The sequence below is a fragment of the Panthera pardus genome, unplaced genomic scaffold, assembly GCF_024362965.1.
Source record: "Panthera pardus isolate Hobbes unplaced genomic scaffold, ASM2436296v1 HiC_scaffold_21, whole genome shotgun sequence".
Taxonomy (NCBI): Eukaryota; Metazoa; Chordata; class Mammalia; order Carnivora; family Felidae; genus Panthera; species Panthera pardus.
Window position 1 is genome coordinate 13,416,838 of NW_026526777.1, and position 132,309 is coordinate 13,549,146.

The window sequence follows — 132,309 nt, forward strand, 5'->3', positions numbered from 1 at the left end:
TGAACAATCAGCCAACTAGCAAGGAGAAATGTAATAAATTTAAATAGAAAATTCTGTAGCTGATCTAAAAAATCCAATTTCAAAAGTAAAAAATAGAGACACATGGTTTAAGAGAAGAGAACTTGAAAAGAACCAGAATACATCATGATATGCTACTGAAAGCCAATGTGACATTTCAGTAGTATTAAAAGTATGATTGTGGGGCACCTGGGTGGCTCAGTCGGTTAAGCGTCTGACTTCAGCTCATGTCACGATCTCACAGTCCGTGAGTTCGAGCCCCACGTTGGGCTCTGTGCTGTCAGTTCAGAGCCTGGAGCTTGCTTTGGATTCTGTGTCTCCTTCTCTCTTTCTGCCCCTCCCCCACTCATGCTCTGTCTCTCTCCATCAAAAAATGAATAAATGTTAAAAAAAATTTTTTTAAAGTATTATTGTGAAGGTAGAACACAAACTAAGTGTAGAAATTGAAAGCATGCAGATTTCAGTGCAAAACAAGAAATTTCTTATACCTACACTGTTGAAAATATGATGGCTTTCTGGAGGAGGGTCAGAGCTTATTGGAGTGATTTTTTTCCTTTGTGACTATATAGGTCTATGCTGTCTGATACAGTAGCCACTAAGTGCATGTGAGTATTGAGCACTTAAAGTGTACCTCGTCCAAGTTAAGATGTGCTTTAAATGTCAAATACACTGGATTTTGAAGACTTGGTATAAAAAACTTGAATGTGAAATACCTCAGCAATGTTTGTATGATTACATGCTGAACTGATAATATTTGGGGAATATTAAGCTAAATAAAATGTTGTATTAAAGTTAATTTCACCTGATTCTTTTTACTTTTTTTTTATAAATTTTTTTTTAACATTTTTATTTATTTTTGAGAGACAGAGAGAGACAGAGCGTAAGGAGGGGAGGGGCATAGACAGAGGGAGACACAGAATCTGAAGCAGGCTCCAGGCTCTGAGCTGTCAACACAGAGCCTGACATGGGGCCCGAACCCACTAACTGTGAGATCATGACCTGAGCCAAAGTAGGACGCTCAACCGACTGAGTCACCCAGGCGCCCCTGTTTCTTTTTTACTTTTAAATGCGATCATTAGAAATTTTTTAATTACATACGTGGCTTTATTTTTGGTTCAGATTCTGTCTTTAGTGGATGGTACTGGTGTCTTAAGGGACTGGACATTCACAGAAAATGTGGGATGAATTTACACATTGGATGAGGATTGGGCCCAATCTCTACATCTTTCAGACTCCAAATTTCATGCTATAGGCTAAAAAGACTACCAATAAAAACTGAAAAGCAATTAATGCTTCATTGCTAATTTGAAAAATGCCTTTCTAGCAACTACCATTTGTTGATTTAAGAGTCCTGCTTAGGTTAAGACCATTTGTGGAAGAAGCGAAATGGCAGTGACTCATCACACAAGTGTCTTTGGATTCTTGGCATTTTCTAATAGAACCATCATGTTGATCAGCCATCCTGTTGATATCTGTAGTCAGAATCTTAAACTAGTGTTCATTATCCTTTATAAAAGGCACTTTTATTGATCATATTCAAGAATTTTCTAATTCTTATTTCCTACAGCATCTTATAGATACGATGTTTAGCAGTTTAACAAGTGAATGGGGAAAAAAGCTTCAGAAAAGAACAAAATACTCAGCTTTGAGTATGTACCCTGTGTGTTAAGGAAAACCAAAGAGAACAAGTACAGTCTATGTTGATAAATTGCTTTATAATCATATGATGCTCTTCATGTTTCAAGGTTAAACTGTTTATCTCCTTAACTAGATTATTATATCACTTTGAAATCAGCATGCAAGTCCCTTATATGAAGGGTGAGCTTTGCATAAGAAATCTGTGAAATGCAGAATGATGCTCACTGTATGGACAGATTACAGTAAGGCTCATTATTTGGAAAGACTAGTTAATTTTCAGAGAGAAGTAGAATTTTCAGATAAGCCCAGAAGGCAATATAGGAACTCATTCTGTTTCAGATCACTGTAAATTCTAACACCCATCTACCTCCTTCCAGAAATCAATAAAGCCTTCGAAAAGTTCATAATCTAGGAGATCACCATCATGGATCATAGGATTTTAGAGCTGGAAGAGCCAATCCTGAAATCTGTATCTCCTAACTCTAGTCTTGACCTCTTACATTCTACCCGTATGTTACTATTTAGTATCTTGTATGATTGTAAGGTGTTAACATTTTATGGCAGGGGGGACGTCGTGGTTAGTTTCATGATAATCCCGGACTCAAAATGCTCTGCTTTTCAGTGGCCTTCATAAAATGCTGATCTAAAAATTCTGACCAAATTTCAGGATCCCAAGGGCTCTGCAGAGACTGTTTATATAATGGTTATTCATATTGTTTTACAGGCATTTGGCTCGACTGAAAGCTTATGATGGGCACTTAGAAGTCAAATGACAAAAGTCGTTAAAATAGCCATGAAGGATGATGTAAAGGCATCTCCATTTCAGGATGGGGAGAGCACAGAAATGTTCTACCTACTGGCTCATAGATAAAAATAGCTGCCTCTACTGGTGCCAGGTACTTTACACGATTCTCTGTTTATCCTCATAGCCACTTTATGAGGTGGGTGCTATAATATTCCCATTTCATACATGAGGAATTTAAAACAAAGAGAGCTTTTGCTACTTGTTGGACGTTACAGTCACTGGGATTGGAGCTCCACCTTACATTGATCTGATTCCATTGATCTGCTATCTGAAGCCTGCGGTCGTACTGAGGCCAGACTGCCCTTCCCAGCTGGGAGCCAAGACGGTCTCAGATGAGTCTCCCCGAGACCTTCATAGGCCGTGAAGAGTTGTTTCCTCTGAGGTATGAGGGGTGCTCCTGAGAGCAGGAGAAAGGGCAGGTGAATTGCCAAGACACAACTTGTACCCTTGGGGGAGGCTGTGCCCAGAAAGTCCTTGATAATAAAGGACCTCACTCCAAAGATCCTAGAGACCTTGTAGCTCTGTGCCTCACTCGGGAAGGTACCTAAAACAAATAAACAAAACAAACAATCAAAAACAAAATCAAAAATTACCTAAAATTAGGGCTCAGTAATATTGGCAGCCGAATGTCACTGACAGTTAACTCTTTAACTGCCACCAGAAAGAGGTAAAACAATGCCTCCTATTTCCCATTGAAACTTGCCTCTTATTTTTTTTAAATTATTTTTAATGTTTATTTATTTTTTGAGGGAGAGAGAAAGAGAAGATGAGTGGGGGAGGATCAGAGAGAGAGGGAGACACAGAATCTGGAGCAGGCTCCAGGCTCTAAGCTGTCAGCACAGAGCCCAATGTGGGGCTTGAACTCACAAACTGTGAGATCATGACCTGAGCCAAAGTCAGAGGCTTAACCGACTGAGCCACCCAGGTGCCTGAAACTTGCCTCTTAGTAAGGAGGACACTCTTCAGGATGAGCACTGGGTGTCATATATAAGAGATGAATCACTGGGTTCTACTCCTGAAGCCAAGACTACACTCTATGTTAACTAACTTGAGAAGAGAGAAAGAGAGAAAGAGAGAAAAAGAGAGAGAAAGAAAGAAAGAAAGATGCCTCTTTTGTACCCTTCATCATTATGGTGCTCCAGAGGAGTTCTGTGCAAATTAAAACCCCTTATGAACTTGCTATCTCTGTCTTCTGATCCAAATTTAGCCCCTAAAAAGTGAAGGACTCTGGTCATAATCAGAGGCCAAGAAAAAAAATGCATATAAACTCATTACCATTAAACCTCAGAGTTGTTATCCTAACAATGTTGAGTCAGAAATGTTATCTAGGAGTAAAAGAAACCAAGCAAAAGAGAGATGATGGCATCCATCTCCAAGAGACAAGCAGGAAATGATCAGAAATGTTGGATGACCCCACATCATTGCCTGTGTAAACAGTGCCAGTACCAGATCAAGTTCTGAAGGCATCCTGAGAAAAGGAGGCGGCGAAAGAAGAAGGAGGGCAATGACCACCTCCTGCCAGAAGGAAGCTGGAGCAGGAACATGGCATAACTGAAGGAGCCCAAGAAAAACAAGAGCTGGGTGAAAGAAATGTCAGAGGGGGTGAATCTCGGTTTTGCACTTCCCCTAGGTCCAATATCTGACCAAATTTAGAAGTAAACAACAGCTGGGAAGGAAGAGGAAGAAAAGCAAGAAGAGGCACATTTGTCCAGGTGCTGTGAAACGTGAGGGGGAGTCGGATATGCAGGAAAGTGGCATCCGATGTCAATGAGAGAACAGAGCGTCAGTGGGGAGCCCTGAAAGCCAGGGACAGACAAGTGCCACATGGGAAAATGCCGGCAGATGGCTCCCCAGCCAAAGCGACATTGGCCTTTATGGGCAAAACACAGTTCTAGGCCCTGTTAAGGGAAAAGTGCCAGTAAAGGAGTCAGGAGGGAAGCAAGGTAGGGGAAAAGAGGCAGAAAGCCTGAATGGACAGACAGTTGGAAGCAAAGAAGACATACTTCCTGACCTTGAAGAGTTTATCTCCACATAACCTTTCCTGCCTGGCTTACTTGTAACCACCAGATCCTCAAAATTATAATAAAGACGAAAATGTTTTCCACAGCTCACATAGTCAGTTAAGGTTAAAGGGGAGGGAAGGTGAAATAATGTGGATCCCTCATTCAGCCTTAATTCACCCAAAATCAGCCTTAAAAGGATAACTCAAATCACAGAGCGTAGAAGAGAGCACTCTGAATAAGAAGAGAAACTTGCTGGAGAGAAGAGCGACGTAGTCAAGGCAGGCAATGATCAGTACAATTCAAGTGGCAGATATTTTAATCACCTATTTAACGGAGTTAAATTTTGTGTTTGCCCTTGCTGATAAGAAACAACAATCTGGCAAAAGAACCAGTTGGTGACAAAGTACTATTTAGGAAAAAAAATGAAAACAATTCCATATTTAATGTCATGTGAAGGTAATGGCCTCATAAATGTGCATCCGAATGACACATAATCAGTGCCATTATTATTATTATTATTTATTAACAAGAGTGGTATGGAACCCAATTTCCCAGTGGCTGAGGTCAGCCCCAAATGGATGACTCACACACACGGCTGATCTACATAAATAGCATGTGCTAAGATTACCATCTGGTATAACAATCTACATCACAAGACTCCACATTTCCTGTTACCCAGGGTAAGTAAATTTCAAGCATGAGGGAAAATTTTAGCAAGTTTCTCCAAGTACCTTCACTGAGAGACTAATGTGGCTTGTGCAGAGAGGAGGGGAAGGGAAATTATGAGGTAAAGGTTACTCTCTCTTTCATCTCCCCCTGACTTCCCCTCACAGGAGAGAAACCCCACCTTTGCCATTCGGGCTCACCTCATTTAGAAAATCAAATTTGCCTAATTAATGTCTAACAAAGACACTCCAGGCATTGTGTGAGACAAGCACTTGAAACAATAATGGGTAGTATACATTTGAAAATCGTTCGCCTTTCCTTTCTCTCCATGTTCTTTCCTTTTTTTTTTTTTTTTTTTCCTGGAATGAAGATAACAACATGTGTCATGAAAACACCCAAGGAAAGCCATGGCCCGTGAAGATGACTCTGGTCTTTTGTACTTCGTTTAAATACACCCACATTTGAAATCATTCTCAGACCCAACTAACTTCGATTCATTTTTAAAGACTTGTCTGCCTATAAAGATGTGGTTACTGTCATAACAAGAGCTGCCAGACTTTCCATCTGAGGCAGGTAAGGAAGCTCCTGCCTGTCTGCCTGCCTGCCTGCAGGAGGCTCCCTGGTGCATCTTCTCAAAACCCAGCTCTTCTTCTGAGGGCCCCCCTGAGTCCACCAATCACAGAAGCCCCCCAAAGGCTTTGGGGAACATAAGACACAAGCCGGAGCTCCCCTCTTAGTTTGGTTCTTCAGATTCTTTTTGGTTAACTTTCTCTTTTTTTCTTTACATTTTCACAAATCTGGAAGTTGGCAATTTTGCAATTCGGTTGTTAAAATGAAGATTATAATCCATCAAGGGGCACCTGGGTGGCTCAGTCAGTTAAGCATCTGACTCTTGGTTTCAGCTCAGGTCATGAACTCCTGGTTTTGTGAGTTCAAGCCCTGTATTGGGCTCTGTGCCCCCAGAGTGGAGCCTCTCTGCGATTCTCTCTCTCCCTCTCTCTGCCCCTCTTCCGTTCATGCTGTCTCTGTCTCTCCTAAAAATAAATAGACTTTAAGAGAAAAAGATTACAATTCAGCTAGGTAACAGATTTCTTTCTCTCTTTGCTATTTGTTAGAATGTGGTGTTATACAAATTAAAGTATAAACAAAGAAATGTACTATAACTAGGAAAAAGCAAACAAATAGTTTATAACAAACTTTGCATGTGAGCAAGAGCTCTGCTTATTATTAATAATACAAAGCCCTTTGCCCAATATAGCAGGGACTGACAAGCTTTTTCTGGAAAATCAGATAGTAAGTATTTTAGGCTTTGTGGAACCAGAATGGAGGATATTGTCTAGGTATTTAGATAATAAAAGAGAAGACAAATTGTCACAATTTTTATTAATAAAATTCAAAATACAATAATAAAATTGACTGTAATTTTGTATAGTATGGATCTACTAATAAGAAGATAGAAATTATTGGGAGGGGGGGTGGTAACATGTTTAATAGTTGGGGTTTAGAGTTGATGTTCCCTATCAGTAAGGTGAGGTGAATGTTCACGGGTATCGCTCTTGGCTCACGGGCTGTGCAAAAACAGACAATGGACTAATTGACCTAAGCGGCCACCGTCTACCAAATTCTGCTTTGTACTCTTGGTGCTTTCACGTGAGTAGAGGTTCTCATACCTATTATCTTATTTGTGCTTCACAACAATTCTATGAGAAGTCTAAATAGATACATCATACCCATATTATAGATGAAGTTCCTAAAACTTCCACAAATCCTGAGGGGAAAGCTAATAAATGCCGGGCCCAAGGCTTAACCTTGAACTTCCTAACTCTTCACACATTCCAATTTAGGGCAGATAGAGGAAGTCTTTGCTTCCTCTCATTTGCCAACATAAAAACAGTCAAATTAAATTCTAGTAATACTCCGAGATGATATTAATGTTACCCCCAAAATTCTTGTAATCCCATTTTTGTACTGTCTATCAGAATATCTTCAATGACAGCACATTTTCTTCCTTAGACAATGATTTGACTTTTGGAAAGAGCCCTGAATTCTTTGATGCCAAGTTTCATAACACAAGCTTAGTTTGAGAAACAAACAAGGGTTAGCTACAATGTAATGAGAATTTCTCTCTGGATTGACCTGAAAAAACTAATTGTGAAGACAATGTCCAAGCAGAAATCCCTACTTCTGCCCCCAAAAAGCAAAGAAATCTTCCCTGGATAAATGAATAGCCTTTATATGATTATATGAATATAATCTTTATAACATTCTAGAATTAGAAAGGACTTTGAAGATAATTTTTCCAATTTCCATCATTTACAAAAGAAAAAGGAAAAAAAGACTCAGAAAGATTACTTTGCAGAATAGCATTCCTTTGGATTGTAAAATCTAATATTTAGTTTTGAAACCCCTTGCTCAGCAATAACAAACATTGAAGGAATTCTCTCTGCAATATAGCTTATAAATAACACTGGGTATAGTGACATTAAACCGGCAAGGGTAAGTTTTCCTCCCCCCCCCAAGAAAAAAGATTGGAAAGTTTGATCTTTTAAAGGCAAGCTACTGGTTCAGATGACATCTCAAAAGGTTTTCCGGCCTCCAAACTCCCTGATACTGTGTAAAGTCATCTGGAGTTAAAGTCACGTTTTGTAGGTAGTAGTAACCATTTATTGAGTGCTTCCTATGTCTTGCAGAGTGCTCAGCTCTTAGCTCATATAATCCTCACAGCAATCTTATATGATAGTTGGTATTATCCCCATTTTATAAATGAGAAAAGCCACATAGAGAGGTTTGCTTATGACCACATTTATAGCTAGAGGCAGATATCGGAATCCAATTTAATCCATTAATTAGAGTTCAATCCAAGAAGCAAAATCACCAGGAACGATATATATTTGACCATACACAATCCTAGGAACTGGCTAAACAGTTTAAGTACTGTTGGACCTGACGTCAAAAGGGAAGGGTTTCAGGAAATGAAAGATGGACACAAAGTAGGGGAAAGCAAGAACAATCCATGAGGACAACTCAACAAATCCATGAAGATAGGCTGGAATCTATGAGGCTAAACCCAAACCAAAGTGAGCCTCTTACTGCCTCCGAGTCTCCAACCCCAATAATAGATACATCATTGTACAGAAGAGCTGTATACTCTGCCACGGTACTGCATGGGACCCTCTCCAGGTTCTCAACTTCCAGTTTAATGAAACCATTACTGTTTCCATTGTCTTGAGAACTAAGACCTCTAGACCAACAGAGAATGGACATGAAGAAAAAATTCCACTCGTTTATCACTAGGGGTGAGAATAAGAGAAACCATCCACATTTCTATCTCTGTGAGATAGATCAATCCTATCTAAAAGAGAAAAAGGGCCATCTGTTGCTCACAAGTTTAGGGCAGATAAAGCATCTTGGAAGCTATTACTGTGGTCATCCGTGCGGTTGACATCCAGTTGACTCTGTAACAATTCTCCAAAAAGCGACATTACCATTCTATCAGCCCAAATACTTCAGAGTGATGGGGACCCAGTAAGACCACTGAATTACATGAGTATGAGCCCACTGCAGTATTTAATTTCCTGTAGAATAAAGCCCTTTGTCAAAAGCAATGTTCTATGGTGGTCACGGTATTCTGGAAATCCACAAATAGTAGTGTTAGCAGAAGTGTTAGCGGGAAGGTAAGGCGAAATCTACTTCTAGAGTAAATTCTATCCCAATGAGAACAAAATGCTGGTGTTGTCTCTTACTAGGAATTGACCCAATGCAATCAACCTGCCACCAGGCATTCTGGTTAAACCCACCAGGGAGTGGTGCCATGTTAGGGGCTCAGTGCTGGTCTCTCCTGTTAGCAAGGATTTGTCACTAATTTTCCAGTCACTAATTTTCCACTTGAGTACCTTCCAATTCTCTGACCATCTAGAAAAGCCAATAGCCGCAGCCCATGAACCATTGTACATCTCCATCTCTTACTCTCTCCTTCTAAGCAAAACGAACAACTAATTACACTGCTTAAAGTTTTGCACACTAATAGACTTTTCCTTGCTACTGTCTTTAGGACCACCGCAGAGTGGAGCTATAAATCTGTAACTATTTTCTTTGGGTTAGTTCCAGTATGCCATCCAGAATGATCCATAAACAAGGTATAAATGAACCTCTCCTCAGTCAATTGATAATAGGGAACCTCCATGAGGCCATATGCCCATGCTGAGACAGAAGAAGCAATGTAGCAACGGGATGCCCTATGAGTATCTCTGTTTTTGCACATGCAACTTACTTTTGCCTTCAGGAACTGCTTTAACCTGATCTCATCTATACCACTTCCATTTAGTAACTGAGCACTTCTATGCACACACAACTTTACTGACCCAAATGCATGTGCCTCCATAAGCCATGATCTTAACTATTGTGTTCTATTGTTGTTGGAGTTCATAACAAACAGGAGCGTTGTATTTGACCCAGAAGGAGACATCAGGGAACCATCGTTCTTTCCAACATCACTGCAGACACTATTTGTGTTAACACTGCTGATTTCAAATATAGAGCAGACTTAATGAAAGAGTTGTAGCCCAAGCAACCCTGGAGAAAATGATACTGGAGGATGCTCACTTTACATTCTTGGAGATGATGACCTGTAACCAGTAACTATACAGGAGAAAAGATCTCCCAAATTATATACAATTTAAGTTCTAAATATCTTTTTAAGTAAATAGGTACTTCCAATTTTTTATTGTTGCTGTTAAGGATGTATTTCCATTGCAAAGGAGAAAGTATTCAGCCTCCTATAATTTTTTTTTAATTTCATATATTTTTAAAAATTTTTGTAATGTTTAATTTTGAAGGAGAGAGAGAGAAGGACAGAGCACGAGTGGGGGAGGGGCAGAGAGAGAGAGGGAGACACAGAATCCGAAGCAAGCTCCAGGCTCCGAGCTGTCAGCACAGAGCCTGTTGTGGGGTTTGAACTCACAAACCATGAGACCATGACCTGAGCCGAAGTCAGACGCTTAACCAACTGAGCTACCCAGGCGCCCCATCATATATTTATTTTCAAATTTTATTTTAGAGAGTGAGAGGTTGCAAGAGAGGGAGAGGGACAGAGGGAGACAGAGGGAGAGGGAGAGAGAGAGAGAGACAGAGAGACAGAGAGAGAGAGAGAATTTCAAGCAGGCTCCATACTCAGTGTGGAACCCAACATGGGGCTCAATCCCACAACCCTGGGATCATGACCTGAGCTGAAATCAAGAGTCAGACGCTCAACCCACGGAGCCACCCAGGCACCCCGTTCAGCTTCCTGTAAACTCTAATTTTCTCCTCAGGTTTTCTAAAATAAAATATTATACAAACTATGATAACTGCTCACAAATATGTAACATTATTCTGTCATCAACCTTAAAGCATTTTGTATCCACATTTTGCAAATGTCATACACTATAACTAACCATAAGCTTGGTTGTCCCTTTGGGAGGTTCTAATTTGATTCAGGCACATTTGATTCCTTTCTTCCACAAAGAGGGAGAAGGTAAGAGGAAAGAGAAACACTTCTTTTGTGAAGCATGATGGGGGAAATATCTTAGGAAACAGAGTGCAAATAGGATATTGTAAAAGTATAGTTTTGATGTCAGTATTACTATTTCACCCATCATGGACCAAAGGAAGACTCCATGTAAGTTGAACCTGTGAAGAAAAAAATGTTGGTTTATCAACATTTTACAAATAATAATAAAGGTATGATTTTCTTCCAAAGAGCTCACCGAGTATTGCATTTCCAACGATTACAATTAGAAGTAGAGCGAAAAATCCCCAGAAATTTGAGCAAGAATTTTTCTTTCTAGTCTTTGGGTGACTTTTACTCTCTGGGCTCCACAATGGTGGCTGAGGCCTGAAAATGTGGGCATTCCTGCCTAAGCTTTTGGCACCCTGGGAATTTTTCTAGTTTCTCCTGTGGTGATTGTCCCACCCTGGCTACTATCAGACATAAGTTGAGAAAAGAGGTTGAAAATGCAATCGCTGTCAAGGCTTAAAAAAAAAAGGGAGGGCGGGGGGTGGGGAGGGGGTAAGTGGTGACAAGGATAATCCAAGAACTGCAATGACGGTCGAAGGCAAGCAGAATCTAAGAATTGCAGTTAAGCCAAAGAGTATTAATGCTTGGCTTTGGAATGGATCATCAAATTTAGGAAGCCTTCTTGTTAAACTCGAACAAATACTAAAATGAGTCTATGCCCTGGGGAGATCCACCAACTCGGAGTTCTGGGAGGCCGGCCTGTATTTAACAGCTTTCTTCAGCTGACGTAGAAAATGGACACTGCACATAGATTAATGGAGAACTCATTTTGTATGTGGAGTGATAAGAAATGCCAGCGAGGTAAAGAAAGAGAAGAGAAGAGGTGAAGCCAGAAGGAGACACATTTCACAGGTACCCAGGCCCACACTGCCATCAATCTGATCCAAAATTCTGTACACCCCGCACTGAAGAAGACACTTACCACTGTCATGGGTCACAACACGAAGTCCTTTATTCCCATGGCAAATAGCATTGGAAAAGGGAAAATGATGCTCCGTGCAATTAAGGTTGGTTGGGAATTTTTTTTTTTGCTTTTCACATATGGCAATATTTATCTTCAAAGTTTTCCTCTTTGGCTCAGGAGCTCCTTTGTAGAGCAGCTGGTCTTGTGTGGCCTAATTGTGAGATGATTTGTTGTGTGATTCAGTAGCATTGTTTATTTGTACAGTGGTTCAGTGGAATTTATAAACTGCATAATATTGTTCTAGACTGTTTTCTTTTTATTAAGACGCCACATTTTCTCCAGCATTCATGACTGGGATGATAATTAGGTGGAGCAGTCAAGATATTTTCATCCCAACTTCCTCTGTTAATTAATGACGTTAAACAAGAAATGGTTGCATTTCAATGAAAAGATGGAGGCAGGCAGGGAAAGAGGACGAAGGGGTGAATTAACTTGAAATCAATCTTTGTTTTGCATACAAGAGCTTGTTAACAAATACTCAAATAGAACGAATACAAGCTGTAAGTTATTTCTAATTAGTCCTAGCTGTTCTCAGGAAAACCAAGTCAAATCATGGAGTCTTTTAGCAAAGATCCCTTTTGCTATTCTTGGTCTGTCCCTGAGAAACCCTCAGTAAATGGTCCCAGTGACTTGTCACACGTTCTTTAATGATGAAATGTTCCAGTGTTGCCAGGCCTATAAAAAGTTCTAAGAGCAATTTGACCTTCCCACTTAGTTTCCTTTATTAAAAAGAAGCCGCGTGTGGGGTTTTTTGTTTTGTTTTGTTTTCTTTTTTTTTTTTTTTTTTCCAATCAGAATATGTCTAAATAAAGTATAAATGGAATTTTCAAGGGGCTTTGGCCCGGGGGGGGGGGGGGCGGGGGGAGGCGAGGGGGAGGTTATAATTCCAGAATCGAGAATGGGACTCAAAAGTTTACAATGCTAAGATATGTTGGAGCTGGAAAGAAAAGCTTGAGGCAACATGGGGATGTCACAAGGGAAAAGTCAGCTAGCTATTGGTCAGGCAGTTTCCAACATGGCATTGCTTTGGTGAATGAGTCATAGAACAGAGTCTGGCCCCTGCCTTTTCAGTCAGCAACTGGACCTTATCAATAATCCCAGACGTTGTCAGAATCCTGGGGAGAGACTCACACATTCAGTTCACGGGAGATTAATGTTTAAACCAAAGGTCAACTTACTAATTTATTATGAGGAATATCTATGTCCAGTGTCCTAAATGCTTGCCCCTCCCATCTAAGACACCCCTTTCTATGGACTGAGTAGCTAGAAGGCTGGTTATTAATCTGAATGTTGCTTGGTTGGCTTGGAACTGAAACAAATGGGTGGGGGAATGTCTTGAGGATCATGTCATCTAAGCAAAGATAAGGTTTAATGAAATTCCCATCATCTCGGAAACACTATACAGATATGTGTCCCAAATTCAGTCATTTCAATCCTTCAGCTAAGACTTAACATAAATCATTAATTCTGTTTTTCCTTTCTTTTTGTGTTGCATGTCTTTATTTAAAAGTGTTAAGATTGGGGTGGTGGCTCGGTCAGTTAAACGTTCAGCTTTGGCTCAGGTCATGATCTCAGGGTTCGTGAGTTTGAGCCCCGCATCGGGCTTTGTGTTGACAGCATGGAGCCTGCTTGAGATTCTGTCTCTCCCTTTCTCTGCTCCTCCCTCCCCCTCTCTCTCTCCTTCTCAATAAATAAATAAGCTTAAAAAAATAAATAAATAAGAAGAGTGTTAAGGTTATTATTAACCAATTATCAAATGGCTATTCCTGTGGACACCAGAAAGAAGTATGCTATCTACTTCCATTATAGGCTTATTTAATGTCTCTAAATCTCTAAGAACGTCTTTTTTTTTTTTTTTTTTTTTCCCCCATCTCTAAGTTTCTTGGAGAATCCTTGCCATCATCCCAATGTATCAACTTCAAACTTCAGGATTCAATCATCCACTAAAGGTATGTTCGTTTATCTGGAATGTATTGAGCAAATGCTAAGCGCAGAGGACTAGGTTGGGTACAGTTAAAGTCATACAAGGCAGAGGAGACGAGCCCTTCTGTCAGGAAACCTCAGATCCAATTAGGAAGATGAGCTCTCCGCACATGAATTCTAAAGAACAGTGCAGTACATGGCTTGGTGCCAAATGTGTAGTGGAATTCAGAGAAAGCAGAACATAGGGTCCTGCAGAGAAAGTTCCACGGAAGAAGTGGAAATGAGGAGGGAAACTGTACATTGGCCTCAAGTTAAGGCAGGGTTTCTCAGTCTAGGTGCCATTGACGTTGGGTGGGGACATGTGCTACGCGTTGTAGGATGTATAGCACCGTCCCTGGCCTCAGTCCAACTGGCTGGTGGCATCCAGGTATGACGGCCACAAAATCTCCACACATTGTCAAATATCCCCTGGGGGGGCAACATCACCTCTGTTGAGAACAGGGGTTAAGGTGGCCACTCACCTGAGTTATTCACCTGACCCTTAGAGATGGGTGACCAGTGCCTCGCAGACAGGTTAACGCTACAGACCTGGAGTTAGAGCGGGCAACACAAGGATGTGAACAGTAACATCAGGGAGACAGGGATGGCGGGAAGAATCTAAGCGATGTGGGCCTGGGACTGGAGATAGCGTAGTGCATAACTCTAGTTATGAAATTTATTTTTTATGCTTAAGCTGATGTTTCAAAAATGTTTACAATGTTCCTGCCTTTATTCTGAATTGGTGCTTCTTTTTTTTTTTTTTTTTGATATGTGATTCATCTTTTATAAAAAAAAAAACCTCAAATAAAAAGCAAGGTTGGCTACATGCAACTAATTATTTCAGGAGACATTTAAGTAACCTATAGGAACAGATAGGATTATAGGTATGACATCAGAACAAGAGGTTTTTTTCTTTTTTTAGGGGCAGAGGGCTCACTCCTGACTATACATGATTTTGCTTGAGAATATGAAATCTAAACTGAGTGCGGAAATATATTATTATTCCAGGACACATTTCAAAAGAACAATCACCACAAGCAATGTCACTACAATCCATTATATAATCCCTTTCCAGGGTAGTTTCTTTCCATCGGGGCTACATGTGAGCAAAAGTCTCAGCCATCAGCAGCCACTAGTTTTCCCGAAATGCCTAATGTAACAAGCCAGCTTGGAGGAAAAAAAAAAAAAACTTGTTACCTCTGCACAATTTGTGACTTTGCTGGTGGGCCTAGAAGGGAACCCAGGAAAGGCCTGCCGGCAAAGGGGCCCCTGATCCTATGCCGGGAAGTCTTCCTCGGGTTCACTGTGTCCCAGATTCATTTTGTAATCATGCTAGCAGGAAGTGAGAAGGCACAGCGAGTGGTGCGGAATACATCCTTTAAAAAAACAAAAATCTAGTTGACCTTTCCAACTTGTGCAGATGTTCAAAACCGTTTTGCACTTTCTGCGTGTCTGTAACTCACCCAAAACCAGGTACCGTGTTGGTCCGAGGTGATCCGTTGACACAGAAGGTGGCGGCCGGGAGCCTAAAGAGGCACAGAGAAGGGCAATCAAATGAGAGAGGAGAGCGGGATCTCTCTGAAACCAGACTTAACAGCCGGGTTAAGTCAGCTTCCATTCTTTTGATTTCACTCTTTGCCTGGATGCTAGCACCTCGGGAGCAGCGGGGCAGAAACAAGGCTGATTCAGAGAGTCTGGGTGCCAGACTTTCTGTCAGAAACAGAAAGACGGAAAGGATTCTGTGTTGAGAAGGCAAGCGGGACATGGTAAGGCCTGTTCTCCTCGCCTGCAGAGGGAACAATCAGAATCTCTAGAGTCAAAAAAACTCAGCCTGGAAAGCAGCCTTAATTTTCTTTTTTTTTTTTTTTTTTTGAAGTGCTCACTTTCTTCTGATTTCCAATGTCTGGATTGGCTTCCATGGGAAATGCCACAGTGGGGGAAGTGTTCTCACACAATGTCTTGTGCCTCTCCTCTCCCAGATAAAATCATTTCTCTGCAATGATTCTTTGAAGCTCTGGATAAAGGTTCAGGGTAATTTTTACTTTGTCCCAAGAAACGCATCTCTTCTTTTTAATCCTCTCCTTCCCCGTCCATGACTATTTGCTTCCTTTAAAAAAAGAAGAAGAAACCACTCACATTATGACATACACTAGAATAACTCCAAGACCTATTCTTAGATTGATATATAAGGAATTTACTCACCACTCCCTTCAGGATTAGAGAGCATTAACCTTTGGAACACAGTCTTTATATGCATGTCAGGGTATTTTTAAGAATGGGAAAACCCAGGATACAGATAAACAACACGGGTTCCAAACGGGGGTTATTTTTAGACCTGAGATTCCAAAGTGTATAAGACCACAGATACCAAAATGGTTCTCAACCTCACGGACATGCCCTCCTGTCACCTTCACAGACCGTTCTCCCCTTGATCTGGCGCACTGTCTGTACATTTGCAAACACACGCACGCGTGCACACGCACACACACATGCACACACCTCAGCCCTCTTCTTAAAACCCCACTGCCACAATCTCTAGTTTTGACCATAACCCAAACCGTGATGAGGAGTAAAAATATTGAACTGTCATTTCCTGCACATAAAAGGCCATTCTTACTAAGCCTTCCTCCCGAAACCTTTCTTAAAAATGCTGGGGTGGCTGTGAGTTTTTCTATCAGCATTTAAATGTTAGTTATTTCCACGAACCAGTCTTGAACGCGTGAGGGTGTAATGGGAAATGCTGTGGATGCTCTCCTTCCAGCAGTTCCTACCAAAAAACCAGTCTCTGAGAAATGGACAGAGGAACCGCTCAGAAGAATGGAGAAAGCTGCCTTACGTGATATGGCATATAACATCCACGATGGAAAAAAAAAGTACTAACACTTGAAAGTTTAACTCATTTGTGCTGATCTACAGCACTCCTTGGAGGTTTCACAGTGAACACGCAGAATCCCATGCTTATTCCCAAACTGTGGATCTGTCCAAAACACAGAGTACCCTTTAAAGGATCTTCTGTCTTCCTCTAATCTAGGACACACGTCATCCCCTGCAGGACTAATGGGATCTGAGGATAACGTGAACTGTTTGCCTGATTCTTTTGGAAAGAACAGCAGCTGTACGGTTCTGGCACCTGGAGGGAATCGACTTTTCTAGTTGGCTTTGCCCAAATTGTCTGAGTGTTTATGTTCTAGGGAAGGAAAAAAAAAATCTTTATGCTGATGATTTTTATCATCTTAGTCAACTGATACAGTACCTGGGATTTGTTCCAGAATAGTCCAGTGAGGGGAAGAAGAGAGTGACTGAAAATGTAGACAAGGCCCGTGTACCTGAGGGTTTGTTGTGCTGTGCATGCTACTTTTGTGTATGTTTGAAATTCTCCATAATAAAAAGCTTTTTAAGATTTTATGTAGCCACTCATTTATTTTCAACATCAACTCTTTGAGTGACTCATTCAAAAAAGCACATTTTCCCAGTTTAATTTACACGGCCCAAACATACCTACAGCTAGCAACCTAGTCTGGAGCATTATGAAGCCAAGCAAACAATAAGACACCCAGAAGCTCAAATCCTGGTTTCACTACTCACTAAGAGAGAGATTTCAGGCAAAATTACCTGAATTCGGTAATTTCACATCTGAATTGTAGACAGTATCATAGAATCGCTGTGAAGCTTGAAGTTAAGATATTGAAAAGGGTCCTGACACAATAGGTGATTAATAAATGTCAGTTTCATCTTTCAACAAAACCATTAATGGAAGATAAAATGCTGCCCTTAGCTCGAGCTCCAAAGAAACAGAACACATGTTCCTTTGAGCATGTACTTGACCTACATGTATTAAGCCTCTTTTGTGTGATTTGAACTGCGCTGGACACAACACAGAATAACATAGGATCATAGATTTACAGGATTCCATAGCCTAGTAGTAGGCAGGTACGCACATTTATACAACCAGCTGGGGGAAAGTCAAAATAAGGGTATGTGTGAGGAACTCCTGGAGCCCTCGAGAAGACACCGTGAGCTCAGCCCACAAGGGGTCACTGAGTGGTTAATCAGGCACTCAGTTAGGGCATCCTACTGACCACTAAGCCCTGCTCCACAGTCTCCCGGGGAATCCATCCAAGCTCCCAGCCAATCCATTGCCTCCCCTGCCCATATCCTAGGTAACCAACAGACAGCCACGGAAACGGAGCATACACAGTGGAAGGAAACCAGAACAAATAACCTCTGGCATTTCCACTCATTTCAGGACAGTACGTCTGAATTGTTAATAAACAGAGAACAGAACTGTTGGAAGGAACGTTAGTAGATTGGAGGGTCCGGCTTGAGGGGCTGGGGCGAGGGTTTGGGAGGCCAGATACAATGGGGACACTTGAGTACTTGAGAGGCTCTGAGGGGTCAGTTGCAAAGCCCCCCGGGGCTTCAGAAGTCGGTCTCTTGGAGGCTCTGCCTTTGGTCAGGAGACAAAGAAGGTTTGAAAACTGACAAAGAGAGAAATGGCTGGGTGGTTGGGCACAGAAAGAGGCAATGTGCAAATAACTGGCCCCTCCTATTTTCTATTGGCACTATAAATACCATTCTAAAATGTTACCGTAACTTAATGAGTCTCTTTTAGGAAGCATTTGGTAGTGAGTCATCTCAAAACTATGTATGAAGCTGAACACCCGGCTCTGATTCTGTGGAGCTCCTCAGCTGGCTTTCACTGGATCTGCTTGGAAATCCCATTTCAGTGGCGAGGAAAGGCCTGGGCGGCGTGCAGACAAGGTCACCTTTGCAGCCACCGTATCACAAACTGCATTCACTCCTGTCTCTCCCAGGGGGCTCTCAGGAGAAGAGGGGGAAAGAGTTCAGAAGCCACTTTCAGTAAGGGAAGGCAGGGGCTGATTTTAACGAGTAAAAGGTTTTTGGAACAAGATCCTTTTCAGATGATGGGCGGCAGACAAAAGGGAACTAGACCGATGGCTCAACACAAGGGATGTAGAGAGACTGGACCCTATCCCCAAACATCCTAGATCCACTTCCCTCTGTTATCACTGCCGCAGTGCTGGCCAAGCCGCCATTTTGGCCAACTGCCTAAGTAAGCTCCACTCGCTTTCCTCTCAGACCTCGTCCGACTCTCCACCTCGTGGCTTCTCAGAAAGTCAGCGAAAAAAAATCATGGCCTGCACTGGACAACAGTCCTAGCAAAACTGTTACATTACCTTCCAAAGTGAGGGCCTTGCGCGTTGCATCAAATCCTTAACTGTGCTGTGCAAGATAGGCCGTGCTTATGAGCCCGAGGTTTTTGGTGTTGTTTAATGGTTCTGCCTTTTGAATGAGAATGATTTGTCAGTGTAATATTAATATACGTTTACTACGTGAAGATTATAAGGTGAAAAACCAACACAGAGAGATAAGAACTATTATCCCACTCCTGGGACATAAGAGTGAGGAGCATTTGGGCACATTTCTCTGCTGAATTGCACAGGGCTTAAGAGCATAGACTTGGAGACAGTCACCTGCTTTTATATTAGAGCCTCCACTTGAGACCTAGGTGACTTTGGCCAACCTATTTGACCTCTCATCGTCCCACATGCCTCATCTGAGAAATGAGGGCTATAACAGAATCAACCATAAGGTCATCATAAAGACTTATCTTCAGAAACTGTGTGCTACAGCAAAAAGAGACATAACAGACAGGGGTTCTGGGGCACCTGGGTGGCTTAGTCGGTTAAGCATCCAACTTCCGCTCAGGTCACGGTCTCACGGTTCATGAGTTCAAGCCCCACGTCAGGCTCTGTGCTGACAGCTCGGAGCCTGGAGCCTGCTTCAGATTCTGTGTGTGTCTCTCTCTGCCTCTACCCTGTTCATGCCCTGTCTCTGTCTGTCAAAAATAAATAAACATTGAAAAAAATTAATAGATAGGGGTTCAGTAATCAAGAGCAGAGGGGAAGGAGGGGAAAATTATTCCTGGCAACCTGTGCAAACTAACTCCTGGGATTGATTATAAAATTTAGCTCTGAGTTCACTGGCAGACAAAATAAAAATAGATCACTGATGCATCATGTTCTCTTATAATCTCATTAAAGAAAACTTCCTGTTATATCAGGAAAGACTTGTATTCTATTAGCAGCTGCCTGTAAGAGGAATATTTGTATGCTCTTTTATATGTGGGACCAAAAAGAACACAGTCAGGATTATATTTTAAATATTTATCAAAATATAGATGTTTCCGGAAATCGTCTTTCATCTTCCCTTCATGCTCTCCAAGTACATAATTACTTGCTTTTAAAATTAAATAATACCTGTAAAAACAAACTTAAATCACCTCACATACAACAGATCATCCTTGATTTAGCAGCTTTTACTTGGTTTATCATAAGTCTATGTGGTTTAACATAGTATTTTATTTTAATGCTATATTTAAAAAAATTTTTTTTAACATTTATTCATTTTTGAGAGACAGAGTGTGAGCAGGGGAGGGACAGAGAGAGAGGGAGACACAGAATCCGAAGCAGACTCCAGGCCCTGAGCTGTCAGCACAGAGCCCGACACGGGGCTCGAACCCATGGACCGCGAGGCCATGACCTGAGCCAAAGTCGGATACTTAAACGACTAAGCCACCCAGGTGCCCCTCTTTTACTGCTATGTTTAATTCCTACTTACAGTTTCTTAATAGAAATATTAAAGAACAACATTCAGCTGAGTAAAATTGAAAGCCCTTATTGGCTTCATTCAGTGATTCATGAATCTGACAGCACCTCACTGGACAGCGGACAGAGCAGAGCTCCAAAGAGTTGTACGATTTGAGAAGGTTTTATAGAGCAAAGTGAGCAGGAACAAGGAAGTTATTTTAGGCAAAACAAACTGGTTACTGTTATAAGATTACTTTTCTTATATGAAGCAAAGGGAGCCCTGTCAGGTAACTTGTGCAGGCAAGCACTGATTGGTTGACCTAAGCCTTTCTTTTCTGGGAAAGTCAAGCATAGGAATGTGGGTAAGCTTTGGTTTGCTGATATGGGGCTTAGCATAAGGGATTCCATCTTGGGCTCAGCCTGAGATAATGCATGAAGTTCACTCCCCTTGAGAAGAGACCATGAGTTAAAAAATAGAGCCTAACTAGTATGTTGATTATGGCATCAAAAACAATATTTTTTTACAAAGCTTGGAAAAATGAATTAGAACCAAGATTGCACTGAGCTTATTAAACATGCTTGGGAATAATTTAAAGCTCTTCATAAGTTGTTTACATACCAAATACTGACAACAACTAAAAATAGCTCTTCTGTGTTTTATCTGTATTGTCCTTTTATTAAGCCTCCCAAAACCTCTATTCTGTAACATTTTCTTTCTCCCAGCACTTTGAAGTGGGACCGAAACTTTGAATACTTGAAAATATCAATGTTGCATTTTTAAGTGACATCTCACAAGTAGACTTTCGATTAATTCAAATGGCTCAATTAATGCATCTCTATAATTAAAGCTATATAGATACTGACAAGATAAAAATAGCTCAGTGATCAGAACCAGGCCCCTAGAACTATAGAAAGTTCCAAAACCATCCATGGAACAGGCTTCCTTTTTGAACAGCTGGTTTGTGTTGCAAAAGATCACAGAAAGCTCAAGATAGCATTTTCTTTGTATATAAGACTTGTGAGTAAGAGTTAACAAGATCTGTAGTTAGGAAATTCCATCACAAATTTTCAAGGGGTGTGTGTGTGTGGATTTATGTTGTAATTTGTGCACCGACTGGTGTTTCTGATAGTGATTGGCCGCTCATGGAGGTGGGAAGAGGGGGAGCCTTTTCATACCACCTGCAGTATACTCCTGTGATGTGAGGCCTGCTTTTGGGCTCACTGTAATGGTATTGGAGGTGGCTTAAGGTTCTAAACGACTCAACTCTTCAGGTATGGTCCCTGAGCTTTGCAGATTGAGCATCAGATGGCCATGTCCAAGTATCAGCCACATTACATAGCACCCCACACACCCAGCCTGGGGTGCGGCTGGGATTTAGGCAAGAGAAATGGTGATGTAGTAAAAGAGCCCAGCATACAAGCTGAGGAAGAAATTTCTGCTCTAAGGCTCCGTGCAGGATTCCAATTGGTTCCCTTTATTGGTAAAGTTTTTCTTTGTGGGTTTTCTTTCTGGTCTGTCGAGGACTTGACCAATAGCCCCTGGAATGTGTCAGCTCTAATTGCCTGTGTGGATTGGCACAAGTCATGCCTCAAAATTGGAATGCTGTCACATATAACATAGTCCTGCAGAGGAATAAATGTGGCCTGGAAAATGTTTTATCCAAACATTCCTTAAAAGCAATTGTGCTCTGCCATGGTAAGGGGGCAGACAACCTTTACAGGACCAGCTGAGTGAATCGCCAGGAAGCCGGAGTCTCGACATGCGTCAGGACGCTGCTACCTCTCCTGGCCCCTAAAAAAAGCAGATTTCCTTTTCCTCCCAGGACATCAAACAATGGCCAATCGCACTCTAGGGTACCCCAGCACCGTCGTAGCCAGGGAAGCTTTCCAAAAGAAGTGGGTAATTGGAGAGCTGTGAAGACAGACGAGGCATCCATGGACGCAGATTTGCTTTGGGGTGAGCCTCCTAATTGACGAGTGCCTTACACAAGTGTTGCCTGATGGGCAGGTAATAGCTGCCAAGCAAACCTCGTTGGAACAAGTTTGAAGAAAGCATGGAAGCCGTCTTTAGGAGGAGATCTGCCACTAAGAAAAGGGCCATGAGCTGAGGATATAACATGATTAGAGAGATGAAGAGAGAACACCAGAATCTATGCAGCGTCTCATAGGTGCCACTGTGAGTTGGCATTTTTACCAATATTATCTGAGGACTCTGAAGGTCAAGCACTCACATTCTTTGGCAGCACCTGTTTTCTTTAGAAATAACTGCGGCAATCTGGTTCCTGTGAACCAATTAGGTGGTAAATATCGGGGCGCGTAGACACATCGGTTCTTTGCTTATTCACTGTACTTCCCTCTGCACCTGGCAGACAGGTGCTGGGTGGAAAAAACAGGTACCTGAACCAAATACTACCAAATAGTTTGGAAAACATTCATTCCTCATGTCATAAGCCCAGAATTATTCCTCTTGCCTCAGAAATACACCTCAGTAAAGGCACACGGCAGACACCAAAGCATTGTTGAAAATAAAAACCCCAGTTATTTTGGCTCAGTAAAACTTATCAACTAGGTGAGTGACTTAAGTTTTTGAGAAATTAGCAAAATTGACTTGCTCTTTTTGTCACGAAAGATTGAGTTGGGTGGCGACTAGTAGCGAAGCCAGAACTCTGTATCCGTTGGAGAGAGATAATCAAGAGCTGCCACCAGGGAAGGACTCTCTACAAGAGAAACTCTCCAGAACATTCCCATAGAAAAACTCAGACCCACAGGAAATGTCTAGTTGAGATGATGGATCACAGACCACCCCACTTGCCAAACTTCCATTTCAACCTCTTGCAGCCACCATCACGTGAAGAAACAATTCTCCTTTCTGTCCTGGGATACATCTTTTCTTGGGAAATGACAAACTGTGGTTTCTAAACATTTCATGTTTGATATGTGACATTTTCCCAAGAGACCTGTCCCTATTCTCACCGTGCAATGGAATGGAGACAAAGATGCTTCTTTTTGTAGGGGCGCCTGGGTGGCTCAGTCAGTTAAGTGGCCAACTCTTGATTTCATCTCAGGTCATCATATCATGGTTTGTGTGATTGAGCCCCATGTAGGGCTCTGCACTGAAAGCACAGAGCCTACTTGGGATTCTCTCTCTCCCCCTCTCTCTGACCCTTCCCCTCACTCAAACGTGTGCTCTTCATCCATCTCTCTCTCTTTCTCTCTCTGTCTCAAAATAAGTGAATAAACTTAAAAAATTTTGCTTCTTTTGTTAGAGAAGAACAACGCTGTTTTTGAAGGGCCAGGCAGATAGGCAAGCATCTCCCAGCAGAGAACGGGACCGAGACCATCAAGATCCCTGGAGACATGACATTATTGATACTATCTTCAGACTGATGGTCTGTCCAATGCTTGCAGCGTCTGGAAACTATCGCTTCCTGAAAGGGTCTTGTTTTTATGAACACTGTTTCATAAACTGAATCTCCTTGGCTAGACCGTAATTGACAAATGCTGGTGTTAGATGCTGCATCAGATTTATCTGGAACATTTTTGTAAAACACTGTAAAATCCCCTTCCCGTTCTCCAAAATGATCTGATTCAGTAGGTCATGGATGCACCTAGGAATCTTCAGTTTTAAAAGTTCTCCCCTGCTGTGTACCCTGGCTTGGGACCTTAGGGCAGGTGGAGTGCTTGTCCACATGGGAGTGTAGAGATTTGCTCTACCCAAGTGGTAGATTTTTCTTTTTCTTTTTTTTTTAAGTTTATTTATTTATCTTAAAGAGAGCAAGCAGGGGAGGGGCAGAGAGAGAGGCAGAGGGAGAATCCCAAGCAGACTCTGAACTGTCAGGATGGAGCCCAATGCAGGGCTTGAACTCACGAACCGTGAGATCATGACTTGAGCTGAAATCAAGAGTTGGATGCTTAACCGACTGAGCCACCCAGGCTCCCCAGATTTTTCAAACCGTCTTCAAAGAGGACCTGGCAACAGAATTTGGTCTGATTGGTCCAAATCTTTATTATTAGCAGAAATATCCAACCATTTTAGATTGATAAAGCCTGTTTTGTATACAGTTTATTATTCTTTGAACCTTCTCAGGAATAAAGTAGTCATTCTCCTCTGTGCTTCTGAGTTAGATTGCTATAGGTTGAATCATGTTTCTCCCAAAAATGTATGTGGGAATCCTAATTCCCAGTACCTCAGAATGTGACCTTATTTGGAGACAGGGTCTTCACAGAACTAATTAAATTAAAATGAGGCCATTAGGGCGGGCCTTAATCCAATATGACTGGTATCTTTGTTAAGAGAGGAAATTTGGACATAGACACGGGTAGAGGAAAGATGATGTGAAGAGACGGGAAAAAGATGGCTGTCTGTAAACCAAGGAGAGAGGCCTAGAATAGATCCTTCCCTAACAGCCCTCAGAAGGAACCAGTCCTGCTGACACTTTCTGATTTTGAACTTCCAGCCTCCAGAGCTGTGAGGAAATAAATTTATGTTGTTGGGCCACCCCGTTTGTGGTGTTTTGGTACAGCAGCCCTAGGAAGCGAGCACATAAACATCAGTCAATATTTGGTGGCCCAGCCTCTGTCTTCCTTCTTAATAAATGTAACATTTCTCCTGTGTAATTATGTTTTCCTAGTATAAGTAGTCTTGCTGGGAAGGTAACTCTCTTTTGCTACCCCACTGTAGAAGCCAAGGCAACCAGATTTTTCTTCTAAATCCCCATATTCTAGCAAAGGAACTGGCCAATGCCTTAAGCTCAGCAAATTGGATGCTCTCTTCTGGAACTTTCCATCTTGAGGGAGGGAAGCACAGATGGAGGGGGCCTGAGGGGGCTCAGCAGCCTCTGCAGCACTGGTGGCGGCCTCAGCAGCATCTCAGCTGGCTGTTCCTGTAGCAGGAAGGTGGTTTCTCTTTCCTGCCTCCAGTCCTTCCAGACCTTCCTTGGTCACCACTAATCCCCAAGTCTGATCTGCTTGAATCTTGTTTTTCTGAACATCATATGAAATTATCAATTGTCAATCTTTGTTATGACTTGCAAAAAAACCCAGTTTCATATGGTTCAACCTCGTAACTTTGCCAGAGTAATTTTCTACTATTTGTTGCTAAGAACCTCAATACACTTCCAATGCATTTCACACATGCATTATTATAACCCACTAATACAATTTCCAGGTGTCTGTTTTTCCAACACCATTATATTCCCAGTACCTGTAGAGTGCTTATTGCATTACAGGTATTCAATAAATGTTTCATGGTTTGGTTGTTTTTGACTTTCAGATTGTATTTTAGTTATTTGTAGATCTTGCTCTTACAGGAGTAAGATTGTATTTTAGTTATTTGTAGATCCTGCTCTTACAGGAGACTGTGAGAGCCTTGTGGCCAGAGGTTATGAATTTATCATCTCTGAATCTCCAGCAACTCACACAGTTCCTGGTAACATAAGTTGTTGAATGAATGAACTCGGTGAAAAATATAATTTTTGAAGGAAAAAAAGGATCCATGCAAAGCACCTAGTAAATTTTTTTACTTACAGACTCCTAGTTATATCAATAACTTAAAAGTCATGCAGCTAAGTTCTTAATTTCAAAGACAAAAAGAGTAATTGTTCCTGTTATCATTGCTGTGTAACCAATCACCTTAAACTGATGGCTTAAAATGGCAATAATTATTTTTCTTACCTTTCCTGGTCCTGAGCACTGACTCAGCTCAGCTGAGTAATACTTGCCTGAGGTTCTTTGTGCAGAAAAAGTCAATGGCTGTTCCTGGAACTGTCTGAAGCCTTCTTTACTCATGTGTATGACAGTTGATGTTGACTGTCAGCTAGGATCTCAGCTGAGGCTTTTGGCTAGAACACTTAAACATGGTCTGTCCATGTGGTTTCAATTTCCCCACGGCATGGTGAGCAGTTTCCAAGAACAAGTGCCTGAAGAGAACCAGATAAAAGTTACACCCCCTTTTATGAGCAAGCCTTGTATGTCATGTAGTATCACCTCCATTACAGGCCCAAGTCCAGTCAGATCCAAGGGGACAAGACATGACCCCCACAAGGAATGAGAAGATTGTCCATATCATAATGTAAGATGGTCATGTGGGATGGGATCTATTGTGGCACCCAACCCCTCCTTCAAAACTTCCATGTCTCATGCCATAAACTTCAAGTCTAGGATTTTGTCATTTAAATAAGATCCAAATATGGATAAAGCCAAGGTGAAAATCCTTAGGTACATCACCCTGAGTACTGTTTCTCTTGATCTAAAGACCTATAAACTAAGTGTCCAATGTAAGATGGGAAGAGTGTTTTCTTTCCTCAAAGGAGATGAGAGGTTTATAAAACTAAGTAGGAAGAAGATAGGAGGCAACTTGATTAGAATGTAAAAGAAGACAAGAGGACCATGACCCCATAGCCTTCATCAGGCTTGAGGAGCATCCAAGTCCCCATTTTCCCAGACAGCCAGCCTCATCGGGTAGCCAAACATGGGACCTGAACTGTGGAAAACAATGACTGAAGGAGGTGTTTGAAAGGATGAAACTAAGGAAGCATTGGAGAGTTTTACGAATTCGGCATGAATCAAAAACAAAAACAAAAAAACAGGCAAGAGTTTCCAACCCCTCTGAAAAAGGCACAGAAGTGTGGGAAGGTCAGCCAACCACTAGAAACAGGGGAATGGGATGTGGACAATGTAAAGCATATCTTCCTGACAACGAGGAGGCCACAGCAAGTCCTCTGATATCAGGGTCACATAAAGCAAACACAGAAGGTATGGTGATGGGCCTGGGCTTGTCTGCCATGAGATCCATTCCTCATTGTCCCCCTACTCTGTCCGCCAATATGGGGAAGCTACCCCTTACAGACTGCATTTCTGTGATTCCCATCTCACGTGGCTTCCCACTGAGTTTAACTAGGGGAGATACCGGCAGGACATGGGGCGAGGGGAAGGAGGAATCTAGGAAACCTCTCCTGTCTTATTTTGCTCAAACAACATTTCCAGCAAAGGTTGGGTGTACGTCAAGCCTTCATCTCCCAACAGGGAGGCTACTCTGATGCAGTCCCTGAGCTCTGGTGACACTGTTTCCTCTCTTGTCCCTCTGGCTTAGGGGTGGTGGCAGCTTCCCGCTGTTGCTCACCTTTGAGTGGAGCTAAAAGTCCCCTGTGTGGTTTCTCAGCTCTTTCATCACCTGGGTAACCAGTTCTGCACACTAGATTTCTATTTCAACACCAGTGTTTTTCATTTTCCTGTTTTGGCCCTGTCTGATATAGAAGATCAGTTCTTGGACATGATCTGATGGGTTCTGATATACCCCAGGGATCAGTGAAGAGAAAAGAGTACCACAGACCAAATACGTGCCTTCCATAGGCCCCATATGCCTCCACCGGGAACCACGTGTTACTTAGGGAACAGAAAAAAAAGATGAGTGGGCAGAACAAATCCCATACTGAGTAATTAGCCAAAAGAAACAGCTTGTAAGCTGAGGTGATAGTTATTTTTACTTGGCAGGCTTTATTGTTCCGCTACCTAAATGAAATGAGAGGCTTATAAGTTAAGGGGATTCAGGATAAAAACCTACAATTCCTTTCTTCACATCTGAATACACAGTCTTAAAACAAACATCTGCCATGTTAAAGATTTTAAATTTGCCCTCTATGCAACGGCAATGCTCTGAAGGCTTCTAAGCAGAGGCTGACATATTTGATCATTGCTTGAGAAAGCTCCTCTTGCTGAACTGTGAAGAATGTTTTAGAAGGGGCAAGATAAGAGACAGACAGACCTGTTTGTCTTTTTATAACAGCATAAATTGAGGGGTCCAGAAGTGACCTTTTTTAGGGATTTGAACCATCCGGTCAAAGAGGACAATTTTATATACCCTCCAGTAAGTGTCCCTATTGATAAAGATGACAATACAATTCCTTTTCCTTCATTAGCAAGTACAGATCCCAAAACAAATTTCCTTAAAGACTCTGAGGAAAATACCATAAACACAAATCCAGAAAATAAAAACCATTAGAGCCTACTTTCCCAGACTTCTGAGCATGGGCAATGATATCACATTGCAAATGGAGCCTTTTGGATACACACAAATTGATGCAAAATTTGCTTCGAGACCCTCTGGTTGAAATAAATGTTGGAATTCTCCCTCTTGCTACCATGCAACTAGAGGGTCATTTCAGAAACACGTCGCAGTTATTCACACGGTTTAATAATTTTTCACTGTCTCATGAAACACTTGGTAACTGACAAATGGTGAGGAAGTTCTTGTCTACATCAGAGTTTCTCAATGACAGAAACATTGACATTTGGGGGCCATATAATTCTTTATTGAGGGAGGCTATCCTGTACATCATAGGATGTTTAGTTGCGTCCTTGGCCTTTAACCACCAGACGCCAGTAGCCCTTCCTGAATTGTAACAACCCAAAGTGTCTCCAGACCTTGTCAAATATTCCAGAGGCAAGGGAGCAAAAGTGCTCCCACCTCAGAGTCCCCGGTTTAGATGGAGTCACCCATGGGATATAAATCAAGATACACACACCTGTAAGCTGCACTCATGATTTTGTAGATGATGGCATGCCTGACAAAAAAACGAATAATAGTGATGATAACTTGGTTCATTGTTTCTTTCACTGTAAGCTGTGAGCTTCTGGGGTGCACAACCAGTTACTCTTGACTTTCAAGCATTATAGTAGTGGAATGAACATCAGAAGCCCTATTTGCTGGTCCTCCATTTGCATAGAAAACATTGTTCCAGTCTTCCTTCTTTATGAAAAGCAGTTTATCAATTCTCTTGCGTGAATTTGCAGAGTTGGGTTATCTCACACAGGGTTTATATTCCAGCCTTATCTCTGTTTGGCAAATGAAAGGCTTTGCCCACTGACAAGCTCTGATGGAGAAAGCATTTTGGGAAGTAGAGGCTCTTCCTTCTCCTGTATCTATCAAATCAAGTCAAAGAGGTGACTGCGGAGTCTGCCTCTATCAGTGACGGAAACCACGTCTCAGTGCTGGCCACAGGGAAGGCACAGTGTGACAGCAGATTTTAGCATCTTTCAGGTTTTCACCGAGTGAAATCCCTGCCCAAACAGAATTTACTGAGGGCAGAGGTTACTGATTCAGCCTGTTTTGTTCACGTTTGTGACCCAAAACCTAAAACAAAATCCGGTATATAGGATAAGCTCAGTAATTATTTGTTGAATGAATGATAATTCCTACTCACTGGTCCCATCATAGAAAAACACAGTAGGGCAACCTATGAATCAGAAAAAAAAAATTGTTAAGCACTTTCATAGATCACCTAATCCAACACTTTTGTCTTATCGAAGAAAGAAATACTGAGAACACTCTCAGACAGTGCCTCAGTTGCAGAGTTGGGGCTGTAACACTATCCCAGGCCTTTCCTCAATTGAACAAACATTTATTAGACTTCCATGAACTAAATTGTGCACTAGGTGCTGGGAACCCAAGATAAATAAGGGCTGGTCCAAAGTAGGAAACAAAGGATTGGGACGGCTCTATTCTGAGAGAGATGCCTGGGGATGGGATGTGACCATTCCCAAAACCCCCCTGCAGCAGGACAGAGACAGAGAACAAAGAGCCACTTCTTCTGGTCACATGCAAGCAGCAGGTTGGCTTTTAAAGACTCCTAGTAAAAGATAAGAGCACCATGGGATTCCTCCTTTGAATCTTCCCCATGAAGTGAAGCCCAGTTGACCACTTTGCTGTGTATTTCTCACTACACTTGTTTGGTTGCTTTGGTATCACATACAGACATCAAACCCTTTGGCTAAATGTGAGCTCCCTGCATAGGTGCTCACTATTCCCCCCCCCCCCAAACCACACATGCATTTCCCTTCTTGTCCCTTTCCCTGTGTCCCCTCCTTCCTTTCGCTTCCACTGTGCCCTTAAGTGTTCATGGATCTCACTATTCCAGATCCCTGATGAAGAGTAAATGAATAAGAATCGATCCTAGCACCTCTGAGTTAGCATTGGTCCTTGTGCCACACCACAACAAAATTGAAACACACACACACACACACACACACACACACGGAAAATCCTACAGGAGTAATTCCTCATTGTTGACTATCAGAGGCTGTAACAAGTAGGCATACTCAGGGGATGGCCAGACCTCCCTGGGGCTCCATGACACCTGCCACAGCAGCTTCTATTGAGTTCACCTCTGTCGGGCTCTGAATGCAGCCAGTGGTTTCTCAGAACACCAGGATATGAGCAGGGGGAAGATGCCCGCACACACATGGCGATGTGAAATTCGATATTTCGCAAAATGAACCACCACCACTTGATTGAAAGTTCTCAGTTTTCTGTACTGTTTAATTTAATTTTGTTTCAAATGAAGAAATTAGCGTTACACCCATATTTGAGGACTAGCCAAACTGCATGACTTCACATCGCCTTTAGAGCAGTATTGGATTACATAACTTTTTAGCTTGTTTGCTCCCAACATCCTGAGATTTGGGATTTTCTATATGGTTCAGAATGGAGATGTGGGCCTGAGAGGGTTTCCATCGCTGGGGCTGGCCAGACCTTCATGATGTCACCTGAGTAACACATCTGTGTTCTTTCAGTTGGGTTGGCATGTGTAGGAGAGAAAATCCTACTTTGGGGGAAAAGCCGGAGAGATTATATTGGGCCTTTTTCTTTACCACTAATTTCTTGCCTTGCTCTTTAATTATGTCTGTTCTCACAGGCTGATTTCCCTAGTTTTGATCACACAGTACAGAGCCTCCCTCAGTACGTTCTGTTCCTTTCACTAGGTCTCTGACCAATTACAGGAACATTCTCCTCTCTTCTCCAAACAGCCATTACTGGTTGAAATCAAGAAATCAACTCAAAGTATTTCAGGGAAATTAAGACACAATCGGGAAAAAACCTAAAGCGATTCCTTCATTTTTTTAAAAATGCCATTAAAAAGGCATTCTTTTTATAATTTCAGGTAATAACTTTAATAAGTTATTCATATCTATTGATATAATTATCAAATATGTATATTAACAATTTCTGCAATCTCATGGGATCTCGTTGGATATTTCAAAAGAGATCTAAAAATAACATTTCCTTCATTATCTCTGACCTGGAATATTATAAACCAGGATCTTATTTTCCTTTGTTCAGCACAAAAAACGTGGTTGCAGAGTCACGGGGAGGGCAGAAAATAGAGCAACTGATTTAAAATGATTTAAAACCGATTTTTAGCAGATTAACAATAAAGAGATGAAACCCAGTTTTAGCTAGAATTACAAGGTAATAGTCTTTGATAGAAACAAAAGCATGTGTCAGCTTAAAGCCCAGAGGCAGGTTTGCAGTGAAGCTCTTAAAATTCACAATGTCCTGGCTTTTCATTTTTGTAGGCCCTTTCTAAGGCTCTGAATCAAATTTTGTATTTGTAATTTCTATTCCTTAAAAAAATGACAAAAAACACAACTCCTCCCTTATGTAAGTTTCCAGAATATAAAGCCTAGATGCACCCATCTAAGGCCTATAAGCCAAGGAAGCTCCAATACATCTTATTTACAGATAGAAAAGCCATGTCTTCTCAAGACCAGTAACTCAAATGAGCACAATGGGTGTTTTGACTTTTTCCCCCCTTAGACACAGCAGTAAAAGTTCTCACAGGTATACAGATGAAGATTTCTATGGACTGAAAACAATACAATATTTCAATGACTCTAGAAGTAGGTTATACTGTCCCTCTTAGTAGCTTTGCTGCTATGTAACCATCCATTTTATCAAGAGTCTTGTCAGTGGGGCTTGTATGATATTTGTATTTTCATTACCACATTAGTCAATCGGTGCCAAGTGTTAGGTTGAACCCTAAAGAATTGCCAATATACAACAAATCATGACCTGCAAAACTAGTTTCATAGGGTTTGGCTTAATGGTGTTCAACCATATGTTAATTACAAAAGCAAAAGCTGGCAATATAGCTTATGGGAGTAGTTTAGTCTTTGTTTCTAAAAAGAGTTGCTTCCAAATTCTACACTAGAGCTGTCTAATAGAAATAGAACTTCCAGTTTCTGGTTCTGCATGTAAAGAACTTGGAAGTGGCCACTTCATCTTAACAACTGGTACAAACATGAACAGTCTGAAAAATCAGGAAGTCTTTTTGGATCCATAAAAGAGGAGAAAACTGCTGCCTCTAGAATTGGAGAAACAGAGAGGCAGATACAGGCATCACTGCTTACAGGGCTAGAGACTCACGGAGTGTCTGGGTGGCTCACTAGGTTAAGTGTCCAACTTTGGCTCAGGTCATGATCTTGCAGTTCACGGGTTCAAGGCCTGCGTTGGGCTGCGTGCTGACATTTCAGAGCCTGGGGCCTCCTTTGGATTTTGTGCCTCCCTCTCACTCTCTCTCTCTCTCTGCCCCTCCCCTGCTCTCTTTCTCTCTCTCTCTCAAAAATAAAACATTAAAAATAAAAATAAAAATAAAAATAAAATAAATAAAATAAAATAAAAAGACCAGAGATTCACAAGCAGGAACCAGTGCAGGAAACATTGCCAGGGTAGGAAAAACTGAACCATAATGCATGAATTGCAGAAGATTCAGTGCAAACAACTCTGAGAGATAAAAACTCTGGAGGGACACAGTCACACGGGGGACCCCACAATATTGTAAGATTTACCTCCAGGAGCTCTACCACAGGAGAACAATTCCATAGTACATCCAGCATGGAGAGCAGAAAAGTAGCTACTTTGAAATATACCCAAGCACTCTGTTCTTGACATGGCCCACCCTTGAGGGCAACTAATTAACCAAAGGTTAACTAGCTGGAGTATCAGAACTTAATGGACCTAGAAAAGGGAAAAAGCAGCTCAAGCCCACTCTAGCCATCATGTGCCACCTAACGGTGGTGGAGAAAAAAACTGGGAAACTCTTGTGAAGTTCACAGTCCAGAGGCAGAGGTTCCATAAAAGACTGAAACCTCACCAATAGACTACAGAATGCTTCCCCTGCTAACTCAACACTAAGCTAGTAAGACCTGTTTATAGCAGTTTCTTTTCCCCAATGTCGTGTATAGCTAGCAAGAAAAAATTACAAGGCATACTAAAAGGCAAAAACATAATTTGAAGAGCCAGAGAAAGCATCAGAATGAGACATGGCAAGGATGTTGCAATTATCAAATTGGGAATTTAAAACAATTTCGACTAATGTGTTAAGGGCTCTAAAGGATAAAGTAGACATGCAAGAACAGAGAGATGGATAGATGGACAATGTAAGCGGAGAGAGGGAAATCCTAACAAAAGGGAATGCTAGAGAAATAGAACACGGGGTACAAATGTCAGCCACGTATGTAATTTTAAGTTTTATGGTAATTGTATTAAAAAAGTAGAAAGAAACGGGTGAAATTAATTTTAATAATATACTTTATTTAATCCCATATAGCCAAAATAGTATTATTTAGACATGTAATCAGTATCAAAAATTAATGAAACATTTTACATTCTTTTTTTGTACTGTCTTCGAAATATGATGTGTGTATTTACACTTTGTTATATCTCAGTTCAGATTAGACATATTTCAACTGCTCAAAAGCCACATATGCCTAGTAGCTAGTGTATTGAAATTCTAGACCCTTCCCTTACAAACTGGGGGATCCTGGACACATGATTTAACCATTCTGCATCTGCTCACTTCCCTGTAAAATGGAGTTGTATATATTTAAAAAAACCTACATCATAAGGTAATATGTGAGGTTAAACAGGTTAACAGAGAACAGTACCTGGTAGGTGCTCAGCAAACTGCAATTATAGTATCATCATCTTAGGAAATGGGTCATTCAACTAGCCATTTTGTCTCTTTCACTTTGAATTTTAGTTGGTAGACATAAGCAAAGACTTACACGAACATTTCCCCCGCTATTTTTAACAATTTCTGGTCAGACATGTAACCAAAAGTTTAACAAATAGAATCACAGAATATTCTCAGAAATAACTGATGGTTTGATCCATTTATGAGATTAGAGTCTAGAGGGCTTACACATTCACTCTCAAGGTGGGGAAATATAGGCCCAGGTTACAGTCTGAATATAAAAAGCTCATTACAGTGGAATTGCTAAGAAGCCAAAGACAGAACAACTTGAGAAATATTATCAAGACTACCATTTACTGATCAGCAACTACAGGCTAAACACCAAAGGAAATTCTTTTCATGCGTAGATTCACTTAACAACAAGGAAGCAAAAACAAACTGTGCAAAACCTGTAAAGCAGGCAGTCTCACCTCATTTTAAGATTAAAGAAACAAGGCTCAGAGTGGTTGACAAGCTTGGCGAAGTTGATATGGCCATTAAGTGATTCTCTTCTTTACCTTGACACCCTCTTTTTCTTACTCATCACATGAAGGTGATGTGGGCTGGGGGGGATAGGCCTGGTACTGGCCACTCTGCAGAGAAGTGTGAAATAATTGTGCTCAAGTGAAACACTTCCTTTATCAAGGAGTTGAGTATGAAAGATGAAACACAGAGGATCACAGAAAAGGGACTATTCTCTATTCTACCTAAACACTTGCATTGATGGTTTGTTTCCATGTGAGGTTTAGACAATGGGCACAAACTGGTTTTTTCATGAGATAAAGCAAGACAACCAGATTGAGCCCCGACTGCTTTTCTATTTGTTCCATTTATTAAGAGACTGGCAACTCACTTGCAAAGTCTGGTCTTATAGGCAACAGCCAAAGCACTTTGCGGGAACCAGGGTTTTTTGGTGCAGTGGTCTGGGTGAAACAGAGGAGTAGTTGCTCCCAACACCCATCCCAAAGAGCACGTGACTCTTGTTGTATCTGGCTGGCTCCGCAACTATCCAAGTTATGGGGCTACAGGGGATACTGTCTAGACCGGTTCTTTTGGCCCTGGGGTTGGCAGAACATGGAACCAGAAAGCCGAGGCATGGCTCAAACATCTCTCTGCATTTTTTCTGGTAGACAGTCAAGCTGGATGGAAACTAAATCTCAAACAATGACCAAATAGCAATAAACAAGAGAATAAAAAGACTGCACAGGGCTTTCTTTAGTCCTTGGTACATATGCCCTGGCTCATGGGCTATAAACCATGACATTTCTGAAGTGAATATCCTTGAGAATAAGAGCACAGTCTTAAAGATGTATGACTTTCCCAGCTTGAGATGATTCTCATTGCAGGAGAGATGTTCTCTAGTCTCAATGATAACACCATGATAGTAAAAACACATCAACATAGAATTGAAATAATTTATTTACCACTAGAGCACCACAAAACAGACATACATCATGTTAAAATACAGCATAATCAGTCATCAAAATACAAAACAGCTAATCTTATAGTCCATTTCTTTTTAAACCATGCCAACCAGAAAACTGTACTGCTGCTTAACATATAAAAACTGCAGCCCCACCCCACCCGTATACTAACATCTTCCCCTTCCCTCCCGCATCCCTCCCTGCCCGTGGCAATATTTACTTATGGGAAGTAAAGACCTTACAGAACCCCCAAACTTAAAAAAAAAAAGATTCAAGAGATCTTAAAATAGAGCATTTAAAATATTATCAGTGCATTCATGAGGAAAGACAAAATAATACAAAACAAACGTCATTCTATCTGAGAGGAAAACACCTGCAGAAATAAAAGTGATTTACATAGAATTCATCGAAAATGGAAGGAAAAAAAATCAACACACTCATTTCTGGGATTGGGTTACACCCAACACAAAGACTGTTCACCAGTAGGGCGTCCCCCCTCTCGCTTTTCCAGTTTTCAAATTTGCGAATCCAATTTGTCATTTAATTAACGGCCAGGAAAAGTCAAACATCTAGAAGTACAGGTTATCAGACAATTTCACTTGGATTCGCACCTCGCCATCCTGCCCTTTAGGTGACGCTGCAAATATTCCATTGTTTTACCTGTTAACTTTTATCTTACAGTTGAATAAGGGACAATTGGCAAACTGTCAACTCCTACAAACCCTGGCGGAAGGGTACCTTCCCTGCAACGATGTGGCAAATCATTCATTTATTCAAGCAAGGTAAATTCTCGCCTCAGATCTAGAGAAGTCTCATTCAGAGAAAAAAATCACTTTTTGATCATGGGAGGATTTGGCTTGTACCTTTACAACCCTCAAAGAACACACATGAAAACCTTAACTTCCGTGAAATAAACTGAGTGACTTAGGCTGACCAGGGCGTTTTTTTTTTTTTTTTCTCCCTTAAAAAAGAAATCAAGAAATATGTAAATCTTTCCATTTCCCCCCTGAACACTAAAAACCTGATTAAAGGAAAAGATGTTTCCTATGAACTGTCTGATCTCTACTAACAATAGAATTCGGTGAGCATACTGTTTAAGCCAAGTTGCAGAAACCTTTCTTAACTCAGCCACAAAGATTCCGGGTTACAGTCAGATCCTTAGGCCTCTGCTAAAACTAAAATATTTCAGCTCAATTATGCATACATCTATAATATTCCCCAATTTTCCTAAAATAGAAGATTGTTAACATCTGAACTGATTAGTAAGGATGCTTAGAAGATGGAGGAAGACTACTGAACTTGAATCTGTCCTTTTTATAAAAGAAAATCTACAGGACAAGTGGACTCAGGTAGCTTATGTCATAATAATGGACAATGCACAAAGCACAGTGGAGGAAACACTATAAAACACATATTTGTAGTGCAAGTCAAACTATAGGGGCTTTACTCGAAAGTACTGGCCAGCTAAAGGAAACACACAGTTCTGAGCGATCATTAAAAATAGAGCCCCAATTTAAGTCCAATCTAAATCATAGTTGACATTATTACAGAACATTAAAAATATGGTAAAAATTTACACATTGCATGTAAAGTAGTTAACGTTTTGATTTAATAGTTTGCAAAGGAGATCTGCAGATGTGTTTCCAATTATACTGGCTTCTATACCCATCTATTATAATAATATAGGTACGGTTACATATATCTGAAACGAAGGAAAAAACCAATGGCATAGCTATACGGCAATACTCTCAGGTCTGAAGTTTGACCAGTACGTATCAAAAACATTTCAACATTTCACTGGTTTAACTAAACTGACAAAGAACCATTTACAATTAAAAAGAAAAAAAAAATCTTCCAGACTTATTCTGACTGAAAGTTCCTTTATTAACAGGCTTTTCAGTTTTGAACCTTACAAGAAGCTTCCTTAGGCAGTTGGTACATAGCATGTGTTTTCAGGGTCTTTATCTTAATGCAGGCTGGCTTGGTCATATAATAACTCGCTTGGGTTTTCATCCCGTGAATATGACCCCTTTTTTTCTGGCTCGTTTGAGTTCAAGTTCCTTAAGCCATCCATGAGTTTCTGGCAAAGTATTTGGTCTCCACTTTATACACCTGTTTTATTTTCCAAGGGCAATGAAATGTTCGTTATATAGTAACACACAATAAATAACTCACCGTTAACTCTAAAGGTAAGAACGGGAAGGGTCCCTATTGCATAGCAATACAGAAAAATCAAGTGAGGCATGGGATAGGAAAAGTATGTACAGCAATTCCACTTAATGGGATTTTCCTGTTTGTTTGGTTGTTCCTTTCACATAATTAACACTAACAAATTCTTCCAGTGTTTATTTTTGTCTTAAAAAAAAAAAGGTTTTGCTTCTTGTCTCTCTCGCTTACAGAGTAGATGAAATGTAGAATAAAGCCTTCAATTTTTTGTTTTGTTTTGTTTCAGATGCCATTTTTAACAAACACAACCACAAACTTCCAACGTGTTTGAACTAGTACCGCTTTTTTCAAAATGTTTTTAACACTGTTGAAGCAAGGCTCTCTTACGTTTTCTTGTTACAAACATTGTCATTGTTCTTGTCGTCCTCATCATCATCACCACCATGTGATTATCGTCCTGCCACTTCTCCAAGAATCTTAGCTGCATTTGCAAGACTTTACAATCATATTTGAAAGCTGTTCAATCTTGGGTGTTTTGCCGATATAGTAGAGAATGGTTAGCGGTTCTAAATCCTGGGACACACAGCAAGGAGAAGCAGATGCTTCTGGGTTTATGGTGTTATATAAGCTGAGAACCTGAAAGGACACAGGAGAAGGAAGAAAACGTAGGAAAAGACCAAAAAAAAATGGGGTGGCAATTACTTTAAAAAGTACCATTCCATACTGTTATCTTATCAGTCACAGTACTCAGTAGACAATTTAAATTATTTTTGGTCAATTTCCTTCTCTTAACCCCCAATTATGGTCAACTTGATATGTGTTCCTAGTAATCACTGAATTCATCATTTTCCTACAGAATCCTTTTCTCATACATCGTAAACAGATGATTTTGTAGAAGCTCAGATTGCACAAAATCATTCATTCAACAGATTTTACAGTTTCCCCAATAATCCTTCACTTCGATCTCTACTTTGCTGCACATACTTACCTGGCCGTCGAAAAAGCTGATCCTCTCAGTATCTGTTCTTGCGTCTACACTTCTTTGTAACCTAGTGTATATTTCCAATTCCCACCTAGATTAGAGTTCCCTTGTGGTCAGAGATTCTCTGGACTTTGTTTTGACCTGATGGCCCTAGTAAGTCTTCTCTGGATGAAAGGAGACTCCTGCACTCGGTGAAGAAGTGAATATACGGAGAAGTAGAAGGATCACAGCTTTCATTAAAACTACCACCAAAGCTCTCGTCTACCCTTAGCCATAGAAAAAGACACCTGTCTGCAGTGTGAAACCTCTCTGTGCTGTGTCTTCTCAGGCCAATTTAGTATCACCTACATTTTCATTTAAAAGAGAAAAAGATGCAAGTCTTTTCACTTATCATTGCTTCATAAATACGATCGAGAGTTCAGCAGTTAAGAGTTAATCAAGAATGATATTAAAAGAAATCTGTATTTTTACGCATTCACTTTCTTACGTTTTGCTTCGAACAACAATGATAATCAACCCTCCATTTAGATTTCATGTGGCAAATGGTAGTGCTTAAGTTGGAGGGTGGATAGCCAGCCCTAAAATGGAATGAAGAGAAAGTTCTAGAGTTGGTTCTATGCCCCTAACTCCATTTTATATCAAAGGAGTATGTGACTTTTACCAGTGGAAGTATGTAGGTTCCCCAGTGATGATAAAGAGACATTTCCAAGGATTCCATTAATGTGTTAGGCAAACAGCAAGTGACCTTTTCCTCGACATTCACGGCCATTTTTTCAGCCTAAGACAGAAGGTCTGTTCAGTGCAGCAACACTGACTACTTTATTAAACTACCTCTGGCTCCCTGGGTAACTGTCCAAACCACATATTTGTGACCATGACAGTTATTCTTCCTCTCTCCTTGAAAAACAAGCATGGTCTCAGCCTTCACACACTCCCTCTGTGTATCAGGGAGGGGAATTATGTTTCTACTTGGCAATTGGGCCTTGCCCACATTACAGCTACTGTGGCCACAGCCCAGTTGAAGCAGGCTGGCCAGAGAGCTCAGACAAAGGGACAGACATGAGCAAGCTTTCCTCACATGGCCAAGCACATGGTCAGCCTGGAGTGCCAAAATCTACAGGGGAGTTGGGAAAACAGCTGAAGGAAGGAGAGTCCTATTTGTCAATTTAAAGTCGAGCATATGTAGGCATTTATAAATAAATAGACTTCATGTTCTGCTAGCACATGATTTTTCATATGCATTAAAGAGAAATTTTATAATGCAGATGGTCTAAAATAATTGATAACCCCAAAACTCTTGAATTCAGCTGAATGCATTATGTGATCCTTCTGGCAGCAGATTCATTTTCCTACCCTGCAGTGAAGGCAATTTTTCTAATGCCTCTTTAATAAGGAGATTTACAGAGGCATAACCCCAATGTGTAGCCACATTTCAGGAATTAAACTCAGTAAGACAGAGCAAACGGAGGCCTGGTTATAAAGCCAGGAAGCCTGCCTTCCAAATGCCTTCCAAGTTTTGGTTTGTCACCAACTGTTTGATCCGGGGCAAGTAATCTACACAATCTGGACCCGGATTTCTTTAGAAAAATGAGATGTTTGGACAAGATAACTTTCCATCTCTAAAACCCTACATTATGAGGTACCAGGAAAAAACACTTGGCTTGGACAGGCATCACTACACAGAAAAAGTCTTTGCTGATCTGGGCTACTAACCCATGACATCCAATCTAGGACTTGCTCTCTGAATTAGCCTTCTACCCTCACTGAAGTAACTTGACAGAATATTTAGATTCTTGTTCACTTTGGGTTATAAAGACTTGGAGATCCTAATTTTCAAATCATTTTCACTTATTTCATCATCTTGCTCTTTACATCTATTCTTGAGTTTGGCATTGTTATTTTAAAGATCATTTTTAACATAAACATTCCTTGTTACTGATAAGAAATTGAGGCTTAGAGAAGTTAAATGACTTTTTAATCTTTATTTTTTTTAATATAATTTATTGTCAAGTTAGCTAACATATAGTGAATACAGTGTGCTCTTGGCTTCGGGAGTAGATTCCCATGATTCATCGCTTATATACAATACCCAGTGTTCATCCCAACAAGTGCCCTCCTCAATGCCCACCACCCATTTTCCCTTTGCCCTTGCTGCCCCCGTCAACCCTCAGTTTGTTCTCCGTATTTAAGAGCCTCTTATGGTTTGCCTCCCTCTCTGTTTGTAACTATTTTTGTCCCTTCCCTTCTTCATGGTCTTCTGTTAAGTTTCTCAAGTTCCACATATGAGTGAAAACATACGCTATCTGTCTTTCTCTGACTGACTTATTTCACTTAGCATAATACCCTTCAGTTCCATCCACGTTGTTGCTGCAAATGGCAAGATTTCATTCTTTTTCATTGCCAAGTTTTATTCCATCCATTGTGTGTGTGTACACACACACACACACACACACACACACACACCACATCTTCTTTATTCATTCATCAGTTGATGGACATTTGGGCTCTTTCCATAATTTGGCTATATAAATGACTTTTTAATTGCCATACGCTGGTGAGTCACGATGCCATGCCATCAGCTGAGGTCCTCAAAGTTTTCTTTACTATGACAGTCCCTGATGTAGGTGACAACAGGTCCTCGTTTAGATGGGGACCTGGGTCCCTTCACATCCTAGCTGTATATGTGACACTAAGTGACATATTGATTTTTTATAGCTACCAATCACTTACAGCTGTTGAGAATATAAGATAAAAAGAAAGCAATTAAACAACACTGTCTTCGGGTTGCCTATAATCTCATCGGGGAGGCAAAACCTACTCTTCAAACTGGTCATTGTTACTTCTGATTTCACCTGCAGCCGACATTCTTCCCCATCACTCAAAAGGATTTCTCCAGCACCCATTCAAGTGTGTTGAGGAGTGGGCACCAGGCTAATTAGAATTCACTGGACATACTCTCAGCAGGTACACATTAGCAACCCAAGAACAGAAGAGACACAAGCCAAATACTTACCCTACTGTGCTGAGTGTCTGAACTCCATAAATACGGGCAAGCTCCAGCACAGAAGTTGGCATTGTACCCTTTAGGTTCATGAATCCATTTCCACCCAAGATCCCTCTTGAAATCAATATAAAGTGGACGTAGGCAGCAATTATCCTGCACATTTCTGTTAGGAGAAAGAGCGGTGGAGATTTTAAAGCTGATTTCCCCCACCCCTCATTCCAAGTCAGAAAAATGACTCATTCACTCATTCAAATGGCATCCAATGGGCACATTTCATGGGCCAGGTTTGAATGGTTTTATAGTAATCTCGAACGACTTCCACGATGGAGTGTTACGATGATTTGCTGGACTATTTTCCCTTGTGAATTCTATACCCTGAGTCTTTTGGCCATACCCTTCAATGTCAAACCTTCCCTTAGAATGACTATATATACGCAGAGAGGTGGCTGGAAGAGATCAGTTTTGCCAACCAGCCTTGATTGTCCTTTCAAATATAAAATGAATCAAGTATGACAGCTATTTTCAAAGAACCACCTAAGACATTTTCCTTTGGGAATGAATCCTTCATTTTATCTCATGTCTCTTGATCCAGGAAGGAAACAGAGATCAAAAAACGTGGAGCCTTGCTTAGTGCAACCATCGACTGTAGCGAGCAAAAAAAGCCATTTTACTCATGAACTCTTGGAGCAGTTCTCATCAGTGAGAACCCCTCACTGCCCACCCCCCGCCCCAGCTCTCAAAATAAAAAGAGAAACTTCCTCTTATGAGGCTTGATAAGAAACCACAGGAGAACACTAGCACTCTCTCCACCATGAACTCTTATAAGAATGGGAAATAGATTTGAGTTGCCTTTAGTCCCTCATATTCTGTAGCTAACGACACAATAAATAGCATTCTGCTTCTATTTCTCTCATATCTGTTACTATGACAAAAGGTATGACCATGGGCACTCTACTGCTGGGGGTGGGGGAGGGGAGCGTTTTCCAATACAGATAGTGAGTCTTTCCAATTAAGGACCCATCACCATACCCCTCAAGTAAACTTATATTTGCTTTGGGGAGCAAAGAGCTCAATTTCTTCTTCAGCCCCCAGGTGCTTCCGAGAGATCTGGGAAACAACTTCAGGAGCTAATTTTCTGACTTCACCCTTGGTTCATTGCAAAAAGCCGATGACTACAACACAGAAAAACTGTTTTAAGCCTCTGGGAAGAATGACCTTGGGAGATATGATGGCTATACTGTACTGTATGTACCTGGCCTCAAGCAATAAGCGCAGTTTTTAGGTCAATTGGTAAGAAAGGGCAAAGGCAGTACAAGAGTTAACAGACATAATTACTTCGTCTTATTTTTATTTCCTTTACCTAAAACAATAGGCTGCATCCAAAGCACGCTTCTTCCGCCGGTTGGACTGTTGTGACTCAAGTCTGTAGGAGGGCAACAACATTAGCAGGAGGTGTGGGGTCTTTCCACTGTTTTTTTTCCTAGTGGACTTTATAGTTTTCTGATCACCACTGGTATATGTGGAGGTGCCATCAATACCTTGAAAAAATGCATTTGGGTAACAAACATTTAGCTTTACCTTCATCAAATATAACCAGCCTTTTTTTTTTTTCCTCTGTATACTGTCACAAATAGCAGTGATGACCACAACAGCATCATCACCTGGCTACAGTCATTCCCCACGTAAATAGGACATAAGAAGACAATTGGAGGTGACAAGGAACACTTCTAACTGCAGCTGCTCTCGTCAGGAGGCAGCTCGGTGTCCAAGTCAGGGCTTGTTGGTTATGAGGATCACTACAGAAGAGGCCTTTGACCATAGTCCAAGGGCAACCTAGGTCGTTTATTTTAGTCAACCCTCAGTTGAGGCCACGTTCAGTCCCTCAGCGACTGAAAAGAACATGCCTTGTCACCCACCAGTCCACTCTCTTCCTAAGACTACTAAACTCAGAAGATTTCTCTAATGAACATAACCCGAGACTTACACTAAATTGCAGTGAATTAGGTTCAAGTGAAACAGAAGTCACCCTTACCTAATGCTATTTTGGGAAGCGGCGAAGAAAGGGCTTTTTCATTTATTTTATGGCATCCTCAACACTTTCCTGATTCCATCTGAGATTTAGAAACTCGAGCTCCCCAAAGCATGCTCAAGAGACTGCCAGTTTAAGCATTTAATCTCCACACTCTAGAGCATCATGGCTAGGTTAGAGACTGAAATAAATCTCTAGACTTCTGGGAGTGTTTTTCCATGAGTAAGGGCCACTGTAGCCTTCTGCATGAGGATGAAGGTCTCAGGTGGTGGTGGTTGGGAAGCGAACTCAGCTCCCAGATGCGGTGGTGTGGAGTCCATACAGCACTAGCCCGCAGCACACTTCCTTCTTAACGCTCATCTCCAAACTGGTTATCTAACAAGAGAAGTTGCCTCAAACCCTTGGTATCTCTTCACTCTCCTTGAACTTTGGCTAATCACTAAGAGGGGAGCAAAATAGGGGAAAACTAAAGACTTATAGTTATGTGTTTTTTAAATGATTATAAAAGTCTGATAAGGAAGCCGTTTGCTAGGAAAGGTGGAGTGTTCTGATCCGTATAAGGTTAGTTAAAGAGGCTGTGGTGTGAAGAGATTCCCTTCTGTGAAATACAGTTGTGAGCTCCCGACATTGGGTCTGGGGCATTATCAATGGATTTCCTTGAATGACCGCTATCGTCGTCTATAATACCAGCACGGGTGGAAAGTTGGTTCGCTTAAATGAAGACCAAAGGGGTTAACGGACTAGTAGTTTGGGAAGTTGATGAATCAGCCAGTTACTACTGCCCGGTCATCACCAGGCACTGAGCAACGTAAACAGGGAACCAATTCCTTTGTCCCAATCCTTTCTACCTTTATATATCTTTATCCAACCATTTTTTTACCCACACAACTAAAACTCCCCAGGCCTCACCAAACAATCCCGATTTCACCTGCAAACTGATTTCGTCCCCCATGAGACTGTCAATATAGGCCCTTCCCTCCCCCACCTCAAATGACCAAGTTTCAGTTACCTGCAAATCTTGCTTCTAGCTCTTCACTTTTATTGGGAATGATGTAATTATTAGATGGTACAAAGGTGCAGCAGGGACAGTGTAAGCTTATTTTAAATCCCAGGTTTCTGTCTGGAAAACATGAAGTCAAGGAGGTCATTTGGATATGTGACAATACCCTTAAATCTGCAATCAACTTACAATAACTTAAGGTCACTGAACAGCTAGGGATGAACACAGAGGGTGGTCGTAAACCTTTATGGTGGAGCCATTCATGAACGGCGTCAGTTACATCGAAGGAAAGCCATTCGCCTTCTGCCCTTGTCTTCACGACTTTGCTGTCAATGTAGCGCTGGGTTGGAGACGTTAAGTCTTTGGATTTGAGAATCTGGGGAAGGAAAGGAGAGAGAAAGGAAAAAGCTCAGCTGGCATATGGACAGCATGCCTAACCCAAAACCATTAACGCTATTCCAATTCATTATCTAAACGTAGCTCCACTCTGGTATCATCCCCATGTATTGTCATTTAATAGCATGGCTGTGAGCATAAAAACATAACACCAGGCCATTTGCCATGAAAAAGAGAGCTACTAAGTCATCTGTGTGTTAGGATAAAGGTGACAGGAACCTTAAAGCCAAGTGTCTAAAAGAAAGTGACAGTAATTATTTTTACTTTGCTGATATAAGCTTTGCAAGATTTCAGCCATAAATTCTATTCCAATAAGTTAATGGCTTTGTTGTTCTGCTTCTCCATTTTTTTTTTAATTTGGGGAGCTGGAAGGTGGGGAGGGACAAGAGGAGCGGGCCAGTTCAGAGGATCCATGCCCACACTCTGGAAGGCTCTGAATTAGAAATCTCCTTCTAATAAAGACAAAAAGGTCTCACCCTGGTTTCTAAATCCACCAACATTAATATATGTGGCATGCCTCAGCTTTTGAGGTAAATCTCTAGCTGGGATTTTTACTCTCAATGTGACTTGTTATGATTTATAAAGATATTCCATATCCCACAGACCAAGAATGAATTTGGGCAGGAGCAGTCTGGCAGTGTGTATTAAGAGCCTGAAAGCAAATCAGCCTGAACACTGAGACTTCAGAAGGATTCATTTATTTCAAATACGTAAAAAGCAACTATAGGGTTTCTATAGGAAGTGAATGTTTTATGTGGTTTTTAAAAATTCTGTCTGTCTTTAAATGATAGTGTTTTATGAACCAGTCAAACCAAGATCCCAGGTCTCCTAGAGCTTTATTAAATCCCTACCCAAACCTGTATCTTGCCTTTCCTTAGTACCTGGGGTCTCAAGCCCTATTATGTGATACCTGCCCCTCCTGATATTAAGTCTAACAACTCTGTGCTCATTTCATACATGTAGGTTTAGTCTCTCCATCAAGTTCATAAGCTTCCCCATGGCCATGATCACATCTTTGATTTGATGCCATTTCAAAGCACTGCACTCAATTTAATCACTATATATTACATGACTCTCTGAATACCCAGAAGACTTATTTACTCTCCTTTAAACCTTGCAAAACAAAAATGCATACTCTTCTTGCTGATTTCAAAATGAACTTTTCTTCCCTGTGTATACATGATTTGTTTCAGGTACTTTTACAACAAACGCTTCCTACGATATTTGGCGTTATGGTCGACTTTTTTCTGGATTAAGTACATTGAGAAAAGGAGAGACATTCACACAATTGAATTTTGGGGGGCCTTCAGTGAATTTTAGACAAAACCTACTCTACGGTCTTGCCCCTGAGGTTCAACAAACCCCCACTAACTGAAGACAATCTAGAGGCAATCATGATTCTACCACAGGCAAGAGATGTTCTTTGTGAATTAAAGGAAGCAAGTAAACATGGCTTGAGGGCTGTGCTCACTGGGTTCTGGGCTTGGCACACATGATTTCATTTCATTTAATCCTCAAAACATTCCTGTAAAGTAGATTGAGGAAACAGAGACATGGGGAGGTTAAATAACTCATGCAGTGCCTCATGGTGACCACGTATTGAGAGAGGATTCAAAACAATCCCCTAATTTTCCTGTCTCAGTGCTGGATTTTGAAGGCCAAAGAGTTATGGGGGTCAGTTTTGAATCATGATTCATGCTTACCCCTTTCCAGGTAACAAAAAACATTCAGTGATAGAAGCAGAGATTTTTTAATAAGATTATAATAAATGTTGGTACAAGACGGAAACATAACGTGTGGAATGTACACACAGTTAATGCAGTCATAAACCTATAACTTTAAAGGTACAGCTTAAGAGCAGTCCACTTCTCTGTAAATCAAACCATGTTTTGAAAACACTCCCAGTTGGGCAAATAAGACACTACACGTCCAATTCATGATTAATGGTATGATTAATCTAACCTAGGATAACAATGATATAACAACGGTTGAGAAGTTTTCAGCATTTCCATCTGCCTCACTGCTTAAAGATTAGTAGGAAATCCAGGGGCCCTTGGGTGGCTCGGTCAGTGGGGTGTCTCACTTCGGCTCAGGTCATGCATGATCTCATGGTGTGTGGGATCTAGATCCGCATCGGATTCTCTGCTGTCAACATGGGGTCCAGTGTCTCCCCCGTTTGCACACGTGCTCTCTCTCTCAAAAGTAAACATTAAAAAAAGATTTGAAAAAATCAGTAGCAAATCCAGAACTCATTTTTCTGATGTTAAATTTCTTCCCCTCGTCAACCTCCTATAATGATGAATTATTTCACAATGCTTTTATTGGCTTTGCTCCTAATCAGCACATTGCTTTCGTTGTTGTATTAATTACATATTTTGCATATATAAAATATATCAAATGTCTATGATATCTAGCTCTGATATAAATATATAGAGAGTCCCACTGAAGACACAGAATTTGTTTTAACCACCACATTGACCAACTCAGCAGGGAAAACACAGACTGGCAAGTCCATGAAAATTCTTCACCTAGAAAGAAGAGGTAAATTTAGATGATCTTGCTTTAAAGGCAGACCAAAACGGAGCGAGAAGATTCTGAAACTTGTTTTCTTTCTTAAATCTCGTTTTCTAGTAAGTGCTCCCTTGGCCACAAAACGCCACGAGGTTCTGACAGCAGACAACTTCATATTCTCATAGGACTGAGAGGTTCTCTATGTCTTCTCACCAGCTCAAGAACAAGCCCATTTAAACCACCCAAGAATGACAGCTACTTAGCTGCCCACTTCGGAAACAGAGAGGTGGCTTTGGTCTTGTGGGTTTGCTGTCTCAAACTTTATGGCCAAGGAGGTCTTAAACCGACTTGTTGCAGTGTAACTCCATTCTTTCTTACCCAGTCCTCAGTGGAAACAGGAAACAGCTGCTCTCCATCACTCATAGACTATCCCTCATATTCTTGGAGACTATTATTAAGTCCCCCTCAGCATGCCTGCTCTCTCTCTCTAAGCTAAATAAACCCTGTTCCTTTAGCCCATATTTAGAGGGGCAATTTCCCAAACCTTTAATCAGGTGGGTCACTAACTAGGATGAATGATGCTATATAAAAATACTCCTCCTACAGCTTCATGGTGCTGTTTCAAAACTGGCTAGAAAACCTTCTAATCACATCTCAGAGTCTCAAATCTTAACTTGAAAGGTATCTTCTTTCTAAGAATAGGCACAGCCTCTCTATTCCCTGTTTATCTTCCATTTATCACCCACACAAAATTCAACTGGAAGGGAAGAAAATCAGCCCACTGCTTTGATCGATTAGTACTTCCTTAAATTCAAGAGTTCATACAAAAATGACTAGATCGGTCAACTCCCCACTCTATTTTAGCTTTTGCTGTCTGTCTCTCTCCTATCTCCTAGCAAGTGTATTGAATGTGAACAGTCATGGGTATGCAGCTGTTGTTTTTTCTAGAGCCAAAGTCGCTTCTAAATTCCTTTATAGATATTGTATCATGACCAAGATAGTTTAGTTGAACAGTAGAAGCTTTCTTAGCTGTCCTCCACTTAGCTGGCCAGATTAACCAGGATTCTCCATTTGTTCTGTAATATATATTAGCTTATGTTGGGGTTCATTTGCTGGAAAGCTACTCTCTACTATGTTCCAAGCACTTCTGATCTTACCCGTTGAGTCGTATGCTTAGCAAGTATCAATTGTACATGTTTCTAAACTTGTTTATGATAGCTGGACTTGATATTATAATTTTACAGGTGAATTAAATGGCCTAGAAATGATGAAATACAGGACCAAAAGTGAAGAGAGCTGTTGCTTCTGTGAAAACCAAGTTGAATGCTTTGGAAAGTCTTCATACATACAAGTTGCTTTAAAATAGTTTTTTGGGGGGTGCCTGGGTGGCTCAGTCGGTTGGGTGGCTGACTTTGGCTCAGGTCATGATCTCGCAGTCCGTGAGTTCTAGCCCCATGTCGGGCTCTGTGCTGACAGCTCAGAGCCTGGAGCCTGCTTCGGATTCTGTGTCTCCCTCTCTCTGACCCTCCCCTGTTCATGCTCTGTCTCTCCCTGTCTCAAAAATAAATAAACGTTAAAAAAAAAAAAGTTTTTTTTTAACAGTTTGGTGGTTCCTCAAAAAGGTAAACATAGAATTATCATTTGATTCAGTGATTCCACTCCTAGTATATACCCCAAAGAACTGAAAGCAGGGACTCAAACAGATACTTGTACCCCAATGTTCATAGCAATGTTACTCATAATAGCTGAAAGATGAAAACAACCCAAAGTGTTCATCAATAGATATACAAACAATCTAAATAAAATGTAGTATATACACATAACAGAATATTATTCAGCCATAAAAATGAATGAAATTCTGACACATATTACAACATGGATGAATCTTGAAAACATCATGCTAAGGAAGCCTGGGAGGCTCAGTCGGTTAAGCGTCTGACCTTGATTTTGGCTCAGGTCATGATCTCACGGTTCATGAGATCGAGCCCCATGACTGGCTCTGCACTGGCAGCGTGGAGCCTGCTTGGGATTTTCTCTCTCCCTCACACATGCTCTCTGTCTTTCAAAATAAACATAAAAAAACAAAAAACAAACAAACAAAAAACCATTATGCTAAGTGAAATAAGCCAGACACAAAAGGACAAATATTACATGATTTCATTTACATAAGGCAGCTAGAATAGGCAAATTCATAGATATAGAAAGTGGAATAGAAGTTACCAGAAATGGAGGGTAGGTAAACAGGGAGTTATCATTTAATGGGTACAGAGTTTCTGTTTGGGATAATGGAAAATTTCTGGAAATATTCAGTAGTAATGGCTGTATGACGCTGTGAATGCACTTAATGCCACTGAATCAGGTACTTAAAAAATGGTTACAAGGTAAATTTTATGTATATTTTACCACAACAAATTTTTCTTCTGATTTTAGATGTCAGAGAGACAGCTATTGAAGAAATAACAATAGGAATAATCTGATAAAAACCTAGAAGGATCCTGCACACCCGTCGCTCAGCAAATTGGCCTGAAACTTCTTTCTTATTCAAAGAAACGAAAAACCCCAAATTGTAGATGATGCCTAATGGATGTTGTTCACGAAAAAAATACAACATGGGTTGGCAATAGGCAGAGTCAGCGTCCAAGAAAAGCCCTTGGCCTTTTATAAAAAACACATATATATGGTTTAAGTTAAAATACTCATCCCCCACACTCACTCACTCCTGTTTCTATAATCCGCCCGCCCCTTTGACTTTTTTCAAGTAACAGACCAACAACTGTTTCTGACCGAATTAGAAAAGACAGCTTCTAATACACTGACAATGAGATTTAGCTGTCTCTCACTTAGCTACCACCCACAGCGGTATGAATGTTACCTTCATTACATTATGGATATACACACATTATCTATAATACGTGCAAAATACCCACATACTGCCTTTGGCAAGGCAGTGAATTACAAGACTCCCTACACAAAAGGATCCATTCATCTCTCTGCCACTGGAAAGCAGCCAATCAAGAGTGGATGGAGGCAAAAGTCACTGATGTTACCCAATCTTTTGGGGGGAAAAGAAAGAAAGAAAGAAAGAAAGAACTAGATGCAAATTACAGCCAGAGGAAAGCTTAGTCTTAAAGGTATAATGTTGTAAATCAACTCAGGATTTGGCTTAGACACCAAGGGCGATACCCATTCCTCTCCTAGGAGAGGCTGCAAAGAGGTATAGAAAGCATTAGGTATTTTATTTTACTTTGCATATGCAAACATCAACGGACCCACAGGAAAACCAGGGGGCCAATTCAACCACACTTCTAATGGAAAGAGAAATGTAACAATAGGGCTGTAGAGAAAAACGGGATCCTGGTTAACCAGTTGTTGTTTTTAAAGGCATTTAATGTTTTTACTGTACTTAACATTTAAGTGTATTTAAATGTTTGCGGTTACTTGCACAAAGTGATTAGCAGATGCTGAATTAAGCGTTTACTCCATTGGCCACATTCTCCCAGATCTGCCTGACCTCACATTCTCTAACTTTACTGGCATGAAGCGTCCGTGTTAGAAAGGCACTTGGGGGCCATGTGTTCCAACCCATACGATTCATTCTCTAACATTTTGGTCTCTGTCTGAAGACTACTCATGAAAGTAGCCTCACTACTTCTTGAGAAAGGCCATCTCGCTTCTGAGCAATTTGTATGCTGTAATTTTCCTTATCTGGGATTTTCAATATCGGAGCGCCTAGGGGGCTCAGTTGGCTGAGTGTCCGACTTCGGCTCAGATGATAATCCGGTTAGTGAGTTCGAGTCCCACGTCGGGCTCTCTGCTGTCAGCGCAGAGCCCTCTTTGGATCCTCCGTTGCCCTCTCTTTGCCCCTCCCTCTCTCTCTCTCGAAAATAAATAAACATTAAAACATTTTTTTAAAATAAAATCTCCTTGGGGCGCCTGGGTGGCTCAGTCGGTTAAGCCTCTGACTTTGGCTCAGGTCATGATCTCAAGGTCCGTGAGTTCGAGCCCCGTGTCGGGCTCTGTGCTGACTAAAATAAAATCTCCATCAACTAGCCTTCCCTAATGACAGTACCACTGCTCCACATTCATACAATCACTTGCATTTATTCAAACATTTGCACGTTTTCATGTTTTTTAGTATTCCAAAGAACTGTGAGGTGGACGTGATTATCTACAGTCTTTATTATCTACAGTCTTCAGCTAATGGAAAGAGGCTGAAGTACTTACTTGGGTTACCAACGCCCTGTAGGGTAAGTCTGGACTGACATCTTGCCCTCTGAATTCCAGCGGAAAGGGCTCCCCCATGTTGGATTTTGCTCTCCGGAACAGATGTAAAATGCTTTTTCCATGTCAGGCACCAGCCATAAGAGGTGGCTTCTCTCCACTGCTTCCTTCAGGACAAGGTTTGAGGTCCCTCACCATCTTTGTCAAGCCCCTTTTCAATACTCCTCTATAATAATTTCCTCAACACACTCAGGTGCAATCTAGCAGAATGTGGAGAATATTACAGAATGTGCCCCGTGTGGAAGAGAGGGGCTCTTCCCCTCCTTGTTCTGGTCGCCATTTTTGAGGCAAACTATTTACTTTTGTCAGCAACCACACCACACCATTGAGTCAGAGTAAACGTTGTATAAAATAAAACTTTTGTCCTGACACAAACTGTTAGGTCAGATTTTCTACCCCAAATCCTTTCTGGAATGACATGGAATAAAGAGAAAGAAATGAAGGAAGGCAAAGAGGGAAAGGAAAGTTGGTTTATCTAGGCCCATGGTTCTCTAACTTCAGCCTGCATTGGAAACACCTGGAGGGCTTATTCAAACACAGATTGTGGAGCCCCACCCCCCAGGTTCTGATCTAATAGGAATTTGCCTTTCTAACATATTCCTAGGTGATGCCCAGGCTGCTGGTCCACTCTGAGAACCACTGCCCAAGTCTATGCTTATGCAGTTCATTCTGGCAGTTGGTTAAGTGCAAATTACACATTATCTCTGTTAATTTGGAACTTATTGGACTCTGGCCTTTTGGGATCTCTCTGAATTTTGTTTGTCACTCAACGTATATGCTATTCTTTGTGGCCACATAGCATCAGCAACTGTGTACTTCATCAAGGTGATGAGAACAATGTTAAGTTACCTAGAGCCAAAACCATACCCTGTTGCTGGGTCCTTGGGTCCTTCTTTCCTGGTGGGCCCTGTTTCTCTGATCAACATCCTGTGGTTATGTTGCAGTGTGGCAGCAAAAAAAAGGAGAACTTCACTCGTGTAAGGTGTGAGGCCCAATTTAGGCCAGGAGTCTTGCCCATCTTTGCCAACTAATAACCAGTCCTGTGGTCCCTTAAGTTTCTTTGAAGAACCCACGGGGTTTGCCAAGTGCCTTTGGAAATCATTAATGCAGTGAAAAGTCTCATAGGCTTTGAAGTCAGGCAAACATAAACTATCACTTACTGGGTCTGTGATTTTCTTATTTATGAAATGGGTTAATAAGACACCACCTTCTATGTTTGTTAAGAGAATTAAATAACACACAAGCAGAGAAAGCACCTATCACATTGCTGGTATTCAGTAAATGGGAATTATCATGATAATTATGTTCCTTATCTGGTCAAAATCTTCCAGAGGCTTCTACTATCTAATGAATAAGCTTCAGGTTCCATAGGTCAGTATTTCAGACACAACTTGTCACCAATCCGTCATCCTAGACTCACCTCTCATCCCTAGAAACCAAATCTAAACAGTATCCCTAAAATATATATTCCACATCTCAACTCTGCATTTAGACCGGTATCCCTCAGGACACCTTCCCCACTCCTCCCATTTTTACTTAAAAACAAAACAAACAAAACAATAATGAAAACCTTCCTATTCTTCAGCCTAGCTTTTCAATGAAATGGTTACTTTCACTCTGAAGTCAGTTTTCTTATCCTAGGCCCCCAGCAATTACTGGGGGTGCTGAATAGTCAGCCCTTTGCCCACAGTGGCCTCGAGGGTAATGCTGCATGAGTGTAAGTATCCATTTTTTTCAACGGGGTAGTAAGCTACTAAAAGAGAGAGGGAAGCATGCACTTATTTATATCTCCATAATCCTTGCATTCCAGTTGGTTGACACTGGAGGCTTCAAGAATAACATTCACTGGGGCGCCTGGGTGGTTCAGTTGGTTAAGAATCCAACTTCAGCTCAGGTCGTGATTTCACGGTTCGTGAGTTCGAGCCTCATGTCGGGCTCTCTGCTGATAGCTCAGAGCTTGGAGTCTGCTTCAGATTCTGTGTTTCCCTCTCTCTCTGCCTCTCCCCCACTCATGTTTCTTTCTCTCTGTCTGTCTCTCTCTCAAAAATAAACATTTAAAAAATTAAAAAAAAAAAGAATACATGTTCACTGATTTAATTTTGGAGATTCGACTCTCTGGGTCGAAATCTTGCTAATACCAGCATTTACTCTCATGCAAAGAGACACTCAGCACACTGATGAAAGTGTTTCTTGGCTTATCCACAGGAGGAACAACAGATTCTCCAACATACCACTTACATTGACTGTGGAGGAACCTTTTGCCCACATGACAAAAGCCAAAAGCCAAACCAACCTACATGTTCTAAAATATTTAATACAATCAGTTAATTTGTTTAGTTATTCATCCATTTGTTGAAAAATTGCTGGGCCATCTTATATGTGCCCGAGTCCTCATTTATTCATTTGTTCCCATTTATTTTAATAGAGCTCACTCCCTCCAGTTTAGTTCAACAGATATTAAGCACTTGCTGTGAGCAAGGCATCGCCCTTCTGTCCAGGACAATAAGATGGTCCCTGTTCTTAACAGTCCACATGCTAGTAAGGGAACGCAGACCTCTCGAGAAAAATTTAAAGCGATGTGTTCATGGGGCAGAATGAGGTCACCGAAGCAGGGCACTTCCTGGAGCAAGGAGATAGCTATCAACGAGGTAAAAAGGTTAACTACTAACATCTGAAAGGCTGGCAAGAATCCTGGGCACTGTGAGAACGCAGTCCAGGCCACAGAGATGTGCTGGCTCATTACAAAAGAGAATAAATAAATGTGTTTTCCTTTCTCTGCAGGACTCCTTCATCCATCCTAAGCACTATAAGCTTGAACTTAGGGAGAGTTTGCTCGGTAGGCATGTTAGACTGCCAGGGCTGCCTTAACAGAGAGGCTTGAACAAGCAGAAATTCACTCTACCACGGTTCTGGGAGCAAGAAGCCAGAAATCAAGATATTGACTGGGCCATGCTTCCTGGGAAGCCTCCAGGAAGCCTTCCTTACCTCTCCCAGCCTCTGGTGTCTTGCCAGCAATCGTTGGCATTCATTGCTTTGAAGCTACCTAACTTCAACCTCCGCCTTTGTCTTCACATGGCATTGTCCCTGCGTGTCTGTCTTTACACAGTCATCTCTTATAAGGACGCTGATCACACAGAATTAGGGGTTTACCCCCTACTGCAGTAGGGCCTCATTTTGACTTAACTGATTGCATCTACAATGACTCTATTTCCAAATGAGGTCACATTCTGGGGTCCTGGGGGGTTAGGACTTCAACATATCTTTGTTGAGGGGACATAACTCAAACAGTAGGTGTTCACAGGTTATCCTGGGTTGCGTATGTTCTAAACGCTGTATGAAGTCCTTCAGAGCAAAGGACATTCTGGCTCGTATTCCGCGGAGTCTTTTCCACTGAATTTGCACAGTCCCTTCTTGGTAAATTCCGATCGACTCATTAGAAAGACGCACACAATCAAGTGACAAATAAGCCCTTGGACAATCAGTCTTTGAGAGTGATAGAAACGACTTCTTGGAATTTGGGGGTGCCAGGTGAGCATCCGACTTCATCTGTGAGTTCAAGCCCCACATGGGGCTCATTGCTGTCAAGGCAAAGCCCTCTTCAGATCCTCTGTCTCCCTGTCTCTCTCGGTCCCTCTCCCGCTGTCTCTCTCTCTCTCTCTCTCTCTCAAAAATAAGATAAAAACATTAAAAAAATAAACTACTTCTTGGAATTTTATGTACACACATCACAAAGATTATGTATGTATGTGTGTGTGTGTGTGTGTGTGTGTGTGTGTGTATGTACATCTCAAGGACAGAAAGAATCATCACTGTAAGCAATTTTATACTGCATTTTTACCCTTCTATTTAATACATCTCTTCGTAGAATGAATATAAGGAGAAAAGGCAAGAAAGAGCATCTGCAAGGAAGAGAAAGCAGGGCCTTACAAAAGAATCAGAGGTGGGTGCAATGGCTTTTCTTCCGCAGACACAAATGTAGCTCTCTGTTCCTGCCGCACCGTAGCCCCCCGTAACAATGCTGGGTCGCTCTGGGGGTGCTTGAGAAACTGACTGCTGCTTATCCTTCAGGAGTGGCTGAGCAGACCCGATACTTATCTTGCTGTTGCCACGGCCCTGTCTTGTAGTTGCCATGGCTCCTTTGAAATTGCATCCCTCTAAGGCTGTATACCTCACAAGAGCTTCGAGAGTCTGCACAGTAGACTCCCAGGGAGTACGTATCAGCTTCAAAAGAAAGACACACATAAAAATACAGTCTCTCTGGAGCTCAGATATCTTCATTATTATGTCACTACCTTAAGTCTTTCTCCTTATAGTGCAGAGTTCCTGTATTACGTATGCTCATGTGCAATTATGATAAAGAGTGGCACATATAGATCATTAGTGGTCTTTATGGAAAGGTCACCAGATACGTCTTCAAGCTACACACACACACACACACACACACACACACACACACACACAGGAAAGCCTTTCCTCTCTGATGAAAACACCTTATAATTCTCTATTGTTTCCTTCACTTTTTAAAATTCCTCTACAGATGGGCCTTTGTACTGACTGCACATATGCATAAACAAGTAAATTCATTTCCACAGGTCTGAGGGATGAAGGAGTCCTTTGTGTGAACAGAAAGTCTCTCAGATGTCACAGCTCAATAGCATTCATAAGACCGTCATATATAAATCACACAGCAGAGAAACACATTCAACGGCACACAAGTCACATCAGTATAGGCAAGGAAAGAGACATGTGCAGGACAACCTTCAGTGAAAGCATCTGAAAGGAAACTATGTCAAGACATGAAGTCATGTCAGCCCTTGTGGCTGGACCACACAGCCTAGTGCTATGGAGTTTGATAATTCCAGTTGTTTCCTGCTGTGAGGGGAAGGAGTGTCCCCGAGAAGACTGCAAGCTCTCTGGGGCCACATCTTCTGATTTTCTTGACTGATCTCCCTTTCCAATTCCACTCTGACTTAACACCAACATACACATACTTGAAAACCACACTTCCAACACCCTTTCCTACTTCCCGGCTACCAATAACACATCTGGCCTACATTATAATTTAAGTCCCTTCTTATATTCAGCTGAGAACTTTAATTTAGGGGGTGTGATTATAGAGCAATGAGTCAAAAAAATAAAGTAATGAGCCTGGTTTTTCTGCAAACAGGGAGAGTTTATGGGTTGCCTAAGAATATCAGTCTAATTAATCTCTTACGTAATTTTTTTTTACCTCCATGGTTATTATCCACTTAACCAGCATTAGCTCTGAATATATAGCAAAAAATGAGTAGATAAGTGCTTCTTTCTTTATCAATAGTTAGATACCTTTGAAACAAATGTAGCAGAATTTCCAAATCCAAATAAAATGTTTCTCAAAAGAGTCCCCTTGGGATACGACACACTTATCTCACAACATTTCCTCGTACTTGAATCTTAGTTTGAAATGTTTCTTAAATTCATTGGAAAATGTTTGTTGAGCACCCACTACGCACCAGGCACTGTGTTCCGGGAATTTGTCCCTCAGGGTGGAGATGAGACCAGAAACGAGATACAGACAGAGCAGAAGATCAAGCACAGCTAAATGAGAAGGGAGGGAGCAGGGTGCAGCGGAGGGCGGAAGTAGGAAGTATTGGGAAGAGGGGCCCTGAGATGCTCGGGTGACCACGAAGGCCTCTCTAAGTGGGTGACATCCAAGGAAGCACCTAAGTGAATAAGAGAGCAGGAAGAAGCGTGTGGGAGGAGAGCACAGCGGCCATAGGCTTTAGGAGGGAGTGGCTCAGGTGTTTGAGGCACAGCAAGGAGGCCAGTATGGGGGCGGCGCCTGAGTGAGGGAAGTCAGGCTGGGACAGGTCCAGACACAGAAAGGACTTTGGCTCCTAGGCCAAGTGAGGTGAGAAGCCATTGCAGGACTTTGAACACAGGATTTAGATCTGACCAACATCCTAACAGGAATCACTCATAACTGCTGTGCTAAACACAAGCTCTAAGGGGGCCGGGGGTGGGAGTCGTGGGGAGTGGGGAACGGCCAGACCAGCCAGAAGGCCATTATAGAAGTTAAGAGACGAAAACTGCTTAGACAGGCTAAGTAGCAGCAGGCATGGTCTGAGAAGCAGCTGGATTTCAGATCTACCTTTTGAAAAGTGTTATCATGTAGGAAAATTCATTGCTTTCTCTCCTCCTCTTCAGCAGAACTTTGGCAGTTTTCAAAAATTAACACTACCTTTCTCGGAAGTTTGGATTTGTTTCCATTGAAGGAATTCCCAGTTATGTAGCTGTAGGCTCTGAGCACAGCCCTAGAACAGCAGTTCCAAAACCAATTCTGAAAACTTGCTATCAAGAAATAAACATCTGTCCTCCTTTGGGACAGTCTTCACTCCACTGGAGGTTGTAGAAAAGTTGGCATACATTAACAATATTTTTAAAAACTGGAGCCTTATTAAAATCAATCCAGGAAGTATATATCATGCCTGTTCGTATGGCGGTGAAGCAGGAAGAGGTAATAAAGACGCCCGCCCCGGGGTCAGCCACTCCATAATCATTCTTCGAAAAAGCTTTCTTCAGAAGAAAAGCAAGACACATCATGGCCCCAGCCCGCCATTGGTGCCCTTAGAGCTTCGATACAGCAAACACGCGGGGCACTGCAACCATGCCTTCTCCCCACAACCCTGCACTGCCCCAGTGATAACAGGAAATAGGTCAGGGGAGACCTCGTCCAACCAGAGATGACTGACAAAATCACAAGCCATCTCTAGGGGAAATACAACCCATGTTCTGGATGACACGCAGTAATGCGTCCCTCACACATCCAACGTGCCGGGCACTTTCCATGGATCCTCCTCGTGGTAACTCATTAGACAAGCACCAGTATCTTCATTTTATGATGGAAAACAGGCTCAGAAACACGAGTAATTGGTAAGAGCAAAAAGCTAATAACCAGAGGTGGAAGATGAACCCGGGGCCCACCGGCTGCAAAGACTCTCTTCTCTCCCGTGTGGAGCTGCGCATCGGGGAACTGAATGAGACCTCCATGAGCAGAACGAGTTGGAAATAGTATTTCAGGAGGCTCTGAAGCAAACTCCTGGGACAGCCATTGAGAACCTGACCCTGCGGCAGTAGAGGCCGGGCTGAGTTTCCATTTTTAAGAGATTCTGAGCAGATCATACATTTAAGAGACTGTTTCTTGTAAAATTTCAAACTCAGTGCTTTGGAAACGATAGGAATAATAATGATAGCAGCCACGGAGTAGACCTGCCTTGTGCTAGGGGTTTCCATGCGTTCTCTTTTTGCTTTCCAAAGTCCTGGCCAAGTAGGTGTTTTTACCCACATTTTCCTGATGGGGAAATCGTCTCATTGATGTGAACCCACACTGGCCCAAGTCCAGAGCCCTCAGTGTTCCTACTTGTATGGTAAAGTGGTCCAGAGCATGGCCTCTGGGGCCAGCCTGCCTGGGTTCAAACACGGTCTCTGCATGGCCTGGGCAAGTTATTTAACTTCTCTGTGCCTCAGTTTCCTCATTTATAAGGCAAAGATAAGAACCCACCTCATAGAGTTATATAAGGATTAAACGACTCTATTTAAAGCACTTAAAAAAGTGCCTAGCATACAGTAAGCCTGTGTTAGTGATGATTATCATTACTGTTACTGAGTTCTATTACACAAAGCAAACATGGAATTATTAATTACTATTGCATGGTTATCAACATTTCTTTGAATACAGTGGGGAACGACTACTATTCACATCACTTTTGGGGTCCTGTCTGCTCACAAGGTTAACAGACATTTGGTAATTTCATAACAATGTAAATGATAACGATCCGATTTTCTGACGAGGCAAGCATGTCATTCGATCAGTCTGAAAAAACCTGAGATAGTAACAGCCTTGTGCAAACAAAGTATTGATTATACATACCTCATGGCTTTTTTAAGTGGGTTACTTTACTGTATGTGTCTCCAATGTGGCACCAAAGTTAGGATCAGCATTAAGGGGACCGTATGCTGTAAAATTCTGTACAACAGGAGCAAAGTATAACTTTTTTTCTTTTTTTTTGGTAGCACTTTTTGCAAGTCTAATTGAACAGTCAGTTTTTTTGGCTGACCTCTTTTTATTTTACTTACCCTTGGGCTACATGAGAAATGAAAACCGACCTCTGTGTGTGTGTGCCCACGCACATGCATGTGTTTGGGGGTAGAAAAAGGGGGGGATTTTTATTCACCCCATTAGTGCTATGCTCCCCACAATGATAGGAACCTCACCCTTCATTCTGAAGCATTAGAGTCCCTTAAAAAGCAGGCCTAGACCATCAACCTTGAATTTGCATTGTAAAGCCTCAGGGGTAGGCATAATTTAAAAAAAAAAAAAAAAATTTTAACGTTTTATTTATTTTTGAGACAGAGAGAGACAGAGCATGAATGGGGGAGGGGCAGATAGAGAGGGAGACACAGAATCAGAAGCAGGCCCCAGGCTCTGAGCCATCAGCCCAGAGCCCGACGCGGGGCTCGAACTCACGGACCGCGAGATCGTGACCTGAGTTGAAGTCGGATGCTTAACCGACTGAGCCACCCAGGCACCCCAGGGGTAGGCATAATTTAAAATCTTTGGCAGAGATTTTATATGTATCAAATGTTTATTAAAAGTGGCTGGTGATTCACTCCTCCCTACTGAAATTTTTGCTTACTTATTTCACTTCACAAACATCAATTCATCCTTTCACCCCCAAATATGAAAAATCATTTAATATTTCCTGAATAGCTTAAAGCCAAAAGTAAACAGATACACATGACTTAGGATTCAGCCACTGTTTTATATATCCTTGCAAGTGATCTCCTAAAATGTGATTTCATCACCTTTGACAAATTGGTTACTGTCTAAATTCAAACTCAACCACGCATTAAAATCCAAATATCATAGCGCCTGCATGGCCCAGTCGGTTAAACATCTTCCCCTTGATCTCCGCCTAGGTTACGATCTCACGGTTCGTGGGTTTGAGCCCCGTGTCAGGCCCTGTGTCGGGCTCTGCACTGACACCCAGTGCTTGCTTGGGATTCTCTCTCTTCTTTCTCTGCCCCTTCCTCCCTCTCAAAATAAATGTTTCTTAAAAATAAAAATAAAATCCAAGTATTAAAGAAGAAGGTCAGAGAAAGCAGGAGGACGGATTTTACTGTATTCTTCTTTGTCAAAGTTCTAACAGAGTATTTTGTAAAGGGGGGGGGGATTTCCTCTTGTCAGGACGAAGGTGACCGAAGCTGGGTGTTCTACCTCCCTACGAAAGAGTGTCATTGCTTCTTCTAAGGTCACGGACAGGAACTCTAAGGTTCCTCTGAAATCCATTGAGCTCATTTCATCTCAGCACGTTTATCTTCTACTGACTAACAGGGACCCATCAGCAGATTGTGTTCTACCAAGCTACCTGGCACCAATCCTGGTGGCCTCATACCTGGTGGCCATGTGAAAAGGTGACATTTTTCTCCCGATGCTATGAGGTATGAGCTTAGTACATCACACTGTCTCCCAAAGAATTACTCTGCGTGATTTTGTCAGTGGTCGGAAGCTAACAAATTAGTCTGAAAAATAATCTGGAAACTGTCTTTGGCTGATAATTCTGTAGACGGCTCTTCTGCTTAGAGGAATCAAAGACTTTGAAGCCAAAATCTAAGAGAGGACATGGAAGGGAGCGAACTAATAGATGTCGCGTGCCCACTCTCCATCTGGCAGTTAGAAATGTTGCTTCATTTCACTCTTACAATAAATACCAAGCAAACCAGGATTATTACACAAACTTGGGTCACAATGTTCATGCCACTGGACACTCCACCGCGTTGTCTCACAAAGGGTGAACAGACAGCACAGATGTGGTCATCGAATCCCACGATGTTAGTGCGCACATTGAAACACCATAAAAGGGGTTCCAACACGAATAAAAGAAAATGCTGTGCATATCAACTACCCAAACCTGCTCCGATCTCAATCCAGTTTATTCAGATTTCCCTACTATAAATATTGTTGGGCTCAAAGGAATCTCTTGATTTCGATAGATGGCTCCACCCAAGGAGACCACCCAAGACATCAGGATGCCCCCCCGCAAATTCTCACAGCAGCCTTTTTGGAAGGAATGAGTCCTGAGGTATTTCTCTGGATCTTCCAGCTTTTGTTTTAAGAGCACCTTGGGTCTATCTCTATTAGTGGGAAGACTGTACTTTTGAGACATAGTGTCAAATAACCAATTGTTGTTTGAGGCCATGAAATTTTGGGGCAGCTTATTATTCAGCGAATGGATTGCCAAAACAGTCACAAAGGTACAAGTCTTATTATCCCAGAGGTGGTCAAGTTTGAAATGAGTAGTGTGAAAAGGGTGTGAGTCAGTGAGAGCAAGCTAGAAATATCTGAAAGCTCCAAGGTCCTCTGAAGTCAGTATAGCTATCTTAAGTATTGGTTGGTGGTCCCATGGGGCCATGAAGTCATGAATGCCCTTCAATAAGTTATAAATTTCTCAGGGACTCATTTCTTCGTTTGTAAAATTGGGGCTTTACCCCAGTCCAAGATGGCGGGTGCCCTGGCTCATGTTGGTGATACTCAATGTGAAGAATATTTCTCTCCTCTCTTTTCTCTCTCTCATAACTCTGGGCATGATTTTAATCATAAATATAGGAGCAAGCTAATCAAAGAAAGATGTGTTCAAATTTCCAAATGAGCTGAGAGCTATTCTAAATATTGTAGGTTCGAAGGGACTTCCAGAGCACTGGGGCTTTATCTGATCATATTCCAATAAAGGCTGCCTTTGGCATAAAGCTTTAAAAACATGGTAAGGGTCATTCCCATTTGGAAAAAGTTCAGTTTTTATCCTTTTTTTTTCCTTTTCTTTTTCTTCATCTATCAAAGGGCTTTATCTCTTTATTCCCTCTAATATTGGTGTATATTTGAAGTCATACAGTGATCACAACAGTATATGCTATTTAGAGTCTGTCAACACAAGTCAGAGAGAGCAGGAGGACAGTAAGGCTTTATTTTACCACCATTCATCAAAGTTCTGGCAGACTATTCTGTAGAGACAGGAGAGCAGTGACAACTCCGAGATCCTTTGCCAAGCTAAATATGACTTCCACGGAAGCTCGGGTGTCCTCACCCTCCCAGGCAAGGAGAATCAACAGATGCACAGCCCTGGACAAGTCAAGCTCTGAACTCACAGAAATGCTATCTTAGGCCCTTCTAGCCTAGTATTCCGACTCTAGAGAGAATACCTATACACATTTTATGATACAGAATGACCCCAAAACCCTTCCTGAAATCTGTGATTCCCAGTGGAGAATGATCATATCCAAATAACTATGAGAGCCTTTTCAAACCACATCTGTCCAGAAGCAGTTCTTTTTTTTTTTTTTTTCTCCAAGGAGAATCAGAATCTCCAGAAAAGGACTGTGGGAGTCCTTGCAAAAGCTCCCCGCTGCAGGACTTTCATAGTTGGGGGAGTGCCTGTGCACACACATGAACTTGCATGTGCACACACATAGACACACACATTCTCCCCCTGCACAAAACCAATGCCCTAAGGAATCCTAATACATTATCCATTCAGCCATCTGAACAGCCTGAGAACTTATTCAGTCACCCCACCCTTCTTCATCTAGGGAGCAGAATGTCAATTATGTGTCAATTAATACGGTAATCAAAGGGCATCTAGAAACTTTAGAGGCTTTGTTCTTCTGAAGAGTTGAGCTTTCCAAATAGCTAAATATCTTCCCATGTAAGCACCAAGCCTTTTTTCCCTCAAAATAACATGTCAAAAATTCTGGACATTAAACTCTCTGAAATTTTACTGCATGTATTTAGTTTCCTGAATATAATTTAGCCTCACCTTCATAATTCAAGGCTCTTATCATAAGCACCGATTTCCATACTGGGGCTGGAAAAGGGAGTTTACTCCCGAAGGCTGCAAAGGCCTCCAAATGGCTGCTAAAGGCAAGTGGAAAGTCGGAGAACAAGCCAATAATGGGACTCCAGATAAAGACACCACAGTAGACATCAGAAGGCCAGGGGGGATGCCACAGGTATAAGGACCGGCTGGGTGAGTTCTAAACAGGGTAAGATTTAGAGAAAGTGTCCTCAACAAGCATTGCATTCATTCTGTGACCTGACTTTCTGGGCTAGCATCACCAAGGTGCATGGGCAAAAATCTCGAGTCTAAAGCATCATATGCTCCCGTCAGAGTATCTCCCTCCAGCCCTCCCCTTCTAATTCAGTGCTTCTAATTTCCTGTGGTTCTAGAGATAACCAATCTGGTCACAAGTGAATAAAGGGCCAAAGACTGCCTTTCTGGTAACTCAGCTGTCTATGTATTTTGTGTCTTCTGTTAGGGTGTTCAGGAATCTCTGACTTACTTCCTAGACCTTGGCTGTGTTTCAGGAGGTTAGATTGCTGCCCCGCTGAATTCCAGATAGATAAGGAGTTGTTTTCTTCTTCACTTTTCCCCTAAAATTATCTCCTTCCAGGTTCCTGTGTTCAGTGACAGTGAACCCGCCCACACTCCCCCTCTTCATAAAACACGCTTCAATCTTTGGCTGTACCTTTTCCACCTGAGGACTCCAATCTGTGGATCTTATGGTCCATGGGATGGGGGCAGCAGGTGCTGCAGTAACTCTAAGAAGGTACACATCCTCTAAGAAATCACTAAAGACCTCTAAATTACCAGCCTCAAGGGACACATCCCTTCCTGGAGGTGAGATGGCCTCTGTGAGTAAGGCAAGTGATCAGTAATTCCACTCTCAGAGGCCACACCTCAGAGCACCGGGCCAAGGGCCAAAGAATGACAGCTTATGTTACAGGCAACAAAATGTAAGAGATCTTGCCTTCAGCTTACTGAAGGCAGGCAATTGAAACAGGGCCTGGGAGAACAATCCATGATGCTATTGTCCCTACCGAGAGACATGTGTGAGCGACTTAATTGAAAAAGAAGAAAAAAGAGAACAAGGAATCATATTCGTGTTTTTGTTGTTTGGAATCACCTTGCAATCTACCTGGCTATCCTTGACCTAACTTCTTTTTCAGAGAACCAGTCTTTGCTTTCTTTCCAAACATCAATCCACCTTCTAGCTGGCCTACTTTCTCTTATTGTTCTTCTATTCGAGCTGATACTGAGGCACAGACGGAGAGAAAGCACAGTGTGTGGTGACAAGTGAGCATCTGGGAGTCACAGCTGGATTGGTATTGCCACCCTGCCACTTTCTGGCTGTGTGATCCTGGCCAAGTGACTTACTTTCTCTGTGACTCAGTGTCTTTCCCTGTGGAAAGGAGAAAGGGCACAGTAATAGAAAGAATACCTTAAATGGGTGAATGTGGGGTCAAAAGGCACCAACTTCTCGTGATAAGATAGATAAGTCCTGGGGGGTTAATGTACAGCATGGTGACTATAGCTAACAATGCCGTGTCGTATATTTGAAAGTTGGTAAGAGAGTACATCTGAAAAGCGCTCACCACAGGGGGAAAAATGTGTAACTTTGTGAGATGATGGATGTTAACTCAACTTACGGTGGGAAACACTTTGCAGTATGTACGTCCATCAAATCATTATGTTGTTCACCTTAAGCTAATTCAATGTTATATTGCAATTATATTTCAATAGTTTCTGGAAAAGAAAAGAACACCTCATCATGCCAGCTTCACAGTATAGCTGTGAGTATTAATGGAGGCAATACTTGTAACATGTTGAGCTCCAGGACCCAGGAAGCTGACTCTGACACTATTCTAGGGGACAGGAAGCAATGGCTGCCCTCACGGTGCTCTCAGAACATGCATTAAGATTTGAAGCTCTCCAAAAACTAGGTCCTTGCGGATTCATTTTAAGAAGTAAGAATTATTTTTCATGAACACACATGTAAACTAGTACTTGAAGACTCTTTCCAAAACTTTAAAACTTACTGTCTGTGGGACGCCTGGGTGGTTCAGTCGGTTAAGCATCTAACTCTTGGTTTCTGCTCAGGTCACGATCTCACAGTTCATGGGTTTGAGCCCCGCATGGTGTGGAGCTTGTTTGGGATTCTCTCTCTCTCTCTCTCTCTCTCTCTCTCTCTCTCTCCCCATCCTCTACTCACGTGCTCTCTCATTCTCTCTCTCAAAATAAATAAATACAATTAACAAAACCATATTCTCTGCAATCTCATATACAACATTTATTACTATGGTAATTCCCCATTTTCATAATAAACACAAAGAAGATTCTCATCCAAATACTGAAGTTTCCAAATGCTTAGAATCCAGAACAACTAGAGGTTTCTGCATACAGATGCGATTCCTTTCTTTTCCTCAAGTAAGCCCTCTCATTAGCCATGGAGTCGTACAGGCCTCCTCCTTAGTGTCATGGTTCTCCTATCAGTTCTGAACACTTTTTGGCTTCCCCTCCCTCGAGTCTCTCCTCACCTCTCCTGAGCACCATCTATGCGGTTCCCTCAACAGGCCCCTTCAAGACTGTTTTTGCACAGGTCAGTCCTCTGTCAAGAATGATCGTCCCTCATCCTGTTTCAACAGATACTTCTCAAGGCCCCCTGCTCTAGAGTCCACTCCCTGGTGAAATCTCTCCAACTCTGCTCTCTACACACACTGTTCATACGACACAATGACACACTAAGTTCCCCAGGCACCGGTCTGCCTCCATCCCCAGACTCTGGGCTTTTAAACCAGTGCTTTAATATGTACGGATCACCCAAAGGCCTTGTGAAACACGTAGGTTCTGCTCCACATTTTGTGCATTCTGGTTTGGTGAGTCCGGGATGGGGCCTGAGATGCTGCTTCCCTCACAGCTTCTAGATAATGCTAATCTAGTGCCCTGCAATCCCCTTGAGAAGCTTTTAGGAACCTGAAATGTCAGTGACTTGGCACTTCTCCATCATCATCATCATCATCATCATCATCAACAACATCTTTTAACACAGCTGTCCAGCAACTGTACTTAAGGGAATGAGAGATGTCAGAGTGGCCTGAAATAATGCAGGTGAGGGGTAGACAGAGAATGGGGACAGGGATGCACTGGAGAGAGTGGGTAGAATCAGAAAAGGAAAGGAGACAGAATGAGGTTAGTGAAGAGGCAGGAGACAGCAAAGAGAGGAAGAAAAGGAAGTGAAAAACTACAGGAAGAGAGACGATAATAGGAAGGAGGGAAAAGGAAAAAAAAGGAGAAAACGATATCCATAGGATGAGAAAAAGAAGGGGGCACCTGAGTGGCTCCATGGGTTGAGCATCCAACTCTTGGATTCCTCTCAGGTCATGATCTCAGGGTTGATAAGCTCCAGCCCACATCAGACTCTGCACTGACAGCACAGAGCCTGCTTGGGGTTCTCTCTCTGCCCTTCCCCCTCTCGTGCTCTCTCTCTCTCCCTCTCAAAATAAATAAATAAACAAACATGAGAGAAAGAAAGAAAGAAAGAAAGAAAGAAAGAAAGAAAGAAAGAAAGGAAGGAAGAAAGGAAGGAAGGAAAAAAGAAAAGGAATGCCAGCTAACTTCTTCCCTTGGGGTGGAATTGAATCTACATTGTCTGACTTTCCAGATTGAGGGGTGGACTTCTGGACGCCATCCCTCCCAAGGGTGGGTACTCCAGCCATTTGTGCCATTGAAGAAGTGTGCTCAGACCTCCATCACTTCCTTCCAAAAGTTCTTCCTTCCAGACTGACTGTGGAATGAGCTGCCACTGGCAGAGTAATAGCAGATGAGAGCCTCTGTCAGGATTGTGCATGTACAGAGTGGTTGATATCAGCTCAGAAAATCTATGACCAAGACTTCAAACTGATTTTCCACCAAAACAACCCCCACAAAAGTTACCTGATACAGTTCGATCCTTTGTTCGGGCACTCTGGCCTTCGGGTTCTGTAAACGAAAGACTCTGAACTCCGCTTTCACCAAATTGGATGCATTCTTCTCCATCGCTGAGACGTCAAATCGGACAATTCTGAAGTAAGGTCTGTAGAAAGTGGGCGGGATGGCATCTGTAAAAAGTTAGGGCGATCATTGAAAATGAGAAAATCCATTGTTCTCTCAAAAAGACTGTGCAGCCTGAGATAGTCTCAAGAAAACATAAGGGATGTATCTACAAGAACCATTTAGTTTCCAATGGCCAATTTAATACCGTTAACAATTTAACCAGAAAAAAAATAAAATAAACATGTGCATCTGGTTACAGGGGCAGCAGATTAATAGAGATTAACAAACCACTTCCAACTCCATTTGAGGGCATGCAGTTAACCCTATCCTTTGAAAGTTGACAGCACAGTGGAAAATCCTAGATGGTTCTGAACTGGATCAAGATCTTGACAGTTGATGCCTGGAGAGAGCTGTTGGGCTTGCATACGCTGTAATCAGATGTGCCAAGAAAATAGCTCCTAATGGCCAGCAGTTTGCCCATGTATTTTTTTTTTTTTCTTGAAGTTTTGGCATCCAAATACTCTACTCTATCCAGGTTCATGTATTGCCTCTTTTCTGTCTTCAATATTTTGGTTTTTCCCACACATATGACCAAACGCACCCTCTAGTTAAGTCAGGGTGAGAAAAACTGAATTCACAAAAACTAAACCCCCAAATTGGCTGTATCAGGTCCAATCTTAAAATTCTTCACTTAACATAACGTCCATTGGTGGGAGGGAATCCCGGCTAATGAAGAGAAAGAATCGGCCCCACTTTGTTCTCTTCTGAGCCATGGAAACCACAAAGATGCTGATGGCACACAACAATTTCAAGTTCATGGGTTGCTAGAGTTTTCACTACTGTTTTGGAGTAATCTGCCGTTGCCTTTGAATGCGCCACTGGGCTGCACCAACAAACCCAACGGAGGTCCTAATTCTCTCCACGTGTTTCACACCCAGCACCCATTTATTGAGCACGTACACTGGGCAGCCCACGTGTTACAGATGTCTCTACGATCCTCTTCTATAACCTTCTGCAAACGTTCTCTCATTATTCCGGAATGCTCCGTCCAAATCTTGTAGCTCCATTACTTTCTACCCTACTTCTCAACTATGTAGCTTCATTACAACATAATAATTCACAGTTGTTTATGGCTTTTTACAAGTGCTTTTATTACTTCTGTGTTATGTTTGTTTATTTTGCTTCCCCCCAGGAAATTTTAAGAATCTTGAGGGCAGAGACCATATTTGTCAGGTCTTCCCTATTCCACATACCTAGGGCAGGGCCCTGCACACATGGAATTCACCAACTACCCACTGTTTGTATAGTTGGTCATCAATGGGAGTCTTGAAAGACTCAGGCATCTGGCTACTGGCAAGACTAACTTCTTATTAAATAAATGAGCCGTCTTGCCAATCTTAAAATAGAAATAAATACCTTTCGTGATTTCTTGGGAAATCCGTGCCCTGACGATTACACTGGGAAAAAAAAAAAAATGCTAGGAACACACCGACATTTGCTGATCTTAAGAGCCCAGCACTTTTTTCCCTCAAGGGGGCTTTCCCCCGTGCCCTTCCCCACGTCCTGTGACTCTCAGAAAGCTGTTCATGGGGAGGCAGTGGACTCCAAGCCACGTTCTGCCCGATGACTGCTTCACACACGCCTATGTGAATTGAAGCTTTGTAGCTCGTGAGCCAGGAGCCTCAGAAACAAACAAACAAACAAAATAAAACCCCAAAAATCTAAAGCATCCCGGTGTCAGAGAAAAGGAAGTATTCATGCAGACACAGTGATGGCCCACTGCATCACTACCGTGAGTTAGCTGGTGGATGGTTTTCAGGCAGACAAACATTCGTCCAGGCAGCCAGGATTTTGGAGCCCCCTAGCACTGCAATTTGAAAAGGTAGCTGCTGGGAAGAAATCGATCTTTCTCTCCTCTGGAGCATGCCCACCCCAGGTGACTGGACAAGCTGGTACTGGCCTGACCAGCTCAGCTGAAAACCGGCCAGATGCCCAGGCAGAGAAGCTGGGGCGAGGCTGGAGCCAGGCTCTCTGGCTTTCTACACCCTCTAGTTTGGCCAGAACCTTCCACAGGCCTAGTGGCTGCATTCTGCCTTCCCGTTAGACAGCAGAAGCTTCAAACATGCTTTGAAAGAGCATCCTGAAAGAGCAAAACTAATTCAGCGCATTTCCTGTCATTAGGAAGAATAAACGTCCTGGGTGTTCTCCCCCCCCCCCCGCCCCCACTCAGTGGAACCCCACAGGCCAGCTCTCCTTCCCCAACCGCCCATCTTTCACACCCACCCGCCCCAATCTTATCCTTCCATCAAGTTTGTAAATAAGTGCTCTTGAGATTTATTTTTATTCTCTTTTGTGTTTATTAAACTTTGAACCACTTTCTTCCCTTTCTGGTCTTCTGCCCAAACTCACTCTTTCTTTTTATGGCTGCTTTGGACCATGAGGTCAATTTTGTTTCTTCTTCTTCTAAGCAAATCGTCCAATGATCCTGTCCTAGGCTTTTGAGCTTTGAAGGGGCGTTTGCAAATATTTACAGGGGTAGCTTGATTAGTTAAGTGCAGCTGTTCTCTGCTCCCTATACGTTGGCAAACAGCCTTCCTCTCCTCTGGCTATTAAAACCAGTTATTTGTGTTCCAACTCCCTGGTAATACCAATCTGAGTGTTTTTTGTTTTGTTTTGTTTTGTTTTGTTTTTTTGGTGCTTGATTGAGAAGGAGAAGGAGTCAATGCACCAGGTGACATGACGGCCCAGCAGCCCCCACCAACGACTCTGCTTTGCTCTTGTCACCACAGTGAAGGGACCAGGCCAGGAGGAAGCAGCAGCCTCCCCCACACCCCCTGCTCCAGCGCATGAGAGCACGAGATCATTCGGTAAAGATTGTTGACCAAAGAACTGACTACCGCTTCCAAGGGCCGCCTGCAGCTGTCCCCTGCTGTCATCTGCTATGGGTCACCAGCCCCCTGCCCGACGGAGGAACTTGAATGACTTGGCATATGTTTCTACAATTGAAAAAAAAAAAAAAAGGCACAGCAAATTGCTCGGGCCTCGTCTGTGAACCTACCCTTACCTCATAAAAGCTTTTGGATGCGTGGTGTGGGGAGAACAGACAGTGGCCCATCTACGCCCAGCCGGGAGGCAGCAGGCTCGCTCCCCGGGCTCAGGGCGCAGAGCGACAGGGTAGGTATTTAATGGCTTGTGCAGCCCTGATCCACCCACTTAGCCTTGGAGGGATGGAGCTTTTTCCTCTGCATTCTCCAAGAACTCATTTCCCCCTTTGGAATGGGAGTTCTCCCCAAAGTCCTCTGTAATTCCAATCCCAGTTCCTATTCCATCGCCAGGTGGTCAGGTACTTGGGCTTGACCCTTGCCAACTTACCCACACTCACATCCTGCTTGGCTCTTCCCTCTCAATTTCTGACCCACTTTTTTTTTTTTTTTTTTTTTTTTGGTTCAATCAAATCGATTTTCCTGCAACCCTTTGGATCAGACCACCAGGCTGATTCTGCCCCTCCTCCCGGGCTCTCCTGTGTGCCTGCCTCTCAGGGAAAATCTTACGCATGGGAGATTCCAGAATGACATCAAGCGAGTGGTGTTCCCCTCACCTCAACCCTGGCCACACATCCTTACCGAAACAAATCTTGTGGAATGGACAGAGGGGAAAAAAAATGAGGAAATCTAACTAGCTATTAATTTACAAAGTAACAGTGCACAGAAAGCCTAATTCTAGCACTTCATCGTAAGCTGCTTTTTATAAGCATTGTACATTGACTTGTTATCTGTTCCAAATGATTCATTATTAGCTCGTTGTATATTATCTTCTCCATAAGTAACCACTTCAAGTTCAGGAACATTTACTTGCGATTCTTTGGTTCTCCACAGCCCAGGGCTGGCTTCATGGATATGGGACCAGTACAGTTACACAGAGGCCCCATGCTCAGAAAAGCCTGACACTGAAGTTTAATGCTCTATGCTCACCATCGTGAAATCCTTAATAATTTCATCTTTGAATGTCAGTTTTAGAAGTTAAGTCTGATGGGATAATGAAACAGGGGCAGGGGACATAAAACTTCGGCCCATATGCTATCCCACCTCCCATGACCTGCAGGCTTCCCTAAGATTGGTCTTTGGCCTCCTACCACTCACCCCCTGGTGCCCCCAGCCTCACCTGGGAGAGTCAGGGTCATGTACACATAACCAAACTATCTCAGGGCAGCTGCCAGGCTGCCCCCACCCGAGGCTGGCAGTGTTGCAGAGCATTCAGAGGGCAACTCTGGCCCACTCTTGATCCGGGGTACCAAGCACGTCACAGAGTTTGCAATCTTATGGGTCGAAGTGGTGGTCCCATAGGAAGGGAGATGCCAGGTTCAGTGTGGCATCAGCCTGGTAGCTGGAGGCAGGGGGAACCCAGCTGCCCAGCACCAGGGTAGTGGACAGGGCCCCCAGTGCCTGTGAGCCTGCTCCCACTCTGGGAGCATCCCCATACCAAGGGAAGCACGACATCAAAAAGCACATGGAGGGGTGCCTGGATGGCTCAGTCGGTGAAGCGTCCAACTTCGGCTCAGGTCACGATCTTGCGGTTTGTGAGTTCGAGCCCTGCGTTGGGCTCTGTGCTGATAGCTCAGAGCCTAGAACCTGCTTCGGATTCTGTGTCTCCCTCTCTCTCTGCCCCTCCCCTGCTCGTGCTCTGTCTCTGTCTCTCTCTCTCTCTCAAAAGTAAATAAACATTTAAAAAAAAAAAGAGCACATGAGGGGCACCTGGGTGGCTCGGTCTGTTACGCATCGGACTTTGGCTCAGGTCACGATCTCATGGTTTGTGGGTTTGCGCCCTGCATTGGGCTCTGTGCTGACAGCTCAGAGCCTGGAGCCTGTTTTGGATTTTGTGTCTCCCTCTCTCCCTGCCCCTCCCCTGTTTGTGCTCTATCTCTCTCTCATAAATAAATAAACCCTTAAAAAAGTTAAAAAAAAAAAAAAAAAAGAAGAAGAAAGAGCACATGAAAACACCACAACGGGTCAGGAGAGAGGAGAGAGAGAGAGCATGGAACAAAGGGAAAAGTTTTACATTTTAGAACCTTCAATAGTGTCTCTTCCCTGCTTTCTAAACAAGAGGCCCCACATTTTCATTTTGAAGAGTGTCCCACACATTTTACAGCTAGCCCCACCACAGTGAAATAGAGATATGGCATCTTAATGCAATGAGGGACCTTTAAGGACATCTGAATTCTAATCCCAAGTCATCCAGAACAGGCTATATGGCAACAAGGACATTATTTGGCTTTTCTGAATCTGTTTCTTCATCGATACGATTAAAGTAATTGCCTAGATCACACGCATTGAACCGTGTGGTCAAGATTACGAGAGTAAGTAGATGGAACATTTGAGCACTGGTCCTGCACTGATGTCACCTCAGAAAGGTCCCTTCCTGTCCCCTTTCCCATTCTGCAGCAAAGCTGTCAAGCGGCCATTGGGCCTTCCCTGAATAAGCGCAGGGAGACTAACACCGAGAAGAGAAGGGAAGAAGCAGAAGGCGCTGAGTGTACTGGCATTTGGTCAAGGACTCTACCGGAGTCATCCAGAGTTCCCTCGGACTCTCCTCCACCAGCCTTCCGTATTCCACCTGATTTACTGAACCCTGACATCAGAAAGGTGACAAGAGAATCTTTCTTCTCATCAGACTTCTCTGCCTCAAGCTAGTCCACGATGCTCATAATAGGAGTACTAAAAAAGAAAAACTAAAAAATTTTAAAAAAAGAAAGGTGAGCAAAAAACAAAATCCGAGGAAGGTTTTCGAACATCACCAGCATGTGATGAGCTCTGACAAAGAATGTGGATTTGGGGCCTGAAAGAAATACCCCCAAGAATGTCCAGAGCTCAGCCTTTAGGGAGGCAATGCCTCACTCACCCAGCTGTTTTTATTTCCAACTAGTTTTGTCTTCTTGCCCCAGGCCTTCGCCAATTACCTGAACCTTAAATACAAGCGAGTCTCCCCCTCAGAGAAAAGGCTGCAAGAGGCCTAGAGAGCAGTCCAGGCCCCTGATGGTTAGTGGGTGTGGAGTCTCAGTTTTCAAAGCGTGGGCATGGGGTAGTGGCACCCACAATTCATCAATCTCCCTGGGCGATGCTTATGTTCCCTAAAGTCTAAGAACCACTGAAATGAAGGACAGGGGAAGAGAGATCCACACAGAAAGACAAAGGAGCACCTAAGGTAGATTTTTAAAAATTTTTTGAAAGCACTGATCATCTCCCAACATACTTCTAAAATTAAAAATATTAATTAATTGGTCTATTATTTATTATTTATTTTTTCAATGTTTTATTTATTTCTGAGAGAGACAGACAGAACATGAGCCGGGGAGGGGCAGAGAGAGAGGGAGACACAGAATCCCAAGCCGGCTCCAGGCTCTGAGCTGTCAGCACAGAACCTGACGGGGGGGGGGGGGGGGGGGGGGGGCTCAAACTCATGAACCACAAGATCATGACCTGAGCCGAAGTAGGTCGCTTAAACGACTGAGTCACCCAGGCGCCCCAATGAGTCTATTGGTTTTTTTTTAATTGTTCATTTCCATAAATTGTCCATTTATATTCCTGGAGAATATAAACTCCATAGACTGATCTTTGTTTCGTACAATGAAGTATCCGAAGTATCTAGGAAAGTACATAGAATGTAGTAGTTCAATAAATAATTTAGAATGATTTTTTTTTAAAGGAAAAAGGAACATCTAGACTTTCTTAAGAAGAAAAGTTATTTATTTGGAGCATCTATATTTTTGGTCAGGCATGACAGAAAAAAAGAGTAGGATGGAGAAAAGACACAATTGCAGCAACATGAGATTTTGAGGCTCTTATTATAGAAAAATAAAATCCCCCCATAGTTTGCACTAATTGTCTACCTTGACTACACATTTCAAACTAAAGAACTTTGAAAAGAAGAATGCCTGGGACCCGGCCCCAAAGACTGTTTAATTAATTGGACTCGGAGTGACTTTTCTCAGCTCCTCAGACGATTCTCAGAGACAGGAGCGAGAGCCCAATCCCTTAAAAAGGAACTGATAATACTGAGCTTGAAGAAAATTCAACTTAGAGACACCAGAAAGATTCCAAGTATCTCAGGGGCTTGCACATGGGAAGTTCTTACTCTCCAAAAGGGCAGGGAGGTCATAGTTTGGCTCAACATACAATTTTTCTAATAATTTAGAAGAGGTTTTAAAAAATACACTGTCCTTCTGGGTTGGGAGCTCTCACCTCACTGGAAGAATCCATTTGGTTGCAAGCTGAAAGATGCAGCGGGGTGTCTTGGGTCCGGTGGCAGGTTGAACTAGATGGCCACCCAGGTCACCTGCTGCTCTGCCATCACATCATTCTCGTGTTCATGTTCTCCATGCATGAAACCTCCAAAAATTGTTTTCCTTCCCTAAATTCTGCATTAGATGATCGTCACTCACCGCCTGAGTCGGAATTACCTGGGTTGGCGGGGGATTTATTATTATCGCTGTCTGGCTCTATCCCCCAGACCCACCATCATTTCAGATGGTTCTGTTTTACATTCAGGTCTGGGAGCATCTGCCCTAGACTATGGTCCAACCACTAAAAGTTGGCCGGCCTTCCCTTCTCGTTACTCAGTGTCGTGAACTAGCCAGGGATGAATAAAATATGTCCATCACCATCCACACCCTAAGAAGAATGGCCTGGTCTCACGATAGCCTCAGAATTCTGTTTCATGACCCTTCCCATTTTATAATAGCTTTATATACTTCATTTCTGCTCAGAGGGTGCTTTTTTTTTTTTTTTTTTACTTTGATTTTTTTTAGAAGGAGGGTGCGTGTGCACATGCATACAGAGTGGCGGGGGGGGGGAGGGGGGTTGGGGCGCAGAGAGAGAATCTTAAGCAGGCTCCACGCTCGGCATGCAGCCAGACACGGGGCTCTGTCTCACAACTGTGAGATCATGACCTGAGCCGAAATCAAGAGTCGGATGCTCAGCCGACTGAGCCACCCAGGTGCCCCTCAGAGGGTGTTTTTAATCCCCATTTCACAGGTAGAGAAATTAAAAACAAGGGGAGTGAAATAGCTCTTGGCTAAGGTCAAGGTGAGCCTGGCCATTCAGTCAATATCACTGGCTTTTCATTATGATGCCTGCCTTTTTTGCAAAGGAGTCCCTTGCCGGGAAGGCATGAATACTACCCTGGGCAGAAATACCCACACGGGCATTGGAGCAGAAAGTCGCTCCCTTCCCACTAGAGATCAGCTCGACCTCGCCTTAAAGGTCAAGAAAGTTCAATGCAAGATCAAATATTTTCACTGATACTCCTTAAAAGAATGTCCCTGATTTGGAGATCCTGGGGGCCTGCTCGGTGTGAATGTTTCCCTATGAGACGCTCTTTGCTAATACCAGTATTGTCCAGGATCTTACGGACCCCGTAGAGCTGTGCCTGGGGGCCGCAGCCCCACTACCCTTACCCCAAGCTCCTCGAGTGAACACAACGAACTCCTCACCTCCCTCTCCAGAAATGACCACTTTTCCTGCAGGTCTGCAGGAACTGGCCCGGACTCCCGACATGCTTAATGAGCATAGCAGCCCCTCATTCCTGACACCCCCCAGCTCTGAGGGAAGCAGTCTGGGGTTCACTAGACATCCCCCGGAGCGCGGCAAGACAAGCGACCCACTGAATGGTTGGAGGGCAGTAAACTAGCTTCTATTTGCGCGCGCACAGACACAGCCAGCAAGAAACCAAGACAATTGCGTTCTGGGGTTTTCTGAGATTTGTCTTGGCACACCGGCTATGGATTTTATTTCACTACCACATCCCAAACGCTGCTGACATTCAAGTCACAGCAATTTAACACAAAACGACTGAGAAATAAACAGCGCATCAGCGGTGGTTTCTGATTTTCTCTCCCGGCCATCCGTCCTATTAAATGTAACACAGCACCAAAGCATCTGCCATTTAAGGGGGGGGGGAGGGGGGGGGCGTCTCCAAGACGGGGACAGTGTCTCACTCGACATGCTGTTGGCATCTGCGAGGCTAATTGTGTCAGCATCGGCTTACGTGACTTGGCCTCCGCCTCACTGCTATTTGAGACCGTGCGCACCGTCAGCCCGAGTGTTCGGGCCCCTTCCCGCACAGGGCAAAAGCGGTAAGATCACAGTGGTGCCGGCCCACGGTGGTGGGTTTTCTTGAACTGTGGCAGACACGGGGTTTCTAGCGTCTGCTCCCCAGCTTCCATCAGGCTCCTAAAACCCCGCCTACGTGGAACCGCCTCTTCCGTTTCAATCCCTCCACGCTTCTCAACCGTCACGGTCAGGGCTACGTCGTCGGAGACGCGTGTAGGGCCTGCTGGGCGTTAGCGGTAAAATCCATGCCTATGGAAAGGGGCGGGCCAAGCGGCGCTGCCGAGAGGCCAGTGGGTGACAGAGAAGTATCACAGACAGAGTGTGGCCAGGGCTCCTGGACACTCCTCTGTGGGCAGGCATCCCGTGAATGCAGCATCTCCTTTTCGAGTGACCTCACAATGGCAGGCTGCCCTCATGGTTGCAACGGGCGTTGGTGGCGCTCTTCTCTGCCACTGCCTCATTCTTTAAAGCATATAGAGCTCTCTTGGTTTGGCTTCCTTCCTTCCTTCCTTCCTTCCTTCCTTCCTTCCTTCCTCCTCTCTCTCTCTCTCTCTCTCCATTCTTACCTCCTCTCCTTCCTTTGCTCCATTTTCTCTCTCTGCTCTTGCTTTCTTCTCTTCAATGTGTGCTTTTTATTCTCCCTAGATATCTAGGGGGCAAAATAGTCATGATTTTGGTTCCTTAATGGCGCTTAGAGAAGCCAGTGACCCCACCACGTAGTTATCCATACAGCTATTCTAGAATTCAGCAACTGCTCCCAACAGGGGCAACTGGGGAAAAAAAGGCAGTATGGGCTGACTTCACTAACAAATTAAACTTGGAAATTTAGTAGGTCAACCTTAATCTCTTCATGGATCAGAGGCACGCTTTTAATCTCTTTTTACAGACTGAGAAACCGAGGAGCAAAATCTTTCCAGGATTACACCAAACGTTGACAAAATATGGATTAAAATGCACAATCTTAGGCATTCTTGTCCATCCCTGCAAAGAGAGCCTTCTTATCCCCAAACTTCAACATCCCCCTTTCCAGAAACTACCGCACTTTCCCCTGCAGCTCTATAATGCTTAGCGTGGATTTTCAACATGGTTAATGAGTGCAGTGGCTCTTTCCTAGGCTGAAAACCTTTCTCTGGTCTTTCTAAAAGTATGGCAGGGATGCATATCATGGCCAAAGCATGTCTGGTTCCGCGAGCTTCTGTCTGTGTTTGCTGTAAGCTTCTTGCTTGTGGCCGAACCTCTCTGTCAGGCGATTGCCTAATTACTTTGGGGCGCTGTGCTGATCTGTTACTGCTCTGCCCTGAAGCTGAGCTAATAAGCCGCGAGGCACACCCTGCTAGGATTGCAAGCTAGTTACCAACTTCACCAAGTAACATGGGCTATTATTACGAACGTATTAAATTCATGGCTTGGGAGTGAGTAAATATAAAGAGGAATGGATGGTCTGGATTATCCAGTTTGGGAGAAGGAAAACAAATACGGCCAACATTCTATCTCTCTGCAACTCTTCACTGCACTTAGACATGAAGTGCAAGTCTGGCGCCTGTCAGGGCCTCTCTCGGTGTTGTTGGTACCTAATACCTCTTACTGCAGTGTTCTCTCCAAGATGAGACCAGACCGTAGCTTCCAGAACTCCTCAGTGACAGAGAACCCAAACTTCAGGCAGATGGCCTCCTACGATCTCTGGTGGCTCCAGTTGCCCCAAATCTCTCCCCTATGCTGGGCTGAGATCTGCGTGCTCACAGCCCTTCCCGAAGGATCCAGTTCTGCTACACGAGATGATTTACTTCCTTTCTGCTTGACTGTGCTCAGAAATTTTGAAGCCAGTTCTGAAGTCTCCCCGCCCGTATTTCTTTCCTTTTCCAAGCAAACATCCTCACTTCCTTTCATTATTTTTCACGAAAGCCTTTTACTTTCGTGGATGGTTCCTCTTTGTTCCAATCTTAAACTCCTATCCTTCAATCTGAACATAATCCCCAAGGCAGAACAGAGGAGACCTATCACCTCCCTTACTGTGGGAGTTACATTTTTTTTTTTTTAATTTTTTTTTAACGTTTATTTATTTTTGAGACAGAGAGAGACAGAGCATGAATGGGGGAGGGTCAGAGAGAGGGAAACACAGAATCTGAAACAGGCTCCAGGCTCTGAGCTGTCAGCACAGAGCCTGACGCGGGACTTGAACTCATGGACCGCGAGATCATGACCTGAGCTGAAGTCGGCCGCTTAACCGACTGAGCCACCCAGGCGCCCCGAATGCATCCCAACAATAAGTTATCCTTGCTCTCTTTTTTTTTTTTTAACATTTGCACTCATATTTTCTGTGTGTTTTTAATGCATAATAAATTACAAGTCTTGGGTCTTTTCCATACAAACTGTTTTACAGACGCCATTGTCTTATTTCTTACACCCCGAGGCTTTGTGTGTGTGTGCGAATTTTACAATCATTCCACCTTTCTTCAAATACCCCTACTTATTTGACTTGATTCCTCATTTCAGGTAGGCTGAGATGGATTTGAAATCTGATTTGGCAAGCCTGTGCATTCATTTGTTAAATGATATTGCAGAGGACAGAATCTTAAAATCAGAAAGCCACTTGGCATATATTTCATCAAATCCCCTACATTCACAGGTCATGAACAAAGTTCCTAAACTTTGCTTGGGTGAATACAGACGTGAATCTGTTCTAGAACTTCTTCCTTTGAGGTGTCTCCGCTGTGGCAGGCATCATCACTGTGCCACTCATCTCTGTGGGGACAGCCAAGTGCATGGGAAGGGGCCCCCCCGATGCCACACAACCACCCACTTAGTGCCACAGAGGTTTCCGTCTGCCCAGTGGCACAGTTTGCTCAAGGCGGATCAGCAGGCCAGCTGTGTCCAACTGCAGATCACCAAGTAAGTGGCCAATGGGACACAGCTGAGGAAGGTTCTGGAACCCACCTCACCGCAGAATGCCGATCTTCTATGAATCAGCACTCTGAGGTTAGTTTCCAAAGCTGCATGGAAGTTCTGAATTGTTCTTCGTGCTGAACGCCAGCCCTGGATCTCAACTATAACAATGGTAGGGAGTAAGAATTGCTTTGAAGGAATTTTTAGTTATCAGATATTCTTCTGAGTATTTCAGAAGATGGCCACTCAGTACCTTGCGAAAAAATATTAGAGTTTCAAAGGATGGTGCTTTCCTTGGGTTGGTAGATGTATTCAGTAAGGGTGTGTACTCTTTCCCCATCCTGTTTGTACTGGCAACACAGCTATGGGCAATTAAGATATGGGACCATACAGGAATTATAGGAATCCAGATTAAGTGCGGCGTGCATGCGTGCTGGAATGGAGCCGCGGGTGTTAGGCGTGTTTTAAGAAATCGTGTGTTCATTTGGGTGCTAAGCAACTTTCTGTTCAAGGAGGGGCCACCATTTTGCGGGAGGAGAAGAAACCATCTTTACAACAGGAAATCTCCATGGCAGAACTAGAGCCACAGCTGAGTACTTTAAAATGTTGAGTATGGTTATTTTTATGTAAGTGTCTGAGAGCAAGCCCAATGGGTTTAGCGTCAATCCCATGATTCGGGTGTACAGAGGCTATAAAATATATGAAATTTAGCCTGCTCTTAGGGACTTAGAACTGATGGAACAACAAGATCCAGGACGTCCAAAGAGTTAATCCAACCCATCACTTTCTTTTATACCCCCTGCAAAGATGGAAGGGGGGCTGCAATTTTGAGAAGAGAGAGAGAATTCTTAAGAAGAAGAAGAAGAAGAAAAGAGGGTTCTCCTCTTTAGGAAAGCCTAATCTGACAGCTCTCTAATTTTTCTTTGTTCCAGAAAACATCAGAAGTCTTTCTGACAAAGGGTCAAAAACTCAGGTGGTTTCTGAAGCTTTCTCTATCTACTCTGTTTTCTCACGGCACAGGACAGATGCTTCTCCTCAGTTCCCAAGTCAGCGGCTCTCCTCCACTTCCTCAAAAAGCATTTACTAAGTCCCCTTTAAAGAAGAGCTCTTTGAACAAGGGCTGGTGCTTCTTAAATGAAAGCAAACAGAAGTCCCAGAGAACCGGAGTGGTATCTACTCACGTGCTTAACCAGAATAAAATAGCACACGAAGGTAAAGAGATTGGGTATACAAAGGTAGCAGAGGGCTACATAACGTACATCCAAATGTACCTTAAAGTCAGTGGAATAAATGTTGCCATGTTAGGGGGAGTGGGTTATGCCTTTTTAGATGCCTATTTCTTGTCATTTTGCACTGATTTCTATTAAGCTGCTTTTTAAATGGAGATATAATTGACATATAACATCATATTAGTTTCAGCTGTAACTTGAGACCATTTTAAAAGGCTAGACAACATATCTGAAAGACTTCCCTGGGTCTTATCTCCATTATTATTGCTGAATAGCTATTTTTTAGTGCCAAGAGCAGAAACATCTTCCTCTAAAAGCACAGCAGCCCGGGGGTGCCAGTGCAGAGAAGGGGCCAAGATGCAGAAAGGGACTGATGTTCATTTCAGGCAGCCACCTTGGGGACCGTGATATACCATGACCTCTGTTAACTGGGACTCTGAGGAGGAATGAGACAGAGAGAAGCAGGAAGAGACTCATGTCCCCCAGTTTCAGCAGGAGATGTGCAACCTCTTAGAACCCTCTGCTCTCTTCCATGGTGGGGAGGGAGAGACTGATCACAGGCAGCTGCTGCGGTGGCCGTCACAAAGACCTTTGAGGCACCTTTTGACCGTCAGCCCTCAATGACAAAATCATTTTTCAGAGTTCAGAGAGAGTCTGGGAGTTTATATAAATAAATGTGTGTGTGTGTGTGTGTGTGTGTGTGTGTGTGTGTGTGTATTAATTCTGAGAAAGAGCAGGGGAGGGGCAGAGAGAGAGAGAGACACAGGGAGAGAGAATCCCAAGCAGGCTCCATGTTGTCTGCAGAGCCTGATGTGGGGCTCAATCCCGTGAACTGTGAGATCAGGACCTGAGCTGAAATCAAGAGTTGGACGCTGAGCCGGCTGAGCCACCCAGGCGCCCGTACAGCACTCTAGAATTTCCCCTTTGGATGTGAAGCACCAGCTGTGAGCTCTCTTCCCCTAAGATGGCCCTCACAGAGGCCATTCTGCTTGGACAGGCAATCAGGGCAGTCCAAACACAGATGGACCTTTACAAACTCCAACTGATCCTTTGCTAATTTTTTTTTTGAAACCAGCTGACCACACATTATGCTTTTGTTGTAGGAGGGAAGCTAGGAGGGCTCAAAAAGGCAAATATGGCTTCTCTAGAATGCTGTAACTCTAACCCTATGTCTCATCTCACACCCACTGCTCTGTGGGTGCACTGCGTCCTCTAACTATGGATTCTAATCTTGCAGAACACATAGATGTGTGGCTCTGCTCTTGGTGGACCTTCCAGGCTGCATTCATTTCTTTTTTTTTTTTAAGTATATTTATTTATTTTGGAAGAGAGAGAAAGTGTGAGTGAAGGAGGGGCAGAGAGAGAGAGAGAGGGAGAGGGAGATAGAGGAAGAGAGAGAGAGAGAGAGAGAGAGAAAGAGAGAATCGCAAGCAGGCTCCATGCTGTCAGCACAGAGCCTGACGACGTGGGGCTCAAACTCTAAACTCTTGAACAGTGAGAACATGACCTGAGGCGAAGTCGGATGCTTAACTGACTGAGAAGCCCCTGGCTGCGTTCATTTCTATGAAGAATAACACTGAGCAGGTGGGTGATAAGGGGATGGGGTAAGACCAACAGAGACATGAACTTCACGGCATGTTTGGCACCCTCGAATATCTTGGAGGAGGATCCCAGAACCCTAAAAGTACTTTAGAGAGAGAGGAAGACGGCCAGCATGGAGTCAGTGTTATTTTCCCAGCCTTCAATCAGACCAGCTTTTCTCCTAAGTCCAGGGTAGGAAGCGAAAAGGTCGAGTGGGAATGGGTCTCAGCGGTGCCCATTTAGGCTGGGAAGGGGCGTAAGGTGCACAACGAGGGAGGGGCTTTGCAGAAATGAGACTGAAGAGACCGCGGTACAGTTTGTCCACGGCCCTCACTGTGGCGCATCAGCAAACCCTTCAGGTCTCAGTTCCTCCACACCTAAGAGGATGCTGGGCTTGGGCTCCACGCTTCCGTCTAAGGCTGGGAGAGTCCCTGCCTTCCGCTGAGGTTGCTGGGCTTTAGAAAGCACGTTGCTGGGCTTTAGAAAGCACGGACTCGGCTACAGCTTGGCATGCCTTTTCTAGAAGGTCGGGCACCACGGGGCCAAGCAAGCTCGCCTCCATGCTTCCCCATCCTCTCCTCCCTCTTAATCTCCAACCACCGACGTCTCTACAATAACGTCCAATAACTTCAAAGAGACAACCTCACGACACGACTGGCTTTGTGACCCTGAGACCCCAGCTTCACGGGCCCTCTGCCATCTGTCCTCCCTCCCGCCCCTGCCACAGTATATTCTGCCCTAAGTGCACCTGTGATTTCCCAACCGGCCAGATGCCGACCCACCACCACACCCACACCCCTGCTGCATTACTTCTTCTCCCAGAAACCCTTGGCATTTGGCAAATTCTATGCTGGAAGGTCCAACCTTGGTGCCTCCTCTCCTCAGAAGAAGTTCCAGCTCTTCCAGAGCGAAATCGATTTCTCCCCTCTTTGTGCCCCAACGGCACTGGTGGTATCGTATATCATAGACAGCTCTTCACATTTTTACCCCATAAGATGTGAGCAGCGTGAGGGCAAAGACTCAGGCTCATTTCTGTTTTTAATGAGCTAATGCCAACTCTTGCCTCTAGGAACTGCTGTGAAGGGTTAGATAAAATAATGAATAGGAACATAACAAGTAGCCAAAAAAACGCAAGGTCATATTGTAAATGACCGTCCAGAGTAGCAGCAGGAAAGCTGTATCTACTCCAGGAGACTAGTGTCAAGGAGACTCTTCCAACCAGGAAGAAAGAAGAGGTCCCATATGTCAAAACTGCAGCTGTACCCAAAACCCTGGGGACGGGAGCCATCCTTTTCTCTGCTTTCCGGAATCGAATGCACACCCTCAGTGCAGCCCTCGGGTCTGCCTCTGCTGTTCAGTTTACAACGACGAGAATCAGAGACCTGTGGGCACAGGGGAGCCCGATTCAATAGGACGTGTCTTAGAAAACCACACTCGGTTTCACCAGATTTGCTGACCCCCCGGCTTACTCCCATCTACACCAGGGGTAGAAGGAGATTTCTAGTGATTCTGCTATTAAAAGTACCCACGTTCGCATACCACTTACAAAACACTTTCTTGCACACAATCTTTTGAAACCTAGTGACATCTCATGTAAGTACCGTCTGTTGACAGCGTCTGCTCTGTGTTAGATCATCCCACCCGTTGCGGCTCCCAGGGTATAAGTGAAAGGACTGGGGTTTACAGGCAAGCCACTTGTGAAGACAGCCAGAACAGAGAAGGGGCCAGAAATTGCAAACCGAGTCTCTCTGTTCCCAAGTCCACCCTCTATCCGTGGCCCCACGTCTCCTTCCGATAAAGGTCTGTTCTGTAGTACTTTAAGGACCAGGCGGTGGAAAGTCCCAGAACAACCCAAGCTCATTCAAGCCTTCCATGGGTCGAACCTATCCACAGAGGAAGCTGGTAATTTGGGAGCAGTCTTACGACAGGAGTCAAGGAGAGATGGCAGAACCAGATGGCCTTTCAAAGGCGACCCCCCTGAGGATCTGCACACTATGCTGAAGTTTATCAAACCAGCCTGGTACGAGCAGTTGGAACGTTCAGTTTTCCTAAAGAGGACAGAGGGAGGGGTCAGACACCCCAAGAGTTCAGAGACTGAACTCGTAAAAAGCCTCATTTGGATTTTGAAGGAGCCGCTCTGAGGTCTGGGTCACAGCTCCTTCTCACCAGCGGAGGACCCGCTGTGTGTGTGATTTGCTAGCCCCGGACCCAACGCTGTCTGCTGTAGCTCAGTGGGGAGACTGACCTTCGCCTTGACATACGGTTTTATCAAAACGCTTCGGTTAAAAACTCCCAGACTGTACAGGGAAGGGGATGGGTGGTTTATGCCATTTCTTAGTAAGAATTCCCATTTGCCTCTGAAGCGGTGTTGCCTGGGGGACGACCCATAGCCTCTCTGTGCCTGGCGAACTTGTGACTCGTTCACAGGGCTCCAGTTAGGTTCAAATAGGGTGATGTTTATGCAAGCGTTTTGTCCAATGTAAAGCGACAAATAAGCGTAAGGTGACAGAGCTTAAACTTATTTTCAGGCGTCACTGAAGAAGTTCAGGCCGTCCACACACGGGAAGTCATTCCAAGATAACAAGCATTTGCTTACAGTACCTTATCGAGTCCCCTGGAAATAACTTTGGAGATAGATCTCTCGCTCTGCAGATAAGTAAACTGAGGCCCAGAGCTTGAGACCGGACAGCGCTAACAAGCGATTACCAAGCCCAGATCCTGACCCCTGACAGGTGTTCTTTCCACTCAACACATCACCTCAGACTTGGGAAGGGTTCGTGCAGATTTCAAGGCATAGACAGATTAAGTGCTGTATCACTGGTCACACAGGTAGTCAATGGCGCAGTCGAAGAAGGGTCTTACAACGGACCAGTTGTACTGCATCACTTCAAAAGGTAACACCAGCCCGTATTACACACAATCCTGTTCATAATAATGGAGTATTTAACATTCTTGCTTTTCTCGGCGTTTCAAAACTCCCACATACCTGCAATGCTTTTCCATGTCAAGTTTTTCTAATTCTATTCTCACACACATAGGTATGTTGATTCTCTACATGAAAAGGATTATAACTTTTTAATCCTATAAACCAATGAATAACCAGGTGCAGTCATTAAAACTAAGAAAAGTACCCAATGACATTTAATTCCTTGTCTCTTACTTTCTCCTTTTTTTTTTTTTTTTAATGAATTAAGAGGTCCTGGAAGAGGAAGAGGGGAAAGCCCCGCAAATTACTTTATATGATTTAAATAAACTTTCTGTAGATCTCATCCCTATGGAACTGACACACCACCACAAAATTGTCATGTGTGACAAAAACTCCCCGATGCCAAAATGAAGGAAAGGGTGGAGGGGAGGCATTCTAGGTCATTTCACAATTCTCGGGATGCTCCAGAATGTGGTACTTTTTTGTCAGTACGTGTTGACTCTCTACCTTGTTAGGTGGGGAAATCCAAAGGCAATATTTTTTTTTATTTAAAAATGCCCTTCAAAGAAAGTTCTTCAGAAGCCTGTGGTTAATTCTGTTGCAATTTCTAACTCCTTGAAACCTGACTCATGAAACATATCACCAAATTTTGTGAGCCCTCTGACATGCACTTTTGTTGAAATTCGTCCGTAAAAACTCCCAAACATCATAGTTAAAGGGATGAGCAGTTTCTGCAAGGATTTTCTAGTTGCCTCTGAAGCCATTACGAGCCTGAGAATCTCCTTCCTGCAAGTTACCAGCTTTCCCATCAAAAAGAAAGGGACCTCCGAAGGACAAATTAACACTCCTGTCATTACAGTTCAGAATGTTATTGTATTTTTGTTAGTGTAGGTTTATATTTACAATGGATGATACATTTTTTTAAAAGACACATGCTTTCCAGCCTTGCATTCTGAAACCTCCTAAAAATCCCTTACAAATCCCAGGAGGATTAAACATGGAAAAAACAGGGATTTCAGATTCTGTCTACACGTGAGGTCTTTTGCACTCACAGTGTTCAATTAAACCCCTGTTTACATCATAAATCCAGTTCTGCAGCTTTCCTGGAATATCCACGGGCAGAATCCAAAAGTTTAAGACTCTTTCACAAGTTTTCTTTCCTCCTGGTGGAGAGTTGCCTTTCCATTTGCTGTTTTACTCTTCCCTGAAACCCTTCTTTGTCATCTAATGTTGAATTTAAAACCCAGTTCTTTCCAAGAAGACTCTGAAAGCAATTTACAGTAGGTTCGTGTCATATCACAACCTCCTCACCCCCATAAAGACTTCTTTCCAAACACCGAGAGGATGACGGAAAAGACTGACAGCACGCCATACCTCCATACGCCCCCAGTGCTTGGAAAGGAATGTCCGCGAAGCTGGGAGCTCCCCCAGAGACTAGAGGTAGCCGTTTGAAGATGGTCTCGCACGGTTTGGGGAGCCGGGGTTGGTAACTCCGGTCCTCCTTTGCCTGATCCCGGCTCTCTCAGCACTGGCTGCGTCACTGCAGACCGGTCACCCTACTATCTCCTGCTTTTAGGTTTCAAATGATGGACTCAGTTTCCTGTGTCCAGATGTGCCACAGGACCCAGTGGCACTGAGAAGCCAGGGGAGAAGAAAAGCTAAATTTCCGCAGAGAATGAACCTGACTACCTCCTTTGCGTTGGAAGTGAAGCCGGGTGCTCACAGCCCGTCCCCGGACCAGTCCGGCATCGGCAAGAACCAGTGCCTGCTGAAGTCTCGAGGTCTGTTTCTGCACGGACGACACTACCAGGGAGCTTCATTTCCCCTTTACTTTTATGATTTTTCCATCTTCGGCTAAAACCACTCCTTTCGGAGTGAGATTCAACCCAAGCACAATCCCCCAAAGCAACAGGCACGGTGGTGGAATAAAGGCTCTCGCACGGGGCCTCAGGGCCTTCTTGGCTCTTCTGTGGATGTTTCCAGCCTCATTGGAAGACAGCCCCGAGCACTACGGGGCGGAGGTGAGGGTGGGAGTGAGGGGCTGCTTCCCTGGCCATGGCTGAATTTCCTGACGCTGCACCACCCGCCGCGCACCCCCCTCCCCCGCCCCGCCCCTGCCAAATCACAGCTATGTTGAGGGTCCTAATGGCAGAAATGCCCATCTGGTAAAGGCAGAAAGAACTGGAGCCAGCTTTCCCCATCTCCTTTCGCTGACCTTGGGGATCTTGTTCTCGGCACCATTTACTCATCAGATGAAGTGATAACGAAACTAAAACACGGGACATTATACGTGTATTTCTCTGGCAACGGCTGCTCCCTCTGATTTGGGAATAACGCTCGTCCGCTCCAGCCTGCAACTCCCCACGGGTGCACACGTGTACACACACACACACACACACACACACACACCCCTAATAAAGTATCTCATTTACTAGCTCTGTTTATCGACATACGGGGTTCAGGACGGGCTGTCTGCCTCAAGCCCCTTCTCTTTTCGGAACAGCACACAACGCTGCGCTTGCCCAGAGCTTTGGGGGTTTGCTTTTGTCCGTAATCTTGGTGCTGGCAGCTAATGGAGACTCTCACTTTAGCACAAGGAGACTGAAGTTTTGTGATTCGGCCGGCCTGCAGTCCACTCCTGGCTTTGCCACCGAAAAGCCGGCCTTGGGACAAATCTCTTCGCTCCGTTAGGCCTCAGTTTCCTCATTTGTAAAATGTGACTAACACTCAGTTGGAGGGTGGCTGGGAAGGCCAGAGGAAGGGAGAGTCAACGGAGGGGCTCGTCTGACCCGGCTCGGCCGCCCTCACCCCTTGCTCTTAGCCAGTTTCACTTAAAGTCAAAAATACGGACAGACCTTGGAACACAACCCGGGCAACCCACTTCAGCCTTGAAGACTGCACGCTCCCCATCTGCGGAATGGAGATGACACAGCGTCTCCCGCAGAGCCATAGGGGTGCAACAGGATTGGGACCTGAGCCTGGCGCTCGGTCAGCACCCCAGCACGCGGGTTGGGCCTCTATCATTTTTTCCCGGACTCCAAGTTCGTCAGCAAAAGGGCTGTCCCTGGCAAATGTCTGTTCACCTTCCCCGCTACCTACTCATTCAGAGATTCCCCTGAACACCCAGCTCCCTTCCAGGCAGCCTGCCCCGCCCCCAATTCAGCTCAGCTCTGCTCCTCATCACCAGATGAAGCAAAAATCTGGTAAATATTACACTTACAAGGTAACAGGTCTGGAATGCTTGGCATCCCGGGCCGAGTGCTGTTACTTGTTGGCCCCAGACACGTATATGCTGCAGCCCAGGGCCAAACTACATTTGGCTGCTTTGTGCAATTCAAATAAAGATATTAAAAATCCTCCAAGTCTATAAACATTCGTACTGTTTGCTAATCAAAGGGCTACGTTTCTTTCTATTTTTTTTAAAGCCATCTGAAGAGAACTTGGCACGCGGATTGCTCTTTTCTGTTTAGAACGCAAGGAGCACTGTGCATATGTGTGCCACATAGGCTTCCAATATACATAGACACATGATTTATCTATTTTAGTCCAAATGGACTCTACTTCCAGAGTGGACTGCCTTTCCCCGAAACGACAGACCTAAGCAACTTTCATTCCAGAGTCTATATCTGTAAGCATCGCAACAAAAGTCACTGCTTTTGGGGCGCCTGGGTGGCTCAGTCGGTTAAGCGTCCGACTTCAGCTCAGGTCACGATCTCGCGGTCCGTGAGTTCAAGCCCCGCGTTGGGCTCTGGGCTGACACCTCAGGGCCTGGAGCCTGCTTCCGATTCTGTGTCTCCCTCTCTCTCTGCCCCTCCCCCGTTCATGCTCTGTCTCTCTCTGTCTCAAAAGTAAATAAACGTTAATTAAAAATAATAATAATAAAATAAAATAAAAAAAAAAGAAAAGTCACTGCTTTTGGGTCACATGATTGGTGACTGATAGGAGCTTCTAATTCATGGAGGTGACAGCTATGGGGGGTATGTGTCCTGTCTCTACCACTTAACTGCTGTTGAACTTGGGCAAGTTACTTAATCTCTCTCTGTGCCTTGATTTCCTCCTATGTTGAATAGAGACAATAATAATACCTATCAATTATTGCCAGGATCAAATGAACCAATATCTCTGAAGTGCTTAGAAAAGTCCCTGGAGTATAAGAAGCACTACATAAGTATACGCAGTAAATGTTATTGTTGTTGCCATTATTGTTATTATTGACCAAATACCAAATGTAAATAAAAGACAGAATATAAAGATCCTAGCAAAGGGTAACTTGTTCCTTAAGCAGAAGAAGCTAAATGCGATTAGACTTTACTAGGCCTTCCTTTCTCCACTAACAACAAGTAGAGGAAAATGGTAAAATTAGATTATATCACAGCCAGCGACTTAAAGTTGGACTTCACCAATTCAGATGTCAGGACTGAACTTTTCTCAGTCATAAGAACAGAAAAAAAAAATGCCATTTTTTTCTTATTTTTCAGTTTCTTATGTATTTATTTTTGAGACACAGACAGAGAGGGAGGGGAGGGGGGTAGAGGGGGAGGGAGAGGGAGAGGGAGAGGGAGACACAGAATCCCAGGCAGGCTCTGCGCTGTCAGCACAGAGCCCAACGGGGGGGGGGGGGGGGGGGGGGGGGGGGGGGGGGGGGGCTCGAACTCACAAACCATGAGATCATGACCTGAGCCAAAACCAAGAGTCAGACACTTAAACAACTGAGCCGCCCAGGTGCCCCTAACCTCGGAATTTTTAAATAAAACCTCGTCCCAGATGGCCACCTTGAGAAAGCACACGAGAGGTGGCTTTGAGGCGCAGGTAGGAACAAAGAAAGGGGCAACATTTTCCTAAGGATAAAGACAATGTCGCACACTCTCTTGGTTTGCTTTTGCAATTAAAGGTAAGAGTGAGGCTTTACTTCCCCCATGGGTGACAGAAGGTCATGTTTCAAGGACACATGGATGACAGAAGGTCATGTTTCAAGGACAGCTCGAGCCTGCTGGCAGACATCCCTCTGGCTCACTGGCCCTGGAAGGTGCTGCTTGAGCCGGTGATGACCATGGGCCCAAACAGCAAGCAGGTGAAGGCTACCTTTGTGCCCTTTCTACACCTGTTTGTCTCTTACCCTTCTCGTCCCCTCCCTGCGTCCCCCTGGCTCCCTCCACCCCTCCTAGTACATCCACAGCTCTTGCTGTTCATTCAGGTCCCTTCTGTGTAAGAAACAGAAGAGACAAGCACTACCACATAGACAATGAACTAGAACTAAGGAGATGGTGGCAAACAGGGGGCCCCCTGCTCATGTTACCGAGGAACAGTTAGAAGCCAATTATAGTAGTTAGAGAGACGGAAGGAATTTGTATCCAACAAGACCCTCTGGGACCTCGGACTGCATCCTTTGGAGGCATCTATCTCGCAACCCCATGACGTGGGGTAGACTTTCTCTCTGGCCACAGCTGGACAAGGTAGAGGAGAGGACCGGGCTTCCCGGGGGTCAGCAGGGGCAAAGCTATACCACCAAGGCTCAGGCACCAAGCAACAGAACAGGACTTCTGTTCTTTGTACTTGAAGAAGCCTAAGTCTCTCTCCATATAAAGTATATTAGGGGGAGGAGCACTGAACTGAATGAATCACAGTGCTGATTTGGGGGTGGGGTTGGTGGGGAGGGATGTCCTTGTGGTTAACCACATTTTACTGGGGTTTTTTATTGATTGCAGTTGTATTGAAAGAGACATGAGTCAGACATACCATATCCGAAGCCACGTATGGCGCTGGGTTCTAATGGAATTTCAATGTAGGAGAATGTCACGGACTGTACTATGAAATGTGAAAAGCTTTGTTATCGACATAGACCTCGTTTGCTTCTGTCCTTCAACGGCTGAAGAACAGGCTGAGTTTTTTCTAGTTCCCTTCTCCTTGTAAGGCTGTGGCTATTCGCTGCTGAGGTACACACACTGTTCTGTGGACAAGTACAGGTGGCTTCTCTTAAAAGGTGGTTTCGTTAACCAACCACCTTGCCCTTGTGCTACCATTGTCCTTTGTTGTAAATATCATTCAGCAATTTTCTACGATTCTGCTTCGTAGAGGGTTGTCAGTGTATAGACCTGTCCCCACAAGCAGGCTTACAAGTTACTTGAGGGCAGATGTAATAGAACAATAGCAATTTAAAAATTACAGCAATAAAAGGAACATGACTTGTTTGGAAAGGCGAACCATCCATCACGTACCCCACCAGGATTATCCCATTTTGGTGGAAGATAAGAAACTGAGGCTTAAACAGGAAACAAGCCCAACCCAACATACGGAACTAGAAACAGTGCCACCTCGACTGTACCCGGATTATGTGACCCCAGCGTATTCCTCTGGGCCGTGCGCACTGCCTCTTCCAGGAGGGACCCACTTTTTATCCACCTGTGTGGTTCAGGTACCAAGCCCTTGGGGCACTATCTGCTCAGTAAATATTTACCGAATTAAACTGAATAAAACAAAAATTTTCCACATCAGTGTTTTCAGGGACAAGCCAGGCAGGGATTAGAGACACAACAAGGGAGGCAGATGTACCCACTTCGTTGCAGAAAGAGTTAACAACACACATAGTCCTTTTAGGCAAGTTCTGAGAGCTTCAAGCCCTCCGGAGAAGACAAAGAATGTCATTCTGCCTTACTTACTTCCATCAATTTTTAAACAGTATCTCTGATATTATTTCCTCTTATCAAAGTTGCTGGCACTTCTTAAAATTCTTTTCGTAGACTTTTTAAAAAATGTATGCTTGGTTTTCTCAACGTATGGAAATTGGATATTAAAAAACATGGGCTGGAATTTATGGTTTCTCTATAGTTCTCAGGATACAAAAGCTAGAAAGTGAAGATGTCACTGATCACCCTGAAATGAATGAATGGATGAATGAATGATGATGGTTTACTTAGCCCCTACCCCGTGCAAGTTATTTTCATGTATTCTTTTTTTTGAAGTCCCATTAAGAAGCAGATTTTTAAAAATTCGTTCTCATTTTAGAGAAGAGAAAGATGAGGTTCAGAGAAGGTAGCTGACTTGCCCGATATTACACAGTTAGGATTTTATCCAGGTCTCTTTTATGCAAAGCCTGTATTTTCTTTCTATTATATCATAGACTAAGTGCCACACTCAAGAGTCATCTTTGGCTCATGTGTGAGTCACTTTCTTGGCTTTATCAACCATAGGTTAGGATCAAAAAAACCAAAGGCTGTCATCTTCACAAGTTTAAAGGAAGGGACCACCGTCTGTTATAACAAAGCAAAAGAAACAGAGAGGCCCATTATATGAACCCGTCTGTCTAGACAGATGACTAAACAGGGGTCCCTCCAGGGTTAGACTTGAATTTCCTCCGTTCAGCCTGTTGGATATTTAGCAATAAAAAAAAAAAAAAAGAAAGAAAGAAAGAAAGAAAAAGAAAAAAGAAAAAAGCGCTGCTTAAAGGCTGTAGTGCTAATCTACCCCCTTCTACGCTACCCAGAGAGTAGTTTAAAAGTCATTCCAGTGCAGCCTGCATGTGTTAAAGTTTCAAGCAGAAATCAGATTGAGACAAGAAGGGCCCTAAAAATACTTGTGCTGTCTGGCTAAAGACCCAAGAACACAGGCCTAACCGTCCCTTTATAACTCCAGTGACAGCAGTGTGAACTCGCAGAGGGAGCAGGGTGCAATCCAGGTGTCCCCGTAGGACTCTGCACGGCAAGCCAGCATCAGAGTGGGGCTTCTCCTCTTTCACACGGGCTGGGAGGTAGCTCCTCCTCCTGCTCCTCCCGTGCCCTGGGGACTCTGCCCTTTTTCTAACTTATAATATGAAAGACACTACTGCCAGCTGACGAACAAGTCAGCCTCCTTTCATCAAGGCTAAGAGAGATAAGCAGAGGCTGGTGATGTTTTCAAGCCCGTTAATATTGCTACGCTTTGTGTACAGAAAGGTCTTCCAGGTAGGCAATTAGGAGTTGGCTACCAGACTATGAGGCCCCAGGCAGAAACTGGAAGCTTACCCGTTAACTAAGATCTTTCTCATCTCCCCAAGAAATCCTTAGCAACATGGAAGGCACTGTTTCAATCATGGCCCGTATTTGCAAAATTCATTCACTCCCTCATTTAACAAATATTTACTAGGTGCCCGAATCTACAACATTCTTTCATATGTATGGGGATAGATAGGACTGCCAGGAACAGGTGGTAGAATCTCTAGGGGCTTGGCCTGGTACCATTCTGGACTTTTAACAGGCATTCAAGGATAAACGCAGCAGTTGAAGTAAGGACTCAGATTTACCAGCCTGCAGAAAAACAACAACGATAACCACAGAAAGGTTGTTCTAACCAAGGAACAAAACGAGAAACGCCCGGATTTTGCATCCCACAGTCCAGTGATTCCGCGATCTGGACAGCAGAAGAACTACAAGGAGGCACCACACTTCATGGGAGTTCACATTACAAGAAACCATTTCCATTCCCCAAATGGGGAACACGGAACACAGACGCGCTAAACTCGGAAGTCACCACCTAATTCCCACATCCGTGTTCAAGCCCTCAGGTTCTGGCGCGTGCCTTGAACTTTCCTAGGTTTTTAGGAGCGAAATACTGTATTTAAGGGAAAAGAACAAAGACATCCAAACATATCATTTTTTTCTTTTTTCAAAAAAGAATAATTTCTTAATAATATAGACACATATTATTCTCAGTGAATGCCCCTTTTCTGACATCTCATCCTTTCATCCAAAATTTTATATTTAAGTTTATCATCTCAGGGGCCTGACTGATAGGATGAGCTTTGGAGTCAGAGAGACCAAGTTCAAGTTCTGGCTCTGTCACTTATTAGCTGGGTGACTGTGGGGAAATTCCATGATGCCTCTAAGCCTTGGTTTCCTTACCCATCAAACGGAGAATGATAATTGTGTTTACCTTATAAGGCTAATATTTAGCACAGCACCTAGTGTAGCTATTCGATAACCGATGGCCAGCGTTAGCATTATTTTTCACCTTAATTAACGTTACTAAAGACAGAAACTGCCCTCTCCCTCTACCAATACCCCTACTCAAACATATGCCTTTTCTTCATGCAGAAATTCACTCTAGCTGGACAGAAAATCATAGTTTCAACGAAAGCTATGGAAACCCCCAAAACAGAGGTTCTCCACTCTAGCTGAACATTAGAATCACCTGGGGTTCTTTGGAAAACAAAAGATGCCCGTTCCTCCCCTGCCCCCACCAACTGAGTCAGAACTTCGGGAGGTGGCCCCCAGCATATCAAATGCCCCCTAGGTGACTCAGTGCGCAGCGACGCGGAGAATCTCGACACTACAGCCCTCAGACGGCGACCGAGGCGTCGACAGTCAATGCTTCCAATGAAGGGTCTGAGCACGGTGCTATCTGAAGTCCACGGCCAAGTCCCTGCCACAGGGCCAGCGAACCGGTAGGTTAGCTGTCCTTGGTGCTCTCCTGATCCCTCTCCAAAAAGACCGCCCTCTCCCTAACACTCACACTCAAGGCAACAAGCCCTGAAGCGTCCGTGGCCACAGTTCCAGAGGGAGCCGCCCTCCTGCTCCCCTGAGTGTGGGCAGCGGACAAGGTAAGTAGCAGCCTTGGAAAAACAAGCCACACTGACCAGGAAAACAGAGACGCAACCCCCGCTGCCGGCACCAAAGCATGCGAGTCAGCTCCACTTCAGAGCAAAGGTACGATCCAACTGAATATTAGAAAAACGTGGTCTGACCGTTTCGATTTCAGAGGATCCAAGACCAATTGTGACTCGAGTCAGCGGACAAAGTTCACATTCAGCAAAACAGCCCCAGCAGCTGCCCCAGGCACACAGCGGGCCGATTCAGAGACACAGATGTCCAGCCGTGCGCAAAACAATGCTTTCATTTTTTTCTGCTCTTTCCCACCACGGACCTCAAGGGCAGGATGGAAAAGCCCATCATCTGCGGCCACTAGGGACAGGCCGTGGAGATGATTATGAGCATGCCAGACCAAGCCACCGAGCTTGCTCAGGGGCCATCAGCACGGACAGGCGGTTGTCACTGTGTTGAGAGTCACACGGGAGATGCCCCATGCCCGCAGGGTCACTCTCCATTTGCTCACTGGACACAGCAGGAGGGAGCACGAGTCTAAGCAACCTACCTAGTAGGTCGCTGTCAGGAGACCAAGGTTCAGGTTGGACAGGATTCTAGGCAACCACACGGCACGTGACGTTTCCATTGTCAAACGGGCACGGAACTCACACGCATCTTGTGACCTACTCTCCTGGGATGCAGCTTGGGTCTTACTGGGGACAACATCTATCAGATACTGCTGGGCGCGTCAGGACCATGGTGGCAGTCTGAAACCCTGAGGCTACGGGATGTCACTACACTACATGTTGGGGAGGCAAGCTTGAGTTTTAGGCTTTCCCGGACATACGTAAGTTTCACCTAACACATCAGGGCTTCCTTCAAAAACCCAGTACTTGCCAACTGCGCCATTTACACCAGATAAAAATGGAGAATGACATTTATGTCTGTCTTATAAAATCAACCTACTAATTATTCAGCAAATATCCATTGTAAAAGTCCCCATAATTCCACAGACAAAGCAAGAGTGTGAATCCAATCACGTCACACACGCGATACAGAAAGTTTTTGACATGAATGAAATCTTTCTTCCTTCCCCAACTCCTCCACCTACACTGTGGTGAATGGTATCAGTGGTTCAAAATGTCTGCCCCTCTCCCCTGGGCCCATTGCCCCCTGGCATCCACCTTTGTGCTCCCTTCCTGTGCTGTTGAAATCAGCTGTGGCCAATGGAACCTGGGCATGGAAAACGGCCGTATCCCCTGGTCCAGCCAGGAGGTCAGCATGCCCAAGTTAGAGGCTGCTCTTTTACCTGGGTCCCGGAATGAGGATGCCATGGAGCAAAGCCACAGCCAACCCAAAAATCCTTATAATATGAGCGAGAGGTCAATTTTGGGGGTATGCCATTGAGAGGAAGACAAAAGCTCTAGATAGTGACCTTGAGCTTGTAAAATAATGCCATATTACACAGAGTCCCACGTGACCACAACACATCACCATCTAATGGATTTTATAGGCAACAGGCAAATTGTGTCTGCTGAATGTATCAGCCTTGGATAAGAAATACTTGATATAAAACTCCTATCCCCTAGGCTCAGTATTTCCAAGTGGGTCTCCTTAAGGAATGTATCAGTTTTTTCAAAGACCACACCAAGGGCTCTGCTGTTTCATGATTCATTAATATGGTAGTTATGCAAACTCAGAGAGGAAGGAAATAATACAAAAAGGGAAATCTCTTCCTTCCAGAGAGCATACACAGCTTCCCATTGCTGCTTGAGGACTGCCAAACGGTCATTTCAAAGGTTGTCCCTCAAGCGGCAGGTATCACCTCCCCCAGGAAGACCTCCTTCACCTCTCCAGGACAAGTTAAGCAATTCTTCTTATTTAGAATCGGGCCTCTTACTTAGATAGAATCAACCATCTGGTGGTGGCTTTTTGGTCTTGCTTGATTGGTTTGGTCTGCCTGACTTCCTCACTCAGTGACAGCCTCCCTGGGGATGGGATCCACACCACATTCCTCCATTTGTTGGCCTACCTAGCACGACACTTGGCCCACAGTAGACTGGATAGCTACTTCTCATACGGACGGATGAAGGAATAAGATCGACATTCCAGTCTTACGGTTCAAAACTTAAAAGTTAGAAAGCCAACTCTGGTCCAACAGAAATGCTTTTCAACGAATAAGAGACACAGTTTTGCAAATTCCCTGGCTTATGACCTCATTTCAAAGTTTAGGCAAAGGCACTAGGCACATCTGGACACATCCAAATACGCTTCTAAGCCCAACTTTCTAGTTGACACGAGGAAAGGTAGTTTGTCCTTCTTTCAGGCCAGTACATCGTCCCCGATGAGTTTAGTGCCCCGTGTCCCTGGCCGCTGAGTCAAAGATGGCTGTGAAGAGGCATTACAGTGAGTATGAACTCTAGTTCTGCCATTCCACACTTGTCAGCACAGATGGGAGACCCAAGAGGTTATCTGAAAACACAGATAGCTTCTTCCCAGAAAAGAAAGGGCAGGTGAGTTGACGATAACTCAGGAATATTAATTTAAAACACTAAAAACAAACCATGTTCTATATACAGAACCCATGGTAGCCTGCCTATCAGATGATTACTAAATAAAGAACTCAGCACTATTGGAAATGCTTGATATAGTGAAGTTTCACGTGGAAATGCAGCTGCCAAACGGCCGTCGCGATGCATTACGAAGACCTCCTCACTGCACCTCACGCCCCTACGTTAGTCACCCTGGGGACTATTCTCAACTTCACAGCCATCAGGACAACCTTGACTAAAACCACCGTCCTCCCTCTGTGGCTCAGAGGAAAAGCCACAGGCTTTACAAGGACCTGTCTGTCCAGTAACATCTCTCTCATCTCCTCTCCTAGGACCCTTTTGATCATCCTGGAACACGACCAGAGCAGCACTGGCTGTCCCCTCTACCAGAAGTGGTCTTTCCCACACAGCTCCAGGCTCCTCTCTGACCTCCTTCAAGCCTCTGCTTAAATGCCACCCTCTCCACGAACGCTTCCACGCCCAGCTTCTCTGAAATTCCAACTCCCCTCTCCAGCCACGACCCTGCTCCACGTTTTCCGCTCTAACGTTTTCAAAATTCTGCCATTCTTATTTCGTTTTTTAAAATGAATTATTTATCTTCCTCCAAAAGGTGGACCTCTCTAAGGACAAAGGTGTTTTGCTGTTTTATTCACTTATCAGCGTCACTAGCGCCCAGATCGGCGCCTGACGCACGGCAGACACTCGGTAAATACCGTAGCATGAACTAATATCATAAGAGTGTCCCGTTTCTACCTGTGCCTTCCCACAATCTCTGCATGCATTTGACATTCATTTCTCTCAAAACTGTACCTGTATTTGTAATGAATGTAGAGATCTTTTCATTAAAAGCTTTGGGGGGAAATAGTATTAATACCATCTGTGTTCATTCTTTGCATACTTTTCATTCATTTCATTCTTTTCATACTTCAATCGTGTGGGATGGTTGGTGATATAGTCCATGCAGAACCGAACATTTCTGTAAATAGTTTGATAGCCCCAAACCCTACAGTAGTTACAGAATATCCATAATGTGTGGCCGGATTCAAAATACTTACGGTTCCAAAACCACATCAGAATAACAGGAGGTATAGGACTGCATAGATACCAAGCAATTTATCCTTAACTTTTCTTTTCAATAGCTGGTCAGATGTGCACCTGCTCTACTACCTCTCGTTGAGAAAAACAGCATTTGGAAAGAGGAAACTGCTGTTACTCAAAGCTGAGTTTGGCTGAGAGAGTGAGTAGAGTTTACATTCCATTGTCGGCTAGATCCTTACCCCATGGAATGTCTGAGAACAGAATTCAGGCCATGAAGAGGTCGGCAGTGCTTTGATCCAACAGAACGTCAAGAAATTAAACACTATACATTGACTTATACGTTATATATGTCACTTACACATAATGCACGCGTTTTCCAAATTCTCCTTCCACTCACAGTTGCCCGGTTGAAGGCACCTGAGCGGAAAAATTCACCCCCAAGCATAACTTCCAAACTAGGCACCCATTACCCCGTGTGTCTAATTTATTTCCGTACGCACTCACCGCTCCCTCTGTGGTGAAGAGTGAGCAAGGGAAATGTGTGACACTATTGACAACAGCCCTACCTCGGTATCTGCACGCACGTGGGAGAATGGAAGGCGCGGGGCCAAGATTCTGCTGTGCCGTGCATTAAGGGTCCCACACTTGCAGAACCAGCTGATCGAACACAAGCCCTACTGGGTCTGAATCCTTCCATGCTGAAGGGCTGTGAGTACACGGTCCTGCACATTTGGAGCATCCACAAGCTCCAGTGAGGTCAGAACAGCCCTCGGTGTCTGCTTAGGTGTCCAGCTGCCTCCACTCCCCCCACCCCCTCCACGGATCTTGAGATCCACGGATCTGGTCCGAGACCAGGCCAGGGAATCTGCTTTCTGTGACACCTCGGGAGATACAACTGCAGGCCACGCTTTGAGAAACACCATCTTTAAACCTTCACGGGGCTACTTAACAGCCTCTCATTCAGTAAACTCTCAAAACAAACACAAAAAACCAAAACCAAAACAAAACCCCAAACCACCTGAATTTGCCTTCACAATTTTCAATCCATTTATCCACAGGGAGCCCGTTCCAGTTGCTGATCTCCTGGCTTCTTCTATCTCATTAGGAAAAGCTTCAGGCAGGCTAACCTGATCTCAACCAAGATTTTTGGGGGGGGGGGGGGGGTGATGAATTTAAAAAGAGAAAAATGATTCAGCAGCCACATGGGCTGTGAGAAGCAAGGACCATTTCGTCCTCCAGAGGATTTTATTTCCAGCTGATGAAGCACCAGCACCGCCAGTCCAGTCGTGGGTGTCAGAACACAGAGTTATCAACTACACCCAGGTTAGAGAGTGAGAACAGCAAGAGACGCCACAGGCCCAGCTCCCTCCGGCCGCTCCCAACATCTCCTTGGAAGGGAGAGGCGGTTCACACAAGGTGACAGGGATGGCCGTGGAGCCGCTTGGCACAGGCCAGCCTCCACTTAACGAGCGCTCAGAATCACACTCAGCATGGAGAAATTCACCCTGACCCTGGACACTTGCCCCCTGGCACCCACTCACTTACATTTTTACTCAATTACTATTTCTAAGAACAGAGACAAAAAAAAAAAAAAAAAAAAAAAAATGCAGAGCCCCACTGCTCAGCGGTCTTCTATGGAAGGTCTGAAAGGGGTCCGCGGGCTCTTCCCACAGGCCTGGAGGCCGGGGGTGGGGTGACAGAGCCTCCCACTGTACGGGAATCGACATGGGGCTGGTGCCCTATCTCTCCTTTCCACACCCTTGGAGATACTCCTGATCTTCCCAGACTCGCTGAAGAGCAGGGTGGGTTTCCAGTGTTGTTTTTTTTTTTTTTTTCACCAAAGAAAGAAGGAAGCTTGTAGCAATTAAATGACTGAAAATAACCCCAAGTGAGGAGTGTCTGAGAGGAAAAACCACACAAGGAAGCAGAGTGGGGCTCTCAACTCGTTTACTAGGGGAAGAAAAGCGGACAAGGAAACGAATCCAAAGTAGTCACCGAGAAAGTGATAAAAATGAAGGGGACGAGATTTCAAAGGGGACGCAAAAAGGAAGCAGGAAAGTGTGGGAGCTCCGTGGCCTGGTGGAGGGCGTGGAGGCCAGACCTGAATTCAGATTCTGGCTTTGCCTGTGCTGTGCCCGAGGACAGGGTCTTTCCCTGTCCAAGCCACGGTCTCCTGACACGTGGGGATCGTCATCCAGGCCGTGCCCAACCCACCGACACGGGGAAGGGGTCAGGATGATGCGTCTTAAGTGCCAGGGACACAGGAGGGAGTCAACAAATGTTTTCCTCCTCTCATTCCATCCTCCCTTTCCTTTTCCAAAAAGCCAGTGGGACAAACACCAGATAATTAACTCTTCTTGGTTTGGACAGTGAAATGAAATACAAATTATGGATTGAAAACAAAATATAATCTGTCTCACAAAAGGGAAATCTAAAAGCATGGATTAAACTTTGCACTCTTTTCACATGGCAGTTCTTAGCCACTTCAGTTCATGAAAATAAATGTATACTCTCAGTAGAATCAGTTCTTTTTGAGGAAACCCGGCCTGGCCCATTGGAAATAAACTACTTTAATCCTTCATTCCTTGATTCCTAAGAAGCAAGGCTGGGCATGGTATATTGCAGGGGAGGATATACCAGTGAATCAGGTGTCTACCAGGGTAATAAAAACATTCCTTTTGTCCCTATCTGGGACCTCTGCCCACATTTAGCACCGATATCATCCAAACCTTCTTGGGGTCTCAAAAATGCAAGTGAACCAATGCCAGGATTGCAAATTCATTTCATTTCTTCCTGAACATGGATCAGGGGCAACTTCGGACCCCTGAGATCTTGAATACCTCAGGATCATCTGAGTCCTATTTTGCTGTGGTCTCCCTGCTCGGCATACAGTAGGCACTCAATAAAGGCTGGCTGAATTGATTACCGTTTCAAATCAGAAAGCACTGAGACCGCTGGCTTCAGTGCCCCTCGGCCTCGCACGTGGTACTGGCTCTGAGGGGTGTGCACTTGTGCTGAGGGTCAGGGTTGAGTGGCCAGCTCCCACGTCCAGTCGGCCAAAGGCCTGACCCATGACAATCCACTCTCAGGCAACCCAGAAATGACACCATGAAGGTCACAGATAATGGCAACTTTCCCCTAGGCTTCCCTATGAAGAAGAACAGCTCCTTCTTCCCCTTCAGTCGAGTACAAGAAACGTTAATTGAGCAACTACTGTATGCCGGGCAGAAGAACATAGATGCAAAAAAGAGAACAAACAAATGACACTTGATGTTTTGGCCATGCTGTTCAACCCCTCAGAAAGCATCCTCCATGGGTCGGGGGCGGGGGGGTGGTGTCGCAGATCCGTCTTTCGGATCACTATGTCACCCCCGGGACACACACGTCATATACCCACAATCCGTTCTTTCACATACAACAATTAAGTCATCAGTTACCGCAAAGCTGTTCACAACTTTTTCTCAGGTAAACTGTGACTGACACTTTGGGGCGCCTTTGTGACTATTCAGCAACAAGGCTGCACTTCAGAATTCTATCTTGCCTCTGACAAGTTCCCCACAGGAGACACACACGAAAGATGGACTCGATGTCACTACATCAAATGAGGTATAAAGCAGACAAGTATACTCACCAAGGTACCCACAGAGCACCTGGGAATGTCTGGAACACAAGCTGCCCACTGAGCCAGAGGGTGTTGTAACAACTGGGCAGACAGCTAGGAGTTTTAAAAAGCACAGTCATTAGCTATTTTACTGAGGAGACGCCTCGCACAGAGCTATACAAAGATTCAAAGTCCAAGGGGCCTCTCTGAACATACTTATTCCCCCACATACGTAAGGTCCCTGCTACTCAGGGACCAAGGAGTTACGAGGGATTCTGGATTCTGGTCCCAGATCTGTTGATCTCTTAACCACCAGCCATGCTCCTGAATTCCGTTTTCCCTTTAACACTTAGCTCTAGCGTCAAAATAACAATGTACAATTTATACACGGAAATGGTAAAATAAATACCGTGACTTATATTAAAGATGAACAGGAAGGGCCTTGACCTCCGTTGACAAAAGACAGCCTACCTATTGTGAATGAAACTGAATGTTTCATTTGGTTGGCCTAGATTTCGGTTTTCTTAAAACCCCCATCGTCATTTCTAACCCGCGTGTGGAAACTCTTCGAATAAAGTAAAAAATGTGAGTGGATTTTGGTTCGGGGCTGCTGAGCTACAGTTTAGAGATCTAGGGCTGCGTGGGATGGATTAAACGCATCTGCCATGACAGTGATCCCATCATGAAATTTTGAACTTTTCTTTCTCTAAAGTAACAGCAACTATACCTCGTATATCGCCCACCATATTTTTATTAAAGAAAATACACCGAAAAATACCTCTAATCGAAGAGAAAATACTCTTGAGTGTTCTGTCTGGGGTGGAGTGAGTGACAAATGGATTTTTGCATAAGAACATGTAGACTGAGGGGCGCCTAGGTGGCTCAGTCGGTTAAGCGTCCGACTTCAGGTCAGGTGGTGATCTCGCAGTTTGTGGGTTCAAGCCCCGCGTCAGGCTCTGTGCTGACAGCTCAGAGCCTGGAGCCTGCTTTGGATTCTGTGCCTCCCTCTCTGTGTGCTCCTCCCCAGTTTTCGCTCTGTCTCTGTCTCTGTCTCTCTCAAAAATAAATAAACATTAAAAACAAAATGTAGACTGAAACCTTTACCCTGTCCCTGGTTTCCTGTGAAACTCAGAACATTAATCCCTGGATTTACCCAACCTCTGTTTCTGTAAGATGAAGCATACGTAACGCTACCCCTGAGGGGTTTTAGATCACAATGACACCGGCAAATTGAAGGTGATCGAGGGACGTAATAGTATGAGTTATCTCATCTGATAGACGAATCCCCGACCGGCTTCCAGACCTGGTGTGAACCTACTTCTTCCCGAGCTCCCCACCCAGATGTAAAACCCATGTACCTTCTGTTCACCGAGGGTACGTCCTCCAAAAGCGGTTATCACTGCCACTCTTCAGACCTGACTTGCAAACTGCTTTTGACCAAAGACAAAAGCCTTGTGGGCGGATGCTTCTCTCTCTCTCTCTCTCTCTTTTTTTTTTTTTTTTTTTTTGCCAGATTTGTGCCTATTTTATCTCTCACTTTGAAAATGGATAAGGAAGCCTTTGTTTTTTCCATGCCCTGTAACTTACCGTCTCCAACGTTCCGCCCACTACCAAGACCCCAAGGCCATGCTTTCACATGTCTGTGGGTTACACCTTCCGGTCAGAGCCCTGTTTCATGGAGACTCTGGGACTCCGGATGGCCCGGATGGCAAGGAAGACGAAGGCCAACACCCAGGTTTCTGCAATATGCCCCTATCATCTTGCCACCATATGCCGCTACCAGCCGGCATCTGCTCACACGTGTTCTCCCCAATGAGCAACCATGTTGTTTATTTTTAGAGCCTCGACACAGCCTTCACAGGGAGAAAATTCCCTCGAATAACCCGTCAGCCAAGACAGGAAGCTACACTGGGTATAAACTGTTTGTCACAAGATTAGCAAGTCAAACAAAATCCTCGTTCATATCTGACCTCTAACAAGAGATGCTGAAAGTTATCTTAAATAAAAATCTCCAAGACTATAACCAGAGAAAGGCAGAATATGCAGAGGAAGTCGCTTGGCTAGCAACACTTTTTCTTCCAACGATGGCCCTGTGCATTTCTTGGGGGGATTTAACTCCTTTTCCTGGGAAACAGCACCTTCTTCAGGCCAGTGGATGTCGTGGTGCCGGAAGAGGGACAGTTCTAGTAACAGAATCCCGATCTCTGAAATGCCCCAGGTCACCCAGGTCAGAGGAAGTCTGGGTGGGACCAAGGCAAGGTAACTACCGTCCTTTGCAATTTCCAGCAAGTAGTCTTCAAGTATGCACCTTTGGTTTACTTTTACTCTGTTATAAAGCTGCTGTATTAAATCCTTTCTTTTCTTATTTTCTTGCTTTGTTTTGTTTGTTTGTTTTTAAGCAAGGCCAAAAGACAGGGCGCTCTGGTGCTGATCCATTGTGCAGAAGTAAAGACCGGAAATCGGATGGAGACAGAAGTGATGCTAACAGTGATTATTTAGGTTAAAGAAAGCAATTCTTAGTTTTTAAAAAAAATCAGTCTCAACTATCCATATGACTAAAGTGGCACTGTGGTAGGAATATGCTTTTTTAGATCAATGAGCCTTTGGATATGTATGAAATGCTGTATAAAGTGTGAACACCTATGAAATTCCGAGACATGAATTAGTTTTAGAGAAACAGTCCTTTTTAGAAGTATTTGGGCACCCCCTGACTGATAGTGGAGGACTATCACTCGTGTTACGTCGGAAGATAGAAATGGTCCTGAATTAAAATTCTGCATGGGTAATTTGCAAAATGCCTAAAAGATTATGATATTAACTGTATAAGTTGTAAGGTTCATTTTGCCTGTGATGACACAGCTAAGGAATAAAGCTAAGGAACAAAACAAAAACAGAGTGTTTCCGGAGCGTCTTCTGGAGCTCCTGCCTAAGAATCACCTGGCTTTCTTGTCAAAGGGCAGGTTTCTGGAGCCCACGTTAAAACTACTGAATCCCGGGGCACCTGCGTGCCTCAGTCGGTTAAGCATCTGACTTCAGCTCAGGTCATGATCTCACAGTTCCTGAGTTGGAGCCCCGTGTCGGGCTCTGCACTGACAGCTCGGAGCCTGGAGCCTGCTTCAGATTCTGTGTCTCCCTCTCTCTCTGCCCCTCCCTTGCTCACGCTCTGTCTCTCTCTGTCTCTGAAAAATAAATCAACATTTAATTTTTTTTAAATAAATAAATAAAACTACTGAATCCCAATGTGGATGGACGGTAGGAGACAAAAGTTTGAGAAACTCCATTTATAACAAGCACTACTACTGACATAGGGAATTCTTTTGCATGGTAAAATTTGAGAAACTTTGGTATAGGTATTTGTGACTTATAGTTCAAAAAGGACTTTTACAAAATCTCACTTGACCTTGAGGCAATCCAACCAGGTGGATCGGGGAAAAATCAGCCTCTCACAAAGTCTACTTTTCTGGGTAAGTAGTGGTTTTTTGTAGTGTGAAAGTGTCTATGAAAGAGAAAGCATTTCTGGCTGCAAGATAGCTTAACCATAATTAAATGCCATTACAAATGCTCCAGTAAACTTGGTGTGGAGTTAGTCCCCACCTCAATCCCTCCAAACCTGCCCCACAAACATCCTTCTCATGACTGCAGCAGTTTCGTACGTGGGTACTATCATTTCTTCCCAACACTTACTACAATGAGTCTCTACTTCGCGAATTCCCAGCAAATGTTACTGAGAGAGGGCAGACTGCTGATCCCAAATGTGTAATGACTCGGGGTCAGCTGGGCTCGAGACCCTCTTTCTAGAATCTGGATACTAGTGCCAAAGAATTAATGAAATTAGACATGACTCTCCACACATAGTTTCATTGTTGATGGTGACATTTTGTGACAGTGGAATTCTCCCAAAATATGTCTCTCTCCAAGACAAATTAGCACCAGTCACCTTATTCTATGGGGGAGAAAAGCACAAGTTTAGGGAGTAGGCAAAACAGTGGCGGTTCAGGGTTTAGTTCATACATCTGACCAGTAACTTCCATTAACCAGTGACTTCCATTAACTTCCATTAACATACTTCACTTTCATTAACATACTTAACTAGGGCTTTATACTCTGAGGGGGTACAAATGAATGACTAAATTATTATTCAAATCAACATGACTTTTTAACAGACTATTTATTTATTTATGAGAGAAAGAGAGAGAGAGAGCGCACGTGTGTGAGCAAGGGAGAGACAGAGAAAGGGGGACAGAGGATCCAAAGTGGGCTCTATGCCAACAGCAGTGAGCCTGATGTGGGGCTCGAACTCACCAACTGCGAGATCATGACCCGAGCCAAAGCTGGACGCTCAACCAAGCGAGACACTCAGGTGCCCCAAAAGACATATCTACAGGTGAGCACGGATCCTTCCGAACTTGAGGAGGCGGCCAAAACTCAGCTCTGGTTCTTGCCCAGCTACTTCCAATTAAAGCTAGGAATTCTGGCTCACTCCCATCTCTGTTTCTTTCCCACTAACATCCAGAGCCCCAAATGCCAAGGTATGAGCTTGGATGTGGGAACATTTCCCCTCAGAAAGCCCAAAGAGACCTCTGAGGGGGCAGCTCTTTTACCAAATCGCCTAACTACTGGGGAAAAAAAAAAAAAAAAAAAGTCCTCAGTCTGTGATTTTTTTTTTTTTTTTTTTTTGTCCTTCTAAAGCAGACTGTGAATATGTCATCCACTCTTTTGGGTGTTTTCTCAGCCAGCAACTTACTTCTAAGCCTTTATCATAAAGCAGGGAGCAACAACTTCCGTGGTATTGTCATTAAGATGTCAAAGCAGAAGTGAAAATGAGATTAAGCCACTGGATGGAAAAATAAATGACCAAATAGGAACCAAACTCCCAAGTGGAACAGTGACTGCCGAATCTGGTCTAGAGAGAATAATCTCTGATCGATCTGGTCTAAAAACAGCACTGAATTACCAATACTGAAATGAGTCCAAGACTCAAAAATTAAATTCTATTTTCCCGAAAATTCCCATTGACGTTGTGAAAACCATAAATGTTTTAGTGCGCTTAAAAGACACTAAAAAGTGCTTCCATCTAGATTTGCAAAGGCCGCTGGACTTGTGGTCTTTCTCAAAACCAAACTCTGCATTCCTATTCCCAAGATGAAGTAACAAATAAGGATCCTTACAACAGCCTAAAGTTATGAATGAGTAGTTATTTGTGAACCAGCTCGTCAAGACAGATGTGGTATTTGTCAGCGTGGTGTGGGTCAGATAGGGAAAGCCAAATGAGCAGAGCCAAGGTCTAAGTCGCAAACATTTTTCTTTTTCTTGCAGGAGACTGGAAAGATGCTGTAGGATTTCCTGAAACAAACAACATCTCCCAAAAAAGCCGTCGCATGCTGAAATAGACATTGTCAGCAAGCCAGTGTCTCTGCTTCAGGAAGAGCCCGCTTCCCCGGTCCCAGCATGCAGGCAGCAAGGAGGGCCTGACCGAGAGCGGTGCTCTCGCTGAGGAACGCGTGGAACGTGCCAGCAAGGGCAGACAGCTGCGGGGGGAGCTCGGAAATGCATCTGAACTATTTTCAGAAGGTTTGAGCCTCACAACCTCCAGAAAGCATTTTCCGTTTGCCTCCAATTGCTCAGTCCCCGCGGTTAAAGGGGTATCGAAGCCCCACGCTTCCAACTTGTCGGGTGATAACATATCCCAGGGCTCATGCGAGGGAACGAAGGGATGGTCCTGGTCCCCAAATGATGGCTTTCTCGGCTGTTGAGAAATCCAGCAGAGGCTACATCTGGTAAACGCAACTCCGCCTGGACGGCGATGTTTTTCTCACACCAATGAAATGGCTTCACTCGGCTGCCCCAGGAAAGCAGGAGGCTCCCTCGCACGGAGAACATCTTGCACTGGGAACAGCCGCCCAGGGCCCGGTGAGGCCTCTCCTCTCGGCTATCACCTCCCGAGTTTTCATTTCCTCCTCAGACCCTTTGTGGTGACCCTGGGCCACCCTCTCTCCTTCCTGCCATCCATCTTCCTCGTGGAGACTTCTACTCCCTGATGTCATCTGTCGCTAAGGCCTTTTTAAAAATGAGTCACCTGACAGCTAAGGAACTGTTGCAGCCAGTGCTTGGTTATGGAGGTGAAATGAGGTCCACCACAGCTTCACTTTGGCTGCCTGACCTGGCTCAGCCTTGAGCGCAAACGGCCTGGATCCCATCTCAGCAGACTCGCACTTGGCGGGAGCGGGGGCGGGGCAGGGGCAGGAAACCTGTGAAGAAGGACTGAACCAGGCCCAGAAGCACCTTACACAGAAGCACCCTCTTAGTATCAGCCTCTTAGGAACCACATCCGCTCCCTGCGTCACTGCATTTCAAACGTTCTGGCCGAGAAAGATAAAGGGGTGAATGCTATGTGAGCCATATGCATGGTCAGAGAGATCGGTTAAAATACTTGAGACATGTGTTCCCTAAACATGTATATACCCCTTGAAACGGTTGGTAACATCTTGAGAGGTCAAAAAAAAAAAAAAAAAAAAATCAAAGCAGGAAATTAACGTGCTGAACTTGCGCCACAAAATGCCCTTGAGATTCAATGCAAAGCAAGCCTAGTAGGTGCCAGAAACAGCTGCACTCGGTACTTTTTTACCCACGTCTTAATCAGTCCTTTCTGACGCTAGGGAACGGGTGTTATTGTCTTCATCTTTACTTTTTTTAAAGTTTATTTATTTATTTTGAGAGAGAGAGAGAAGAGGGAGAGGGGCAGAGGAGAGAGAGAGAGAGAGAGAGAGAGAGAGAGAGAGAGAGAATCCCAAGCAGGTTCCGTGCTGTCAGCACAGAGCTGAATGCGGGGCTCGAACCCACAAACTGCAAGATCATGACCTGAGCCAAGGGTCGGACGTTTAACTGCCTGAGTCACCCTGGTGTCTCTTTCTTTATCTTTAGAAGAGAAGAAACTGAGGTCAAGTTAAATAAGGGGCCACAAAGCCACGAATGGCAGAGTCAAGATGGGAATTCAGCAGGAAGCAAGTTAAACGTCCCTCAGGCAGTTTGGACAACAGGCGCCGAACCAGCGAAGCTGCTAACTAGCTAACTAAAACAAGACCACGTTCTAACAACTGCCATCGGCCTTGTGTTCGATGCTATCCCCGTGCTCATTACCACACCAACCTGCCTTCCCCAAAACACTAATTCTCTGAAAGAGACAGGATGAATCCTCCTTCCATCAGACCTATTAAAACGTTGGTGAAGAAACGGCTGCAGCTCCAGGCCAAAACCAAGGACTTGATAAATCAGCATTTTTGCATCAACCAAATAGAAAGATAAAAGTTGAACGTGTTAAAGGCAGGGAAGAGGACCACGGGAAAAGGACCATGGCCTCAGAGGTATATTGCCTTCTGTAGGGAAAGAATTCAGAGCTTAACAACATAATTCACGGTAGGAGAGGAGAGATCCCACTCTTCCGTGGATGTGCTACATCGTTTTGCAAGAGGGCCAGGAAAGTCAGGCTCTCCATTTCCTGGTCTCTTATTTTAGGGTCCCAATTATCTGTGGTAACTAAGAGCCTTACTTTAATAAGTCACATCCCTGATAGAAATAGTTACGTCCAGGTCCTCGTATGTCCCAGGGAAAATGCTAGTACGGACTTTATAGGGTTACTGGTGAGGATCCAATGAGGACTTGCAGGTAAAATATTTAAGACTGTGCTCGACACATCGTCAGCGCCCAGCGAAGGTTGGCTGCCATCATTATCATTCTCACCATGATGCTCTTTATTATCTGTAAAACCGGAAACAGGAAATGTATGGGTACGAGAAGCCCAGTGTTGCCGTTCCCACAGTGATAGGATCCATGGGGCACATTCTCCCTGATAACGAAGGGGAGTCGATTTCATCTCTACATCTCCTGGTCCTGATGCTTGGGAACCATAAATCCTTCGTCTGCTAGGTCGATCTTATTCTCTAAAGGGAAATGCTCATTCGTTTACGAGGCAGGTATTGAGCAAATACAATGCACTAGTTTCTGCGAGAGTCAGCTCCCGTTCTGAGGCAATTTACAAACCGGTGAAGAAGCCAGCTGGAATTTGGCTAGATTTTCCCGACGGCAAATGAGAAGAGGCCGCTCGCTGTAGAGATGAGTTATCCGTCTTGTGAGGCTGCACAGGATGAACTAATTCACAAATCAAAGGCTTTGACATCTGCCTAAAGCTCAAAGGCTGTTGAAAGGTGTTAAAAGATGGATCTCCAAGCAGAAGACACAGCACAGACAAAGGCCCGGAGGCACAAAAATAAATGGCCCATTTGGGTAAAGGCAAACAGGCTGCTGTGGCCAGAGTGTAGTTTGCATGCAGGGATTTAGCAAGACGTGGGGCTGAGCAAGGAGGGGCCAGACCCTGAGAGGTCTTGGATTTTATCTAAGAAATCTGAAATCTTACCTAAGAAGCCTAAATTCTCAAGGGCTTCCTATACGAAGACAGACAGCACCAGACCCGGTGGATTACCAGCCCTTCCCGCCTTTGTTCCCCAGTCTCTTACGCAACAAAGGTCACCTAAAGCCCGATCCAAGTAAGCAAGGGAAGTGGATCCATTGAGTGGAAGTTATACGAAGACAAGAATGAAGTGAAGGTACCAGTGGTATTCCAGGCTGGCGGGAGTAGTTCCCTGAGCCCTGCCTTTAATCCCACTTTAATATCTCTAAAATCCCTCTTTTTCATGTGTCTTACAATTAGCGGCATGGTAGAATTAATGGTCAGTGATATTGCTTTCTTGGTGCCACACAAAATAATGGCGCTTCCGAAAATCAATGACGTTTGAGATTCAGTGGACCAATTGCTGCAAAGAAGACCTACTACGTGCTGCACGCAGAGCTAGGCGCTTCTTTCCGCAGGCCATCCTCCACGCGACAACCCTAGGACACAGGTATATTCTTCATCTTTAGAAGGGAAGAAAGCGGGGCCTGGTAAAGTGAAGGTAACGGCCATGCACGCAGATATTCCAGAATAGCTGAAGAAGAAGAAGGTAATGCAGAGACTGTGGGGAAGAGGTCAAAGGGCAGTTTTATGCAGAGCCAAGGCCACCAAGCCGGCCCCAGGGCGCAAGGTGGTCACAGGGCAGTGCAGTTCAACACCCACTTCCGGATTTCCGAGGTTAGAAAAGAAACAAATGACTACCCACCCCGCGGTGGTTGCAGCAGGATGCGAATTGCTCCTAAACAAGTGAAGAGGCCGGCTTTGAGTCTAGGCAAACCCATCCAAGAATCTTTAGCGAGCTATTTAATTTAAAATACCTGGAGAACGCTGAATTCCTAGGTTTAAAACGATCTTCGTTTAAAGAATATTAAAAAACAAAAGCGCACCATATGGTTTCAAAATGACAATGGAAACATTTGTTTATCTGGGCCAAAAGCACATTTCATCAAGCTGTTCCGAATCTGCAAAGTGGAATACACCCTGCAGGAGAAAGGCTGCCTGCGTAGAGCGAGCACATCTGGCAAATCCAGATCCTCTCTCCAGGATCCGTCAGGACCGGAAATGCTACATCAAGACAGCTGAAAGGGCTGTTTTCAGAACTCCTTCTCGCAGCCTCTCTGCCCTGAGGCTGCTCACCTTACAGCAGAAAGCAGGGAGGGGAGTGGGAGCGGCGGCGGGGGCGGGGGGCGGGGTCGGACCGAGAGCCACCCGGTGGTCGCCAGCACGCCCGCCCAGGGCCCGGCTCCTCCACTCAGTCTCCCTAACCTTCTAAAAATGCAGCCCGAAGTGTGTTGTAATCTCTGGGCGAAGGCCTAACAGTCAGTGACCTCCTCGGTGCTAACCCAGATTTGATGTGGATCAGCAGTGAGTCATTAGCCCTTTTTTTTTTTTTTTTTCGCGTCTCAGTTTCCTCTAGGAAAAATGATCTGTCATTCTTTCATATCTTTATATGAAAGATGCTCGACTAGGTTACATCAGCGTCTTCTCGCCAGGGAAGTCAGAATTTAGAAAGTGCAGCTCCGTGAGTAGACCCCAGGGGTCGCTGTGGAGACACAGAGGGCTCCAGGTCTCTCTGCCAGGTCAGGAGGTCCCCACCTGCCCCTCTAGCTTCGCAAAGCCCAGCCTCCACGGGATGGGGACGCCTCAGGAGAAGCTTGCACCTCACCTGGCAACAAAAGCGGCCCAACTCCTTTGGTTATAAACAGCATCTTTCTCCCAGTCTTTGAAAAGCAAAAGGAGGAAAGGAGAGGAAATCCTGAAAGAATGTGACCTAAGTTCAATGGAACCACAGTCAGGCACTAGAGTTAGGACAAGCAATGATACAATTAAAAATGCAGAAATTAAAGTCTGGTCCATTGTGTGTTAATAACTCCATCATGGTAGAAGTCAAGGGGTCAAATCCGCTTGTCTTTGATCTTGCTCTCTTTCTTTCTCATACCTCTGGACACACAGAATCTTAAAAAATAAAACCCCTGAATATAAAGCAAAAATACTACTCTGTTCCAGCAATTGCTAACATTTGCCTTCATTGGGCAGCTGGCCAAGAGTCCAGCAATCTGTATACAGAAAGACATGTCCATGAATAGAATCTTAAGTCGAAGTCACCAAAACCATAGTCCTATTGGTATTCATTCTACATTCCATGATTTCACTTGGAAAATTACAGGGGAAATAGAAAAGGAGGTTGTTTGCTATTGAATGCTTAACTCTCATGTGCCACAATTACAAAGGAAACCTCATGGTGATGTCTCGGGCTGTAGCTTTCAGTTTATCTAACTCAATAGGATAGAATAAACCGACACAGTTATTTACTTTCTTCCGGTGCCTAGGGTGCAGAGTCTACTCTTCATTAACACGAACTGCTGATTTTCCCTGCAAGGAAAATCCAAGACAGCTCCTCACTTCTTCTTGCTCTGTTCTAACATCATATTGCTGCTGCCCGAAGTCACTGATGGGTGGGGCAGCATCATTATTTAGGCTAAATGAATGGGGAGTTTGGATGTCTTCAATTTAGGTGCTCGAAGAGCATAAGAAGAATGTACATATCACACCAAACTGGTCCAGTACATACTCCCACTTAATTAAGCTAACTTTCCGATTATCTTTCTATTCAATGCTCTCAGGTTAATGTCCTTTTGGACACTCAGTTATTTTATGGTTAGGATATTACTTTTAAAATGGCACTCCTAGCAGAACTGAATAAGCCAAAATCAATACCAGGCTTACTAGGGTTTCTCAACATGCACATTGTTGACATTTGGGGCTGGACGAGTGTCTGATGTACGTGGTGGTGGGAATGGAGGGGGGGAATCTGTCCTGTACATTTTAGGGGGGTCAGCAACAGAACCCGGCCTCTACCCAGTCAATGCCAGGAGCACCCCTTCCCTACCAAGTCACGACAACCGAAACTGTTTCCAGACATTGCCACAGGTTCCCGGGAAGGGAGGGGGAGGGCGGAATCACCACCTGTTAGGATCCCAACACTACCCGATCTGTGATGATGAAAAAAGTAAGAGGAAAGATAGAAAGTGAAACTTTCTCTTTCTTCTCTTGATTGTCCAAGCCTCTACCGATTCCAATTGTCAAATCATTTGGATTCTTACCCTAGTTGACGGAATCCCTCTCCAAATTTCTAAAGCTGTGCGCAGTGTCTTTCAAATCAATGTGCTTTGAACATCAAGTGCATTGTCAAAAGGACTAGACGGCCACTAATTCCCACTGGGTAAACTATCGGTAAACCTTAGCATAACTCCACTTTGAGCCTTAAACCAACAGCATGTGAAAAGATCAATATGAATAAATTCAAACCTAATCAGACCCCTTCTTTAAATGTTGACACAGTATTATTTATATCCCATAAATACCTTCTTGACTAAAATTCATCCTAGGAGATTGGCACCTGGCCAGTTCTATTCATATTTACTATATTTATACAGTATGCTGGGCCAAGGATAATATTTAAAACAAAATATGCCTGAGGGCATATACAATATCTCTTATATTTTTACTTTTAAATCTCCACATTGCTAAAAATATTTAGTCTGAACTGTATAAAATGTCCCACAAAGGGCTATCAGCAATCTGTAATGATATATAGCTCATTGAGTATAATTAGAGCATATTTGTAATATTTGAGCTGAAGTCACTCCCTGAACACTAATAAGTTGGTGGTAAAAAGTGAACCAGTGATCTTTCCCATGCCTTCATCTCTGGGGCTTATGACCCTTGCCGGATTCACTGCAAGAAATGACAGGCACACTCCTCCCCACGGTTACTTCAGTGACGCCCGAGTTAAAAGCTGGGTGGAAAGTCCTAAAGAGGGAAAGCTGGTATATAAGCCAATGCTGTACTTTCAATTTGCTCTTTAAAAATATGGTGGAGTGATTTCTTCTTTTCTCCCTTTTTTTTGGAAGGCTTCACTATATTCCAGTATAACTAGAAAGTGCTGGAAAATCAGTTAACCTACTTTCTATAAAATTATCCACAGCCCTTGCACAGTAGTATCGAATCTGCTCTTAATATGGTTTTCTGCTCCTAAACTTCCATAGAAGGCTGCATTCTTTGTATGAAAACTGATAGGATCTGCATATATTTTTTATACCGGACTTATCAGAGCTTTTAATCTATTTGGTGGCCGGAGGTAGGATAGAGAAGAGAATCCGCAGGGTGATCTTCAGTGACATCCTCTGAAATCCCAACAATCTGAGGATTTTTCCAATTTGCTGATGATCATTATTCTGGGCTGGATCATCTCAGCAATTTGGACCGAGATGCACCAGAAAGAGCAAGGAATCAACACCCTCTTAGGTAACTTGCTCTCTCCACACCTGTCTTAATGAGGAGCAGAGATCAGACCTCCTGTCTGTTATAAAAGTGCTGGCAATTCATTTGAACTTTCGCAGGTAAATACGGTGCAGATTCTATATAACCTCCCTACCTACCAGCCCAAATACCCGTAGAACGGATACACGTGCTTGAGAAAGCACACGGACTCCCTCGACTTTCTGTTTGGTCTCAAGCACTGTGGGCCAATTACAGTCAACTTTCTTTCCTAATATCTCCTTGGCTCCACCCCAGGTAGAAAGCTTTACTTCCTGAGGGGACTAACCGGGGTGTCTGCATTTATCACCGCGGTTGAGGAAGGCCCTCATGACGATACTAAAACCATCCCGCTGGCCAGGATCCCCCCCGCATCTGCTCTGCTCTTGAACAAGAAGTCGAGAAGGTGCAGCCAAAGAAAGGTGGCCAGGAAGACTGGGGTTAGATACACGGGCTGACGTTCTGAGACCCGCAAGTACAAGCCATGGGAAAAGTCGCAGGACTGGGACTGGTCAGACTAAAAAGAAATATTAAGAAGGAGAAGTACCACCCTGCAATTAGAGCCTCTAGGACAAAAGTACTAAGATGGCCATATTATCTATTTAGGCAAGACACAGAGACTTTGTGAAGGCGGCCAGCAAGTATATAGGGCATGGAAAGGGGAGGAGAGAAATGGGCAACCAATGAAAAGTTTATGACTGGGGATTTGGAATAGCAAATGTAGAAGCTTTTTTTCTTCTTCTTCCTGGTATTTAACCCTCTCAGGTATCACTGGAGGATGATGCTTTTTTTTTTCTTTCTTTTTTTTTTTTTTCTTTAAGAACTTGGATACCATTCTCAGCTAACTGTCCTCTCCTCGCCCCCCCCCCCCAAAGGAACTGCACGATAAATCACTTTACTACTCCCTCTGCTACTATATGCCAGCTGCCCTCCGAGAAGCCAGTTTAAAAAAAGAAAAAAATCGGCTGTCTTCTACTCTACGTGAGATTTAGGAATGCACCAAAGTTACTGCAAGGAAGCCTATGCAAGGGCCGGGAGCCGAGGCTCTAGGAGTAGGAAAGATAAACGGTAAACCCCGTGAGGAAACCGATCTGCTCCAGCAGCGATCTTAAGACAGGTCTGAGTGGGTTCTGGAAAATAACGCCAAGTAAAACGCTTTTAAGCCCCGTCAGAAGCGACGTTGTCCTTCCTACCACTCCAGGTGAACTCAAAAGGGGACGTGGTGACGAGGGCTCGCTCTGCGGGGAGTGTAAACACCCAGCTGTGGCAACAGATGCGAGAGTCGAGGGGGTCGAGTTAGTGTTCGAGGGGTCTCCAAACCGGGTTTTGTGTCGACGATGCTGACATTTTTCGGGGCGTTAGAGACAATAGGGAAGGCTTGGGGAACCCGCTGATAGGTCGGCCCGGAAAGGGGCGCCTTCCGGAGAGGCTAGCTCTGAGCCACTTTTTTTTTTAACCCTTGGTGCGCCGGCCCGGCGGGCTCCGCGCCAAGCCGAGAAAACGAGCCCACCGGGACGTCGCAGCTTGACCCTGCCCTAGGGAGCGCCTCTCGTTTGACAGAGGAGGGGGGCTGACTCCTGGCTGGTGGCCGAGAAGAGACTTTCGGGGGCCAGAAGGACAGAATCGCGCCTCGTACGGGACCGAGGCGTTGGGGGAAGGGAGAAATGGAGAAAATTAAGTCGAAAGTCGCCGACTGCAAGCCTAACGTTCTCAGGCACCCGACTGGCGAGGAGGTGGGTGGGACGGAGGACGGGGAGTGGGGGGGGGGGGGGGGAGCGCAGACGGGGACCCGGAGCGGGAAGGGCGATCCCTGGAGTCGTGGCGGCCCCGAGAGCCTCGGGCAGCGCTAAGCCTCGGGGAATGGAAGCGAAAAACAGTACTTACTTTCCGAGGGGAAGAAGGGCGGCATGTCTATTTTGTAAACCTCCTTGGCGTAGTACTCCTCGTCGCTCCTCTCGCGCTCGCAGGCGGCCGCCCTCCGGCTCGCCTTCTCCTGGAGCAAGTCCCGGGTGCTGTTGTAGATGGAAATCACCTCCGGGGGGACTTCCTCGGGCTCGGGATAGTCTTCTGGGGGGCTGGTGAGCTTCAGCTTGCTCAGGATCTGCCCGCGGATCGCCTCGATCCTCTTGCGCATGAACTGGTCCATATCGAGCGTGCTGCAGGTAGACAGGCTGAGCGCGGCCGTGACCAGATGCAGGAGCAGAAAAGCGCTCAGCACACAGTAGTGCATTTTTTTTTTTTTTAAAGGTGGAAAAAGTTAAAAAAAAAAAAAAAGGTAAAAAAAAAACTAAGGAAAAAAAAAAAAGAAACCGACAACTCTCAAGTACAGATCAGGTAGATTTTTTTTTTTAATGCGAAACTTTTGCAAACAATCGAGAGTCAACGTCCAATGGAAAAAGGTATCTTGCTTGAATTCCTTTAAAAAGAAGATGCAGGTCGTTCCAAAAGTGGAAACATTAACACACGGTGGGCAGGGAGAACCCTAACTTTGGGGAGTAAGAAAAAGTTTTCTTGGAGCGACGAGTTGGGGAGGGGGGGGGGGAAGAGACGAGTGGCTATTAGGCAGGAATAAATTTAAGAGGAGGAAACGGAGTTCAGTGTGTCAGTTTCGGGTGCGGAGTGGCGGATCTGAACTCGGCTCCTCCGGCCAAAAGGGAAGAGATGAAAAGGTCCCGGGGCTGGCAGCTGGCGAGCTGGCGGGAGGGGCGCCGGGAGCGCTGTGCGGGGGGCCGCCGAGGCTGGCCGGGCGGTAATTTAGGTATTTAAAGAAGGAGCGGTTCGGCCCTGCCTTCCACTGCGGCGCTGAGAGCAGGAGCAGCCGCGGCTCCGGAGCGGAGAGCGCACACGTGTGTGAGTGTGTGAGTGTGTGAGCGAGTGTGTGTGCGCGCGCGCGTGTGCGCGCGCTGGGGGCGAGCCCGGCGCGCCGCGGGGAGGCGGGTGCGCTCCGCACGGCGCTCGGGACTCGGTCGGGTCCTGCGCGGGCCGCGGCGGCGGCGGAGGCGGCGACGATCCTGCTCCCGGAGCTGCGCGCGGTGGCCGACACCCCGGCCGGCGCGCGCCGACCCGCCCGGCTACTCCACGTCGTGCCGCCGCTCGCAGACGCGTCCAGCCTCCAGCGCCCTCCTTCTCCTGCTTCTCCTCCTCCGCTCGCTCCGGACGCCAACCCGGCCACCGACGACCAGCTGCCGCCGTCGCCTGCAGCCCCGGGGACGCGCTGACTAGGGAGCGTTATTCCTTAAGGGGGCTGCGAGAGGGGTCCCTTGGACTCTCACCCTTCCCCACCCTCTCCTGGGTTCTCTCCCACTCGGACTTTCTCGCTGCGGGTAGGTGGGCACTTGGCACCCTGAAAGAGACCCTGTCCTTTTCCTTTCTGCAGCCGGGCAGCTCCTCACTTTGTTCCCGAATGGCTCCCTAGACCGTTATACTATGTTCCCCATCCCTGTCCCCGTGTCTCCGTCACTTGCGCTCCTGCTCTTCTGTTCCTTTCTCTGCCTCTCTCTCTCTCTCTCTCTCTCTCTCTCTCTCTCTCTCGGTCTCTGCTTCTCTCTCCTGTCTGCCTGCCTCTCTCTCCCTCTCTCTCTCTTTCTCGTCGGGAGCTTCTGGAGCTCCCCTCGGAGCGGACCTTCTGCTGCCAGCAGATAACATCACGATCTTGCCTGGGAGGAGAGATTTATAAGTTCTCCCTGAACCACGTGTTTGCCTTCAACAAAGTGACGTGCTAGGATTACAGTCAGAAGTCCTCTCGTTTACTTAGACCACGAGCTCTCCCTGAACCGTTGAGGGGGTGTGGAAATGAGGACGGCTGTGGGGAAGGGAGGGAGGAGGTGGAGTGTGCGCCCTGACAACAGTGATTTATGGTATTTACTTTATATAGTCATTTTGGACGCGTCTGTTGAAGGACAAGCTATCAAGCCTCCCGTTTTTACTCAGCATGGCTCACTCACAGCCTCCCAAACCGAATCACTTGCTCTAGAATGTCTTTCCTCCTATATTGTACACACACACACACACACACACACACACTCTCTCTCTCTCTCTCTCTCTCTCTCTGTCTCTGCAAATGAGCACCAAACAGTTTACTCAGGATTCACCCAGCCCTGAGACCTGCTTCCAATCCAAGATTCACCTCTTACTTTTTTAGTGGAATTATTTTCTGGGATTCCACCAGACTGTTGCTAGTACCTTTATCCTGAAGCTTATTACAGTTTGCTGTTTACTGTCTAGTCCTCCATTTCACAGTTAATTGCTGAAAACATAAAACAGATCTTCATCTTTTTTATCTAGAGAGTGAAATCCATTTACTTGTTTCATTCTTTAAATGAATGAATGGGTATCTTAATTGGCCGCCCACACCGCTTTTTGCTATGGCTCTCTCTTCACCTTCTTCCCCAGCTAGACATGAGTTGGGCGCTACATATAACTTGACATTTTCTGTTTCACTCTAGTCTCAGATGAATCCGAGAATGATTCTTGCCACTGTTCACTTTTCCCTTTGTCTTTTATTTTATTTTATTCAGTTACTCAAAGTCAGCATTTTCATTTCATCATGACTGTGGCCATACTGCCTAGCAGATGATTTCAACCGGAAACTCTGTTGTTTTCCCCCAAACTCAAAGCCTCTACATTAATTCCTTTGTTCAGATGTTTCTTTTATGGTAGAAAGGTCACAAGGAACTTTAACTTCAGGAGTTTACATGGGGATGGGGCCCGTATCATTTGTAAATAAAGGGTTGAATAAATAGTCATAATTATAGCGGACATATACTACCCTTAGTAATGTGGGACAGATAGGTAGAGGTATATATATGGTCATTTAATCTTTACAAGAACCCTAGAAAGCATTACAATTATCATTATTTTGCAAATGAGAGGACTGAGGTGCAGAGAGACTAAGTACCTGGTTCAAGAGCATAGTAAGTGCAGAAATGGATTTTATAGTCGGGATCCATTGTCTCTGTCCTTACCCACTATGGACTTCTAAGATGCCCTGGGCACACGGGTACCAGGCTATGTCTGGCAAACGTGGATTCCATAGTGAAGTAAGTTTGGGAGATACGTGGGTCCCCGTTGCTTCTTGCAGATTCACAATCCCCATCATCGTGTTAAAAGCTCTGAGAATCTTGCAGGAAAAAAACCCAAAACTGTTCTGCTCTTTTATCTAGCATATTCTGAACTCTTCTGAACATGGAGTTATTTACCTATGAGGGCACATCGGAAAACTCTGAAATCAAGAGACTGTTCCAATCCACCTCTGAAAATTATGTATAAATCAGCATTAGCAGTTTCCTTTCCTTGAGGCCAGTTTCAAATCCAAGCAGCTCGAAAAGACTTGGACAATGAACTGCCATTCCAATAGCCAAGGCAAAGTGTCACCCAGAGGAGATGCTGTGGGGCTCGCAGTTTCAAGTTGCTCTCCCCTTGAGTTCAGTTTGAGAACTGCAGGCTGCCTGTACACGAAGGGGGAAAGGTGAATATTCGTATACCTCAGGCAATTCTAGAAAGTAGAGCAAGGCTTGCAAACAGGACCTCGGGACTACAGAAGTTGCCTTGGAGTATGGCCGGTTACCTCCTTCACGATACTCCACTGAGGACATAGGGTCAGCCTCCCCGCAAATCAGGGAGACTACCCCCTTGGTGCAGACACAAACTCACCAGAGGTTGAGTAAACTCAGATTAGAGTGGGTTAGGTTAGCACAAGTCCACCTGCATTACTTCTAGGAAAACAACGGAAGCCAGAAGTACTTCTGACAGCCCTTCCCAACAAAAACAGACACACTTATGTCCATAATACTTGGTTTGTTGAGCACTTATTGCTAACTTAACAACGCCTTGGACCTCTTGCTTATTCATAATAAACTACTTTCAATTTCCCCAAAGCCCAGGAAGGTAGGACAGAGGAGGGGTTGGTGAAATGTGGAATGGACAAGTAGAGCCACTTGAGGCCACTTGAGCCACCTGATACAGGAGACGAGTCCCTTTCTACCTGTCAGGTAGAAACCCTTTGAAGATGTAACAGGTTAACCCTGTAAGAGATGCCTCCCTGAATACCACAAGTGGATCCTTTCTTCTATTAAATAACTCTTTTGGAACCTTTTCATCTCTATATTCAAGAAGTAAACATTCACTAAATTTATTGAGATCTTATTACCTGGTAGGCACTTTAGACAGTCTTCACAGTAAAAGGGTGTTTAACCCAGATAGATCATCTTGATTACCTCAAAATGGTATTTAACCTACATAAACAGGCAGGCTCCAGAGTCAAGTTTTCATGAGTTCAAGTTTCTGCCACTTTTTGTTTTTGTGATCCTGGCCAAGTTACTCAGATACTGTGTCAGTTTCTTGGTCTGTGAAATGGGGATAATGCATGGTACCCACAAGACTGCTGAGGATTAAAATACACAAGGTACACAAAACAGTTCCAACAAACCTGGCACTTAATATGTGCTCATTAAATGACCCACCATTTTCATATCCTGTCACTGCTTCATTTTTTCAGAGAACGTGTAACAAAACACATGTGGCCTCTCCTCTTTCTCAGATATAAATAGAATGAAAAAGCCAGGGTAGATGCTAATAAGACTTTGCCTCATGGTTACGCCTCTGAGGAGTTTGGGGAGGTACATTCCCATTCAGTTGTTTTAAACATTATGGTCTTTTTGCTCCCATTAATTCTAAGAAGAAAGGACAAGAAAATATACTTTGGGTGAATAGAACTCTAAATGACTGAAGTCCAGTTAGGTTGGAATTCAAGATTAAGGTCTCTTATTATTTACCACCCTAAAATGGACTTCTTTGTTTCCCAGATCAGAGGGGAAAGGGTGCAGCTCTTTTGAGCACTAGCCCTTCTCTGCTCATTAATGGGGTCCATTCACTAAAGGCCTGCAGAACTCCGACAAGATGCTAAACAAATGTTTGATATCACAACTACTCATCTCTGTCCAGGGTTTTACCCTCTGGATCCTAGGCAAGAGTTTATGATGTCATAAGTCCTTCCTGACCCTAATGAAAGAAGAACTTTATTTGCAACAACTCTGAAAACTTCCCACAAGGGTTTCAACTATTAAAACTCAGGAGGTAGAAAAAAGAAATCTATAGAACTACTGTAATTGATTACATTTTCCTCTAGTGATACCTGCTAAATGCAAATAACCCTTGAATGTGAAAATATTAAGCCTTTTTTAGTTCTTCTAATTTTATATTTGATGCAGTTCAGAACACTGGTCGTGTCCTGTTCTGTTTGCATTTCTAGAAGTAAACAAATTTCTGCTCTGGACTAATGAAGCGGAAAGGTTAGTGATTTCCCCAATTATTATCTCCATTTTGTAGCTACAGGTTAATCTAAGACAAAGTGATAAAGAGAAAGGAGGGAACAGCGGGCAGGGAGAAAGGCTTAAAGAGAAGATCAGAGGTGGTGAGAGATAAAGGGATAAACTCACGAGATAGGGACAAGACAAAAAGCACGGCAGAGATAAACACCCTTTAATGATACTCTGTGGGAACATTCGTCTTACCCTCTGGAATTATGATTAGTTGATGGATTACTGTGTTGGCTTTTGGACACTCCTATCTCTGCATATCACTCCATTTCTGCTCTGTGAGAGTTCCAGCAGGAGGAAGTCTTTCTTTCGGAGGCAGTCTCTCAGTGGCCTGGGCTTTGTCAGCCCCAGGGTCTACTAAAATCTGGTTTGCCTCTGGTGAAGTTCATCCACTAAAATAGCATTTAGGGACTGATAGAAAGAAAAGGACAGTTGGCACAGAGTATAAAATGGACACCTGCTTAATAAAATGCTAGTGTTGTTACAAAGAAGCTAGCCGTGGGATTTTCCTTAGGGCAGCGTTTGCTACTGAAGCTTACAGAGCATCTATGACTTTCCTCACCCACCACCCAGCAGTCCAGACACACTTCCCAAAGCAAGAAGCCAGGAGTAGGTTGCTGGGGAGAAAGGCAGAGAGAGAAGTATTTCAACAAGGCACAAATAAAAATGAAAGAGGAGTAGGGAAAAAGAAAAGGCAAATGATAAAGACACGATTAAGTTCTCATACTTAGCAAACATGAGCATCACAATGTAAAGTAGAATTTTTATTTTCCAAGATATGTCATCTTCTAAATGAATCTGTCATCATCTCAGTGGGTATCACTGTGTGAAATTCTGAACGTGTGCATTTTCATTAGTGAAGTTACCAACCTGTCTCAAACAACCTTGTCTTCCCGTTGCCCCGATTATCCTGCAACTAAAAAATGAAAACGACACAAAAGTCAACAGAGCATAGTAATTGCACATAAAAAGAAAACCTGAGTGTAGCTTTTTATGTTAGAAGGGAAAACTAGTGAATAATTATTTTAAAAAACAGAATATAAGTATACTCAATAAATACTTTAGAAAGCAACATTATATGAGTGGCAATAATCTGTAAAACTGGAGACTCAAGACTACAAACTTTCCCTGATGTGTGAGTCTCAGAAAAGAAAGCTCCTACAACTGGGGTGACCATATAATTCATCACACAAGCCTGAGCACTTTCAAGAGTAAAGAGGATGCTGTTCATAAATACATTAAGATAAAAAGGGTAAACGAGGATTGTCCCAGATAGTTACCCTATTTTGAAACGAAGCCACTTTAAAATCTGAATCTGTAATATCAATTAGACCTGTTCTTGGTTGCAGTAGTGATATATTTTGCACATTTCCAAGCCTCTTGGTTTTTTTATCGATGCTTCAGATTCCAATAATCACTATCAGAGCTTAAATTTGAAAATGCTTCTTTGTACAGCATTAATATTTATATACGCATGCACCACCCCAAACTGAAGCCCCTAAGAGGTGCTTGGTCAAGATTCTTTTGAGCTCCATGAAAGCCAGTCTCCCAATGGAAAGGAAGAAGATATTAATAATTGGGATTAATGAGCATTTCATGTATTCTGTCCAAAAATTGGTTTTTAAATTTTGGAAAAATAACAATCGATAAGTGAATTCGAAAAGTAAAAATGAATTCTGTCCTCTCATTTTAGTGTATGGAAACAAGAACAGAATGTTTCTGTTTGCTATCTGGTGCTTATGGGTCACCTAATACTTTTTTTACATGTTGATCTCCCATGTTTTAATAAACACTAACAGCTTCACAAAACCAGAATTTCACTTAATTAAAAGTATTGTTTCCTGTTAACTTGAAAATTTTTGCGATGGAAATTCCTACAATTTCTTCCTCCTTAGATTATTTCGGTTATGCCTACATGCTCCTTTAAGTACAAAGGCAGTATCCTTACAGTTTCTGTCAATGGCAGGCTATTTACTGTAAACGAAAGAAATACATTTAGAAAATGGGTATGTGTTATGACCCAAAAACAGACTTCATAATACACGAACAGGATTTTGGTTGCCTGGTCAGTACAGATAAGGTTTTGGGTTTTGCTTCTTTCAGAAATCATCATCTGTTAAGGTTAATTAAGGTTATTAAACAACAGACAATTACAAAGTCAACCTAGTTATTTGATGAGTTGTAAAAATTAAATCTAATCAATGCCACAGTTGTATCCATTGTTCAGAAACTAGCCACTCATCTGGTTGTAGGGGAAAAAAAATTCTATCAATCAGTTAATTCAATGATAGCTTAAATCATGCCACCTAGAGGACAGCAGTGAAATTTCTCACAATTTACTATTCGGAGAAAACCAACATGCTCAATTTTCTGAGTATTTTCATCACAGCTTATTAAACAATCATACAGTTGTCATTTTGCTGTAACACCTTTTAATAAAAACAATCAACGGTTTCTCCTCAAGAATATTTCCCACTGATTTGTTGTTTCATTTCCAGAGGAAAAACACTACATAACGAAAACTACCGCACAAAAAAATGAAAGCTACAATTTGACATTTTGAGAACACACACTTTTAGAAAAGATCCCAGGTCAGTAACAATGGAACTTCCTTAATTCTAGTTATCTCCCAGTCGGTATCATTCTAAGCTAAAGCCTAGTCTTCATTCCTAAAACATAATTTAAATATCTAAATTCGTAATAGCAAAAATGTCAGCACTTACATTTTTATGAATCATCGAGTGTCATTAAGGAATGAACAGAAGCATCTGGGCCATATATCGTATCTTGGGAATGAAAGGAGCAGCCGTCATGTTCTAATAGACAGAACTACTCGATCCTAACCCACTAGTGACGGCAGTTGCATTTTGCAGGATCCAGATAATTAAAACGTTTCAATTACCAGACATACTCAAGACCTAAAATAAATTCTTCAGTAGTACGTCGTAAGCTGACAGCAGCTACCAAAATGAAGCTTGAGAGGATAGGTGTTACTTAAACTCGAAATTGCCACTTCCAGGAAGGTTTTCGCCCTTTTGATACTTATCCGTTTCAGGCCATAGGTTGGTGTCCTAAGTAAATGAGACTGAAAAATAGAACATGTGCATTTAGTTTTTCGGAGCAAAGTTGGATTTCTAGAATCTCACTGTCTATGAGACACTAATATCACCTAAAATGTAAGGAATTACTGTTGTGGATAGCAGCTCTGTTGATTCAAGCTTGGACTTGACTGTATTGGCTGTGACCTTGCCTGTTCCCTCAACTGTTTTTTGGGGGACAATGACAGCATCTAAAGGCATTATAAGACACTGTACTCGCATCTGGCACATGATAATCACTGTATAAATGTTTGTTGTTATTATTACTTGTTCTGTTCCAATCTAAACTTGAATGAAGGATGGGACTATCAAAATAAGATGGTTGAGTGTGAAGCAACATTTTAAAATAAATCAAGGAAATATTCTTATTTCAAAATAAATTCTTATCAATCAAGAAACACAAAGCGACACATGAAGAGACAAGATTCACATTTTTTATGTTCGATGTTCAAAGCCAGGTAACTACTAACATTTAAAAGAAAAAGCAGGATTCTAGCCAGCAGGACTCTTGCTACAGTCGTCTTTGCACTTCTCCCTGTCAACCCTTCAAGGGTCCTAGGTAAGACTGAAGCATTTTAATGTTTCAGTTCTGGAACAGTGTAAGTAGGCAAAAGATATGTTTTATTTTAATATCTCATTAAATGTCACAATCTTTTTACTCAGTGTGAGACTTGTCTTTCAAACTGTCAAAATTATCTTTACAAAAGAATGTATTCTTATATTCATCTAATGAATTTTTGGCATTTAAAAAAACTGATCCTATCCATGTTTTTAATTTTACCTTTTCAGTGACTGTACAATTGACACATGTGTTTCCACCGGTCTTCAGAGCCATCATTCTAACTGGTAGCAAAAATGTGGAAGGACCGAAATTGATGTAAATGATCTTTTATCACTGAACCTATAGGTTGTCCAAAATTTCTTGCCATTTAAAACAATGCTACAGGGGGCATGTGGGTGGCTCAGTCAGTTAAGCATCCCACTCTTGGTTTCGGCTCAGGTCATGATCTTGAGTTTGTGAATTTGACTCTACATCGGGCATATGAGGCTTTGTGCTAACAGTGCGGAGTGTGCTTGGGATTCTCTCTCCCCCGCCCCTCTCTGCTCCTCCCCCACTCGCTCGCTCTGTCAAAGTAAATAAATAAACCCTAAAAAAATTATTAAAAAAAACCCAACAATGCTGTAATACTGTTCACACAGCATTTTTAAAATCAGGATTTTTTCCTGAGTAGGGTTTCTAGAAGAAGGATTACTGGGTCTCAATATGTATCTACTATCTGCAGACTATAAACTTTTGTTGGGAGGGGGGAGAGGAGACTATCTAGAAGAGAAACATTTACCATTACATAGATCAGAAACGAATGACAAGTCTACATGCACAGCACCTGGCCCTCGAAATGCATAGTAGAGACCCTCCCTACTCCACAGCAGGCACTGTGCTAGATAGGCATTGTGAATACATTGTCCCAATCCTCATTATATGAGCAAGTGTATCCCAATGCCTGATTTATATGCCAGTGATATATAATTTCACCTATCAGTAAGTGTACTTGGGAGAACCAACACATGGCACTTGTGTGTCACATGATCTAGTTATTACTAGTGCTTGTAGAGAAAGATAATATGACCTGGAATCTTGTGAACTATCAGCTTTTATATTAATAATACATTTAAGAGAGCCCAGTGTTCTTGTCCAAAGACAAATATTATATAGAAACAACCCTGCCGTTATGCTTGGGACTACACGGTATTTCAGGGGACTGCTGTGTCTGGCTGCCTTGCTGGTGTTTTGAGGGCTGATGTCAAGCCACTGTGTATGTCCACTCCATGGGAGGGGACACATTTTTACCTCAGATTGAAGTCTGGTTCTGCGAGCGCAAAAAGGCAACTGTCTAGTAGCCTGAGGGTGAATGGACAGCTGCAAGGCCACCCACGTGTAAGGACACAGCTCTCAGCTGTCTCTCCATTCAGAGCCCCAGTTGGTCCTGACCCCATACAAATCTGGTGTTCTCGCTTTGATGTTTATGAACCGATTGCATTGAAAATGCAGGATCATGATTCAGGGGTTAGAGAAACTGTTATTTATACAAATGTGGTTAACACCTCATCATTTTAAACTGGCCGTGCTAATAATGCTCATTGCGCTCTTTGTTTTCTGTTTTTTTGCCCAAATCTGCAATCTGCATTTGCTCTGGCAGGATGTCGAGTGTGTGCTGAAATAGACTGGAACTGGACAAGCCTAGAGCCCTGCAACCGAAGGCACGCCTTCAGGGAACTTCCTAGCTTAGATGTGATCTGGGATCTGTGGATCTGGCAGGTCCCCAGATGTCCTTTTTCCTGTATCGGGAACCTGTTCTCTTAGAGAATCAATATGATTTATTGGTGTATTCATTCTGAAAGCTGCAGACAATTATACTTAAAAAAAGTGGAATGCTATTTGTTATTAATAGTGGCCTCACATTTGAGGGCAATAGTTACCTGAGAAATAGTGTTAATTGTAAAGCAACTTAATATATCTTCTTCAAAATACAAATAGTGAAAAAGAGGAATCGACAAGAATTCAATCGATAAAATGACACCGATATTTGTATGTACTTAAATTGTACCCATAAAAGTTTGTCAGAACGCATAGACATGATTTCGAAGTTTACTGATATATTATCAGACTAAATATATGCTCTGTAACATTATTCTCTTTAGTTAGACCATGACTAGCCACATGTAGCTGTCAAAATTTAAAGTAATTAAAATTAAGTAAAATTTAAAACTCTGTTCCTTTGGATCACTAGCTACATTTGAAATACTCAGTAACCACTTGAGCTACCGTATTGGATAATGGAGATTTAACATATTTCTAGCACCTCACACGTTCCTACTGGACAGTACTGACTCGAACACTGAAATTATAAGGAGTTATTTTCACTTCTTTAACACACATGCCTGCTTACATCCTTGGTTGTGAATGCTGCTTACAAAGAGCATTTTAGCAGAAAGCTCAATATGAACCCCTGCTATTGGAGGGAGGGGCAAAAAAAGTGGGAAGAGGTGAGCAGTGCTGGACTGGTGATTCTTGACAAAACATGTTTTGTGACTCTCTCTCAGGACACCTCTTGTGAGCACAGAAGGTTTATCACACATGTAGATAAAAAGCCCTACATTATAACTCCCTGAAATTATGCTTAGTAGTCCAGATGAAAAATATTACTGTGGTTCTCTAAGCTAAAGAGGACTCTTTAGAAAATCGAAAATTATTTGAGAAGCATCAGAAGTTATCTTCCACCTATAAAACTGTGATTAGATTTGTTGCAACTTAGTATTTTATCACTGTTCTAAATGTCTTAACATGAACTTCGAAGACCATTCTACTTCCAAACCTGTTCACAGACCCTCTTGATTAATACATCTAATCAGGTCTCAGGAGAAGTTCACCCAGTGAAAAAGTTCACCGGGCCTACCTTTGCATCAACAGTCACTGAGATTCATGTATCCAGCTGGCCAAAATTCAGACTCCTGTTTTCTTGGGGAGAGAAAGAGAGAGTTTTTTGTAGGCGTGGAGTAGTCCTCCCTCCTGTTTCCAGAATTTGTTCTTACTGCCAGTTCACCTCGAACAGTCCTCATACTCCTATCTCCAGGCCTTAACAGTCTCTCTACCTATCACTAACATATCGAATGGAGACAAATATGTCACATTAATTCTAAGAGGTGAATTTTAAAAAAGAGCAGAATGAATTCGGCTTCCTTCATTTAACTTTCTAACTGTATTAAATTTAAGTCAAGAAACAACGGTAAAATTATTCTACATCTAAGTTAAAAATGTACAGTTTGCTATTTTACACACTGCTATGGATTGAAGATGTGTCTTCCCAAATTCATATATTAAAGCCCCAATCCCCAATGTAATGGCATTTGGACATGGAGCCCTCTGAAAGGTAATCAGGTCACGAGAGTGGAGCCACGGGGTTAGTGCCCTTCCACAAAAGACTGAGAAAAGCTGATCTCTCTCTTCCCCAAGGAAGACACTGCAAAAGGTCAGCTGTCTACCAACCAAAAAGAGGGTTCTCACCAGACATCAAATCTGCTGGTACCTCAATCATCCCACCCTACGGAACAATGGGAAATAAATGTTCTTTGTTTTAGCCAGTCTTTCATATTCTAGTATAGGAACCTAGGCTAAGACAGACACAGAAAGACAGACACACACGCTTCTCCTTAAGAAATTACAAAGGTTGGGTGTCCAAACACTTCACTTTGGCTCAGGTCATGATCTCACAGTTCGTGGGTTCGAGCCCCATGTGGGGTTGTGAACGACAGTGCAGAGCCTGCTTGGGATTCTCTCTCTCCTCTCTCAAAATAAATAAATAAACTTAAAAAAATTACAAAGGTCCAAAAATGTATCTACTCATTTTTCAAATGTTTGTTTTTAAAAGTGAAATCAGATCTACATACTAAACACAATAGTAATACTCTGAAGTCATTAAAAAGACTGAAAAAATAAAACCTACATCCCATTTCCCTTCAGACTCTTTATTTAGCACATATATTTATTAAAATCTATCATAAAAATAACAAAAAATAAGTAAAGATAAATAGTGAGCAAAACAATTATCCAAAGGTTGTGAAAGTATCACCTTATTTATTTGACCTCCTCCTCTCTCTTCTATAGACATACTTATGCTCTTTGGAGATTCCTTTTCAGGCATGGCCTAGGGTTTACAATTCCTTTAACTCCTTAGCAACACAATTTATATCTTCAGTCTGTCTATGTTTCTGTTCACACTTCAACCTCAGGACGTCTCTGCTACTATATGTTTAACTAGGACATCTTCAGGCATCCGTGAACTGTAGTCAGATGGCTTGGTAATGAAGTACTGTACTCTCATGGCCTGAAGACCGGCACAGGGGGCAGGATTCGTTGGTGGCCACTGAATATTAAGTATATTCATAAACGCAAAACACAGTGATTAAAAGAGTCCTAAGAGGTTTTCCAGAATATAAACATTCCCTTTTCACTCCCTTGTAAAACACACCAAATATTTTAAAGAACTTGGACTTACCCTCAAATAAACCTTCCAGAACCTCCTAGTGAGTCATTTTCGGCTCTGAGTACTGAAGGTGAGCCTTTGAACTAGCCCATCTAAAGGGTTCCGAGGTATGCTTTTCAATGCGAACCATACTTGATCTGTGTAGAATTCTAGGGAAGTTGAAAATAAATCCAGTACTCCAACTCCAAACTACAGTGCTAAACTACTAAGTTTTTTCAGTCTGAAACACGTATTAATTTTGACTTGGAGATTTCAATGCCTAAAAACAATTACTGACCAATACTAAACTACCCTAAAGATTGAGGGCATTCACTGCAGCCATCTAAATATCTGGATAAGGGGATAATACCTAGTTACAAGTTATCTGGTTACTATTTTTCATATAGTCTTTCTAAACAAAAAAACCTTTTTATTATTATTGTATTCTAAATAGTTAACAAAAATACAATCCAAGTGTTGTTATATTTGGATAAATTGGGGGTTGGGGTACACAAGTGCAATTCTTTTTCTTTTCCCTCCTTAACTCGAAGACAATATAGGAAGATGGGAAAAATGCAGACTTATCTGGCTGATGTGAGAACTTAAATGTTGTAAGTAAAGTACTTAGGGTAAAGATGACAGAGCTAGAATGTTTAAAATATTCATCTCCAGATACATACTTAATTTCTAAAGCAATAGGCTGATACTTGGATTTACATTCACATACGATGATATTCTGGCTACACTTTGTACAGCCAAGAGGCACCATTACTAATATGCATATCAAACATCCCATCTTTGGGACAGAAATCATTTCACGTACTGTGAATATGCTTCACAGCCTTCTGAGAGAAGAGATAAAATTTTTTCTTACACTGGCAACTCATTTTTATTTTGGGATAAAATAATTTCCAAAAGAAGAAAATTTGCATATATTCTTTCTTACTTCCAGTTAAAAAATCTTGACAAATTTTTAAAATTAAACCAAAAACCCAAGTGTATGTTTCGAAAGTGTTTTCGTAAATGAAAAGTGGTCTGCCCACTTCTATCACCCAAACGTCCTATTTAGAAGAAGTTCTGCACAGTTTTCATATGCTCCAGAATACGATTAGTAGCAAAAAAGAAGTATAGCCTTTAATTTTAGGGAGGAAAAAAGCTTTTAACTGCTGCAGAGAATTTTCTTTTCCAAAATTAGGTATGCATTAGGTTATGATAAAATACTTATCTGTGTTAAGTTATGTCGTGATATTTAGCACTCTTAATTACTATGGAGGAGTACTTGTCCACATTTATTTAAATTATCCTGACCAAATGGTAGTTCTATAATTTAATAAGACATTAAAGTTCAAAAGTTGGGATAATTACAAAAATGCATTTTGAGCTTTGCTGGTTTAATCACTTGATCTTAGGTGGACACCTTCCTTTATGCTGACGAATACCAGGCCACGGACTAATTTAACCTTACACACCTAATACCTGTGACACTCAAATGGCTTTGAAAATATCAGTATCTCTGCTCCAGCATAATTTTGAGGTGAGGATGCAGGTATTTGCAAATGAGAAGGGAATCATTTTACTATGGAAAAATGGAGAAATTTATGATGGAAAAATGATTCATTAAATAATTCCTCCACAAGCTTTACATCTTAGGCCCAGTCTCACAGAAATTTTGGAATGATATTCAACAGTCTTGCTTTCTCTTTTCTTTTTGTTTAACAGCTAGATACTAAGTCACCCAATGTAATCACTTTTAAGGCAACAATAAAGACCCGAATCTCCAATCCCATAGAGGATTCTGAAGCAGACTGCCAGCAGTCTAACTGCCATTTCACTGGTTTCAGTCAGACCATAAAAGAGAACTTAAGCTAACCCAAAAACACGGAAAAGGGGGTGGGGGGAGCTAAAACATGTCAAATATGCTTTCTAAGAAATTAGGC

General features: G+C 43.5%; 1 protein-coding gene across 3 annotated transcripts; it reads right to left on the reverse strand.

Moving 5' to 3' along the window:
- Positions 1–35,412: 35,412 nt before the first annotated feature.
- On the reverse strand, positions 35,413–117,834 carry TGFB2 (transforming growth factor beta 2). Of its 3 annotated transcripts, none has more exons than XM_019465644.2 (8): positions 116,822–117,822; positions 102,205–102,288; positions 67,608–67,771; positions 44,860–44,992; positions 44,626–44,736; positions 42,948–43,125; positions 41,597–41,750; positions 35,413–38,237 (listed from the first exon to the last, which is right to left on the reverse strand). In XM_019465644.2, exons 1-8 carry the CDS (start codon positions 117,165–117,167, stop codon positions 38,079–38,081), a joined length of 1,329 nt encoding a protein of 442 aa, XP_019321189.1. In that variant the 5' UTR covers positions 117,168–117,822; the 3' UTR covers positions 35,413–38,078. The 3 variants fall into 3 exon arrangements, with proteins under 3 accessions (XP_019321189.1, XP_019321190.1, XP_019321192.1); XM_019465647.2 differs by having other exon boundaries at positions 38,102–38,237; positions 42,948–43,010; positions 116,822–117,834; XM_019465645.2 differs by lacking the exon at positions 102,205–102,288 and having other exon boundaries at positions 116,822–117,813.
- Between the last annotated feature and the right edge of the window lie 14,475 nt (positions 117,835–132,309).

What these genes read in the sequence shown, in the direction of transcription:
- TGFB2 (XM_019465644.2), bottom strand. Translation starts at nt 117,167, where the DNA reads ATGCACTACTGTGTGCTGAGCGCTTTTCTGCTCCTGCATCTGGTCACG. An exon ending in GGTGCTCTGTGGGTACCTTG is followed by an intron (nt 67,772 to 102,204) that starts GTGAGTATACTT and finishes AACTTTTTACAG; the next exon opens with ATGCCATCCCGCCCACTTTC. An exon ending in GCTAGAAGCAAGATTTGCAG is followed by an intron (nt 43,126 to 44,625) that starts GTAACTGAAACT and finishes CATTTTTTCAAG; the next exon opens with GTATTGATGGCACCTCCACA.